We start from the raw sequence: 144179 nt of genomic DNA on the forward strand, positions 1-144179 counted from the left end.
TTGTCCCTGAAAGTTATATTTTGATAACCATTTGGATAATATAATTTGATATTTTAATGAGGATTTTACAGTAAAGTCATAGAAAGGAAAACCATGTTTCGTAAATTATGTTGTCGCATAACATTTTATAAATTTGAATATTATACAAATAATATTCAAAAGTTATTATATTAAAAATTTTATGTCACCTTAAATATATTGAGTTCCTTACAAAAATTTGTAGTTTTGAGATAATCGTCTGTAATCTATAGCTATCATATCTAGTAAAAAGATATTTTATTGGTAGTTAATCAGTATGGTAATGTAGCTGATTCAAAATTATAGTAAAATAAAGTATGGATTTATATTAACTGTGCTGAAAGATAATTGAAATGGTGTTCTTGTTTACAAGGTAACAAGTATTTTACTTTTAATGGATAATCGTAATAAATTTGGATTAATTCAGACAACTCACAGAATTCGCACAATGGTAAGTCATTAATGAAGTATTAAAAACATTTATACACTTAAATAATTATAGTAAAACAGTGATAAACTTTCGATATAAACAATATTATAATAAAAACATCTTGCTGTTTTAAATATAAAACAAAACAAATTGAAAATAAATCTTCGATACAGCTATTTTAAGAGAGAAAAAAAAATTCAGTTAAAACGAAAACAAAATTACTCATTACAAATTTGATTGGTAGTTATAAAAGGGTGAATAAAAGAAGAAGGGCTTAAGATCTCATAAAACTAGTTTAATCAGTAATTCATGGTTATGTGCATGTTCAAAGCAGGAACCTTAAGAGTGGTTTCCTTTTGTTATATCTTTTTATGCTTTTGTTATTTGGATAATATGGTTGGGATTTTAGATTTTTTATAGTCTCTGAGCGGAGTTTATTCATAACTGTGTGTGAATTGGTACGATTTAAAGATTGACAAATTGCACAGACACCTGTATGTAGACCTCTGGTGACTTTTGCTTTGTTGTTACGCTAAAATGCCGTCTCATTAAACTATACCGACATCTCTGTTTATTGTTGTGTACTTATAGTTCTGCAACCTATTCAATTCAAAATTGATCAACCATTCAAAGTGATCACTGTTATTTTTACTCTCTTTTTGAGCATTAATAATGTTCTGTTAGTATATTTGTAATATTTATTTTACAGTACAGTAGTAAGGGTACCTGTTTTGTTTGATATAATACGTATACATGTATGTTTTTGTTTGAGTAAGAAAATATGGGTTACACGTAAATGAGTCGTTAGCATAACGACACACCAAAAAAATAAACAACAACAGAAGAAATCTAGATACCAATATACGGTCTTCAACACAATATTTGCCTCGTGATTTTAATTTGGTTCTGTCTCTTTGTATAGTTGCTTAAATCCACGTCATTTGGATTCGGTTGAATAATAATTTTATTTGGATAGTTGTCTCATCGGCAATCATACCAAAGCTGTTTATCAGTGGAAAGAAAGAGATGTTTTATTAATGAATTCTATTTTACTAACTTCGACGATGAATCAGGGCATATTGTTTTGGCCATGTTTGTGTGCTTACATGGTACATGGTTTTTGTCTGCTTGACTCTTCTTGTATAGTAAATGTTTTTTTTTCAAGCAAGAATTGTTTTGAAGAACATTTGTATATTTGCTTAAGGTGTACATATTGTTTATTTGCTATCTGGTGAAAAGTAGGATTGTTGAACAGTATATTAAGGTTGATATGTTTTTAAATCTTTAATTGTTTGAAGAATGTGTTAAACCTTTATTGCTTTATAAAATCCTCTTTTGATAAACAACTAAAAATAATGTAACTGTTCTTTTAATCTACACATTTTCTAGCAATAAGTAAAAAATATATTTTTCTTTTCAGTTTTAAAGTTTTCGTTCGAGAGATCACTTCCACCTTACTTTTAATATTTATCTGTTGTATGTCCTTTGGGTTGCTATTTCATTACCATATACCTCACACCTCTTTCTGACACATTGGAAAAAGATTTCATTTATTAAGAACCAACTATATTTTACGGTTCATACAAAATTATACAGAAAATTAGGGAACAAATCTACAGATTTTCTAGAAGAAAAACGAGCAAATCAAGAACATATAGGAAACTGAAATTAATCTTTGTTAGTGGAATTTCTTTGGTATTAGATAAAGGAGAAATATAGATTCCATCAAGTGTGTTACGATATTTCTCCACTCGAGACAGTTAAATTTTAAAATTTAAACCACGAGGCTCGCCGAGCTTTTTAAATAATAAAAATTTGACTGTTGAGAGTGGAGAAATATCATAATACACGAGTTATAGTGGTGGAATCTGTTTGTCTAAAGATTTTAAGGGAATATCTTAACAAAGTTTATCCTTCCTTTTCAAAGATTTGCAGAAAGTTGTGTTCTTTATATGTTACATCATCAGGAATGGTCGCCTTTTTTCATGACGTCACAGTAGGAAATTCAGAAGAAACCAAGAAAATTTGACGTCATGATTAAATTTCGACAAATCATTTGCCGAAAATAAAGTTTTCTCTACAGATGAGAAATATTTTTCTCACACCGATCGACAAATGTGAAAAAAGCATGAAAATTAGGGAATCAGATGTTTATAATTTTATGAAAATCAAAATTAGCAAACACTGTTTAGTTATTGAAAATGATAACATATAAAATCATAGAAAACTAGAATGATACCGTTACCTCCTTTTAAATATGAAGTAGATGAATTAAACTTTAGATTTAAATGTGATAATCTTAACTGATTTAAGATAGTATGGGTGTCTATCGCCATCTTGGATTGTAAAATAGCAGAGAACCTAAGGTCCAGATTTTCAATCAAGTCAGCAAAATTTGTTGAGGAATGCAATTAACTATTGTGAATTTTCATTTAAAAGAACAAATTTATAAGATTATAACTTATAATTATTAATATTTTTACAAACGTAAATCATTTTTGCTTGATTGTGTAACAAGTTGTTGAATAATTTAAGATTGATTTATATGTATGTATGTTGTTATTGTGTACAAATGATATTTTGTAAAGGCTTTTTATACAAGTTATCATATTTTGACATTTGCAATCTTTCACCTGTTGATACAAGTTGGTCTTAATAATTAACCAGAACAACCATTGCAAGAAAACATTAAATGTCACCCTAAACAACAACAGTATGTGTCGTGAATATGGTTCATATGTTCTCGGCGCATTTGTTTTTGGTCTTCTTTAATTTATTTTTTGCTTTAATTCATTTCTATCTAGTACTAAACATTACACCGTGTTTCCAATGGCTGAGCACTCCTTTCTAAAAAATCAAACGAGGAAAACTTCCTTTAAAAATGTCATGTAAAAATAAGTCACGAATGACAAAAGAAGGACAGATAGACTAAGATCGTACAAAATGTATACACGGAACCCGTGTATACTTCATCTGAGATTTAGCCTACGCGTTAGCAGGAATTCCAATTCATTAATTCCAGATAGGAAACAAAAAAGTATTTTAAGAATGTAGTTTACTTTTAGTTCTACTCATTACAATCATATGGCTGACATTAACTGCTGAAAGATACTATGTATAAACATACTTTGATCATGACGATTTAAGTGTTAATCATTCATACAAATAATATCTTTTATTTGTTTCTACATTATTCTTGTTTTTCTCTGTAGTATCAAACTCAAACTCTCCTGTCGTTTATCGTTTAAGTTTTATTTTACTTCTACGAAATTTGAGTGTGTTATACCAGAAAATATATTCGTATAAGTTCAGAGAAATTTGAAAAACAGAACCACAAGAAGTGCACATATTTTTACAATATTTGATTTGTCAAATTCCATTTCAATATTTCTTGCTTTTTAATATTCAGAAAATGTATTTGAAACAGTTTCCTGTCTGACATAAATTCCTGTATTAACTTTTAGTCTCTTATAGGTAATATAAGTTAATACTTTTCTGTTTATATTTTTTCCTGAACATCTTATAGAGGCGCAGAGTAGATAATTCTGCAACAACGTATTTGACCTTGAACAGTATTCCTAACTCGTTCGCTATGTCCGAGTTTGTATTGATGTTTTTTTTTCAACTAACGTAATATTTGTATAACTGGTAAATTATCATATCCGGGATTTCCCTGTCACAAATTAATGAAAACTTTTACTAAGTTCTTTAATAGATACAAAGATTAACTTTAAAAGTTTGACTGTACTTGTGGATATCTTACTACAAACGGGATAGTCCTAATGTTAACGGGAATGTTGTTAATAGAGCCTGTAAATTAAGATACGATCCATGTTTACCTAGGTATCCTTTTAATAAAAGTATTATTGTATTCTGAAAGGTTATAAATATCCAGTGTACGTAAAAACTGGTACGCCATACACTCGTTTCGTCTATATAAAGACTCATCAGTGGCGCTCAAATACCAAACAGTGGAAAGGCTTAATTATATACGAAGTTGAAGAGCATTCAAAACCTAAAATTCTGAAAAGTTGTACCAAATACGGCTATGGCCATCTATGCCTTGGGGTAGAAAAACCTAGATGTTTCGATTAATTAAACATTTTATGAACACTAAATTTACAGAAAAGGTATATGGCATGTCAACACAAAAGTTTTTGTTCTAATATTTAACACTGTAAATATTAAATATGGTCTTCATCGGTACTAACACATAGCTAAATATGTATGGCTATACAGTCATGAATAATTTTTGGTCATATATCCTTCCGATATAATAAGAAGATGTGGTATCAATGCCAATGAGACAACTCTATACCAGAGACTAAATGACATAGAAGATACTTATATTTTGTCGTTGTACAAGGTCATAATTTTCTAAGATTGTTTATCATGTATTTACACTAAGTCCTTTGGATGCTAACTGATTGAAAGCAAAGTCTGGGAAAAAGGGCATAATTTATTAGTTATAATTGGCTCTGAACTAGCTTACATTAGCTTTGTGTACGCTTAAATCGCTACATTATATGTTGTTTTTTGTTAGGACTTTTTGCGTCTGTATTGCCAATCTGATGTGTCGACCCTCATTTTTGACATTTTTACCAATAATGTCTGTTTGCTTTGCTCACACATTGTTGTCAATATAATAGAATTGTATGCAACTGTCATGCAAGTTAAAGGTTTGTCTAGCTTTAAAACCAGATTTAACACCACCATTTTCTCAAGGAAATGTCTGTACCAAGTCAGGAATATGACAGCTGTTTTCCTTTCGTTTAATGTGTTTGAGCTTTTGATTTTGCCATTTGATAAGGGACTCTCCGTTTTGAATGTTCCTTGGAGTTTGGTATTTTTGTTATTTTACTTTTTTCCAACTGTTTATAGTGTGTTCCTATATTGTGCTGTAACACCAATGTTCAAGGTTAGGAGAGAGTTGAGTGCTTACACACACTTATTTAACACTACATCATGCGTTGAGCTTGTCCCAAGTCATGAGCCTTATTTGTTTGGTTTTTGTTTATGTTTTTAAGCATAAATTAGGCTGTTTGCTTTTCACTTTTGAATAGATTCACATTTTATCATATTCGGGTCTTTTATAGATTATTATACGGTAAGGGTTTTGTTCATTGTTGAAGGTCAGCTAGTATCCTACTACATCCTCGTCCTTTGGTCTCTGGTTGATAGTTTTCTCATTGGCCATCATACCACATCTCCTTATTTTTAGAAGTCATTAACTTAACATAAAAAACACTGACACAAAAGCAAAACAAGCTCACGAAATACACTATTTACTCAAATCTTTCATGATCAAGTATAGACCAAAACAAATATTAACAACAATTCTGAACTCTATTCAAAAATGGGGAAGTCCATAAAACCTAACAAATTTATATCAACAAATGGAACGAATGGGAAACAACTGTCATATTCCTGACTTGGTACAGGCATTTTCCTAAGAAATTAGTGAGTTAAATCTAACTGTATAGCTAGCTAAACCTCCCACTTGTATGACTATTGATGATAGTTCCTTAATATTGACAACATCGGGTGAGCAATCAAAATGGACGTAATTTGTGAACGTGACAATAATTGGGATCCAGAAATCGTGTATGGGCTTAACGGTTGAAATATTCCTTCCATACCTTTGTTACTTATCCAAGTATTTTAAAACTTAATCTGAATCTTATACTTGAGAGATTATAGTCAACATAAATAACGAAGACATGCAAATTTTTAAATCAAAGAGAAAGAAATATACAATGGAGCGTCAGTCATTGTATGGAATCGTAATCCTGTTTCTTGACGATTACAGAATTTCCTGTAAATTTGGTCCAATATAATCAAGTAGACTCTGGAACCCTGCAGTCAATTGTCATGCACTCTTATTAATTTTATACGAGCTAACGACAGTTTTCTAATCTACGCGATACTTATCATACCCAATTAGCCTTCAAATGTCCAATATCATACTATTGTGGTTTAATTTTGTCTAAAACAACTTCATATATACAATATCCTATGAAACCAATCATTATCACACTCATATACTAATTATCACCTTCCAATAAAATGTCTCATTACCTAAAACATTCATATCGACTGATCTAATTAATCAAGAGATGAACCGAAGGGCAAAAAATACAGTAACGCCAGCCCCAGTAGTGATAATTCATTCCCTACTGGCTGATTAAACTGGTTGTGACACCATCGGGATAGTACTTTTGTGATAAATATTTTAGCATGGCATTTAACTTTTATTAAAAATAAAGTTTTGCCGTGACTATGTCATAGACTGTATTTTTGGTATTGCTATATCCACGTAAGCGGGGGAGTATCATTTTGGGGGTAGAGTCAATTGATATTAATTGAGAAACATCGTAACATGGTGAAAGTTAGTAACTACAAATATTACATTGAAAAACAGATAATTATCAGGAATTTGTCAAATGGATACTAACATGATACGGGTATGTATAAGATATTGTTATTATTCTAATCCATTGTCTACATTTCTGTATTGTCATTAGTTCAGTACTGGCATGAAATTATGGATATTGTGCTATTTAAATTTGCTGGTACAAACTTTTGAAAATTATTTGAATTAAGGAACATATCTGCCTTATTTAAATCTTGGCCGGCTTTGGCTATACTTTTTGTCCTTTTTGCTTTATAAGCTCATCATATTTTTAATAAGTTTTGGGTCTTTTAATATTTCAGCCTCAAGCATCACTGAAGAGACATTTTTTGTCGAAATGCGCATCTGTTGCAGAAAAATTGGTACCGGTAATGTTATTGATAACATACATATATATGTATGTATATACATTTTGTCAAAATGTTGTATGTCGTGTTGAATTTTGAAATTTAGATAATTTAGTGCTGTTATTTTTTTTACTGGAGTATTAGAAAATCGCAATCCTATATTAATTGTAAATATATTTACACTTTCCTTCATTTGTTTTTGTTTGAGTATCAAAAGGGACATTTCTAATCAATGAATATAGAAACGGCTCCATGTCATCAAGCACATGTATCATTCATTTTACGAAACGTTGCTCACATTCACTTCCATTTGTTTAATTACAGTTTTACATGTTTAAAAGAATTAAGTTACTAAAATATGTTATCGCTATAATTATAACAGTAAAACAGAATTTCATTTGTTGTAAGACTCTTCCGCATGTCTTATAGTGGTATACTACCATTATGTTAAGCTTCACTAAAACTTCGTCAATCTAACTTTGAAGGGTTTCGCTAAAGTTTTTGTCTGGCAAAAGAACAAAGAAATTAAAACTTGTCACTGTCCACTTTATGAACATCTTTATGCGGTATAATACTTACTATACTTTATCAAACCATCCAATGTATAGCATTTCTTGGCAGATACATAAAAATGAAAATTCCTACCCATCTTTAATGCTCGATTGCATTGAGATCCCAAACTGACATGTTATGTTACACATGTTATTGTAACAACATAGCACTCATTTTCATTGAAAAATTATGCTTCTTTTTCATTACGATATTGGGATTAGTAAAATATGATTCTTTAAACCCGTCTTAAACTGTAATATCAAAACAGAGAAAAAAAATCAACTGACTGCCAGGGATTGTTGGAACTTAATTGGAAAGGTTTTTAACCAAAACAATAGGAAGAGATACCAAATGGCAATCAAAAACAATAAGTAAAAACAGAACATTGGACTTGAAATTCATAGTTTTATAACACGTCAAAAATCATGTAAAAGAACATTTACTTGTCTTTAATTAAATCACTATTTTATACAAACATGAATAACAATATATAGTTTTTATTTTTTAAGCTCTCATTGAGAATATAAATTATATAACTGTACATGCATAGAAAACATTCAACTATACTGATAGAATGAGGAATAAAAACATAAAATCAGAGTGTGTTCAATATAATAATAATTATGCTTCTTGTACAAATTATTCAATAAAAAAGTTTTGCACCATGAAATTGTCCAATATTTCAAATATATTAAGTTTTTTAATTGTATTTGTGTCGTTTGAACAACCATGCATATTGGCTAATGTATACTACGTATAGCAGGTTTTAAAATTTGTGATTGTGAATTTGATAAATAATCAATTAGAAAAATCATAATAACGAATTTGAAACCCGTTAAAAATAAAATACTTCTGGTTGCTAGGTCCTTCAAGTTCAAGTGCTTTATTAACCCCCAAAGCCCAACAGGTAAACATTGTTGCAAGTCAAAATTTCTTCCCATTCCAAACATACTCTCATGTTCCAATGGCGTCAAAATTTTCCATCCTTCATCCCGGTCGGCCTACCTTGTATTATTTACCTATTGTATTGGTTTTTTTTTTCTCGTCTTAAATATGCATGAAGTATTTGCTACTGAACGTTTAGCCAACAAAAATCAATTAATCATATAAACATCAGACACATTAGGGTATTTTTATATTATAAGCAACATAACACAATACATGATAAGAAAATAAATCTTACAACACCTAAACAAATAAATGTATAAAAGAACCGCCGTTTTGCTCATATTAAAATCATTTGGTGATAAGTCTAATACGGTAATGTGACAATCGAGAAAAAGAAGATGGGATTGTAGCTTCGGCAATTGGAACATATCAGAGGTCATCTGTGACATAGATATTTAGAATAGAACTAGCCTTACTATTCTAATGTTACATTACCATTTTTTTCAATTCAATAGTAACGCAATTGTTTTCTGTTACAAATATTGTTTTATTTAACAATCCATGAATTGAATATGACATAATGTAAACACCTTTTCATTTTTTCTATATTCAGAATATTTTTTATAGTATAGAATTTTTTCTTTTATAGCTTTCATTTTAGTATGGTCACACATGAATAGATTATGCTTAGTACCGATCTGATGAAATATTTCAACTAACTATTACAGTTTTGATCTAATGTTGTACTATTACCAGGTTGACAGCTCACAGAATGATTCTATTGAATTATTTCGTATTTTGTCATCGCGGAGCCTTTTATAGCTTGCTATAGGGTATGGGTTTTTCTCATTGTTGAAGGAGGTACGATGACCTTATGTTGTTTAATTCCTTGACCTTTGGTCTTTGAAATACTTGTCTCAATGAAAAATGGAAATACCACACCTTCTTATACTTATATACATAATGGAATTGTCTTATACCACACACCTCTTGCTATTTATAAAGATTTTGCAGAATTTGTGAATTTATCATATGTTACTATTTTTTAAAATTTTTGATATCCGTTAAAATAAATTTTGTGTTATAGTTCGACGAAAAATTCATAATTATGTATTCATTGTGAATTTGCAAGGTTTTTTTAACGTCTTTAAGTCTTTAAAAACAAAATCAAACTATATTTTTGATATTTCCCAAATTGGCTTTCGTGCTTTCAAACGCTAAAAGCAATATAAATCTTCAGATACATATACATTAATTGTGTTACTTTTTAAGGCAACATTTCAACAGAAATTGAAAGCAAAATATTTCTTATCTTATTAAAAATTAGTTTGCTTATATTTCAATAAATAAACTAAAGAAATATGGCTAGACTACATGCAGGTATATTTTACATGTGGATTTAAAAAAATGAATAATACTAATTTAACAGTTATGGTAAACATTAAATATGAATTTTTGTCCTCAGATAGCTGTAGTGTATTTATTACTCCTCCCTTTTGCCTATGGCAAAATAAATTTTCTTATATATATATTTAATCATTTACACGTACTTATCTGTTTTCTAAAATCCAATATACATTCGTTTCATGTATGTATTATTAAAAGTCTTTTTATTCATAATACACTCTGCTGAATGTACAATAATGAATTGTGACAGTGTTAAGTACATTCTCTAATAGTTCAATTGTAAATAAAGCTTTTTTTACATTCTGTTAAAAGTTTAAGTTTCGAGTTTACATGTAAGACTTATTCAGGCCAAGTACATCTACTACTGGACCGGATTCACGTAAATCCAGAAAAAAAACTTTACACACGTTTGCCATCATTGCTAATGTAAATATAAGTTTTTATCGAGATAAATCTTTATACTTGTAAATATCCTTATAAAAAAGTATAAGATTAGACTTAGGGCTTCTTGGTTATCTTTAATGCGTAAATAGATGTAAAATATAGAAAACACCTAAATAGTACAATGTTTGATAATTTGTGGAAGTAATATTTAGAATAATATTGCCGATACATTCACTTCGTTTCCTTTTTTCCTGTTAGAATAATCAAGCTCCACGACAAAACAAGACTTAACATCTTTTTTTTTAATTTTTCTGTTCAATCAATAGATTTATTGTTTCAGAAAATTTAAGATCTCTTATAGACTTGCACATTTTATCATAAAACATCGGGTTATAACCTCTTTTTTTTTTAAATTTAACTTTAATGAATATATTATATAACAAAGGATAACTTTTTAAAGAGTTGCCGAAATCATGTTGTCCAAGCGTATATGAGCTTTTTCATTATGGTTAACTTGATGCGTATTCATACAACATATTAACATTCGTTTGTAAGCTTTTAAACAAGTTCAAGTAAAACAGTACGATAAACAGATTATCGAAGTCTTTCTACTTGAAAGCATGTTAAAACACTATTTTTTTATCAATAGTTTTTTTTCTCATCTAATAAAGAAACTTCATATTGTTTACATGAGCTTACATTGTATGGTATTAATATGAAAAAAGTCAGATAATGAAGACTCAATGTTTATTGGCCATCTTTAAAATAGAAAATGACAAATGACTGTACTGAACTTCAAGGTATAAAGAACAATGTCTTTATAAAAATTCCAAAAACAATCCCTCCAAATGATAACATTTAAATCAATTAGTGATCAACTGTTATATTCCTGATGGTGTACATGCACTTCGCAACAGTATAAACACAATTTGCTAATGAAACCATGGGATGAACTTTTTACGGCATGGCAAACCTACAAAACTTGAATAACATCCATTTACATTTCCAATCATATTATAAAAAGGCATCTTTCGGGAAATAAAACATGCTGAGAGCATTGCATACATATGCATTTTATCTAATGCCACCCATCAGACTGAATGTGACAACGTGTATATAGATCATCACAAGTGTACACTATTTCGTACAAAATGTAAACTGATCATTAACATTATCTAATGTTACACATAAATACCCGAGGTTGATTGATCCAACAAACTAATTGGAAATTATCATATCTACTATCGCTTTCTTTAAAACCCCTGTTTCCAACCGATCTTTCAATCACCGTACAATGCAGTGTAAAATTTACGTACAAATTAGTAATTTGAAAAATAAACAGTTCTCATATTAATTGTGCTTCAAGTATGCATTGCAACAGTTTTGGCATTGCACTACTTTACCCAACCCTAACCTGATTTCCGCAACCGATGCGTTTATGTCTGTTATGATACATTAAACATACAATATTGGAAAGGTGTGGATCCATTAATATCGTCATCGCTCTTAATATATTCAAAATATTTTACTGTCAGGTTTATGAAATTCCATTGAACCTTAGAGTGCATATTTGATTGTATCAATTTAGTGCAACATATTATATTTCAGTATAATAAACAAAACACGACAGGTACAAGGATGTTGTTAACTATATCACAGTAGCCGTCAAATTACTCCTTGTAAGCTGTCTTTTCATTGGTTACTCTACACACCTAATGATCTTGGGTATTGGTCATGCCATTTAATGGCTATATCAATAATATTTAACAACATTTTCATGAATTTGCGAGATTTTATGACAAGACAATTGAATCTTACATCCTGGAAATCTATTTTTGTTATTGTTTAATTCCTAAAATAGGACTATTAATACGTTACTAGTAATCAGTTTTCTATATAAAACTGTTAAGTAAAAGAAGGATAGCTCTTTTTCTTCTAGTCTAGACAGACCTTAATTTTGTCCTTTTGAAATCTGAAAGAGCAATTAATTAACATCGTATATTAAATGCTTACACACATAAACTATTAGTAAGTCTTAGTTGGAACTAATTGAGAACAAGTTGTAACGTTGATAGAAAGTACCGATTCATAGATGTATGCAATAACGATATGGGCTTGATTTCTTTATAAGGAGGAAAGGAACAACTTGTTTCATTTTCACAAAGTAAGTAAATTTATTTCATAAATATATAACATATTCATTTTTCTCTATTTAACATCTTGATATAACCAAAATTTTACATTTAAATATAATTATTTGAAATGAAATTATTGACCGATTTCAAAGTGATCAAACCCCATAAAAAATGTTTCTGAATTTCATCTTGAATAATATATAAATACTAAGAACATTGAATAGTTTATGATTATATGCCGCCGTAATGTTTAAATATATGCCGTAACGTTTTAATATATGCCGTAACGTTTTAATATATGCGTAACATTTTTTAAATATATGCCATAACGTTTTGATATATGCCGTAACGTTTTAATATATGACCGTAACGTTTGAACTCTTTAACGAAATTTGTGGAAAACAAAAGTTCGACTGAATTTTACGAGAGAGAAAAACATACTAAAATCTGTTGGAATATATTTTTGACAATTGTAATACAATAAGGAAATGTGTAAGTTATCTTACCAAAGTTGCAAAACTTAAATAGTGTGTCAGAAAGGATTTCAGATAAAAGTGAATTAACATTTCTGACTTTTTAGTTCCTTTTTCTCACTTTTTTCTGACTCGTAACATTAAATGTTTTGCGTTTTATCAGCCTTTACTTTATACATTGGAAAATAAATTATATAATGACCGTTCATTGTTTGCTTCTGTGTTTAACTTGGTCATTTTGCAACATGTGGTCTTTGTTTGTGTGACAACCCAATTGTATCCAAAAATAAATATGAAGCGATTTATTCATTGAAGAGATATCTGAAAAAGCACTACAAATCACAGTATAGCCACAACAAAACATAGACCACAATACCACAGGTTACTGACCGGCATGACATTGTGTTTTGTTACCTTTTAACTTTTACCATGTACCACCAAATGGAAGCACATAGTCAGTTAAAGAGAGGCAGTATATACCAGAGTGATATTTGAACTCGATGGCAAAAACAATAAAAAAGACAAATCACAGTATTCAAAACACAACATAAAAAACTAAAGACTGAGCAACACGAACGCCACCAAAAACTATGGTGATATCAGGTGCTCCGCTCCACATGTGGTTAGGTCGTGTTGCTCATGTCAGTACAAAATCGATGATAAAAATTTGTCGGTAATGTCACATAAGAGGACAAGAGGACAGGATTGTGGTTACGACAATTGAACATATCTGTTATCATCTGTGAAACAGATATTCCATAACGGTCAACAAACTGGTGATGGCGTTCGAAAAAAAAAATCGAATAAATAAATTCAACTTCACGACTTGGAACCATTGGTGTAATAGCTTCCAGTAAATGCCAAAATTAAAGAATATGTAGTATAATGATATACTGTTATTTTGAAACCATCGGATATAAACCGTTAAGTGCTAATAAGAAGAAATGAAAATGATGAAGACAACTATTACATTCTTGGTATAGTCTACATGTAAGCTTAAAAATCGCGATGGGGTCAAACATACTAAACTTTTATGTGCCATCTAACTCACTGCTCAATTTCATACCAGACCACTGCATACTACCCAGAAGGATGCAAATAAACATTTTTGAACAAGCAGAACTGTTCAATGTCATTTTGATTATGTTTCTAAAGTCAGGGAGCGAAAGTTAGGACAAAGATAAATAGAAGAACTGAATAACAATATCTCACGTATTGGATATGTTTTGTAAAATAGACTTATAACCGGTTTGTACCTACATGAGCAACACGACGAATGTCAGATGGGTAGTAGGATCTACTTACCCTTCCGGAGCACCTGAGATCACCCCCAGTTTTTTGTGGGGTTCGTGTTGCTCAGTCTTTAGTTTTCTATGTTGTGTTTTGTGTACTGTTTGTCTGTTTATCTTTTTCTTTTTTAGCCATGGCGTTGTCAGTTTATTTTCGACTTATGAGTTTGAATGTCCCTTTGGTATCTTTCGCCGCTCTTTTAAAAAAGACGTTCCTGTGAAAATATTTGAGAACAAAATATATAAATACTTGTGCCAAAGTATCTTGCGACGATATTCATTATAAAATCTACATTTTTCCCTCTAAAAAAGTGCTTCTCATTCGGCGAAATTTTCTCATATGACCTACATATCAACTGACAAAAGATATATGTCTCATAGCAGCGCCGAAATACTTATCAAATCATTCAAAAACAAAAGTTCAAACGTGACTTGGAAAGAATTTGATACATTTCTTGGGTACATTGGTTCACCTCTAGTAATGATTCAATCGCTTTACTTTTTGTAGATTATATATTGTTCTTGATCACAAACTATGCCCTTTTATATAAGAATAAAATCAACGATGGCTTGTTTTAAAGCATGGAGAGTCACAGAATGACATAGGCATTGTCATTTTAATAAAAATAGAAAATGTCACGTAGAAGCATGTATATATTGTTCAAAGTAAACAAAGAATAAAACTTTGTCAACGATTAAGGGCATAAATGATATTCCAAGATAATTTTCTTCATTGAGTATAAAATGTTACTACTGGAAAAAATGTCGGAATTTATGAGACAATATTTCTTCACACAACACATTTTACTTTTCTGAACTTTATATGTCAGACTCATTTTCACTGACAGTGTTAAACACGTAACATATCATCTGTTCAGAAAAGGACAAAACAATTTTTTTTTTATCTTTAAGTAATACATGTCAAGTTATATAAATGAAATTATTGAGTTGTGATATTAGAATTTTAAGACTTTACGTTTTACCTATTTACCATACGTTTTTAGTTGATTGATTGATTGGTTTGATTTTTTATCAGAATATATTTGCACTAAAATCAACATATTTATTATAAAACATAACCTATCATGAATCAGAAGTAATTATTTCATACACTGTACCAAGGGAATGGTATCCCAGTGTTTTGTTTTATAACCCGCAAAACTTGTATGTCTATCCACTAGCTTATACAATAACCTTGGACAACTTAATGGGACATAAACTTTGTGTAATAAGATCTAGCCAGGCGAAATAAAAATAACAGAATTTTTAACACTAAATAAATGATACATGAGCAAACAATAATTGGTGGAGAAAATTGACAGCTAATGTGTGAGACAAAGCTTATTAAAAGTTGACACCATTTGTATGTTCTTTACTCTTTCATATCTACCAATCTCAATCTATGGAATTTTCTTCAGGGGAAAAGGTATGCGTTTGTATTATCTTCATTTAAATATAATGTAAAGTTTTCAATATTGTAGAACTTGTCAAAATTCTTCTCATCTGTTAAAATCCTGGTATCTTTGGTGAGTTATTCACAACTACAAACGTTCATTTACTACTACTTTTTTGGTTAAAAGACATACTATAAAAATGCTTTATATGCATTTTATATAGTTATAACTAGCGTAATTGTACATGATAAAAACGCCATCAATCATGATTCAAAAATACTCTCGGACCGCAACACCTGAAATATGAACTGTTTTCCCTTGGCAAGTACCTGAGTTCATTCCGTACCTGAGTAAGTTATTAAAAGAAGCACCTGTATTGGACACTTCAATTGGAATAATGCCATGTAACTACTCTGTTTCTTTTTGACAGATATTTATTACATCACTACAATATGTTTAACCATTGATGTATAATATTTATTTGACAGAGTTCAATATGAAACATATTTTATTTGACTTGACTTGCGAAAGATTGTTCTCTTTAGATATATATTTATGCTGAAAGATCAAATGTTATACAATTGGAATACAAACATAAGAGTATTAATGAAGACATGTTATATAACACCAACACGAAAATATGAACCAATATCTAAATTATATGTCGATAGCAACACAGAATCAATGACGGAATTGGAATACAAGTCAAAAATTCACGGATAAGCTGGTATACATATATGACATATGCAGGACATATCGCTACATCAATTGGGACTCACAAGGTTGACAGTCGAAATGCGCATCTGGTGCAGTTAAGTTGGTGCCGTTTATGTTATTGAACTAAACTCTTTTAAAGATTCGTTCTCCATACTGATTATTCTCATCAAGTCTAGGTGCACTTTGTTAGTAGTACTATTTTTGAATATCTTATTAAGACCTTAAAATATTTTCTTACCTTCGCACCACAGCTGTGTTTATTAAGTTTTTGCATAAATATTCTACACATCTCCATTCTTTCTTAATTATGTGATACGACTGAAAGTCTGGAATATTTAAAGAAATAGCGTCACCTTTACATATTTAACTTTTATTCTGGATAACCTCGTCCGTAGGGGTTGTATGCGTGCGAATGTGTTCTTTATTTTTTACAACTTCACTATCCTGCAAAGTTTTCCATCTACAAGATCTTAACACTACCCTTTTATTCATACCACCTCTTTGTATGTTTTATTGAAGCTCATAATTGTTATAATCATTAGAACAAGTTTAAATGTGTAATTCTTCCTACTCTCTTAAAATCTATGGACACATTATGTTGCTATCTACCATTCATTAGTTTTCCCGAGGCATAAATGTTGAAGATTGCAAACTTTTACAGATTGATATATGATATCTTATATTATTCTTCAAGATAAAGCATTTAAATTATGCATTTGCATTAATAAAAGTCAAGAAGTCAAACAGGATCCCAAAACTACTGTCAAAATTGTGAAACAATAAATTTTTCTCACTTTGACGTTTTATATTTTTGGCTAGGAATTTTTTGTGTCGAGAGTAGCTTTTTCTAGAAACACGATTTCGTGAGCACAACAGTTGGTGGCATATGTTTAACCACGATATTTGTTCAGGAAATTGATTCTCACTAGATAATTCGTAATCGTTGCTCGTCCATCGTTGATATATCTTTCTCAATATTAAATTTGTTTCTCATTTGTCGCGATGATACGTGTTGCGAGCAAATTTTAATTCTGTGTTTTTTTTTTGTGTTAGATTAATAATTTAGATAAATATTTTTTGCTTAAATTGTTCTAAATTTCTTCAAAAAGAAACCATTCTCCACAAGAATTTCTTACATTTGTAATAAAATATGGGATATTTTTACAAATTCGGTATATTTGTAGTCATGGTACAGAATGTTTAAGTAATCAAATCATTGAAATCTAAGATGTTAATCATATACGCATAAGCCAAGGGAAATATGCACACTTCATATAAAGAAGCATAAGGAAAATACTCAAAAGAGAAAAGGAAAATAACAATCAAGAGAAGTAGTTGTCCCGATTGTCATAATGAGAACACGGAATAAATATTTTATCATTTTAAATTTCATTCGATATAATTTCGGTATCATTATAATTAGAAGTAATTACACTTCATCCCTTTTTTAGTTGTTTTGTTATAGGGTTTCTGTCTCAGACACCTCACACTATTTTTTTTTAATTAATACTAAATAAAGACGCACCAAAATGACTTCGCTGTGTTAAATTAACACTTGTTATTTAGCATATATAGATAATAGAGATGGATTGAGTACTCGCAAAACTATACATTTATGCTTATTAATGAATTTCTATGTAACGGAAGCAGCCACGTAGATGAAAGAAGAAAAAAGTTAAAAAATTGTAATTATAAGTCGAAATGATGAAATGTCCAGGTCAAATTTCAATGATAAATAAATGTGAATAAAAGTTAGTAAAATAGTTCAAAATGCGTACATTTGATTTTAATAGTTTGTTCTCATTTTGTGCTGTTACACCACTGTCCCAGGTTAGGGGAGGGTTGAACGCTTATAAACATGTTTAGCCTCGCCACAATATTTATGTGCCTGACCTAAGTCAGGAGCCTGTAGTTCAGTTGTTGTCGTTGGTTCTTGTCTGTCATATTTGTTTTATTGTAAATTGTTTTGTTATAAATTAGACCGTTAGTTTTCTCAATTAAATTGTTCCATTTTTTTCATGTCGGGGGCTTTTATGGCCGACTATACGGTATGGGTTTTTCTCATTGTTGAAGTCCTTATGGTTGCATATAATTGCTTACACCCACTTTATTTGAACTTTTGTGGATAGTTGTCTCATTGGCAATCATACCACATCTCGTTATTTTTATATCTAGACTTAAATATCATATCTTATTTTTAGAGAATTTATTTTTGAAGGGGGGATTACGAGCTGATCATGTTGTATAAACATGTGTCTTTTGTTATATGCTTTGTGTATGCCTTTGGTTATTTGTATGTTTGGGTTGCTGTTTCATTGACTCATTCCAAATACCTCCTTTTATTCATTTTAGAAATGTTAACAGTAAGGGACTATAGAAAATATCACACAAATTAAAATGGAACAAGCGGATTGATAATACAAATAAACAGAAACATTTGTTAAAAATGGTTAATAACGTGATATTTCGTAAAAAGTAACGTAACAAAAATTCCGAACTCCAAGGAAAATTCAAAATGGAAAGTCCCTTATGAAATGGCAAAATCAAAAGCCCAAACACATCAAACGAATTGAAAACAACTGTCATATTCCTGACTTGGTACAGGCATTTCCTTATGTAGAAAATGGTGGATTAAACCTGGTTTTATATCTAGCTAAACCTCTCACTTGTAATGTATATCATTATTTTTCTAATTCCTATCAGATTTATCCTTTTCCTACCCTTTTGATTATTTTTATTTAATCAACGTGTGGTTCGTTTAAACTCAGTTTTTCATTGGTCAAAACTCGATAATGACATAAAATTTCTTGCCTTCCTCTGAAATTCCTATTGTGACGTCATGAAAAAAGGCGACCATACCTGATGACTTCACATAGAAAGAACACATCTTTTTGCAGATCATTCGAAAATATGGATTAAGTGTGTCTGCTTATCGTCTAGAAATCATTAGATTCCACCACCAAATCTCGTACAATACTACAATCTTTATCCACTCTCGACAGTTAAATTTTTAATATTTGAAACGCTCGGACATCCTCGCGTTTTTAAATTTCAAACTTAATTGTCTCGAGTGGATAAATATCGTATCACACTCGATGCAGTGGAAAAATCTATATTTACCCCTCTTCTTTTGTTCTGTAATCGGTGACCAAACCCATTCTATTTTAATGATTTATGTCATTAGCAGACACTTTGGAAATGCATGACTGTGTCAGTTCAAGATGAAAGTGCGACGGATCATACTCTTTTAGATAAATCATTAGTTTTCATGTTATAAAAACTACCATTAAGCAAACGGAAGGTTTCACTTTTGTTTCCTACATATTGTCATAAAGATAATTGACCATCAGTGAGCATTGCGTGCGTTGGTCAGAAAATTAACTTCAAACTTTCTTACATGCAGTTATTTTCTGAGAATTCGTGAAACCAACATAATGTCTGCACGGAAAGATTTGGAACGTGATGCTTAGTTGATAAATGACATGCTTACAAACAGATACGTCATCAAGGGTGCCATTTCAAAAACTAAGAATGTTAATGTTATTGATAATAATATTTTTTATCGATTTAGATTTGTTTTGTTGATGAATTCTTCAAATGTATGATACCTACGAAATCGACATACATTTTGAGGAAAACATAAACTATACAGTTTAGAAAAATAAAATCAAAATATATCTTTCGGGGAAATCGGATTTTTGCAAAATTGGAAACAAGGTTTGTGTCTTCAATGCTTTTAATCAAGATAATAAGCTCCATCATAGTACAATACTTACCAACCTATTGTCTGTTAGTTAGAAGGATTTTCTACCCGCGGAATGGATTACTTTAGCTGTAATTTTTCCCTCACTGCTCTTCAACTTCGTACATGTAATGGCCTTTTTTACTTTTTGGATTCGAGTGTCAATGATAAATCTTTTGTAGTCAAAACGCGCGTCTAGAGTACAAAATTATATGCCTGTTATCCTTGATGAGTGTTTTTACAACCGGTCGATGCTACTGCTGGTCGTGGCTTTCTCTCTGATGGTATTACCAGCCCAGTAGTCAGAACTTATGTGTTGACATGAATTTGTCATATTTGAAAATCATTTCTTTACAAAACTTGTAATTTTCGATATATTAAGGATTTTTTACCCCAGAAATAGATTACATCAGCTATAACTGGCGGAATTTTTCATCGTTAATGCTTTTCAACTTCGTACTATTGTTTTTTGCTTGTTAACTTTTTGATTCGAGCGTGATTCATTGATTGGTCTTCTGTAGACGAAACGCGCGTCTGGCGTACAAAATCGTCTGCCTGGTATCTTTGATGAGTTTTTTTTATTATCCCACGGTATGTCTTTTGAGGGTGATTCGTAAATCTGTGTTCATGCAGTTAAGCTTTAAGTTGAAAGTATGTCATTAATTGTTTTACAATGACTCAATAATGTTTACCTTATTTATTTGTTTGTATTCCAACGGATACTAATAGTGCACCCAGACTGGCAAGGCGACTTGCCTTGAACATGTACTTATATGAAGCTGAATGCATGCAAAACATATCTAGATCTTTTTCTTTAGTAATGATGATGGAACATTGAAAGCTAGCAACAAAGACGAACCCGATAATTTCATTATGCCTATTATGTGTAGTAACATACGATTAGATACCGTTTCACCGCGGCAATTTCCCAACTTAGTGAGACATATTAACTCCATAATACATCACATCGATTGTCCGCTTATATAAATCTAGCTATGAAAGATAATCGTACATTACCGGTAAAGTCATTCTGAATATTACCGTATCAGTTCGGTTTCTGGTTTTGATGTTTGTTTACTATTGGTTCTGACTGGAATTGAGTGACGGATGATAAATGCATAGCAAGAACTGCTTACTCAGTCGACGTTCTTCGTGTCAATGAATTTAATCTGGAACTCATATGCTTCCACTTGTTTTTCTTTCTTTTTATATTTTGCTCTTTAATGCTAAAAATTATAGTCTTTTTTCTATAACATTCCGACAAATAAGGAAAAGAACATCATGTTTTCTATGTAATTTCTAAAAACACAGTTTAACTAATACTTACTGTTGCTCAGAAATAACTTTTAATTAGTATCGTCACTGGCATTGTTTTACTGTTGATTTTGTTGACTGTTTCATAAGAACAGATATTGTTTTATTGTTCTCGTTTCATAGGTCTTGCCACTGTAATGCTGTCTGATTTTTTAATGACTAATTACAAAGCAGAATATCCTCTTGGTAAAAAGGTTTTTTTCTAAATGGCATTTAGTTTCAGAAAACTATGTGACCTTTTCGTCGTACAAAAATGATGAATTTAAAATACTTTTGGGATAAGTGCTTTATCAATACATGACACATGTTGATTATATAAATCTAAATATCTTTCTCAAACTACATAAACACGTCAAGTAACCTTTTAGTTTATAATTCATTCCAACAATATTTCAATAAATACTGGGTGCTTCTGTCTCTCAATGTTCTAATAATGTTATGTTTTGAGATGGGCGTGTACATCCTGAGGAAGAACATTTCATCTGTCTATTTCATACCTTATTACATTAAGTGATGATTGAATATCTCAACACATAAACACTAACTTAAAAATTACTATTTACATCAAAAGACTCTTAAAGGTAAAATCATTGAAAAGATGCTAAAATATGAGGTAAAACGGCAACAATTATATAGCAATACCTACAAGTACAAGTGACAATAACCCTGATTTTAAGATTCAAAAGAACTTCCTTTGTGCTATATATTTCAATAAACTCATACATACTATGCTAAACATTTTGTACACCAGACGCACGTTTCGACTAGAAAAGACCCATCAGTAACACTCGAATTAAAAAAGTTTAAAAAGCCAAAAAAGGCACGAAGTTGAAGAGCAATGAGGAACCAAAATTTCGAAATGTTTGGCAAAATACTGCTAAGGTAATCTATTCCTAGAGTAGAAAGTCCTTAGTATTTCGAACAGATAATAAAGTTTAATTGAAAAACACAGTCAAACTTCGGTTAAAATTTTGGGATTATTCGATGTCTTTTCAAGGTTATAATGTTCTTTATTCAAAGGTGATGATTTTCTATAAATTGTTTGAAATTTCACAGTGATATCATACTTTAACTTTGTTTAAACCTGTTTATTTACTTTTGACTTTAATTATTTATCCCTTGTAATTTTTTATTAACTGTGTATTTGCATTCAGGTGTCACAGGTCAAATTTATTCGTTCATTGTGTGTTAATTTACGTTTTTTGATTGAGTTAAGCCTTCCAATTGATATTTTATGGTGTGTTTTTCTGTGTTGTGGTGTTATGCTGTTGTTTCGGAGGAGGGAGAAGGTTTGGTAACATTGAAACGTTTGATCCCGCTGCAAGTGTTTGCACCTGTCCTAGGTCAGGAATCTGATTACAGTGGTTGTCGTCTGTTTATGTGGTTCATGCGTGTTTCTCGTTTCTCGTTTTTTATATAGATTAGACCGTTGGTTTTTCCGTTTGAATGGTTTTACACTATTATTGTTATATTATAGTTCGTTTCTGTGTGTGTTACATTTTAATGTTGTGTTTTTGTTGTGTCGTTGTTCTCCTCTTATATTTAATGCGTTTCCCTCAGTTTTAGTTTTAACCCGGATTTGTTTTATCTCTATCGATTTATGAGTTTCGAACAGCGGTATACTAATGTTGCCTTTATTTACACTAGTAATTTTTTGGGGCCCTTTATAGCTTGCTGTTCGGTGTGAGCTAATGCTCCGTTTTGAAGACCGTACCTTGACCTATAATGGTTTATTTTTATAAATTGTAACTTGGATGGAGAGTTGTCTCCTTAGTTACAGCCACCGCAAGATAAATTAATTAAATGCATGTATTCATAAAGTACGTGGCATTTAGGTTTAACAGGAAAGACTCGGAGTCAAAATAAGTTATCCGGTTACTGTGAGATGTCGTCCAGTGGACTGTTTCTTTTAACACGTCACACATCATACTCATAGTGTCGGATTCACATCACATGAACATGTTCTAGTCCTGAATATGGATTTAATTTGTCACTGGACATTAAACAGCCATTCATTATCATCATTATCTGGTTTTTACAGGTGCTTACAAAATAAGGCAAAATATAAGATTCAACCAGGCATGGGGTAATGCAAATTTTTAATTGTAATGCATGGTAATGCATTATATTTTTCCAAGTAATTGCATGTAATGTGTAATGCAGCAATTTTTGCATTACATGTTATCGTAATTTAATGCATTACTTTAGCAAAAAGATTTTTTTTTAATATTTGTTTTTCACCCTTTACATAAATCACTAGAGGGAATTTGGAGATTAAGCCTTGCCCCAGGTATAACTTGAGAAAAATTGGTATAAATACTAGAATGACCAAATTAGATTCTAAATGAATAACACAACACTGTATATCAGATTGAGTTCTTTTATTATTTTTTTTATTTCATTATATTTCATACAATTTCATACTTCTCCTGCATAAAAAGATTTTATATTTAAAAGCATTACTGTATTCCCTTGTTGTCAAAAGATCAATGAATACCTTGTCATGATTAAATAATAAAAGACTAATTAGTTTTTTTTTACAGTCAATCTTTTCACCATTTTGACACTTGGTCATACATTAAGCTCTGTGTTTATCATATAATAAGAAAGAAATTCTCAGTAAATATTTTGATTGAAATAAAAACAAAACAAATGTATATTTATAAAAGTAAAGTTAACATTACGATAAGATAGATATTAAACTTCATCTCTGTAATTTCTTTTTAGAGAAAACACAGAGATGTATACCTTGAAAAATAGAATGTGCATGAAGAATAAAACCTTCGAAACCATTATGATGTTAAAATGTAATAGTCGTTTTGAATAGACTTTTTACATGTATATTTAAATTCAATACATGGAAGTGTTACTGCATATGCTAGAATCTTTTGTGACTGCATGTTGTTTTTCAAAATGTTTTATTTTTCTTTTCACTTGATAATAAAACTACAAATATAATGTGTAATTCAATGCATTACTTTGCAAAAGTAATTGTAATTTAATGCATTACTTTGATAAATGCATGTAATTGTAATTGTAATTTAATGCATGGTTTTGTCAAAGTAATTGTAATATAATGCATTACATTGCAATGTAATTCGCCTCATGCCTGGATTCAACCTGCCATGAATCGTCTATCCACTAGACTCAACACTATTTTCCCTTTCCTTAAAGAAAACAAAATGTTCGGTGTAATTTCTGAAATATATCATATATGTAAACAACACAGATTGTTTTTACCTTATTGCGGTATTTGTGCAAAAGTTCTTCTAACTGAGAAGAAATTTTTTTTTTAAAGAATGAATAATAAATTCAAGAATACAATATAGCGGGTTTTTCCTCTTAGCAGACCTTAGCTGTCATGATTTAGAGTAAAATTTGTACTCAGAACATCACCAAATCAAAGCTTACGACAAACAATCAAATTACTTACAAATATTAAATATACAATATATCATGTACAAAATATATAGAAAGCGCATACATTTAGGCTTTTACTTGTTTACAAGGCATATCCTTAAACCATTTGACATGTATAATTGAATCTAATTAGGTTTCCAGCTGTCCGATGAAAATACCATTTGTTCTTTTATTTTTTTTTTTCACTTTTCCTTCTTGATGAATGCACTTATCAAACATACCAGGATTGAAACTTTGTACGCCAGACGCGCATTTCGTCTACAAAAGACTCATCAGTAACACTCGAAAAAAAATAAAATAAAAAGGCCAAATAAAGTACGAAGTAGAAGACCCTTCATGACCAAAAATTCCTAAAAGTTTTGCCAAATACAGCTAAGGTAATTTATTTCTGTAAAATGTTTGCCTAATTTTTGTTTTTTCTTTTAGTCTTATTTGCTACGTAAAATATGTGTATCGACAAACTAATTTTTTAATTGGTTGTTATATCCTCTGGAAGATTTCGTCAATTTTGAGCAAAGCGGCTCTGTAATGTATTAAAGAAATTATATCTCCTGAACTATTCAACGAAGTGGTATTTAATGTAACATAATAAGATTTTTTAAATTTGAGATCCCTGAGCTGTCCTTTGGAATTTGAGGTCAAGGTTGATTATCAAGTTCATGTTCTTAATTTTGACCTTTGCCTTTATAGCATCTCCTTTGAAATAAAAGAGATAAGCAACTGGTTCAAAATGTTTCGGTTATTGAGATGCACATTTGGTAAAAGTTTGAAGCTATCCTGTGACTTCTTATTGGAGACATTGTCATTGAAATGTTTTGAAGTAATAGTTATTTCATTTTTCTTTAAATTTTTGCATTATAAAATCCTGGGATTTTAGGTAATGATGGAATGCATGTGACCTTGAAAAGGACCAACCGGATATAGCCTTTTGCAATCCGTATAAGAAGTATTTTTTTACAGTTTTTTTTCAAAGAAAGTGCCTTGCAATTGTAGTTTTTCCAAATTGAGAAAATTAAGTTCGTTATTTTTAAAAGCCATAAATTACTTTGAGGAAACCGAAGAGCAAGCGATTATATGACATTAGAATTGTATAATTTCAAATAACTTATTGTCTCCCTGGTGTCACAGAAAAGTATCTAGCAACTAAGTTGATTTTTAGAACCATTCTTTCTTAGTTAATAAACTAATTTATAATGTTTATACATTTTTATTTCAGTAAAATTGTATGCATATTTTTCTTGAATGTCATTTTAACACGAAGTAACTAAAGATGAAAAGTCCTCAAAATCAAACCTAAACAATAATTTTTTGATTTGATTTTAGTTCCTGAATTGTTTACTACTATGAACGAAAATACATGTAGTGGTCATGTAGTTTTTCCTGAATATACGTTTTAACATGTTATCAATATCTCAGTTTTTTTTATTACAGTTAAAGACAGACTATTTCTTTGAAAGGATCGTACTTGTAAACTCTCACGATGGTAATGAAATTAAAACTAATGATGTTCCTTTTTCGTCATAAAAATGTTATATCACAATACTTTTGGGATATTTGGTCGTTTAATACATGACAAGGTACTAGTGATGAAAATCTTGACACCTTTTTAAATCATGCCCAACACGTTAAGAATCTTTTTAATTTATAAATAATCACATCACTGCATCAATAACTCATGTATAAACTTAGCTGTTTTGGTCAGTTTAATGAAACTTACGACATAGTTTCGCATTATGAAATTTCATTTCGTTGTAAAACGCTGGTGTTAATGAAGTCTTCTTATTACAATTTTGAGTTTAAAGGAGTCAAGACTTTCTAATAGTAAAAATCTTTATTCAAAACCATAACGATTTTGTTGATTAAATATTATTCTATGACAAATGCTTTGGTTGTCACGATTCAAAATATGAATTGGCGAATCGATTTGAAAAAATCAAAATATAAATTAAACGTAAGGATTAAATAGCAATGGTATATTTATAACCTTTGCGAACATTTAGAAAAATTGACATTTCTTTATGATATTCAACGCAAGAAATCAGAATAAAATGACTATGTAAAACACTAATTGATATAATTTGTTCCAGAGTTCAAAATAGCTGTTTTTTGCATTACAAATGAACATCGATAAATAATATATACATGTTGATAAAAGAGAAAAATAAATTAACCGAACGTCAGGTTATTAACAAAATTAAAATCCATGGACATCTGGAGCACCTACATTGTCCAACATAATTCTAACTTGGTAGAGGTAATGTTTACACTGCATAAAACCTTCCATTTATTAATTAATGGAATATGGCTGCTTGTAAGCATATGCATCAGAATGATTAAACTATCTAACGTTTTCATATATTGCTTACCATTCTGGAAATGTTGTAAATTACCTTTTGCAGTGATGTTTATGCAGCTCGCCTATTTGTTTTATCTACTGTGTTTGTCGGCTGCTGTTTGTCATTTTCTTTAAATTTTTGTCTATCTTTTGGCTTTTGGTTTTCGAATCTTATTGTTTTACTTCAAATGTCCTTTTTATTCATATTTGAAGGGTTTTCTATTTTTGTATATAAACTTCTGGTAGAATTGAAATTATTGGAGTCTCCATTTCATTCAGTATTCTGATAAAATTGAAATATATCACTTTCTTCTCGAGAGCACTTAATATACTAAGTGAATTTCATTGACCACTTATAGTGTTTTAATAGTATCGCCTTGATGCGTTATAAAATGAAATTTGTTCATTCAATTACAGTCAAGCTCAATTGAGTCCGTTTAAAGCAATAAATTGCCTTTGTATCTGTCTTTGAAGTAATTTAGTTAAATTTAAAGTATTAATCAGACAATGCAATGGTGTAATTTGAAATACGGATCATTAGAAATATTCAGATGAAAATGTCATGGTAGTAAAATTAATTAACAAGAAAGGAAAATCAAACACTTTTTACTTGATTTCTTAAATGAGTTTTTTATTCATTTTTTTGAAAGATTGAACGTAAATGTTCAATAATATGATTTATTTAGGAGATTTTTGTTACATACAATGGCTCTTCTCAAATTGACATAATAAGACATTCAAAGTCTTTGAACGTAAATAAGCATATTACAAAATTTATCACGATCGAAGAACAAGAGCAACATTTTGACAGAACAGTTTATGTGAAAAATCTTGTTAATTATTTAATGATTTTAGAATTCTACAAGAATTTCCCATGTAAATCAATTCAGTTTTGCATAAATTCATCTTCAGGAATTAACTTTCTTGTTTGACTTAATAAGCTAGTATTTCCCACTTATTTATTGAAGAGAAATAAAGTAATTATTATTAAGGTATATATAACTGATCTTCATTTATTCTTAAAGATATGTTTGCAGTTCAAGGCATTGCATTTTTTTCTGTCACCAATTCTTGAATTTTTGTTCGTCTATTATTTGTCAGATTTGTTGTCAGTATAAATGAAATGTTCTATTAAAGATGTACAGTTTCAAATGAAAATAAACATGGTCTTTGTTTAACTCTAATAATGTTTAAATGGTAACTGTATATGCCCAATATGACCCTGACTCATATTGCTAATGTAAAATGACATGTGTTAAAAAAAATGTAACCGTCAATTTGTGTAGAGGATCGAGATTGGTTTTTGTTACTTAACAATGAAGTTATGCGTATGCAATTAAAAAAAAACAACAGTTTTTAAACAAGGATTTACATCTCTATTAAAATAGGTAATGTATATATCTTTCAAATCAGTCACAACGTATAGAATATATTAAATCACTAATAAACGGTCTTGCACATAAATTGCCATTATGTGTACAAATTTACAGAGTTGATGAAAGAACTAGACCGATTGTGTACTGCTATTTTACAATCCAAGATGGCGATATACGGTTTATCTACATTAACAAACGTTTGTCTGTTTAATGTTCAACTGCGTCTTCCATCACTCTATTGAATAACAAAATACACAATTGTACTTCAAATTTCTAACATTTTTTTAAATCAAAACTAAGAACAAAGCTTTATACAACCCATTCTTGGACGGTGTGAATCAGATTTGGACTCTAGTGTGTTCTATTGATATGTTATAATACATACGATCTAAGTCCCTTGTCTCGTACAACAGTACAAAACATTTGAGTTCTCTTGATTTGATTTTTACTTGATGTTGTATCTGACAACAGATCTGTAGTCACAATCCCGTCCTCATTACTGAACACGACTTATATTCTGGTTTGTACGTTCCATGTTTCCATGGTCAACATGACAAACGTAACTATTGTGGAGTTTAAACTGCGGAGCACCTATATTTATACCAGGTTTTTGGTGATACTAAATCTTCGTTTTGTTTCTATTCAATGTTATTCAGGACTGTTGCTTGTCAATCCATCTTTTTTTTTCTTTAGGCTGAAATCCTTTCTGTCTTTCTGCTTTTAATTGTTTATGTTTGCCAACTTCGTATCATTTCGTCCCCCTTCTTAATGTAAATTAAGCACAGGTTGCTTCTGACTGAAGTAAATATAATCCACAAAGACGATCCACAATAGATCATAGTAGTTGAACGAGGATCGAATCTTATAAATCCATTTAGAAGATGCAAATCAAGGTTAAGACAATGGGTGCGTCGATAATTATTATTACAGAACATACTGCTCTTTGCTAAGGTGATTCATGTAAGAGGGTATGTATTAGTGAACACACTTTTCCATAAGTCTTTAATAAGTAAATTCTAATGTTTGGAACATGGACACAGTGGTAAGAGATTCATATAAACCTCTTCCCGTGTTTTTGGTCTTATACATTCTTGGCTTTTAAATGTTTGGGTTAGAACGTTCTAAAAAAGATGGCCAAAAAAATAAGAAAAAACAAACAAGTTAACGATATTTGTTTAATCTATATTTGAAGGAAACATTCTACATTTTTATTATAGATATACAGCTGCAGAAAGGTATATTTGTGCTTCTGTAAATCCACCAGAATCATACCGTTATACAGATCTACAATCTGTATAATAACTTTGAAAGTCAGGATTTTTAATCAAGGAATTTATTGCCACAATGACACTGTAATTCAAGATCAAGGCATCGTGTATTATGTTTTATTCCTGATGGAATATTTTAAAAACGGTGCAAGTACATTAAAAGCTTAGATAAATCACAATTAGTGTAATTAAATTGCCAAGTATTATGTTGTATTACTTGTCAGCAAGGTAAATACAATTAAGTGTCCATATCTTGTCAATATATTCTTTGATGAACAGAAATGGTAATACTTTCCACTCTCCTGCATACCAAATCTGTCTAAAAGATTAATGTTGATCGGTCCTGAGTACAGGTCTGTTCTGTTTTCAATTATACCAGGTGTCAGGATCTGGAGAATGTTATATTCAAACATTTGTTCCTCTTTACCTTAATAATACTGAATTACACTTACAAAAGCGCGAATTATAAATATAGCTAAATAACTATTAATTCCTACATGATATTGTAAACATCATTCCTAGTTCTACATAGTGTGAAAGGTCGAGGTTTAGATATGAGCCTCGTGGCTATTTTGTTATTTAACTAACTGTGCTATTTCCAACTTATTGTAACTGTATTCCTTTAATTTTATGAAAAACAGTTCAAAGAAAGTCGAAACACCACTTGATATATACATGCAATTATCCACCCAAATTCACTCTTACACCATCAACGTTCATGAAGGCAGTTTTATTTTTTTCAATTTCTTATTGTAAAAACTCATCAACGAAAACAAGCTTATAATTTGTTACATCAGTCGCGCGTTTCGTTTTTACAAGACTCATCAGTTGCTCTCATTTTCTGTAAAATCTTTCGAAATGAGTGAAAATGTAGACAAAACATACATTCATTATACATGTATTAATAAATAATTCTTGTATCTTTGATGCGTTTATTGCAACAACTGGGTCGATGCCTCTTAAGATTAACACTTCGTCCCCGAGGGTTCACGAGTGCAGTAGTCACCACTTCTGTGCTGATATGAAAAATCATTAATGCCGTCTTTTTTTGTGAAAAAATACACATGCAAATAAAAATACACTTTGCGATATGTTGAAACGGCGGAACAGGATAGAACTGGTCTTTCTATGTTGTCTCTCTTTTTGTCTGAGGTTAGAAAATACAAAGCAAATCAATATAAAAAAAAAAAGAAATACAGAAATGAAATTTAAAAATTAGTGAACATAGATTTACGGTAGGTAAACCAACTTTTAGATATATAAATCGTATTCAGGTGTTTCAGATATGTTTCTAATAAAAAATATCACTAATTTGGAACAAAAAACATCACGCTTCCCATAAAGTTTTTTCTCAGACGTTATGTTACACCAGACATGTAACAGACTTCATTTTTTTCTGTAGTTAACATCATAACAATAACTACGATGTTTTAAAACAAAAAAAATAATGACAACCAAACACCGAAAATAATTAAAACAAAACAAATTCAATTCATTCGCTTCTGTACTGTGGAGAATGTATGATGTCTGATACAATTTTACCTTAGGTTTGTAAAAATTGCATATTTTCATAAAAATAGGCGGAGCACAGCTACAAAATGAAGTTGCAATGTAGGCGACATTTGTTTATTTCTACTTAAAACTTTGCTTATCATGAATAAACAAATTCCAGTATAATAAGAAAATTTGTGCAAGAAACCAGTATCTTTATTCGGAATATTTATATCAGATGTACCAATATGGTAAGAATTTTTGATAGATTCTGCTTATGTGTAAAGAAACTCATCATATTGTAAAGATGTGAGGCATTTGTTAATGTTATGCAAAGGGATTCGGCACACACAACTTTATGTTTGTGTTATCTATATAAATTACATTTCCTTCATTTTCAACGACTAATTTCGGTGCCTCTTAACAGAAAACTGTTCGAAAATGGAATTATCCAATTGTTTTCGTCATTTAGTAAGGGGTCGATGTGTGTATCTTAAGTAGACTTTTTCAGAAATCTGCGAATATTATTGATATTGCTGGATATTCATACATTGGTAAATGAATTTTTGACTGAAACGACCATTGAACCGTTTGTTCAATAGCTTCCGTGTTAGCAGCAATCCTCTATCTAGAAAATCATGATAGGAAACGCTAACTACGAATATCGTATCAACTGGGATATATATATATACATATTCCGTAGTAAGTCAAGATGTTATGAAGACATAACTGCATTTTGGTATCCTTTATTTAAAAAAAAAAGTTGTCCTATATTGTGTCCTTTGGTGTCTGTCGTAAGTCAATGTCAAAATAATTTTAATCTGTTCATTTCCGTTTATCTCTACAATCCGCATACCGAGAAAGCCAAACCAAACCCCAAGGATGTACGGTTTGGACAGGTTTCACTGAATAAGTAACTGAAAAATATAAAGTATGTAAAAAAACAGTCTATATAGCCAAATGACAACTTTTCCAGATGTTTGCATAAAGTTATATATTTTGTCATTGTTAAAATCATAATTAAATATTAAATAAAACAGTAGTCCTTGTCAAATTTCTGATTGTATTGTTAATGTTAACTTTTCAAACTCCGTTAAATTGAGGCTGCTACAATGTCAGCTGGTATAATTATCAACAAAGGGCTTTTACCTTAATGATCAAATATTTATGTTACAAATTACAAAAGCAATGTCGACCGTGTATATTTACGCCAAATAAATTTTATTCTGGTTGTCGAAATTGAAAATTTAGAATTGTTCAATAGTTTTAAGTTTTTGTATATCTTTTCTTAAATCAAAATTAACTGTCAGAAATCTTGTGCATTATTTAATGATATTAAAAGTTGACAATTTCCCAAGTGAATAAATTCAGTTTTGTATGAAATTATCTTCATGAATCAACTTTAATGTTGTAACTTAATAAGTAAGTCTTTTCAATTATTACTGTAACATGAATAGTAAAGAGAAACTCAAAAAGCAAGGGTTTTTACTATTAAACTGCACTGCTTCTTCAAAATATGATTTCAAAAATCATCTGGAGATTGAAATCAGATTACGTCGGAATTTTTTACTTTTCCAATTCTTAATTTGATAGATTTGTTACCAGTATGTTAAAAAAATTCTTTGTTCTTTACTCTACCAATGTGTCAATTTTCACAATGTATGCACAATATGACCATGATACCGTTTTTAGTAAGTTAAACGTTAAATGACGTGTGCAAATGGTTTTTTTTAAAGGTCAATTTTTTTTAAGGAAAGATAAGGTTTTTGTTACTTTATGAAATATGTATGTAGTAATGAAGTTATGCGTATGAACTTTTAAAGGAAACAACCGTTTTCAAATCATGCATTTGCATCTATATCAAAGATCAGTAGGTAAGGGTACTTTGAGATAAGTTACAACATAAAAGTTATAGTATTTAGTTAAAAAAGATGACTTCATAACTATGTTATAATAAAGTATGCCGTTTTCATTTAAGATATTCAACGTTCTTATCCATATTTGGACATGCAAATGTCAATTTATTTAGTGTCGAGATAATTTTTAAAACTGATAAAGTAAAAGTAAATTAAATTTATATCCGACATTTTTTTTGAATCGTGTGAAAGTTATATCATTAACAAAACCAACTAACTGTTAAACTCAATTAAAGTAAAGCATACGTTCCAAATATAATAGATTTAAACGTCGATTATTTTACCGTTTGTTTTCATGGACTTTTTAGTAGGGTGTCCAGTGTCCAAAAAGTCCTCTAGTTAACGAGTTTAAGTTAACGGATAACACACGACTATTTTTGTTTGCAAATTATAGGAAAATCATTATATTGTACAATCATGATTGTCGTCGTAAGTTCCCATGGTCACGATTTTCTAAATTTTGTGTTTTTACAGGGTACCCATAGATACCGTATTGTACGGGAAATCTTTAACATGAAAAATAAAATTATTACGCTCTTTGTTGGTTGTTAAAATGGTACTTATAATATAGTTTATACATTAAATATATCATATAACAAAAGCGGAAAGTATTTAAGTGAATTTAGTATAATTATTTCAGCATTTTAGTCAAACTAAAATTTTACCCTAAATTTACCACATTTTCATCGAAGGTAAAATTATTACGTGTATCATCACGATAATTTTTACTCTGATTAGAGCAATAAGACATGGTACATGTGTGTGCCAAATTTCATGTGTGAAATAATAGTAGTTTTGAAGAAATTAGCAATTAAAAACACAAATTAAGTCAATATTTTGGCATAGATTAAACACGGATTATCCCGTGACATTAATCATTTTGTTGCTTACACTACTAGTATTAGGTCATTAAAAGGACAGTGGTCACTCATTACATTTCTCATGTTTGCTTGTTGTGTGGTTGATTTATTTGTTTTGAATAGCCAGGTAACTTTGTAAATTATTATTTTCTACGGAGGAATATGTTTTTGTCTGTTTTTTAATATTTTCAACTAATTATTGAAAAGATATTTTTGTTATAATTGTAGTATAAGAATCAAATCGGTCGGTTTCGTAACACATCCGGAATATGGCACATCAAGTCTATTTTATGGTCTTGCATGATGCTTTGGATCTAAATCCCCCTTGGAGTGAAAGACAACAAAAATGTATCACCGTTCCTGCTATAAATTATACACCAGCAGAAACAACTGCAATAATTTCAAAGCTGAATTGGCAATTGGTTTGTTCGAGCAGACCACTGAAGCCCATGACCTATATGTGCCAAGCTGGCAGCAGGAAACTTTTTTCCTGATTGACCCTTTTTTTTTCATCTGTTACTACGCATTCTTATTTTTTCCACGGCTTTGCTGCGCGAAAATTTATTTTTCACTTTTGTACACATTTATAACCTTCAATATCCTGCATTTCATGTTGTAAAGTATTCATTTTCATCTTGTGCAAAGTCACTGATTTTCAGTTCATACCAGGTCAAGTTATTGGTTTTCAAAATCCTCCTCCCCTCCCTCCTTTCGAAATCAAATGTTCGGTCCCTTACTGAAAGCTAATGAAAGGACGTTATCAATTTATAGTTTGAGGCCTATATATCCGGGTCTTTTATAGCCCGACCATACAGTGGGTTTTTCTCATTATTGAAGGCTGTACGGTTGCCTATTACTGCTTACTTTCACATCTCCTTATTTTTATATTATACAAGTATTACATAAAAATAAAATTACCAATGTTCCATGCAAATGAGGTAAAGTCAGATGAACTCGGTCACAAAGACATGTACAATTTGCTACCATTCTATACATCAAATATAGTTTACCCACTACTTCATGTACTTACAGTATCCGAGATAAGGACTTGACCAATAAAACTTAACCTTGTTTACTGATCCATGAAATGAAGTCGAGGCCAGGTGAACTATGTGTGACTGACATGTAGACCTTGCAAGGATACCATATTATTAGTAACCAAATATTGTTATCCTATAGAACTCATGATAAAAGAGATCCGAAGGATACCAAGGGACATTAAAACTCACAAGTGAGACATTCACATGACAAAAAAAACCAGACAGTTTTTTAGCAGTCACTAAACCATGAAAATGAGGTCAAGGAAAATAATTATATGACAGACGGGAACTGCGTAACACAATGGATCTATATACAAAATATGATTCATCCCATTCCTGTACCCTCTGAAATAAAAAGATATACAAATAGTTTACGGTGTTGCCGCCTCCATCATCAGATTGTATGCTGTATGCCTCGCATTCTGCAACTTGCTTCGAATGCGATGAAAAAAAATCAACTGAAATTAGCTCTCTAATATAAACCTGGTTGGTGGGCGTTCAACTTAACAGTCGACAATGAAACGTTATAGCTACTGCTAGCTTAGGCAATTTTTTTTATGTTTTTTCAATCTGATTAAAATTCAGAACTATATTAACTCGCGTGTTCGTATGTATAAACTCATATGAGGATAAATGTATCAGAGATCTATATTTTAATTAGATTGATGTTGTTACAACCCTCTTTTTGTAGACAATCTTTAACTTCATGTCAATTGTAGGCCAATATATAAGTTTGTAAGATAGAGTGATTAACCTGTTTCTAATTGTCACTTTGTTTTCATAACTTTGACGGACAACCCTCCCCCTTTTTCAGCGTTTGCAGTCTTTCTTATTTCTATTAAGCAAAGATATACTCATACCTACTAATTCAATCATAATACGTTAATATTACACCAGTTTTGGAACTAAGTACAATTTTAATTGCTTCCACACTCACCAAAAGAAAACTGGATATTTTCCCAGAAAATCATTACGAAACATCTATCAAAAGACGGAAATATAACATTTTGGAAGGACAACTTATACATGTTAATATATAAAAAAGATCTCAAGAGATCACTTGTATTGAATCTTATGAAAAAGTTCCGAATTTGGAAATTCAATAGGTCAAGGTCAGTGTTGTTTAACAGATGAATGAAAATTGTAAGAGTGCACCCTATAAAAACCAATGTCAATCTCGAACCATATTTGGCAACATAAATATCAATTTAGTCCTAAATATAGAAACTATATTATAATCCTTTGAATTATTTGAATTTATTTTGCTATAAACGCATATATGTAGGGGCGACCAGCTGTCTTAACGTGACTCTACATTTTCCCTGAAATTTTAGCTTTGACCTTTGACCCAAATTTAAGAAAATCGTGACCACTGTAGACAACGACGACATCAATATTTCGATGAGGCGTGTTCTCCTCTTTCTAATGATATCAAATACAGCCGTGTGTTATTCCGTTAACCCAAATCGATAAAATTCGTTGACTTTAATGATCGCTGAATCGTGTGGCGCCACCTAATTATTTCTCTTTGTTATTGTTGCTAATAAAACTTGACGACGACGCTAGATGCTTTCCTACTTCAGTGTCACAGAGTCCCAAATAGTGGAAAGGTTTTTTTCTGCTTCCAAACCCTTTCCAATTTCAAAAATGTTCTTGGACTTTCGAGTAAACTTTCTGCTGAGAAGTCAGTCGAGTAAACATTGCTTACGTAAATTTTGACGTCAATCATAATGTATATTCGATCAACAGTTTGTTTTAGTAGTTACTGTATGAACATTTTAATATTTATACCACTATCCACATTTAAAAAATCTTAACACGATCATGATTTCATACTTCTGAATTTTCGGTTATACATTGATTTTTTAACAATTATTATGGGATTCAGATTTAAAGTTCGCAATTAAGTTCATTGACGAACAAATCATTACACTCTATTTAAACTCAATTTCCTTCCATTCATCAATATATCAACTTCTTCTGTCAAGATAAAGGAAATCTTAAGAGACATAGTGCAATAATACTTTTAATGTTTCTAAAGAACAATTTTATAATTTATCTTTCTTCAATTTAAGTTATTGTACTTTATTTGCTTCATAGAATTCCACTCTGTGACTTCACGTATAATCTCCCACCGGTACTGTGAATATTAACTTTTACCTTAGCTTTATTAGTTAAAATTGATAAAAGGAATGTCAACCGGAAGAACAAAATCAAATCTTATTTAAGTTACAAAACTCTTATAGAAAAATATAGTTTGCTAGTTTCAATAAAAATATAACAGAACAATTGCTTATTTTTTCCATAGTGATTATAAATCATGAGTTGTAGCTGTCTTGGTTAGCCCCGAGCTGAATATTTGAAAACAAAAAGATTTATGATTATCCACTACGTAATAAGAAAAGGGTTTATCACAAATGTCATAAAAAATGTGTGTTATACATATAAAATGCAAAATTAAGAATACATTTACCTTATTTTTTTATGATTTCATATTTACGTAGCTTATCATTTGCCAATACTTTTTTGTACTTCAGTAAATATGGATATTGTTCTATTTAAATTTGTGTTCTAAATTTCGAATCATTTTAGATTAAGGAATGTATTTCCCTGAGGCATAGATCTGATTCCTTATACGAGTTTGACCTTACTTTGGTTCATTTGGTTTTTTATCAGCATTTCAAAGTTTGTATTAGGATTTGGATTTTCAAATATTTTGGCCTCGAGCATCACTGAAGGGATATTTATTGTCGAAATGCGCTTCTAGTGCAGTGAAATTGTATCATTGCTAACTATGTAGAACACGTCAACTTCAAACATAATTGAAACGGAAGACTTGTTTCAGGATAAAAGAAAATGTTTAAATCTAACCTTTAACTTTTATTTTTTTTAGTACTACTTCTGAATTAATTTTTTCGTTCAATGCATAATATTTTAATGAATAGATTGTTGTTTTTAGTGGAGATGTATGTAGACCGTTGTTTGTCTTTAATCTTTTTGTGCAAGGTATTGTCTGTTTTCCATCGACTCTTAGTCTTTAGTGGAGATGTATATAGACTGTTGTTTGTCTTTTCGTCGTTAATCTTTTTGTGCATGGTATTGTCTGTTTTCCATCGACTCTTGGTTTTTTTCTTGGCATCTTCTGCTTCTTTTTTATATCAGCAAACGACTAAAATCGAAAACTTAATTGATTGCTTGGCTTGCAAATATACTTTTCTCAATCACGTTAATTGATATTTAAAACATACCTGGTGTCTATTTCGTCTACGTTTGTGATAAAGAGAATATATTGTGTCTCTTCAATTTTTCATGCTCAATTCCAAAATATGAATCATATATAGCAAACGATTAGATTTGATTGTTATTTCAAGCACTTTACGTTTAGAGTCACTCTTTAGTAAAAGGAATAAAAGATGTCTCAAAAACACCAATGAGACAGCATATCAAGTGCAGTAAGACCAAGAAGTTTATCTAGAGGCAGATATTTAAGCGTAGGTGATTACAAGAGTTCAAATTGAATATCAGTCTATAGACATATTGTCCCTAATTTAAACTAGAATTACCGTTAATGAGAAAAAGGAAATGTGAGATACAAGAAATGTGACAGCAGTCATAAAACACTTAACCAGAAAAGACATAAAGATGTCAACATACATGTACTTTCATCACAAAAGACAAGTATCTAAATCAAAAGACAAACTTTAAATAGCCTAAAGAGACAAATTAAAACAGATAGACAGGTCTAGACAGGCTTAGGAAAACATATGAAACCTACCCAAAAGTGAAAATATATTAGAGATAACAAAAAACAATGCCATGTTAATATAAGAAGATGTGTTAAGAATGTCAATGCGACAAATGTTCACCAAGTCAGCAACTACAAGTCACCGTGACGCTTTCTACAATGAGCAAAACATATACGGCTCATATGTTGATACCATAATGTGTATCAGTAAGTAAGACTATGCAGCAAAATTGATAGATCGAAAGGGCAATTTTAAATGTGACTGTTCTATTTGAAATATAATGTAAAGATGTCAGTGCGAATAACTATTATCAAACGATATATTACCACAATGAAACATACGTTATGGAACGGTAATGAAGTTTTAATATAAGGGGTTACAGTAATTCCTCTTCATTAGTATTTAGTACGACTTGATCAGATGATTTAACACCAGGGAATATTGTAACAAAATACCCACATACATCAAGTAGGATTTTTGTTTACATGAATGTAGTTTACATATAAAATGCAATATATAACGGAAAACTAATTCGAGTTAGCCTCAATTGGTAAAGCAATCCTTTTCTCCTTTGCAATAATATATATATCAACAGTTCTTCTACAATGATGAGTTTATCTACTGGATATTTTGAAACAGAATACTTTACAATGTCTAAGTTTATCGTCGTCCGAGTATCATCAAGTATTAAAGTTATACAAATTGTAGTTCATTGACAAAACATATAAAATTGTAATAAATTGTATTTTACAAAAATATCAAGTTTCTTGTTATGAAGTGATTGTTCAAATGTTGAGATTACGCTTGTGGAGATCATATATATTTGTGTTTATAAAACCAAAGTAAATGATACAAGAGAATGTTACTGCCAATCAGGATCAATTGATACATAATAATATATCCAATATTCTATCTGACAATATCGTCACATTGTGACATGTAATAGGCAATCGAATACTATCATCGTAATTGAATATTACTTATTAGCTATACAATATTTCGCGTTTGTCAACCGTATAGTAAAAATGGAAAAAAGATACTTCCATATATTTCTTGATGACTGTCAGATCTTTGTTAGATGATCATTTTATATAGTAATGTCGAGTGGTGGCCTAAAATTGCGACAGGTAGCGGCGTGAAAAGTAACGAAGTACAAAAAGAATAGGTTATGATAGTTTTGTTTGCAGTCGGTCGTTTGACTCGTGAACTACGTAAGAACTCTCGGACGAGTAACAACATTTAATAAAGAAATGCAAATGAAAATAAACTCTAGTGGTTTTCAAAACCGCATTAAAAAACATATACAATCAACTAGAAACACACGTAAGTACTTCAATACTAAATGCAGTGTAAATTGGGATATGTGAATTGATAAACCTGAGTACCTACCTTTTCCTAATAATTTATACATTGTGGTACTATTTTTTCTGTTACAGGTGATGACCATAACTAAATACAAAACACTGTATACGATCTTAATAATTTTCGTCATATTAAGTACTGGGCATTCTGAACGTGTGCAGTCAACGTTGTGTGAACATAGATGTGAAACTGCTACTCCATATCTTATAACACTGAAAACATTGTGGCATCGGATGTCAAAACGAATCGGCCGACAAAGTAAGTTATTGTCTTTACGTTTTATACATTATATATCATGGGTTAAAAATTGAGTACAAACATTTATGTCGACGAAATTTGTGCAAATAATAAGCTGGTTTGATATAAATGTTGATTTGCTATTTATCCTTTTTATGCGTCATTCAAATCAACATATGAATAAAGGTAAAAGTAGTCAGTGCAAAAAAAGAGAGGAACGAAAAATATTGAAGAAAATGCAATCCACTCATTTAATAAATTTTGTTCTAGTGCTCGTAATTTTCTTCAATGTTGTTGGTTGTTTTGCTTTTCTTCTATATCACTGTACCAGATTAGGAAAACCAACTCACTCACAGACATGCTTAACTCAGCCACGTACTTGGGGTTCTTGATCTAGCCAAAAATCTTAAAGGATAATTGATATCAATCCCAAAACCACAAGACCCAATTATTGAACAATATCAGTATAAGCATAACCTTCGTCAACAAGGCTTTTAAGTTAAGCAGCAATATTTGAAGTTGGTACTAAATAATTATTGCAACATAATTATGAACATTTCACAAATGAATTAAAGTAATATCTGTCTTCGAAATAAATAGTTCGCAACTGATTCTCACTGTGTTGGTGAAAGTCACGGTAATTAACATACCTAACTTTATTTTTGCATTGACATAGATGCATCAACATAGTTCCCAGAATTGTGTTCCTTAATTCCATCGAACATCGTACTTTATTTTGACTTTTTTTTATTCGAGCGTAACTGATGAGTCTTTAGTAGACGAAACACATGTCTGGTGTACATAATATTAATCCTAGTATCTATGATGAGTATTGTTAAGTAAAAAGGCGTCTTCTGAGGGGTCTTCAGAGGAATCCATCATACAAAAGTTCGTTTCATTCTTCTTTAGAAATTCTATATGAAACCCATGAAACAATTTGGCAAAAAATGTACCACAAATGTTTCCTACAAAAATGCTGTTCATAAAGATTACTTTTTCTAACAAAATGTATTTACATCTTCAATAACTGTACATAATTTGTGCAGTCTTAATTCAGTTAAAACCAGTTTAATTTCCAGAGAAAAATATAACTTTTTTATTCATTTCTATAACACATTTTTGAGAGATAATGGTACCCTGTATTTACTAGACCGACACGCTGAAAGACATGGTTGATGTTATAGCTCACAAAGGACATGCCGCATGCTTGTCAAGGAATAAGCAAATGCCAATCATAAAGTTTTTGGTTTGCCTGAACCAGACATTTAACAAATTACGTGCTTAACAAGAGGCAAGCAGGCTGCCATAAGACCAACGATGCATGAGATGTCTTACTAGGTCAATTTTACTTAGAATATAGGGTAAAGATGTCAAACAAAATTTCACAATTTGCATCTTTATTCCAGTTCATTGTACTTTACAGATTTCATTTTTTATTTTTTTTTAGCTATTTTGATCGTTTATTATTTCTTTAAATCATTGTTCTAACAGCAAGTGATCAATCTATTTTAGCTAGAATAGATTCTCTTCACAAGACTAATTTCTACTATTAATTCCCACAGATCTGTCAAGTGTTGAATAAAAGATCATGTTATGTCGAAAAAAAATTTCTATTATCGTTCAATTGTTATTAAAGTGCAATATTATTTCCATCCTTACGTTTAATTTCCGAATAGTTGAAACACATTAAAATGTATAACATTGCATATTACAATTTTCAAGGTCTACTTGATATGGGAATTCACCTCTAGCTCTGTCATTTTATGATATTTCTATATCGACTAAGTCATTATCTTTGTCAAAATGTATTGTAAAGGTGGTCTCTCAAATGTCATATCAATGTGAAATGATCAAGAATTACTATATATATTGAACACAGGGTTTTTATTGCTGTAAATCATTCATGGCTTATATTACCTAGATAAAACACATCTTTGAAAACAGAACAAACACATCTTGGTTCAACTGTGCTGAAGACATTGGGACCTTAGTACAATTTATAAAATGCATAATTTATCAATTCCGTTCACCAAAATAATACACACTTAAAATAGACAAAGAACAGATGTCACAATCAAATGCAACCGTAGGAAACAGTAAACAGTATTTTATCGGTGATCAAATTTAGTAAATCCATTTAGAATACACAAATCACGATATAAGACAAAATATGAGGAAATGCATGGGAGACTGGGTGCGTCGACAGAATAGCCGTCTTCTGCTATGCTTGGTTCACCCGGCATAATACTCCACACTCAGTCCTAATGTCAAAATAGGGAATAGGATAATCAGGAAATTTACAAATTAGACGACTGTTCAGTCAACTAAAGATCTAAAACTGCAGAAACATGTCACTTGTGAATTGAGACACAGACATGTCGTATCCGTCAACCATCTTTTGATGGTGACCTGAACAATTATGTAGTTTCCATTTAAGTCATTCTTCTTTATAACACTGCTTGAATAGGATTTTTTGTCAGGAGCACACCCATGTCTAGGAAGTCCTTATAATATGAACATACATCTGCGTAACGTATCAATTGAGATATGTAAACGTCATGTGATAGGACAGAGAGCAAGTTCCTACTGAGAAATGGTAAGTTGATCATGGGAAAGCTAAAAACAACACGATTATCATAGATCATAGTTGGATGAGTTTCGTGTTATAGTTTTCAGTTTTTAGTTCTCTATATCGTGTGTTGTGGACTTTTATTTGTTTTCTAGTTCCCGTTGGTATCTTCGCCTCTCTTTTTGAAGTCGTCTATATCTGTCAATATCAAGAAATGATCCAGATATGCATCAGACCATTTAACCCCGATATTATCCTTATTTGCAAATTCGCTGATATGTATGAAATGCAAGAACTAGTACTCATTGAATTTGGGTTACTAATTGACAGGACATTATCAATAAATATTTAAGTGAAATTAAAGAACTTTGCAAGTTGCCTCTTTTTTAATTTTGTCTTTGAAAATATTTTAAATGAGTTCATTATCATATGAACTCACAAACAAGTGTAATGGGTGCACAACTAGTACCCATTGGAATTCCGATTATTTTTTCTTGAAATATCAAACACCCAAACTCAACAGATATGTTGTCGATCAAAAAGTATAGCATGTTGATGGTGTCGTCTTCGAGGTATTTTTTCGGTAATATTTTTCATTACCAAAAATAGAATATTTGTGTATACGATTCACATTTTTACATAAGAACTGTTCAATGTTGATGTAGTCGGTCTTAGATTCAACATTGAGTATGGTATTGTAGGGCGTAGAAATATCAAAGGCTTTAATGTAATTGTAGAACTGTAATGATTGTGATTAATGATTTTGGAGTAGATCTTCAGAATTTCTAATAATCAACATCTGATTGACATCATCGTTGAGTTATACATCACAATAAGGCGATCTTTTACTGTAGAAAAAATAAGAGTATAAACTTTTAGAAATGTTATGTCGATCATCTAGGCGAGCCAACTATATTTTGTTCTTTTTAAGAATTTTGTGACGTTTGTGGTACCCTGTAAAAAAACAAAGATTTTCTTCATCATTTTTATGTTGAAAATACCAAGAAAGATAAAGGCCTTTTTTTTTAGTTTTTTTACATTTCGTTAGTCGTGGATTAAATGAATTCCAAGTTCTTTTGTTAAGCATTCCAAAAAATCTTTTTGCATATAAAAACAATATTGTTTGTGGCTTTTTATGCTGAAACAACAATATTTTAGTCGTAAAGAGAGGATAAAGCATTCAAACTCTCGGGCTTTCTGAAAGGGTTAGGAATAGCATGGTACATCATAGTTTCGGGATGGGCGTCTGAATGCATGACTGAACACATATAACAATACAATACAATATTAAGATTGGTCTTAACATACGGTTCCTTTCAATTATGTTTTGCTAGAAGTCCCTTTTTGTAGAGTTTGTAGGGTTGTTTTTGTTGAATCAAATAGTGATCGCTCGTATAAAATAAAGATACGAAATAATTATGTAGACACCTTTTGAAAATTCTATGTTTTTTCGTAAGCGTCCACTACGTTAAGTATCTGAACTTAAATCTTGATAGTAAAATTCTGATTTGTTTTTCAGCACTTCTAGTTTTATAAACTCTAACTTGATATAAAACTGATAGACTTGTTTCAAATTGTCTTTGATCTAAAATGCATCAATCTTATGGCTTTTAATTTTTATTTATCTTCTTCCTTCCATGCCTTAAAGCTGTAAAGCTTTGACTATATTAAGTTTTGTGGTGTAACCATGGCCATATATGTCATATATTAGCCTTTCTAAACTGATCAAAGAAGATCGTGATGTAATAACACTATAATCTACCAGTTAGTCCCTTCAAGGTTCCAACTCGTCTTTGCGCTCACCGTTAGTAACCATGAGATCTGTTCGTATGCTAATCGGAGTTTTTTGGTTTTTGTTTTTACCTTTTAATCCTTCAACAATTGAATGGACTTAATTGTCGTTTTAAATACGCCAAAAAGGCTATTCATTTATAAAGTTCCAATAAACATGTTAAAGTCATATGAAACTTCAAATTAAAAAAAAAATTAAAGTTATGTTTTGTATACTTGAATGGGTGTTTTACTATAAAACAAGTGTACGTGAACTTTCTTGTAAAAGAAAATCCTTTATATTATTAAAATATCATAAATGTGCTGCTATTGAATTATTGTCTTCCCGTACACTAATTCGCTATTATTAGCCGTATGCAGTGATCTTAACTACGAGATATCTCGTTAGAACTTCGGCCACCGCACAGCGCAAGTGCGAAGGGAAAACCGTGACGAAAGAATATATACAAACGTGCACTGGAAGGTAAAAAGTAATAACTGATTCTTAAAGAACAAATTTAATACAACGAATCATTTAACAAGTGTTAAAGAAAAGTTTAATTAACAAAGGGGAACGCATGGATGGTATAAAAACAAATACCATGGCTCTATTTATGCATTCATTTGTCACGTGCTCTATGTTGATTGTTTATCAGTGTCACGATCCGGTAAACTTCGACAACACACTCCAAAATTGATTAGCTTGCCATCAACTATCACAGAATGAAATATAATTTGTCGATAATACGTATTATGACTCTAAGTCATGCTTTAAAATTATGCACGTTTACAAGTTTATTTTGACTTGCTAGGTCAGAAATAAGCTATCGCATGCTAATATTGATCAATTCAGTGTTGTTATTTCAGTCCTTCTAGTTTTAAACAATTAATAATAAAAATTATATTCATACCATTTAAATTTTACGGATATCAACTGGTCTGCAATTTCGAACACAGACATCGTCCTGGACATGGATGAAATATTTGCCACTGGAAGTTTAGCAACCAAATATCAATCATTGAATGCAAACAAGAAAAGCGAGTTCACATTGAATATAATCCGCTTGCATTTTTGAGTGTGTAGCATCACTCATTTTTAAAGTTAATATTTACCCTTGGAAAATAAATTTAATAATAAAAAAAAAATTGAGGTTGATATCACCAAAGAGTACCGGTAAAAAGACTATGTCAGTGTTTGCAAGCTAAGTTGGTTATCAGATGTTCGATTTTGAATGTACCAAAAATGATTTTTTTATCAATGACGTGTTTCATATAAGTTTTTTGTTATAAACCGAATTCTTTTTGTGGTGATATTTTTGTAGCTGTGCAGATATTTATATGGACGTTTTAGATAAAAATATTTTGTTTCTGACTCTTTTGTAAGCTCAACTTTAGAGTATATTTCGACTTGTTTCGGATATTTTTATTTTGCATTTTTTATAACTATCAAGTTTTAACATCTGATTTTGAAATATGCACTTTTATTTTTTTACAGTAAGAGTAAGGCAATCAATCACAGTTAAAATATCAAACAACGATTTTTTTATTTAATAGATTTTTGACTTACAGCTTTCAAAATCCAAAGAACTATTTAAAAGAAACTAATTAAAAAAGGTCGAAGTTTTTGTTATTGATCAGCTTCATAATTAAAATTAAATTTTCAACTTATAAATGTCTAGTTTCAACATAAAAAAAAAACGCTGACAATTCTGGTGCAAGAGCTTTAAATTTTGAGCTACGAAAAGGCAACAATATTTGGTGTTCTTTTAAAAGACCAATATTCTATAAAAGAAATTTACAATTCTGCAATTGCGTTGATTGACAGGTTGTAGGCATTCGTATGGGCACCGATCGCGCCTTTTTAATTGCCGACTTGTTCCTGTATTGGGTTATGAAACACAGTTTATGGCCAAACTGTTCTGTTACCCTGATGATATTTTTGCTTTAAGTAATGAAAATTGTTTTTCTACTTTAACTGTGGTAATTTACCCAAAAAGAACTTACTTTAGATAAAGCTAATGCAAACAGCAATATTTGTCATTTGCTAGATTTGGATATTTTAGTTTCACACGAGAAACTTCAATACACAAGAATTTACGACAAAAAAGAAATTATCTTGTTTTACCTATTGTAAATTTTCCATTTTTGGACGGTTATGCTTCTTTCATCCCTTCTTAATGATATTTAAATTTCAATGGATTTAATTTATGTATAACTGGTAAATTAACGAGTCAGTTACCACAAATTACTAAATTCTTTCATAGATACATAGATTTGGTTTGGAGATTTGGCTGCAACTGTAGAATTCTTAATATAAACGGGATATCACATCCTAATTTTTACTGAGCTGTTGTTTATAGAGCCCGTAGATTTAGAGACGATCTTTGTTAAATCTTTGATCCTTAGAGTTAAATTTTTCTTGGAGGTTATCAATTCAACAACGTAGTAAACTCTTTTGATATTGTATTTATCGGTACTAACATTGATTGTTTTTTAAGATTTAAATCAGAACTAAATATGTATTACAAAACTTTGCATTTTTCGAACTGCTAAGGATATTCTACCTCAAGAATAGATTACTTTCGCTGTATTTAGCAAAAACGTTTGGAATATTGGGTCCTCGATGTTCTTTAACATCGTACTGTATTTGGCTTTTTTAACTTGTTTGATTCGAGCGTCACTGATGAGTCTTTTGTAGAAGAAACAAGCGTTTTGCGTACAAAGTTTTTAGTCCGTTGTCTATGATGAGTTTATATATTTGTACAGTTCTGAGTACTCATGATCCTACATATTGTCGATACGGTTTACTTATATTTTGGCATTGCACAAGGTCATGCGTTTGATAGACTGTTTATGACGTCTTTATACTAAATCCGTTGGGTGTGTACTGATTGATACTTAGCCGTTGACAATCGTAATAAAGGTTTGCCAAAAGGTTATTTCCACGTCATTCGACATCATTGTGTAAGATGTTTTGCAAACCATCAAAGTTGATTCGTTGGTTAGCAGATCAATACAAACTTGATATCAATGACAACACATGTCTAATTTGGTAGGTCACTTTCGGGGAAAGGAGGAAAAACAGATATTCCATAACGGTCAACCAACTCATGATGGCGTACGTAAAATTTTTGAAGTGATGATTTCAACTTCGCCGCTTGGAACTCTTGGTTTATACCTTCCTTGTGAGCAGCAACTCTCTATCAAGGAAATCATGATAGGAAATGCAAGCTCTGGATAATATTGTACCAACTGGGTGATATATACTTTAATTTCACATTTCTGGTATAACAAACCTTTGATCGACTATTTGCACTTTTGTATGTAACAAGTACGCATTATCGTTTCTTTTGTATTAACGGGAGCTTGAAAGATTTTACAGTGAAATAATTGCAAGAAAAATATTAACCTTTTAATCACCATTTTCTTTATAATCATTTCTTTATAATTATTCTGTCTATGAAAATCAAATATGGTGTTAATAACATACTTGGAATCAATATCCGATTATACTCTGAATGTTTTATACCAGGCATAATTTTGAAATAAACTCCCCCGTGCTGTAAAAAACAAATATATCCAATTATTTAATTGAAAAACTCGTGTCGAACAAAATGACAAATCTTTACTATACTATTACGTTGGCGGTCGCCTGTGGCAAACCTTGCCTACACAGTTAGGAATGATGTCTTGCTCCTTGATTCTCATTTTCTAAACTTTATAGTTAGATGCTTTTACCTGCCCGGTATCTCAGGACTTTAGTACAAGTATGAAAATATGTACATGTATATATTTTTATTCAAATTAACTAAGGAAATCATTTGAAGTTAATGAATATATCTCCCTAAAGCATAGCTCCGATTCTCTGTCCGTGTTCGGTTATATCTGTTCGTCAATGTTCGATTTCTGAATTGCTAACATTTTGGCATCGATCACCACAGAAGAGACATTAAGCGTAGAAATGTGCACCTGGAACAGTAAAAATGGTACCGTTTAATGTTAGTCATAGCTCTATGCTCTAACTGCCGTTGTGATCAATGGAAACTTATTCACATTAATTCTATAATGTCCATAGTATAATAATTTTAAAGGAGATACTCAATATGGATCTAACACTTTAAGTCAAGACCGACACCAAATCATTTAGCGCTAGTCAACCTACATGCGAACTGAATTGCTCTCTGTTATTGTGCGCAGACATGTGCTTGTATACTTTTTATAATTGATTTGGCTTTCCAACTATTTTAATATGAGCGCCTCTGATTAGTCTTTTGTACATGAAACCAATTTTATAAGCCTGGTATCTTTGAGGCATTTTGATATAATCCAAATAACAGCATAAACACTATTAGTTGGTATTTTTTTTTAATTGAAAATCAAATGTATATCCATTACAATGATATCAATTTTTCATACACGGGGCTATTCCAATATGATAAGTGACTTTATAAGGAGAATTAATTCATACCTTGATAAACCATCTCAACTCTTAATTTACTTTGTTAAATTTTGTTATGTACGGCTGTTCTCTCATTCCTTAATTTTCATTCGCTATAATCAGATCATGTTACACTTGATACATTCACACACTTTTTTCTCCTCATTTATCATGTGAATTTCTTTTAATCTCGCACGAAGAAGAAATGGTCATGAATTGGTCCATGAGCACATATTTTAAGTAAAGAAATATTATTAGGGTCCCGCCGTATGGGGGCCGCCCTATAGTGATCAGTCTATCCGTCCGTCTGTCCGTCCGTAACAAATTGTGTCCACTCGATATCTAGAGAACCGTTATGATTTCAAAGTTTATATTTGACATGTATATTGACCAACACCAGAGGGTGTGACATAATGTATGTACAAATTCCTAGGTCAAAGGTCAAGGTAAAAAAACTTTGGTTTCAGTTGAGAACCCCATGTCCTATGGTAAAGAACGTGTCCGCTCTATATCTTGAGAACCGTTATGATTTCAAAGTTTATACTTGGTATGTATATTAACCAACACCAGAGGGTGTGTCATTATGTATGTGCAACTTCCTAGGTCAAAGGTCAAGGTCAAAAACTTTGGTTTCAGTTGACAACCCCATGTCCTATGGTGAAGATCGTGTCCGCTCTATATCTTGAGAACCGTTATGATTTCAAAGTTTATCCTCAATGCTCTTCAACTTCGTACTTTATTTGGCCTTTTTAACTTTTTTGGATTCGAGCGTCACTGATGAGTCTTTTGTAGACGAAACGCGCGTCTAGCGTAAACACAAAATTTAATCCTGGTAACTATGATGAGTTTATTTATACTTGACATATATATAAACCAACACCAGAGGGTGTGTCATAATTTATGTACAACTTCCTAGGTCAAAGTTCAAGGTCAAAAACTTTTGTTTCAGTTGACAACCCCATGTCATATGGTAAAGATACAAATTTTTTAACGCACATTATTCACAGCGGGGCCCACAGAGATGGCTCCCACATCAATGATATCTAGTTTATTATGTTATTGAGGACATAAATAACATATAATTCAATTTCACCTTTATGACCCTAAATGGTCAATTTATACCTGGGTATTGGTAAGTAAATATTAAGAGTACTTAAACAAGTTTTCGACCATCAAATCTTCCTATACGATGATCTCGTTTAAAATATCCTATGGGGGATGGCTGACATACATATTCAAATATTAATGTAAAGATCTGAATATTAGGTAATTCCGGATATTTTTTGCTGTTTTACGTTAAATTTATGATGTTTTTTAGGCTTTTAGTTTTTATAAGATATTCAGTGATCTGTCGAACTAGTGTTATGTTAACGTTTGAATGATGTAATTTGATAATTCATTGTGCTGCTTGATTCTTTTATTAAATGGAAAACGAAATACTTTATCATAAGTGTTTTTTCTAATATACATGAAAGACGCACAGCAAATCAATTGAAGAATTGAAAGAGAAAAACAATCTTAATGGATGTAGGTATTATAATACCGTATGTGGATACAAAGAAATATTCGTCTGCATCCAATGAAATTCCTAGAAATAATTCATCAACCATGTACCAAATGTTAGTTGCATGTTAAAAACAATGTCTTGTTATTCAATATCACTTCTCTGCGAAATGTGTTATCCAAAGACCTGAAATATCGTGAGCCTAAATCCATCAATTGGAAACACAACTTCAAAATACTGATGGATTCAGTCGAGGATTATGCCAGGCAATGTGTTAAACGTGCAAAAAAAGACATAAATACTCTTTCCGAATGGAATAAGGCTGTGAGGTCGTTGATACAAATCAAAATTAAAAAACTGAATGGGTCTATAAATACCTGTGCTACATCAATCTTTTAAGACCCAATTGATGCAAAACACCTGTCCTACCTCCATGACAAATATGTTGTTGTCCTCGCAGATAAAGCCCCAAACAACATCGCTTTTGTGTGTAAATCACATTACATAAACTGCTTGATATATGAATTAGGTAATGACAATTCACTTGGAAACCCAACATATACTCCAACAACACTTACCACCCAATGATGAAGAACTGGATCTTCCTTCCCTGTATGGGATACCTAAACTACATAAGTTTTAACTACATATCCTGCTACATAAGTGCTCCACGAAACCTCTTTCTAATATATTAACATCAATTTTATCAGCAAAGCCGGGCTTCAAAGTTATTGTGAAACTACCTATTCTAGAGGTGTCATGAATCAGATGAGGATATTAAAAAAATTACAAAAATCTTTTAGAGTATATACAACCTAAGACTCTTTCCTCTTGCAATAGTATTAAAACATTGGACTTTTCTACCCTTTACATAAATATTCCCCATTCCAAACTAAAAGACAAATTGAAAGAGTTGGTCCTGCTTTGTTTCATAAAAAAAGAATGGCCAACGTAGATAAAAGTATCTTGTCTTAAGGAGGGATAAGTCGTACTTTGTAAAAAATCACTCTGATTCAAAGAAAAAAATCTCTGAAACTGACATTATCAAGATGCTTGATTTCTTGATTGACAACATATTTGTCACGTTTGTGGGCGTGTTTTTCAACATACAATCGGCATTCCCATGGGAACCAAATGTGCTCCTCTTCATGCCGATTTGTTCCTTTATTCATTTGAGGCTGACTTCATACAGGAACTTCTTAGGGAGAAGTAAAAGAAGTTAGAAGTATTCTTTAACCTCACTTTCCGCTATATAGATGATGTTCTCTCACCAAATAATTCAAAATTTGGTGACTATGTTGAAGGCATCTATCCCATCGAACTTGAGATAAAGGATACAACAGATACAGTTAAGTCGGCCTTATATCTTGACTTACATCTAGAAAATGACAATGATGGTCGGTTGAAAACAAAACTTTAAGACAAAAGAGATGCTTTTAGCTTCCAAATTGTGAACTTCCCATTTCTATGTAGCTACATTCCAGCAGCACCTGCATACGGAGTATATATCTCCCAGTTGATACGATATTCCAGGGATTGTATTTCCTATCATGATTTCCTTGATAGAGGGTTGCTGCTCACAAGGAAGCTATTAAACCATGAGTTCGAAGTGGTAAAGTTGAAATCGTCCCTTCGTAAATTTTACGGACGCCATCACGAGTTGGTTGACCGTTATGGAATTTCCGTTTCACAGATGACAACGGATATGTTCCATTTGTCGTAACTACAATCCTGTCCCCTTTTCCCCGAATGTGACCTACCGAATTAGACTTATCACCGGGTTTCTACTAACATGAGCGACACGACGGGTGCCACATGAGGAGCAGGATCAGCTTACTCTTCCGGAGCACCTGAGATCACCCCAGTTTTTGGTGGGATTCGTGTTGATCAACTTTTGTTTTCTATGTTGTGTTTTGTGTACTGTTGTTTGTTTGTCTTTTTCTTTTTAGCCATGGCGTTGTCAGTTTATTTTCGACTTGTGAGTTTGAATGTCCCTTTGGTATCCTTCGCCTCTCTTTTACAACATTTCCTCTCTTACAATCTGTTTGATTTTATTATCAACGGGATGGGATTAATTTTACACTGAACTGCAGATTTTATCATATAAGTACATCTGAATTGCATCATTTAACAAAATTGGTCTGTTTTAGGTTGTCTTTGTCTATCATTGTCTAGTTTATTTTGACTTTTTCTTTAAAAACAACTGTGCCTGTTCTCTTATATAATCTGTCTGTTAAAGAAATGATCACGCTTTAGTGTATATCAAGTTGCTTAATGATGCTTACGGGAAGAATTTATAATGAATGCAGTTTTATACTCTTTAAGAAATAACAGATGATCTGAAACAATAAACCAATTTCTTTATCATGTGAAAATGTTTTAATCGCACTAGTAAAAAACAGGTTGTAACTGGACAAAAACAACTTCTCTTAGCTAAAAATGTGATATCTAAAGAAATACAACCTATGACGAACTTCGTGTCTTGAAATAGGTACATTTATGAGTTTCGGGATTAAAGCAGTTTGTGTATTCTCCAATCCCATCTCTTTGTATCTCAATAAGTGAAATAACTAAAAGATTCATAAAAGAATGTACAATAATTATCAGTTCAAAACAGCAATAAAATTTTATGATATCAGTATTGAAGGTGACGAAAACCCCAAATAGTATGGCAATGCCAAACATAAAATAATATGCATTTAATTTTACAATAATTTCCCTTGCCTGAGGGAGATATGAAGATTTGTTCACCCATGAAAATTCATATTTCCCAAGTGCATCCATTTTCAGATATGATACTCAAAGGAGAATATCAGGATTTGTTCAATGTCACGTGTGATAGTCTCAACCAATCAAATGAAGAGTTCGCTATCAATATTACGTACAGTGGAATAGTAAATATAACTTGAGACGTGACTTGATTAATTCTTAAGTCAATGATAATTACGTCAACAGGATTTTTTTCAAAAGTACACTCAATGTATATACATATGGCTAATTAATTAATACTTTTTCTGACGACAGTTTATTGTTCTAACTGCAATTTATTTTTGTTAAACCCACGGTCGACTAAAGTATACCTACATATTTATAACTTACCAACAACTAAATTATCCAACACGAATGTCAAGTGAAGCGGTCGAACTTGCATGCGTCATTTTCAAGGACAATTGAATAAGAGTATGAATAACTTCGACTAGGACTGCGGTCATACAGGTTTTGAAATGTATACTCTTTAACTGTATTATGGACAATTGGTGCCAATACCAGATTCAAAAATGTATTGTTGTGTCATTGCGCTTCTTTTATTAATTAAAGTATATTATGTTTGTTTTTTTGTTTTTTTGTTTTTTTTTGCATTGTGTTGTCTTCTTCGTCGGACCCTTCAATCAAACTACAATTCAACAAAAATAATTGCTTCGATGTCGCCTCAGTACTACGGTACTGACATAATTTGTAATATACTTCTCTTAAATTCATTGATAATCAGACATTATTTAAGAATTGAATGCTTCTTTTTGTAAATTTATTGGGGTGTAAAAGCGTTTAACGAAGTACATTTTGTATGTAGCGCGGAAGCGCTTCATTCTAAAATTATGCGCACAGTCAACGCTTTTACAACCCTATAAAATTACCAAAAGAAGCATTCAATACTTATAATTACATTTTTTTTCTAGGATCATGAAAACACGATTTCTATCAAGTTCTTTTATTTACCTGTACACTTTATTGTGGAAGCTCGTGTCATCATGAATGTTACTTTTCAATTTGAAATGAAGGTTAATTTCAGAATGACGCGAGATTGCTGTTAGCCAATCAAAATAACGTATTATAATGAAACATACATGTGAGCTATTTCAGTTGATATTTTATAGTGTGTCTTTCTATGTTGTGACATTTTCAGAAAAAGGGTAAAGGTTTGGTATCATTAAAACGTTTAAACCAGCTGCATTTGTTTGCACCTGTCCTAAGTCAGGAATCTGATGTCCAGTAGTTGTCGCTTGTTGATGTGGTTCATAAGTGTTTCTCTTTCTCGTTTTTTATATAGATTAGACCGTTGGTTTTCCCGTTTGAATGGTTTTACGCTAGTAATTTTTGGGGCCCTTTATAGCTTACTGTTCGGTGTGAGCCAAGGCTCCGTGTTGAAGACCGTACTTTGACCTATAATGGTTTACTTTTATAAATTTTGACTTGGATGGATAGTTGTCTCATTGGCACACATACCACATCTTCTTATATCAATGTAATTATTAAGGAATTAAAATTCCAACCAACCCATGCAAAGTTGAGCGTAGGCGGACATTTTTATATTTAATAGCTCTTTATGTCTATGAGCTCCCTATGTATTCAATTATTCATCCTTGGCTTTTAAATGTTTTGGGTATGAGCAGTCCTGGTGAAGGTAAATCCATAAAAGCACTGATAACTTCAAATAAATCAAGTGTTATTTTCGCTTTTGAACATTTGGTTGATTTTCAAATTTGTGTGTGATGTGTGGACCGGTCCATAATACGGTTGCTGCAAAGTTACAACATTTACAAATCTACGGTACTTGTCATATATAATGTACAAAAACTTTTACGTTTCTTTTTCATCTTGGCAAACCCTTGTTTTTGTTAGTAGTTTTGAAATCAGTTTTATCTTTTTTTGATAAAGAAGTCGCTCAAATAAACATCACGTCAATATCAAACTGCCAATATATCAAATAAAGTTGAACAATTACACCTACAATCGTGAGCTTACATCTTTCTTACTAACAGTCATAAAAAAGACGCTGAAAAGATATCAAGGAATTATTCAAAAATGTCGAGAGAAACTGACAACGCTATGATAAAAAAAGAAAGGTTATATTTAACTTTCCTTAACTTTTCGTCCAAATATAACTGTGAACATTGTGTATACAATATTTTTTATGTGAAAGAATAAAACAAAAATGAATGCTTAGATAAGCAGTTAACTTTTGGAATCTTAAAAGAAAGTGTCTACAGTTGAGGGGCGTTCCTCTGCGCTGAATTTGTTCCATTTCAACATCATTATCTTAACTAAATGCAGTTTCTGAAAACCGGCCTCCTACGACCTTGTTTTAAATATAGAGTTAAATAAAAGACATAACATATGGGAACACATTTCGTAGACGACATACTTCTTTCTCATGGACAGATGTTGATATACATGATCGTTAAATTTATAATTCTACCTTGTTTATTTTTTTTATAGCTTCAAAGGGTGACTGTTAAAATCACTTAATGACAATGCGTGCAGTAGTAGATCATTAGTTACAAAAAGTCGAAATTAAATGGCTTCTTTTGATAAAACAGATTTATTAAGCTTTCAATTCATTTCTTTTTAGGCCACTATTTAGGAACTATACAAATTATATCTGATTACTAGTAGCTGTTAAATGGAAAAACTATTGATTTTTCTGACACGAAGTCCTTCAAATGATTTCGCTAACTAGACAGTGTTCCCCATTTAATGCCAATGTGTGCATTGGTTATAATAATTGGAATTGTTCTATGCAATTGTATGGTATCTGTATATCTAATAGTGGAAGAAGTTTTTTTTATATCTATTTCTGAAAATAGGATTGGAGTTGACATACACGGAAGAACACTTTATTTTGTTAAGTTCATCATCTGTCTTATCAATCGACATTTTAAGAATATATGATTTTGATCAAAATATCTAAATGTTTTTGTCAATAAATTCTGCATATTTTTGTGATTAATAAAGTTTTGATATATTTTTCAGTTATATAAACGGCAATATTTTCAAAGAAATCGTTTCTGTAATGTGATACAGTTTTACCAATAAGCAATTTCACATTTAAAAAAAACGAAATGCAAGAATTTTGAAAAGTAAGTTTCAATTAAGAGCAAAACTTTATAAAAAAAAACCACCAAAAACCACTTTAATTGATTTTTTAATTTGGTATACCATTATAATAGAATTACTCTGTCGTTTTAATTCTATCTTTCTAGCACTTTCAGCTAATTCAGACCCATTTTTAGCAGAGCGGTAGATATTGAGCTTGACAGACCTTTAACTGCTCTTGAGGAATATGCTTTTAAATTATATTTTTCTTTATTTCAAAAATCTTATTTGACGGTACAGTATTGAATCGTTTGTGACATTTTTCAGATCAATGAATAAACATGAAATTAATATATCATGTTTATAAAAAAAATGGAAAGCAAAAATTCCAAAAGAGCAGAAACAGATTAGCATAAACCGTCTAAAGTCAAATTGGCTTCATAGAGTTGCCACCTTGTCTTTATTACAATTACATAAGTTTATAAACTAGTTTACCTTCAATATATTTCGTTTAAATTATGCTAATACCTGGCTTTGTTTACGGGAGTTGCAACCTTAGATGTAGTACAATTACATAATTTTATGAACACCAACAAAAAGTTTCATATAAATAAAGCCAGTTCCCAAACACAAGCTACTAGTCCGGAGGCACTTTCAAGGACTGAAAGTCCACTATATATATTATATTATTTCCGTAAGCAAAACTCGTTTCTGGAATAACCTTCATCATTTAAGCTCAATGCCTAACGTTTAGAAAATAAGATAGTTGCTAGCGTAGCTTAAGTTAAATTACATTAGATTAAAAACTCACAATGCAATGTCTCTTGTCGTCAAATAAAATGTCATTGAAACAAAAAGACTTTCTGTTTAAGCCTGAAATAAATAGTATAAAAATGGTAAATTTACTTGATCATAAATATGTTGATGTTTTTTTTCAAATATATTTAGTTAACTGAAATAATTAATAGTCGTTCAAGTTAACTGAAATAATTAATAGTCATTCAAGAAGGCGAAGAAATAAAAAGAAAATGCAAAATAACTTTCCGTGTAGAATATGACAACAGAATAATAAGGGTCAGTTTTACGATTTGAAATTTATGATCCTTTGACTCATGCCTATACTGAAACGCTTAGTACTGGACATATGCTACCATTTGGTACTTATAGTTCAACACCAGGGGTACCGATCCAAGAGTGATTGAAGCATATAATATAATGCTTGTACGCACACGAGTTTTGGAATATCTTTTATCGGGTAAGTTTCGATAGTAAAAATAAACTAAAAAGAAAACAACAAAAATACCGTTAAAGAATACCTAAACCAAAAAGGACATAAAAGCAGCTAAAACCTTCTAAAGCCTGTGGCAGTTCCGTCCTAAGCTTATTAAGAACAATAAGCATTCTTTCTAATTTAATATTTCATATAAATGAAGATTTTGAGAAAAAAAAAACATCAAAACAATTACGAAGTAATGTAATAAACGTCAAACAAGATAAACTATCAATTTACTTCTGGAACTAATAAATCTATTTTTGAAATTAACACTTCGCAGATGTAGTAGGATCACAATCCCAAAAACAATAAAAAATCTGCAAAAAAACCTTATCTAATTTAAAAGATCATTATTAACTCCAAATCTTCATAAATGAACCGAACTTAAATCCTTCCTACATAAAATATGTTGTTAGTCTTTTTTTTTGTACCGTTCTGTTTGGTTGTGTGTTTCTGTTTTGTTCGGGGTTTGCCCCTTACATAAAACTGCTTTATCAGGATTATGAGAAAGAACGAGTTAAGTAGATACGACATAAATTTTACATTCACTATCACGAATTGGTTGACCGATACAATGTCTGTGTTTCAACTCATAAGTGACATGCTTTTGCCGTCGTAGATCTTTAGATACCGGACTACTCGTCTGTTCTGTAAATTTACCGACGTTTACCTATTCCTATTGTCAAATTTTGACTAGTGTGGAATCGCATGGCGGGTGATGCATACATTTTAGAAGACTCTTACCCTGTCTACCAACGTCTCGCTTGTTTTGAAGTTCATGTGATTCCCTCCAGTTTAGATTTTTACATTTTTTTGTATATTCTTGATTGATTTACGAAATTTGAACATAAGTTAGCTACTGTTGCCTTAATTTTATTTGATTTAATCTTTGTAAAAGATATCAAATTTTCATTCCATGCGTTCACACAAAAATGAATGCTACTTAGCATACTGGTTAGACACTTATATTGAAGATAGTATATACCCAAAATATTAGTTCTCGTTTACTGTGTTTTAGAAAAGTTGTTGTATTGACATATACTCAACGTCTATTTTATTGTAACGCCTTACAGTAAAGCAATAGCGACACATAGTGATAATTTTTGTTTTCTATGCTACCTATAAAACCAGGTTTAACCCACCATTTTCTTCGAAAATGCCTGTACCAAGTCAGGATAATGACAATTGCTTTTTACTCGTTCCTTTTGTTGATAACGTTTGATTTAGTCAAATTTTAATGGACTTTCCCTTTTTGAATTTCCCTTGGAGTTCGGTATTTTTGTAATACTTTTGTCTTGTCCCTCGTTATCACATTTTGTTAATCTACCACTTTCTGTAGTCGGATGGAAAGAATTCAACGATACTATCATAGATTCATCTACAGTTCACGAAGTTGTGTATCTGCAATATTAAAGTATCTTTGAAAAGGGCCATATGAAAATGACGTTGATTACAGATAAAACTCAACTGTGATGAATGTTCCTTCTTTTCAGATTTCCAATAAATATATTTCAAACAAAGAACTGTGTAACAAGTATCATCCACTTAATATGTCAATCTCAACAAAAATGCACAGGATACTATCTGTCTTATAGCTGTACAGCTTAATTTGTTTTTAGCATCGAACTTTTGTACACGAAAGAAATTTCTCTATCGTCTTATATATTTTGTTGACAAATCTCTGCTATTTAAGATGAATCTTTTTAAGTGTAATCTAAATAGATACTTGAAGCAAAGAAGACAAAAACTGTCGAATACACTTCCTATTGTCACTGTCAACTGCAGTGAAAACTTCCTCGTCATATCTTCTAAGGTCATTTGGATGAAGCGTAACAAGCGCAAATTGCATACGGATCCGGAGATATTCCTTTTGCCATATAACCTTGTCAAAATAGTGGATGAAACTAAATTCTCATTTCTTACATTTGACAACAAGGTATATATATATCAAAATTCTTTACTAGTACTGAATGGGGGCGATGACCGTGTTTAACGGAATCATTATAAACCTTTAGAAGGATCTAAGTTTGATTGAAGGGAAATAGTGTGTACCATGGTTCAACCAGTCAATCATTTCAAAAATTATTGATGCTGTTCATCACGAAGGTCTTCAACTATGCGTTGCTATCTGAAAAACATGACCATTTGAAAGGCTGAACCTTCACTCACTAACAGGCATATTCAACTTGACCTTAAATATTTAATGAAATTGCAAATGTCCTCATTACCCTGCTTTAAGATGTGTTTTCTATCAGAATGTATATAAATATTTGCGAAACATGAGAACAGAATTCAAATTTAAGTAAACATCTTTAATCTCACAAGTTAACACTTTGCACTGTTAAAATTTATAACAACCCTTCGTTGGAAATACGAAAGTACAACATTTTATATGATTTCCGTAAACATTTGAAATAAAATAGGCAGTAATAGTTTACCGATGTTCAAATGGCACAAATCATGTCAACAAACAAACATTGAGGGAATTGCATGAACTCTTAAAAGTCTGATTCTGATTTTTTTGTTATTCAACAGGGCATTAACTCTAAACTTATTATATTCACTCTACTCCTACTAAAGAACAAAAGTTGTATTCTGATTTCCTTTTTTTGTTTTATAAAATGTGCAAATATTAGCCACCTTTTGAATTTTTGTATTTTATTATTAACCCTATAATATTAGGTAAAGAATTTGAGTACCAAGTTATATATTTATTCATGGAAAAACAGTCGCAGACAGGGAAGTTTAAGGATGTACGTAGGTGAAATTGAAATAAAAATAGAATTTAGAATTGATTATATAAGTCAGAAAAGCATTAGTTAAAGAACAAAATAAGCTTAAAATGTTGATAGGTTATTGAGCTCCTTTTCCAGATACCTATTTTTTTTTTTTCAATGGCGGGGAAAGGCTGACTCGGACTTTTACCTTATATTTGCATTGGTATTATTTGGGTCTCAAATCGAAAGAAAAGAAATCTAGAATCTGCTTAAATTTTGGTAAATGACCTTTAATGAGCTATTGAAGTCTTATATGAAAAGAAAAATGTGTGTTATGGGGCAAAATATTTTATCGTAGGAAAAACACCAAGGAGTCCGAACATCTGACAAAAATTCCTAAACCTGACCTTAGTACATCCTTAAAATGCTTTTGGTGAACAAATTACACTCTCTGATATTCCAACCTCATATTTTAAATCGTGTATACGGAAATATGTTTTAGTTATAATGGCAAAAAATCGGGGGGAAATGAATGACAATATTTTACCAGAAATTAGTAAATTATTCAGCATTACTACCAGTAAATGAATTTTATAATTTTCGGAAAAATAAATCAGTGCGTCATATCTAGAAGGCGTGTAGATACAGTCATGCATATTTTGTAAGAATGTATTGACTTTGCCGATACCAGAGAAAATAGTTCATTGAAAACAACATGTTTACTCTTTTTAAGACATCACGGGGAAAACTTTCATATGTTTGGTCAAATTTCATCAAAGTTTGATGTATGGTAATCAATTTTATATCCCGTTAATGAACAAACCTATCAAAGATGAAATGTTCTAGTTTCTTTTTATATTCTATTTTATTTACATATTGCCATATTTGTTTCAGAACAAAGTTTAATGTTATGTCAACAGTAGACTTTGTCTTCATATATATATTGTCTTGGTTAGCGTTTATATCTATCAAATTTAATTTTAGGCATGATATGTGGTGACACAGCATTAAACATTCATCATTGATCGCCTTGAAGATCATAAAAACATTTTATTAAAATCAAATATGTCAATAAAGGTTTTGATTTTGTAAATATTGCCGGTATTTTTAATGATCATTCTGTTAAAGAACAAATTCCTGGCTATTTTGATAATACTGAATTCCCTCTTATTTGTTATGTTTACAAAAAATCTATCCGGAAATATGTGTTTAATTATAGCGAAGAGTGTAAAGATGTTAATATCAGTGACAATATACCTACGTGATGAAATTGCAGTAATTCCTAATACATTTATGGCCCCAGTTCCCATGTTATAACAGGAGACCTTAACATCGTTCATGACCGAGAGTTGAAATAATTCCTCAGTAAAGGACCTAAATATCGTCCCCCGTCAATCATTAATTGGAATGAGTGTCGTAACATCATCCACGACTCACTCCGTACTTACTGCTCGAAATCGATAAAACGAGAAAAAGCTGACAAAAAGTCCTTAGATTCTTTTTTTATTCAGTAATGAACATAGTTGATATTCGTATTAAACATTTTAAAGAACATTTTACTCCTAACAACAACCATAATAGCCCTATTTCTCGTATCAAACATAATCTAAAAGAACTTGCCAGGGAATTTGTTTTTGTCCCGGCTGATAAGGCTGCTAATAATATCATTATTGTTTGACGTAAATTTTACATTGAGGTTCTGCAAAAGGAAATCACGAATTCACCAACATTCAAACTGACTCCATTTTTGGAAAATGACATCTGTAACAAACATAAACTTTTAGCTACCTCTTTATAAGCAAAACCAAATACAATGAAAGTCCCAACTATGTACTGGCTTCCGAAGCTGCACGAAACACCTTACAAATATAGATTTATTTTGTCTTCAAGCCATTGTTCCACTACTAAACTGTCTATTCTACTTACTAGTACACTTGGTACAATCAAAAACCTGGTAAAAAAATGTTCAAATAAGGCTTTTGAAAATAGTGGAATTAATTACTTTTGGAGTGTTAAAAATTCGTTGGAGGTACTTGATAAATTGCATGCTTATATTGGTGATTTCGAATCTGTTCAAAGTTTTGATTTTTCTACCATATATACCACTTTGCCTCATAATCTTATTAAGAAAAAATTCCCACACCTAATTAAAAGGGCATTTTAAAAGTCAGAATGCGAATATATATGTTCTAACTCTTTTAGGTCATTTTTTAGTAACAACAGACAAAAGAACTATGTCATTTGGACCTGCTTTGATACAATAACTGCCCTTGAATTTTTACTAGATAACATTTTTGTTCGCTATGGAGATTCCGTATATCGTCAAGTTATCGGAATTCCAATGGGGACTTACTGTGCACCACTTATTGCGGACCTGTTTCTGTATTGTTATGAGTTACAATATATGACTAAAATCAGCAAAGACCCATCGAAACAACATCTGATACAAAAATTTAATAACACTTTTAGATATTTGGAAGATATATTGGCTCTCAATAATGACGACTTCAGTATGTACACTAAAGAGATTTATCCTGCTGAACTGACTTGAAATAAAGCTAATACTAACAATGAACACTACCCATTTCTGGATCTTGATACCTATATCTTTAACGCGAAGCTTAATACCAAAATTTATGATAAAAGAGATTATTTTTCATTTCCTATTGTTAATTATCCATTTTTAGATGGTGACGTGCCTTTGTCACCATCTTATGGTGTTTATATATATCAAATTGTTCGATTCGCTCGTGTATATAACAACGTATTTAATTTTAACGAAAGAAACCTCTGTATTACTGAAAAATTATTACACCAGGGTTTTCGATATCACAAACTAGTCAAAAAATTTACTAAATTTTATCATCGGTACAAGGACATCATTCGTAAATATAAATCAACATGCAGACATCTTATACGTTCAGGTATTTCACATCCAATCTTTTATGGTAATATTCTATACAAAGCACAAAAATGTCGACATTCACCTCAAAAGCTAACAAACCTTTAAACAGACTTATTCTGAAGGGATATAGTTACGATACTGTTGTCAGATCATTAAAGATGGCATATTTTGGTATTAATATTGATTCACTCATAGGGTCTTTGCATCGGAAATAAACACATTTATTCTAAAACCAGTTGTTGGCATGATACGGGTTATGGTCTTCTCATATATTGTATGATGGTATGATACTAAACCCCTAACGTGAGGGATTGTACCTGATTTTCATATGATGAAGACATAATCTTTAATCAGTTTAATGAGGTCTTGAGCTGGCATGTCAGTAACTGCTAGTAGTCCTTTGTTAATTTATGTATCATTGTCATTTTGCTTAGTTTCTCTTGTTACCTATTCTGACATCGGACTCGGACTTCTTTTAAACAGAGTTTTACTGTGCGTATTGCTATGTGTTTCTTTATTCTACATTGGCTAGAGGTATAGGGGGAGGGTTGAGATCTCACAAAACATGTTTAACCCCGCCGCATTTTTGCGCCTGTCTCAAGTCAGGAGCCTCTGGCCTTTGTTAGTCTTTTGTGTTTTTTTAATTTTAGTTCCTTTATATGTTTTGGAGTTTAGTGTGACGTCCATTTTCACTGAACCAGTACACAATTTTATTTAGGGGTCAGATGAGGACCACCTCCGGGTGCTGGATTTTCTCGCTGCGTTGAAGACCCATTGGTGGCCTTCGGCTGTTATCTGCTCTTTGGTCGGGTTGTTGTCTCTTTGACATATTCCCCATTTCCACTCTCAATTTTATGATAAATGCAGTTATTCCCCATTTTCATTCTCAATTCTATCTATCAATCAAACAATCATCAATCAATCATTATCGAATGTTGTATCGACCCCGATTTTTGGAAGGGTTCGTGTTGCTCGGGCTTTAGTTTTCTGTGTTGTGTTTAGTATACTGTTGTTTGTCTTTTAATCGAAATTGTTTTAATTGACATCCTGGGATGTCTTTTTGTTTTTGCCATGGCATTGATTGTCAGTTTGTTTTCGACTTATGAGAGTGCTTATCCCTTTTGTATATTTCGCCTTTCTTTTGTAATTGAGTAAACTTTGAAATCAAAACCTTAAAAATAGAAATAACATTTAGGCAGTGGTTGAAGACTTTGTAATTGACACTAGTTTATGCAGTATATAGCGGACTGCAGACCCTATATTTTACAAGAAAATACAAAAGATGATAATAAGTTGATACATTTCGTGTACCCAAAAACGCCTTTCTGGATTTATCCTCTTCAGGAACGGTCAAACCCAAACATTCAAAGGGATGTATAAATACATAATAACGTTATGAGCATTTTAACAAGTGCAAAATGGTAACAATACTTGTCTGTCGACTTGTCAATGTAGTAATTAAAAAGATAAACAAGACCCAACTCAATTTTCACATGCCATAAAACAATTTGTTTACCTCCACATGATCATTTAACTATCTTAATATTCCCTTTTCTGTTTTTCGTATCCAAACATTGCTTGTTTTAATTTGTGAACGAGTTAAATGTTAGATGAATTTCATGCAGGACAAAAATCGTGTTTTGGTGTGGATTAGTTTTTAAGAAATAGCCGTCTTCCTGCCATCCGAATTATCTCTTACTGTGTATTTTCCTGTGAGGAATTATGTAATAGGAAAATTTTAAGCGACGATAATCAATTGCATAGAAGACAGTTGTGTTCGATGAAATGGTACAAGAACAAGGGATAACAATAAGAATACATACAACATATTTCCATTTAGTAGTAGCCAGCTTGCTTTAAAACTGTCTCTTAATACGAAGAGAATTATCACAGTGTCTTAATTGCAGTCATTTTCTCTTTGAAAAAGAAATGTTTAAAAAATTTCAAGGACAAAGAAGTTAAATTGAGATCAGACAAAACAAATCAGCTAATAAGGCAATCACGAGATCAGAATGCTGTGCATTAAACGTTTTATATAGATTAAATGTAAATGTTTATTGCCAACAACTTTTCACAAATTATTTTAATAAGAAATGTCTTCCACAAAATGCTTTCGTGACAAAAATATAAAGTTCAAGTTATTCCCCGCCATAAAAAAATTTTTGCAGACATTTACTGCTGTGCATATTTTTTCAATTTTAGAAGGACAATAGGAGTGTTTTAATGAGATGTAACACGTATTATTTACTTTGTCTAATTTGAGGAGTCTGAAGATACAACATTGGTTAACAGACATAATGCATTAGGGATTGTAGCTTGGACATATTTAACATTTTATTGTTTGTTATTGAGAATTCATCTGTTAGACAGGAGAATGTTGAACAATGTTCCATCACACCTATGCAATACATTATAAGTATGTCTGATAAGTTCGAATCCTACGTTAAGTGTAACTTATGTATGATAACTTATGTCGCTCGCGGGACGTCTCAACCTTTAGTAAAACCTCATCAAAGATGCCTAGGTTATGATTTGTTACACCAGACGTGCATTTCGTCTGCATTAGAATCATCAGTAACGCTCTAATAAACAATTGAAAGGATAATTAAAACACGAAGTTAAAAGCCAATTATTCCAAAAAAGCTATGCTAAATACGGCTAAAGCCATCTATGCCTGATGAGAAAAAAGATAGGTTTTCGAATAATTCAAAATTTTATTAACTGAAAGTTTACAGAAACTGCCAGATTTACTTTAACCGAAGTAATATATCAAATATATTGACAGTTAAGTCACTTTATCACGTATTATAACTACTATTTACATTTTATTGATGTATAGAAAGTAAATTAACAAAAATACTCCAAGGGAAATTCAAAACGGAATGTTATTTATATGTATGACACTGTATGACACTTGTTCGTGCTAATGAACAATTAGATAGCGAACTCAGTTGTTGCAAGTTCTTTTCCGATAGAGGAACTTAATTTCAAATATGGTGTTTAAATATCTTCAGGTTTTAGATAAAAATGAAATCAAAACTTTATAACTTTTATTGGTCTGACACGCTTTTCTTGATTTGTCTTCATCAGGAAGACTCAAAGCCGAATATATGGAAGCCATGGATGTACAAGAAGCGATACAGAAAGCTATTTCTCAAGATTTATGCAAAGATTATATTTTCTGATGTTATTACCATCTGTTGAATATGAAAATAAGATGAGGTATGATTGCCAATGAGACAACTATCCACCAAAGTTCAAAAAAAGTGGATGTGAGCAATTATAGGCAACCGTACGGCCTTCAACAATGAGAAAAACCCATGCCGTATAGTCGTCTATAAAAGGCCCCGACATGAAAAATATGAAACAATTCAATTGAGAAAACTAACGGCCTAATTTATAACAAAACAATTTAATTTTTGTCAAGATATAAAAAGGAAAGAAATGTAATATCATCATTGTCAGTTTAATTCAATTCAAATTTTATTTGAATATATAAAACATATGGCATTGTTTCTTGTGTTTTTATAACAAACTCTAGACGATAAAATGCACTAAGATACTTCAAATGCGCCATTAAAATATACGTCATACTTGTGTACTCCAATTAAATAGCCATTATTAAATATAATTGTTTCTGAAACGATATCATCATTGTCTATTTAAAGTGTTGGTTTATTTTTTTATTTCAGATATGACATTCGAATCCTTTGTAAAATCCCTTATTGCTGCATCCGAACGGTACAATAGATTAATACCTCTTAGAGACAATTTGATGTCAATGATCGGCGAATACCAGGACTGTGTGAAAGCTTGCGAACATCAACACAGTAAAAGAACATTTGAACGTGTATCAGATTCTTTTACCAGGCCAGAAATTTGTAAGTTTTGTACACAAATACTAAATTTTATAGTGCATTGCACACTATTTTTTTCCTAAAAAGCTTTAAGTTCCATCGTCTTTATATATGAAACACGGTGAACATATAAAAAAGGGCATTTTTTCTTACTCCATATTCTTTCAGATATTTTGGTTCGAACTCTAAATATCCGCTTATCTACTACAATTTCATATTGATAGTAGTTTTGACAAATTGATCACTATCGATTTGGAGTTCCGTGAATCCGATTATGTTCATGATAATATTTGTTGTGCCTGGACTTTTGATTGTTGACCCGACATTGCATTGCAACTACTTTCTCTCTATTCTGAGTTTTATGACTCCGATTGCTACAGACCTTTCTGTTTTTTTTTTTATTGTTTTTATCTCAATGTTTTCTGGTTCTGATTACTGCCCTCGCTCTGTTTGGAGTTTTGTAATTCTGACTGATTTTTTTGGAGTTATGTGATCCGATTGATTTTATACTATGCAAGTTTAGTTTGTGCTTTCGTTCTGTTTTGATTTCTGTGATTTCGATTGTGTTCAGCTTTGTTTATTTTCATGGTTACAGCTCTCTCTCGGTTTGACATTCTGTGATACCGATTGTTTTCACTTTTATTTTTATTTCCATCGTGACAGCTCTTTCTCGGTTTCAAGTTCTGCGATACCGATTGATTTCACTTTCATTTTTGCATGCGCCTGGTCACTGCTCTCACTCTTTTTGAAGTTATGTCTTCCGGGTGTTTTCACCTTCATGTTTATTTTAATACCTGGTCACTGCTCTCGCTATGATTAGAGATCTTTAGTTCGGTTTTTCATCTTCATGTTAATCTGTGAATGGTCATTGCTCTCGCTATGATCGGAGTTCTGTGGACTGTTTATATATATATATATATATATATATATATATATTTGTGCCTGGTCACTGTTACCGCTCTGTTTGGAGTTTTTGTATTATAATAATTGTCCCTTCCATGTTTATAGATGCCTGGTAACTTCAATTGCTCTGTTTAAATTTCTGTAGTCCGATTATTTTCACCTTTATAAACATTGGTATTTGTTCGCTCTGTGTGGAGTTTTATGATTCCGATTGATTTCGACTTTTAGTTTGTTCGTGGTTGGTCGCTGCTCTCGTTATATTTGGAGTTCAGTAATTCATTTTTCCGTCCATGTTTATTTGTGAATGGATTTTTGATATTAGACTACCTTTCTTTATAGAACTGGTTTGTTACTGTATCTTACATAAGGCAGAAGTTAACATTCAAAATGTCGTTATAATCAAGGGTTATGTTTGGTAACGAAAATGATTATACACAAATAAAACATTTGCATTTTGTAGCAAAACTGGCTATCATTTTTATACTCTTCTGTCCAATGATTGCAGAGACCAAGCCGTATAAGATACTATTATATTAATTCCTTCATTGCATAAGAATTTATCTAAATTTGCTGTACTTTTATTCTTAATGGGGAAATGAAACGAGACAATAATACATGAAATGAATATAAAAAGAATTATATGCAAAAATTTACCTTTTTAAGGAATGTTCAATGGAATATCACTTATTATTAAGATTCGAGAGAAATTACATCCGGTAATACCGCATCAGCTGGGATGATCTTATTATTGTTAAATCATGGAGTCTTTGACAAATATAGTTTATCAATGAAATTTGATTACAACCGTTTTTAGGTAGAAAGGCGTGAAATTGATGAGTTTTATGTGATGTTTTTCCAGGAAATTGTACAATGTATATACGGGTTATTAGATTATCAGTATATTTAAGGAACACCGGTTTCAATAAAATAAAAACATCTATGCAGTGTACTTTACAGCGATATGTTATTGAAAATGCTGTACAGAACAAATGATTGACCTATTCCCAATAGAAAGACATCAAGGTCAGATGAACATATGAACACTAACAGACAAACCTATAAACCTAACAATCACTTTATACACCAGATAAAGTAAAACTAGTTATTGTGGTATCAGATAAACTTGAATGGAATTAAATATACAGTAATAAGGTTGATATATCAAGCGGACAATGGAAACAAAGACTCGGAGATTGACGTACAACACAATGGCCAAAAGAAAAACTCGAATACGAACAGGCAAACAACAGTTCAAACACACACCCCACATCAGGCTTCATATTTAGCGACATGAACACCATCACAGCCGGTGTGCCCTCGGGTGCACTGGACATATGAGCAAGTCTTTCTTTATTTTTTGACATCCATCACGTTGCACAACGCAATTAAAGATCTGGTGATACGTCGCATATTTTGTGATGAACTAGAATGAACGGGATTGTGGCTACAATGAATGGAACATTGCCGTGGTCATCTGTGACACAGATATTCTACAAAGATTTACCTAATCATGACAGCGTCCCCAATAACTTCGACAGTGAGGGTCGATTAAAAGCTTATCTTTATGGGAACTGAGATTTTTCTCATGATTTTTTATCGGGAACCTTGAATTTTTTTGAACGACATTTCAGCATCAACTACATATTGAGAATTTATCTCCAAGTAAATCCGATATTCCATGACTTGCGTTTCATATCAATATTTTATCGATAGACAGTTGCAGCTTAAAGAAATCCACTGAATCAAGGATAATTCTAGTTGAAATAATCTTTCCGAAATGTTTATTGACACCTTCATGATTTAGGTTGACCTTTGTAAAATACACGGATATGTTCCATTCGTCGATGACGCAATTACGCTTTTCTTTCTTCGTTTTTTGGCATCACTAAAGTACAATGATATTGTGAAGGACTTCCGGTATAGATCATTTGTTACAAAAACCTTGTATTAATTTCAAATAGATACATAATGCACGTATACATATATACTTGATGTTAAAATTTATCGTTTGATGTGTTTGAGCTTTTGATTTTGCCATTTGATAAAGGACTTTCCGTTTTGAATTTTCCTTGGAGTTCGGTATTTTTGTTATTCTACCTTTTATCTCAACAAGACAAAATGTCACCATTTAGATAAATAGCGAAATAACTAGTTCAAAAATATGTCAGTATGAAATATACGCCATCAAAGCTTGTAATCAATTATATGTTTTCTCTTTATATTCATCTTATTTTTATATTTATATTGTAGGTATTACACCAGATATTTGTTTATGACAGTCATGGATCTAACATGTCTTATTCTTCATCTAAGGGGGACCGAGAGTGACATTAAGTTTTAGAAATGTAATACTCGTTTTCAGTTTTATTTAAAATATTTGTTCATGAGAATAAATTTTCTTAATTTTAAGGTCTATACGTCCGAAAATGTGACATAATAAAATTGTTGTGACATCGCCAAATAGTGAAGGTATTGGAAGTTATGGCACAAATGAGAGTGCCAAGTTGTGATTCCAAAGAAACACAAAGTGAAAACATCGAAACATATAAAGAACCTTGAAACTGAAGAAAAATGTGAAAGAGTCATTGCAGTACGTCTTTCTTAACTTAACGGGGGGGGGGGGGGGGGGGGGGGGAAACGGAAACGCCGAACAAGATCAGTGTATAATACTTTATTATACAATTAATAAAACGCACATATATTGATAATTTTGTATATTTACTCTTTATTTATTAAAGTGCAAACTATTTTTCATTACATATATAAACAAAATGATAACTTGACAAGCATGTTAATAACCTGTCTATTTTTGTTAGATTATCTTCAATTAAAACTACAAGATGTAACTTCAGATGTCAATTTTTACTAGACGCTACTATTTTTCTGTTAATTATAATTATGTAAAATAAATTGCACAATTAAGGCAGCGTGACTTTATTTGTAGCCAAATTAGTTGTCCGCATATATATATATATATATATATATATATATATATATATGAGTATCTTTGGATGTCAAAATATCTAGCCTTGAGTATTGCTATTTAAATATATTAAGTACAAGTTGAGCTGTTGGCTATTACTTACTTATGAGTGGTTAATGTTATAACGCATCACACGGTATAAAGTTGATTCAAAATTTCAGAAAGCCTTGCAGTTCCTTAGAAATAATGCGAGGAACATTTCATAAATGGCCATTATGTGAACGAATTCATAAGTATTTGGTAAACATGCAGTTGATTAGCGATAAAATGCAACACCCAGTATGGCATGCTCGAATGAAGTATTATACCAAATTTCAAGATGCTTTAATTTGTAGAGCCAGATATTATGCAACCAAAATTGTATGTAACGGACGAAAGGATAGACGGAATCAAAGACGGACGTAAATCAGTATGCTCTGGAACGGGATGATAAAAACGTTTGAGTCAAAGCAAAGTATTTCTTAATGAATTTCCGTATCCGCAGGTTCAATCTCTTACGCTTTTTATTTTACTGTCATAGAAATTTTTTTGAAACCCATTAAACCTTAATTTGACTGAATAATGGTACATCCGTAATTTTTTATACCTTTATTATTTTAATGATTATCCTCGTACGCATTATCGACAACAGCTTTTAAATTGTATGTTAGATTGAGTCTGACATGGCCAGGAATAAAATAAGTATGTAAATGATCTTCAGTTTATATGTCATTTTCCCCAGGCAATATCACTGCATCGTCTTTATGAGGAGCATTTCTGATATGTTGATACCTGTTTTAAACGTATTGCTGATTGGCTGATTGAATATATCTAATCCACTTTTCTATATTTGAGTATAATTTTCAGTGAGTTTTAATTGATAATACACAGATGAAAATCTGTATTTTAGTGAATGGTATAGTATATAGCAAAAAAGAGTTGACAGAACTATTTTAGGCCTCCAGTAAATTGGTCTCCTATGAATTTCATTTGCTTTGGTCAATCTCCTTGTACTTAAGCATTGGAACAATGTACTAATGCGTAGAAAGTGTTTGTCGATATCAGTTTCACTATAATATGACTGCAAATCATAATTCTTAAAACATGCTTAAATGCGATTTCTTTTCCAAGCCTAGTACCGATAATGTACAGCCAGGAACCTTGTCAAATTTTTGTCTTTTAAATAATTAAGTAGTTTTTATCTAAGCGAAATTATGCGTTGGACAAAACTTGAATTATTTGTTGTCTCTTTTGAATTTATTCACAATTTGTCTTATGGTTTTGGCCTGGTACTTATTTACCGCAAGAAGAGAAATGTCTCGTATTACACTATTACTGAACAGAAGGAGATATGAATAAGTGATACGAAAAATAAGTTATTTTGGTCGGACTTACGCGCAACGTTTTACGCAATTGCGGCATTTCCATTGGATGTTCGTTAGGTAAATGTTTATCTCAAAGGTCACAATTCACCAATGGCACCGGGGATTTGTTTTTTTTTTCTTCAATAGAATACAAAACCACTGACATGGTTCACCGGAATATATTTTTTTTGTCAAATTTGATATAATGGAATTTTGGATCATTTTTTTTTTGTTTCGGAGTTAAGTGTGGCGTCCATTTTGCTGAAGAATATTCATTATTGTTTAGGGGCACGCTGAAGACCCATTGGTGGCCTTCAGCTGTTTTCTGCTCTTCGTTCGGGTTGTTGTCTCTTTAACACATTCCCCGTTTCCATTCTCTATTCTATTACAGACAAGAACTGCTAATAACTACGATTATAGGACATGTGTGTGATTGCTCAACCCTTCTCATAAACTTAACCTTGTGCAATGCCAAAATAATAGTAAACATTATACACATGATGTAGGCTCATAAGTTTACATGACTGTATAGCAAAAAATATTTAGTTATGTGTTAATTTATTTATGAAAAAATCCATGGTAGTACAGATAAAATAATTAATTAGGATGTGATTTCCCATTTTATATATGAATTCTTCAGGTAGTGTCAAACTTCTAAACTAAATCTGTGTATCCATGAAATAATTTGGTAAAACTTTAAGTAGTTCGTTTTAACAAAGTAAAGAAATTCCTGACTTAAAAATTTACCAGTTATACATTGATAACGATCACTGAAATCTAAAATGTAAATACACACAGCAGAGAGTGGAACATCACCATCCAAAAAGGACAATACTTTTAGGAAACTTTTGAACAGCGGTATACTACTATTGCCTTTATTTATCGTAAATTTTAGTAAAGAGTTTCCTGTGCGAAACTGAAATATCCAATCTAGAAAATGAAAAAAAGTCAAGATATGAATCTGACTTAGCTGTATCTGTTTCCTTTATTTCAAGTTCGATGGGATATGTACGTTCAACATAGTCACCAAAATTTGATTTATTTAGTGAGAGGAAATCTTCTATACAGCGGAACGTGAAGTAAAATGATAATGCTACCTTTTTTTCACTTTTCCTAAGAAGCTCCTGTATGAAGTGGACAAGAAGAGGAGCACGGTTGGTTCCCATGGGAATGCCAATTATTGCATACCTATGATTATTCAGGATTTCCTCCTTGGTAAGTGTATCGGAGTTATACGTTGAGTTTCCGGGTGAATTGTTAATACCAAATTCCTTTATCAAGCAGTTTATGCAATGTGATTTACACACAAAAACGATGTGGATTAGGGCTTTATCTGCAGGGACAATACAATATTTGTCATGGAGGGAGGACAGGTAATAAGCAAGGTTTGGGTCTTTGAAGATCGATGTTACGTGTGTATTCATAGACCCATTTAGTTTTTCTAATTATAATTCGTATCAACGACATCACAGCCTTAACCAATTCGGAAAGAGCATATATGTCTTCTTTTTCACGTTTAGTCGTTTGTCAGGCATAATCCTATTTTAGTCTAAAGTCATCAGTATTTTAAAGTTGTGTTTCCTATTGGTGGATTTAGGTTCACGATATTTCGGGCCTTTGAATAACACATTTCGCAGAAAAGTGTTATTGACAGTGTTCAGATCGCCTGTAATAAAGTTGCATGCCGGATTATATACGAATGACGAGCTAGCATAGGTGTAGACTTCAAGTCATCAATGTTGAGATCCAGTTAACTATTTACAATGACAAACATCACATCGATCAAATATATACAGCATTTCATACAGTCTATCAGAAATGTTCTCTTTTTTACCCGTAACAATAAGTTCCCAAAATTCAACTATTCTTGCTTTAATACAAACAGACATAGTTACTCCATAAACAATGCAATTAGTTGTACAATTTTTAACATTCATTATATATTTACTACAATTTCTAAAGGCAAAGATTTAATTTTACGTGTTTTTATAACCTCAATGAAATATCTATTGGTAAGCACGTTCTTGCTTTACGCAATTCATAAAACATAGCCTTTCTGGCTTTTTGTGCAAGACTTCTTAGACTAGAATTATCGCTATGAAAGGTATTGTTTCTACAGAATATTCCAAAAATATTGAAATGCATCAATAACATTTAACGTTGATTATTGTACAAAAACTGAACATTTTCAGCCTGTCTGCCATTGGAAAATATAACAACATTAGTTTTGCCTGTATTTACATCAAATTTCCATTTTTCACAGTATAAATACATTGCATTCAAAAAACGGTCTGTAATTCAGCAGCAGAGTCAGCTAAAATGACACAAAAAACGAGAGGCGACAGTATTTCATCCTGCCTTACACCTATGTTTGAAGTTAAAAAATCTGAACAATTATAACCATTCCGTTTAAAATAATATGTTGCAGTGTATCCCTTTCAATGAAATACAAATTTCAATGATTTTTTTCCCATTACAAATAAGGATAAGTTCAATATTTGTGTATTTTCCCTCAATTATGAAAATACTACATCTCCAAAAATATGTATTGCCTTACTATATATCCAATCAGAAGACCTACTGTAAAATATTTTGATTTGTTGAAAATATTTAAGAATATTTTTGTTTCCGGGTTAAGGGTAATTACAGCATAAGCGTATGACATATGTCAAAAGGACAGCAAACTTAGAATATAAAAAATCAAAAGACATATATATAGAGGTCAACATACGATCTTCAACATTTGCCAGTATTGGTCTCTTTATAATATACCAAACTCTATATCCCTCGCGATCAAGAAAAGTAGTGAATCAATAAACAGATCTGCCATCAATACAAATTGCCTCAAGTGACAAAAGAAACCCGACTCAGACTAGCCATATTAACATGTGGTTAGGTTATTATTTCTTTTCGTAGATCTCAATCTTTTCCCCTTTTTCGATTCACTAAAAAATACGTTTAAAAGGTCAATTGATACAAAAAATACAACAGGAATACAGATTAGTGCGACAGACAGCCATCCAAAAGATGCTGATGACTTTCTGTCATCAGGGGCTGATGTTTTACTCCGTACGTACTTCGACAAAGATCCCTTGTCAACAGCAATATTGTCTTTGATTTTCTTCATAAAGTCTTCCTCAATAATATTTCTCAGTTCTGGCAATGTCAAATTCATTTCATACATAGATAACCATTTACCGCCTAACATATCTTTCGGACATAAGCAGTTGACATCATTATTAGCTGCTGTAGATGTCGTTTGTGCTAAGGCTGTAGTCTCTGTAAAATGTTCTGCTGACGTCATTTTTGCTATGGCTTTTATCTCTGTCAATTGTTCTGTTGACGTCATTTGTTTCATGGCTGAAGTCCCTGTCAAATTTTCGGCAGACGTCATTTGTGTCACGGCTGTAGTCTCAGTTGCATGTTCGACAGACGCTGTAGTTTCTGTTAAATGTTCCGCAGTCGTCTTTTGTGTTGTGTCTGTAGTCTCAGTTAAATGTTCCGCAGTCGTCATTTGTGTTGTGTCTGTAGTCTCAGTTACATGTTCGACAGACGTCATTTGTGTTGTGCCTGTAGTCTCAGTTACATGTTCGACAGACGTCATTTGTGTTGTGCCTGTAGTCTCAGTTACATGTTCGACAGACGTCATTAGTGTTATGGCTGTAGTTTCTGTAAAATGTTCAGCAGACGCCATTTGTGTTATGGCTGTAGTTTCTGTTAAATGTTCTGCTGACGTCATTTGTGCTATTGCTGTAGTTTCCGTCACATGTTTTGTTGATGTCATTTGTGCTATGGCTGTAGTTTGTGTCAAATGATCTGCCGACGTCACTTGGGCTATGGCTGTAGTCCCGGTAATATGCTCTGTTGACGTCAATCGTGCTATTACTGTTGTCTCTGTTATATCTTTGGTTGTCGTCTCTGTTAGGAAAGTCGCGAAAGTTTTTGAATCAGCTGTCCCATCAGTTGTTTTAGCTATGGATAAAAATGACAAAATTGATTATGAAAAGTTGATACTTTTTATCGTGTCCCATCTGCATAATTAAATGAATAATTTGTTTTCATTCATTTATCAAGATATAAATTTGCAAATATTAATAAAACAATTTATATTTTATTCTAATATCTAAACAAAATATTTATTATGAAAACTATAATCCTGGTGATAAGTGAATATTTTATGTGTTATGGTGACAGTGTTTTACCAGCAGCCCATGGGTGTTTACTTAATCATTATTATGTAAATATTGCTGTCCTTTTCTTCACTAAACGTAACTACTACGTGACTGTATATGCGATTTAAACTTAGGTGTAAGACCTCTCGTTATTTCTGTCATTTTAGCTGACTCTGTTGCTGAATTACTGACCGCTTTGAATGGATTCATTCCCCAAACGCATGTGAATTCGCATACATTTGCCTTTCCGTACATTCAATCATTCTAGATGTCACAAACTTTCAATGGAGTTTAAATTTGGCGCTCTGCTTGGAATTGTATTTTTTTCAATGAAAGTGTTCGACTTTTCCAAGAGAATTTGTATATTCCCGAGGTTCTTGTTCATACTGCATGAGATGATATAGATGGAATGAGGAATATATTTGATAAAGCAATGTCCAAGCTAGACGGGTACTTCGGAACTACTTTTCTTGTACTATTTGATGGCTTAACGGTCTATTCGGATTCTGAGTAAATGGTCTGTCAATTAGTTTAGGCAGACCACTCTGTACAACCACTAAAGTCAATTTAGATACATGTATATGAATATAAAGAAATATAATAACAACCCAAAAACAAATTGAATATTTGTACAAGAACATACTTTAGTAATTAGTCGAGCTTTAAATCGTCACCACTCTATACGGGTTAAGAATGAATTAAACAAGTACTACTAAATATATTTTTGCTGGACCAAATGAAATAACAAGACACCCGAAGGATCAATTCTGTGAATTTCGTTTTTCAATGATTAAGTAGTTTCAAAAGAGAAGACATGTTACATAAATTACGGAAGACGAACAGCAAACGCTAGTGGACGCAAAAATCAATTATCAGCCATATGGCTTAAAATCAATTTCGGTGCTCGTGACACGAGTTTCTGGAATAACGATTTTCAGTTTAAGAAACCAACTACGTAAAACATTTGAATGAATAGGAACCCAAAAGAACCTAACTTTTACAATCCCAACCGTGTAATATTTTTTAGAAAGTTATCTTTGGGGTAAGGCTGTTTTGTACAACATCTTATAATACATCAATTGAATGATAGAGATGACAAAGATAGTACAACAAACAACACAAACCACCTTCAACAAACACCTCCGAGAAAAATTATCGTGTATTATAAGGAACAACGTATGGTCTATATGGCCTGACTTTTTTACAGATACGACATGTGGTAGGGTCAGACCAGCTAAACATGCACACAAATGTTCACCTCTAGCATTTTAAAGATTATTCTTCTAATTTAAAATTTACATACGTACCCTTTCCGCACAAAACATAATACAGAGCATTGCAGTGAAACGTTCTAAATCCATATGATGTCGTCATCCCAACACAATTTTGATAACATGTGTCGCTTCCAATACAGTCTGGTTCATACGCGTGCCAGGCTGCCCATATTACATCTTGTTTGTCAAGCCATTTGAATGCTTTACTGCCTTCATCATATTTCATACCAATATACATGTCATCATCTGGAAGCCTGAATCGAAAAAAAAATAGATTTTTTAAATCTAAAGTAAGCTAAATATATAGAAGAATAATAAATTTCCTGAAACTAATAGTTTACTTGCAAGTTCTTCCTATATGATATTCTGCTCAGGCCAATATTCCTTAATATAAGACATAACCACATGATCACTGTTGTGCTAGGACCAAAGAGGTCGAATGGGGAATATTAACATATGGTCACATGGACTTCTCCCATCCGGGTCCATAAATGTGCGGGATGTATAATTACACAGCCACGACTTATCGGAATTAGAACGTTAAATCAAACTAGGACTGTAAGTGAACTCACAAAATAATACACTAGTCCCACGATGTATATACTATAGGTATATGAAATAGGTTAATTCGTAATTATATTCCTTAATGCACATCCTTTGGTATTTTTTCTACAACTGTGTAAAGTTTCATCTATATCAACATCTAACCTTGTAAGAGTAGATGTGCTGACAAAGTTACCGAACAAACAGACAGACGGACGGACAGGTTGACTCTTACTTAATACCCCACATTTTGTTTGCTAGGGATGTAATTACTTGTGTAAGAGTTCCATCATCTATCCACTTTGCAGAACTTTTATTAAATTTGTTATCCTGAATAAATATCAAATATTTTCCACTGGACGTTAAGCAAACTACAATCAATTACATTATGTTGAAATGAACTCATTTTCACTTGCGCACAGGTTATATTTTTAATTTCCTATAAAAAAAGCTTTTTTTTTCAATAAATATAGAAATAAGATCTAGATGTGGTAGGATTACAAATCAGACAACTCTTCACCAAATTACGTAGAAGTTTAACCATACCCTCCGGTACTGGTGAAATACTGCTTCAAATCATTCATGTCACTTTCACTTTTGATGAAGGCCAGCAGTTCCCCATTAGTTACACAAAGACTCTTTGCTGAGGTAAAGTTCATTTTACTTCCAGAATAAATTCGATAGGTATATTTGCCTGTGACCAGTCCTGCATAAAATATATCTTAACGATTATGTATAAATTTATTTTACTTTCTTATTAACAGGGTAAAAAATTCTAGTGACTGCAAAGTTCTAGCTTCAATATAAAAATAGGGATATGTGGTATAATTGCCAATGAGACAACTACAAATAGCCGCCATAATCAGATATTACTTAATATGTAAAATTGATAGAAGTACGAGTTGGTAAAAAAAGGGTACGAGTTGGTTTACTACGAGTTGTCGTGTACAACAATGCAGCATGGCCAAATTTCGGAAAAATACATCTGTTTTATCAATTGCTAATGACAGGCAGGCTTACATAGAAGTATGAGCTTTTAAATTCTGACAGAGCTACGTTTATTTATGATTCATTTTCTGTTTAAATTATGAATAAAAACTTTGTTATTATGAAATAAGGTAATGTAAGGTATCATAAATTAACGAGAGAGCAATCCAAAGACACAAAAATCCCTCAACAAACACCTAAAGGTCAGCATAGGGCCTTCAACAATAGAAATGTTTCTTACATCCACGCCATCGTGACTGGTGGATAGTTGTCTAACTGGTTTGTTATTATACCACATCTCATTGTGTTTATATACGTGTCTTTACAATCCGTCAAACTCTCAATCGTCCTAAGGCCCTAGTTATGTCACTCTTAAGTCGTCCCAAGGCCCCCGGGATTTCACTCTAAATCGTCCCAAGGCCCAAGGGTATCACTTATCCAGTAATCAACACTATACTGTATTAAAAAGGAATATATCGCTGATAAGGTATTTTATGTACATTTAATGTTTATATAATAAAATTGTTGTTCTACCCCAAGGGATGGATTTCCTTACGCGTATTAGGCACAACTTTTAGATTTTTTGGTTCTCAATGCACTTCGACTTTGTGTTTGATTTCCCTTCCAACTATTTTAATTCGAGCGTCACTGATGAGTCTTGTGTTGACGAAACGCGCGTCTGGCGTACCAAATTGTAACTCTGGTATTTTGATGATTTTTCTTTTGACAAGTAGTGAATAAAGTTAACACTGACTCTACAGTGTCTGTCATAGTGGAACTCGTCGATTTTTTATATTGAATTGAGAATTTTTTATAGTCTTAATAATGTACTTTCCTATTTATAAATAATTCTATAAATAGCAAAACAAAACAAATCAAAACATTTTAATTGTACATTGAAGACACAGTATATACGCTATATAACTATACATCGATACATGTAAGCATATATTTCATATATATGTTGGACTCAGATCGACGTCCGGTCTGTAATCGACGTCATTTCGTCAAATCGACGTCCAATCTTACGTCACAATATCAAATCCCTGTCTAATACGGTTCTAATCAACGTCCACTATGAAGTCACGTTTATATACCAAAATGGTGTCCGATCGGTCGGAGTCTTCTCTAATCGATGTTTTTCGTGATTTAATCATTTATTACTTAGTCTAGTTTGATTTTTAATTATTTTTCTTTAATCATCGTTTTGTTGTCGTATAACGCTGCCTAAAGAGACATAAAAAAATCTATATATTTACAAATCACATTGGCTTAGTTGACTTATGAATAGGACCAACATAGGAGACAGCATCCCAAAGATTCAACGTAAAAAAAATACAAGAAAGAACATGATTGGGTAAATGACAACAAGAAAACCACAGACAACAGATAATACATTTCAATGAATAACATTTTATTATTTTCTTCCACATGTTTATTTACAGAAAAAGACTTCGATTCGAGGGCCATATAATCGACCGTCGGTTTGGAGTCTTGCTTTATTATGACGTCAGATTGGGCGTCGTTTTGAGGAACGAACGTCGATTAGTGACCGGACGTTGATCGGAGTCCAACATGTTTATATAGTTTGTGTCCTTAGATGGGGTGTTAAAAGGAGTAAAAAAAAAATTTACCATTAAATCAAATTACAAGTAATTAAAATCTTACCTGAATTGAATGTCCAAATGAATAATATAATTATCAGCTCTATATCCATATTTCTGATCTTTAAAATGAAAATATAGAGATATTCATATCATTATGATATAATTTACTTCTGAAAGGTAATGTAATTGTACTGGCTGTGCTCTCGTCTAAAAACTAATGCTTTCTATTTTATCAAAACTGTAGTAGTTCTCCACAAAAATTATGTTTTGAATGCAGGACGATTATGAAGAAAGAATATAACTAAATTGTGTATCGTCCCATCTTTTAACTATATTATGCAATTATAGCCTTTGTATGAGGTCGATACGAGGTTATATCGACCTAAGAGAAGCATATTGACTGAGGACGAAGTCCGAGGTCGATATGCTTCTCTGGGTCGATATAACATCGTATTGACCGCAACCAAAGGCTACATTTTTTATATTATTAATCAACAACTATTGCATGAACAATGTAAAATTGGGGATTTCTAGAATCTATTTTTAGTAACATGCTGTATACCCTTTGCAATATGCTGATTTTGACCTACGAAAAGCTAAACACACAGTATTGGCGTGCAAACTGAGCAAATACAAATGTACATGTGATCAAGTGTTAACGAATCACAAATCCTTAAAAATATTCGATTAATAATATTATGTAACAACAAACTCTGCCACACATTTTTCAATGTTAAATTTAATGGAAAGTAAACGTCTATTGGATATAGGAATTACCGTAAGTACTAACTTACTCAGTGATGTTATCATATTTTAGAATCTGAAAGGAATTGAGACATTCTCATGATTCTAGGTAAATGAATTATATATGATTATCTGAGTCTCTTAAATTTTGACAACTAAATATCTATATTTTTTTTCTAATTTTCTGAGATAAACCGAAATATCCTCAATTCAATGAATTTTATTACCGGTTTCATAAAGTCCCGGATTTTCATGATTCGAATTAGGCTTGGATTATTCTGGTTTAACTAAGATAGTATATGAGACAAGAATATCCAAGTTTAAGTCAGATACAATATATAGGTCTAACTAATACGAATGGAGAGACATACATATATATGTAACAACGATATTTATCAAAAGGTAAGCATTCAGCTTACCGTATTAAACAGCATTTTTTTTACATTCTTTGAACTCAGGAATTGAATGAAACGCACAAAATTTACTTAGAAGTCAATACTATAATATTAATTTTAAATTAAGGTCCTAACTTTCAATTGAAGACTGTAAAACTTCTTTTGTTTCATTGCTTGGATTTGAGTATTCCTGATGAAGCTCAATCTAGAAATTTGTCCGAACAAATCAAAAATCATACAGATTTAATTCCCTTGGTTGTCTGTTACTGTCACTATTACTAGCTTTTCAAAGTGGTTATACTTCCGTTTGTTTTTAAATTATATTTGCACTCGAATAACGTTCATGTGAAAGAGCTTGACAATGTTACATTGTGCAATATAGTTATATGTGCTCACCGAAGACCAGTGGTGCACGGTTGTAAATGGCGTGGTTTTTAGTTTGTGACTTCCACTTATTGAGCTTGAAAAAAACCCACTGAACAATGGAAATAAAGAAGAAGCAAGCCATCAAACTATCACGTTACATAGAACGTTTTTTTCCAGCTAGAGCTAAATGTATCAAGATATCTGACCAAAAAAAATAACTTCAGTTTTTAAATATAAATGTCACGTAATTACATACCTCACCATAAAACTGAAACTTCACACGAGTGTTTCAAACTCCTTACTATATCTTGTGCAATTGCGTTTTAATAAAAAGTTGGAATCTAACTGTATTTTACAAGCAAATATCTTATAAACGTTACACAACGTACTATGTAAGAGATATCCAATTTTCTGATCGAAGTCTTAAAAAATATTAATGAATAATTAGTGATTGAGAGAATATAAACAAAATTTAAACTTTAGTTAGACGTAAAAAGTAAATACTGGCTGCTAAGTTAGTAATAAATGTTAAAAAATAATCGAAATTTTTATTCCTTATCATTGATTGGTATACATTTTTTTTTATGATAAATGGATTTCAAATATTGCTGTTATAAAGGGAGTATATAACTAGTTATATTTTCGCTTTCAAATATGAGGTGTACAATACAGTTTCAATTTTTGTTTCAAATATAGAATGTTTGTGTAAGAAATGCAAATAAAATATTCACATCGGCTGTGCGTAGCTTTAATAACAAAGTATATAAAAAATACCGAACTCCGGGGTAAATTCAAAAAGGGGGAAGTCCTAAAAACTGACAAAATCAAACGTTATCAACCAACGACACGAGAGGAATAGAGCTGTCATATTCCTGACTTGATACAGGCATATTCCAGAGAAAATGGTTGGTTAAACTTGGTTTTAAAGCTAAACCTCCCACTTGTATGACAGTTTTTTTTATAGTTTCGTTTTATTGACAAAAGTGGGTGAGTAACCCAAACAGACATAATAGGTGTTAGGGCTAAGAAACATTGGGACTTAAATGGAAGTTATCTTCTTTTCAATATTTTTAGTCCCGATACATTAAAATATTTCATTAATATTCGAATTCACGCGGGTTTTAGTCTAAACACTTTCTTAATTTGATCCTGAGAATGGAAGGAATGTAGGGGAAATTGGACTTGCCTTTTTGATCTGGGGCGCTAGGCACAGTGCAGGTGGAGTTGCTCATAGCATTTTTTAAAGAATTTAATGTTTCTTTTTGTTATCTTATTGATGTGTAAGACTGAAGTACACACAACAGCTCTAAACAAGAGGCTCATAACAGCCTGGATCGCTCACCTGGATTATTTTGGGGGTAGCTCTTGCATCAATGATTATTTTTCTGTTTAATCATTATGTATATTAATGCATGTTTAAACATACCTTATAAAGTTTCTCTCTATCTATCATTATTTCTGCCCAAAAAAATCTAGAAATGGGGGAAAATTTTATTTAAAGAGCAATAATTCTTTAATATAAGGAGTTAATTTTACAACTTTGGTTATTTGACTTATTTGTAGGTCTTACTTTGCTGAACATTTATGCCAAGTAAAGTTTCTCTCCATCTAAAATACTAGTTTCTACAAAATACAAAACAAAAAAATGGTAAAAATAAGCTTTCAAGGACAACAACGCCTATAAGATATTAATTGACGATTTTGGTCATTTTGACTCATTTGTAGGGGTTACTTTGCTGATCATTTTTGTTGTTTAATGTTCTGTCTATCTATCATAGTTTCTGAAAAAAAAACTAAAAATGGTTAACAAAAAAAGTCTTTCAAGGGCGTTCACTCCTATTAAGGATCAATTGATGAATTCCGTTCTTAGACTTACTTCGTTGAACATTTTTTCTGTTTTGTCAGTTCTGCTCTAACTATTTTATTTTATGAGATGTACGCCAAAACATGCATTTTACCCTTACATTCTATGTTTTGCAATGGCGGTCATCTTTGCTGACTGACCGAAATAAAAACACAAACGTTATACTATATATCATAAGGATCATTTACTTTGGTTGAAATTCGATCAGTAGTTTCAGAGGAGGAGACCTTTAAAAAGTTTTCGACGAAGACAGACGCCAAGTGATGGCAGTAGCTCTAGAAGCCCTTTTGGCCAGGTGAGCTAAAAACATCAAAAGGCATTCAATTCTTTTAATGGAATTTTTGCTGTTACCATGAAATTACGCATTGAATACAGATTTGTGTTTGTTTTTTAATGTGCTGTTATAGCGTTGTCATGGAGAGCACGTATAAATGTTCCATAATTTCAGACGGCGGACGCTAAGTGATGGCAGTAGCTCAAGTAGCCCTTTTGGCCAGGTGAACTAAAAACACCATAAGACATTCAATTCTTTTAATCGAATTTTTGCTTTTACCATGAAATTACGCATTAAATACAGATTTGTGTTTGTTTTGTAATGTGCTGTTATAACGTTGTTATGAAGAGCACGTATAAATTTTGCATAATTTCAGACGAATATACTAGTAAATACAACCAACCATGATCCAATCCGGATGTTTACCATCACACTTGATATTAAATGCAGTTTTTCAGAAATTGTGCTTAGAATTCTTGCTCCTTTTGAGCTTCAGCTTTATAAGTTATAGTTATACTTACGTTCCTGTAGATCAAACAGAAGTAGTAAGGTGTTTACATTGTAAAAACTAGAAGATTTTCGTCTACTCAGTCTGAACTTATAACAAATGTCATAGTAGATATGGTAATATTGGATTACTTACCCTTTCGTATTGTTGAAGGAAAGGGATTCTCAAAACGTATGTCGATAATAGCTTCAGAATTTAAAATTCCATCTAGAAATACTATAAAATCCAGAATAGAAAAGTTATATAGTGACAAAAAAGAAAATTTGATTAAAGAGTTAAATCTGATTGACAGTGTATCCCTTACTTCTCATACATGGACATCGAAGGCTACAAAAAGCTTTTAAACAGTCACAGAACATCACATTGACAAAAACTGGACTTTACAGTCAAATGTGCTCGTTACACGTGAAATGCCTGAACGCCATACAGACGAAAATCTTTCGAAACGGCTAAAATCTACAGTTTCAGAGTTTCAATTGGACGGTAAAATTGTGAGTTCTGTACATGTCAATCCCAGAAACATGGATTGTGAATCAGAAACATGTGCCGTATCGTACTGAAACTACATAAACATAGCATGCACTTGCTTCCTTGCTTGATCCAGGTATAGAACACTTAACTTTTACACTACAGAACAGAAAAATGTCGCGATTGACATGTTAGAGTCAAAATTAGACGATGTTTCATTAAAGCATGCAGTTAAAAATTCATCGACAAAGAGTGGAACTGAAGTTGAAAAGCAACTAGCCAAGAAACAAAAAGTCCAACGTTACGATCTTTGGATTTTCTTCTGTTTGATACCGAGGAAGACGTGTCCTTTCAAGATGAATCGGAAATGTCGTTATACATCAAGGAACGTGCTGTGCCAGATGCAAACCCACTCGAGTGGTGGAAAGAAAATAGTTGTAAATTCCCTAGACTCTCTGTGCTAGCGAGACAGTATTTGAGTATTCCACATACCTCAGTTCCGACAGAACGAATTTTCTCATGCGCGGGATATTGTTACTAAACTCAGAAATCGCCTGTCTTCCTCCGTGATTCATCAGATAATATTCCTGAACAAAAACTATGTACCCGAGGAAAAATGTGATTAACTCTTCTTCTTTCAAAGAATCGATGGACATCCTATTTATTGTTTACAAAATGTACATACTTATAATTTGGATTATTAATTTATTATATATTTAAACTATTATTTTGTTAGTGTTTGCATTATTGTGTAAAGTAATAAAAAAACTGCACCAGGAAAGCTCAAAGCAAGCTTTATAATGCCCAACGATAAACGTCAAAGTATTGTATCATAAAATCATCCATTCGTAAAGTACTTTACATAAGGCTTTTGAACATCAAAGTAACTACTGGTTAACCGGTTAATCGGCTAAAATATTATCCGACTAACCGGTTAGGCAAAACTGTTCAATTTGACAACAGTAGTAAAAAGACATAATAAACACACTAAAGAAATTAGACCAGAAAGAAACTATAGAATTTTTTAAGCATTAAAATATTTTCTACAAACAGAATCATTATAAAATTTTTCTATAAATAATAGTCCATAACACTTGCTATTTCTTTAAAAATTAATATAATAACCTTTTGTAAAACGTGAATAACGCAACTGCTGATTTTGTTTACTTGTTTCTACTTTAATAAGTGCAGATGAACAATTGGATTTCACATTTTATTTACTTTAATTATTTTACTATTTAATACCGGGTAATTCTTAAATTTCCAATCATACCTGATCATCAATTATGATAAAACAATTGTATCGCATGTAATTTTAATATATTTGCGTTGTCATTTTAGTGGCTAAAATCCCATTTTCATGGTCCATAAAAATATCTGAGTGGTAAAACTAAGTCTCTTTACTACAAATTTTGATCCCGTTTAGTGGGGGAAAAATTGATCGATGAAAAGCTAAGGAAGCAGCAACTAAACAGACACATACATATGCGTAAAACAAAAAAACTTAAATCTGAAGCCCATTGTCGCAAATGTGGCTTCTTTTTATCAAACCCGGTAGTTTTTATATAAACGCTTATATACTAGTAGATGTTAATCATGCAGTTACGTTATAAATTTCAAGGAAAAGCGGTGTATGCTATGAGTTTTACTGGAACTATTATTTATCACTATTTATTCTTTTACCGACATTGAAAATGATCTTTTCTAATAGAGTTACCAGTTATCCCACTGATGACCACTAGATAAACAAACACTTCTTGCGTCTTCTTATTATTTGTTGTCTGTATTTGTCCCACTCTAAGACGGAAAAGAAGGATAGACAAAAACATAAGCGTTGAAATTATATTCATGCATGCTAAATCATGTTTGTATCTGAATAACTTGTACGCAGAACAATAATCATGTGATCTTATAAAGAAACATGACCCAACATCTTAGGGATCATCCAAATTAAAAGAAAAATTAATAGAATTTCATTTTTAAAAAGTTCTACAAAGACAAAAGTTCGAAACCAATTACAACAAACAAATAAATCATGTTTTCCAAGACTTTGATAATTTTGCATTCAAATTTAACAATCCAAAAAAGTCAATTTGAAGATGAAAAAGAAAATTTGGCATGGGTTTGGTTGTAAATGAAACAACTATCCACCACAGATGACTTTAACACTACGGTATCAGACTGGGTTTGCAAAATTTAACGAAAAAGATGATTACCATCGTACATACGGCTATATTATATATCATTTTAAAGCTTATTATCTGTATAACTAGAAAATACCCGCGAATTATACTTTGGTTCATAATTTGAAGATATATAGTTTTGGTGTAAGGCGATATTAAGCTGAGTAATGATATTTGTGTGCGGTAAAAAGTGCATCATAATGGTCTGGATAAAAACAGACATATGAAACTATTTGGATTTTTACTTTTGCATATATGCAGTAATATTAACATATTGCCCAGGATCTGATGCCCGGGCCCACGGGGAGGGGGTTGGGTATCACTTCCTATATAAAGGTATATATAGAATCATGTGCAAAACAGTGTAGCCGAGACCATTGATTGGCGCGCTAAAATATCCCATTGACTGGGTCAGATTAGGCGAACGTTCGTCTGTAACGCCCACAACTCACCACGTATTTATTATAGACATTTAAACTGTGGGGTCACCAAAGGGTCTCAACGCCTAAATAAAATAATTCGAAAAACTAATCAGGAATAACCTTTGTGTTTTGATTTATATTGAATACTTAAACGTTCTTTACTTGTGTTTTTGTTATGTTTTGATAATGAATTTTTATGATATCGGACGTTCTTTCAGCAAAAAAGGATTTAACTGGCTTTAAAAGTTACAATGGATGTGTTGATTATTATCTTTTTTTTGGACGTCAAAGCGATTTAACAATTGCGGTTGTCCAATTATGTCATCTTTTAACTTTTATCTGGTCAAAATTTTATTTTAGAACGAATGCATGATCAACTTTAAAAAGTGTGCAAACACAAAACATATAGACAAAATATACTTCTTTCCTGTCTTTTTCGTACTTGCAAGTTATTAGACAGTAAAAAGGCTATTTGGATCAAGCCTTGTGAAATTTGCATTTACGTTTTTGAATAGGTACAGTCAAGTTTAGCGATTGATAATTCATTGATAACATTCTGGCGTATCACAAACAAACAACTTGTAACGTCTCATTTCATTGGCCGAAAGATTTAAATACAACAACAATTGTAGTGTGCACGTGAATTGACACAGGTGACCGACAATGGAATGTACTACGTTACTACGAACGTAAAAAACAATGATTTTTGGTCGAAATAATTAAATAAGTATTTTGTGAATTTCAAATAGTGGGGTCGAAATATTATACTAATAACTTGTGTTAAGTAATATTCTTTATGCATGCAGCACTTGTACCGCACTATGAAAAATATAGGATAAAATAAAATACATGTGCCGCTTTTATACGGATGAATGTATGAACCACTTTAATTTCTTTCATATTGACGCTAGGTTATTATCCTGACAATGTCGTAGTTACTTATAATAAGGATCTCATAATACTGATCCATTTCAAATTTATGATGGGTTGCACATTCCTCTTTTATTGTTTTCAAGCTATAAAACGAAAATAAAGTAGCTAAGCGTTTGGTCATTCAGAAATGACGTGTCATAAACGAGCAAATTGTCCCCGAAAGATCGTATCATGTGTGCACGTGAATATAGATGTACTATGCAATGTACTATCATGGTCACCACGAAATTCAAATGAATTCACTGAAGGCATGTTGGTGTAAAAAGGTTTGAAATGTTTCATCGGCGAAGATTTTATTTTTGCATGTGTGGAACTAAAAAATAAATAAATACTTGTGAGAAATGTCGTAGTTTATAAGGAACTATATAAATGTACTGTTTTCGATTTTAATTGGTTGAAAATTTATCCTTTAATTTCATACCGTAAGAATAGAGCTTTGCATAACATTGTTGAACTATCCGCCAAAGTAACGTGTGGCATGCGTGCGTATTAAAATGAAATACAAAATCATACATGTATGATAAACTTATAAACGAAATATTAAGAAATTAAGGATGACTACTGTAAAAGTATGTACAAAAATGGAGTCACCTTTTATCAATACATTTAGTGAATAACCACACTGTTTAAAACTGATTGTTTTCTATGCAACTATTTAAATATTTACAATATATAATTTTCAACCGAGGATAGCAAAACAGTTAATTATAAATTAAGAAAGTATATCGCTGGAGTTTATAAAGTACATTTCCTTCCACTGTGCCTTGGCTTGCCATCTCCATTTTTTCTCTAAACAAAGCATGGCTGGTTACATGTTCTGAATTTACTTAGAATTTCGGGATTTTTTTTCAAAATCAAGTAAACTAAATCAGAAAAAAAATCCCACTATCCTAAAACTTATGAGAGAATATGAATAATGAACATGACAGTTTATAACACAAACCCATTTACTATAAAAATCGAGCAATATCTTTAGTATGTAATTTGGTTATTTTTGTAGTTAAGTACGGTTTCATTTCAAGTACAACGTTAATTCATCAAGTCCATTGAATAAAAGATAAGGCAGGGTGAGCAACTTGACAAAAAAAAGGCAGGATGACGATTTATGTAAAAAAAAATCAGGATAAACTAATAAATATAGTCAGGACCTACAGACTGAAAAATAGAAAGACAGGACAGAGATAACAACTAAAAAAAATGCAGGATAAAATGTTTCATCCAAGTCCCCCACCCCCAATCAAAATAAAATGGTAGCTCCCTTAATCCAGAACCAATTGAGAGGAGACAGTTGAATTAAATATTTCGACGTGACTGTTAAGATTAAAGTTTAAAATTTTACATGCACATGTATAAAAGCTAGAATTGCCATGGGATAATCAAGAACACAATCATGTACGTGAATACGACGATGGAAGTTTTTAACGACCTTGACCGGCTACGTGAATACTGATCAGTCCATTCTGCTTTATAGTACGCGTGTTCTATTTTCGCAGGTGTGAGGTCGAAGGTTTGAATTGACCAATGAAAACAATCGTTCCTTAACGAGTTAATCTAATAAAGTTTGTTTGACTGATTATGTTGCACGACCTTTCGCTAAGCTTGGCCGCAGTTCAGTATACAATGTATAGTTTGATGATCTTTTCTGCTAACTACTATACTTGTGAAAAACCCTTGGCAACAGAAACATATTCAGCTTTTTTTTTTAATCGACCCAATTTACATAGTAATGGACGACTTCGTACATTTTATGATCGCAAATAAAAATATGTATATAATATACTGTGCACTGTAGTTCGTATATATACTGAGACCCTTTGGAAACCCCACAGTTTAAATGTTTATAATAAATACGTCGTGAGTTGTGGGCGTTACAGACAAACGTTCACCTAATCTGACCCAGTCAATGGGATATTTTAGCGCGCCAATCAATGGTCTCGGCTACACTGTTTTGCACATGATTCTATATAGCCGGAATGGGTCACTTTTTCAACTTGTCAAATATATGGTTCGGTTGAAAATTTCAGGCAAAATACATGACTGCCGGAAAATTTAGAACTAAATATACGACTTGGCCGGAATTTCAGATAATATAAATAAGAAGATGTAGTATGAGTGCCAATGACACAACTCTCCATATAAGTCACAATGTAATAAAAAGTTAACAATTATAGGTCAAAGTAATAGTCAAAATATATATGACTGTGCCAAAACGTTTGGACTATATATAATTAGGTCACAATTGTTATATGCATACATATATGAATAGGTCAGATTTATGGTCTTGGGCAATGTATATGAATGGGTTTTTTTTTCAAATTCCAGTGGCACATCTGTACCCTTTTTTTTCGAAGTCGCCCCTGCATGCACGGCTTGCTAGTTGTGAAGAATCATGTCCTTGGGTGCTTAAAAATGGTTAAAATTGAGTTAAAATATATCATACATGCAAGTGGTTGATTGAATTTTTCGCAAATGGATATCGATATTTGTGCTGGTAAACATCATATGGTCTGGTTTTGAAAGTCTTTTATAAGGGACCGGTCATTATTTATATCCTGGGGGCCGGCAAATTATTTCGAAATCCAGAAAAAATTCAATGACCCCCCCCCCCCCCTTTCCATTTCTGCAGAAAATGTGTGACCCCCTCCTGAAAGTTTTAGAAAAACTCTCCCTTTTTCCCCATTATTTTATATTGGTATTTTGTTCATTGCTGTCAAACTTATAATGTTTTAAGAAATAGTAAATAAATACTACAATTTTCAGTTGGGATTAAATACAGATGGTCACCTTTAAAAATTTCTATAACTTTGTCAAATCAACTTTGATTGTCATAAAACTTGCCTTTTATCTATATTATATACTGTTCTTACAAATTACAAAGTTATTTGGTATTTGGTTTATTGCTGTCAAACCTATAATGTTTTAAGAAATAGTAAAAAAAAAACCTACAATTTTCAGTTTGGATTAAATACAGATGGAGTATGAAATCTTGATTTTCCGGAAATTTTATCACAATTTTTTTTCCCTCCTCCCTCCGATCGGCAAATTATCTCGTATACACCTATTTAAACTGAAATCTGAAATCATTTGTTGCTGATTTACCAATCTTGATCACATGTTTTTTTGTTGATGAAATATCTTGTTTGCACCATTCTATTAGAACCTTGGTTTAATTTTGGCATTTTTACCCAAAAGGATTTCGCACCACGCTCCTCTCAGTGGAACAATATTTTTTGCGCCCCCCCCCCCCCCCTCAAATCCTGGATCCGCACTTGATTTCAAGTGTTTCTGTGCGCAGAACCACCCTATGTATGAGTGGGCTGAAAATTTTATGCATTAATATGAATGGGAGGTGGGGGGGGGGGGGGGGGGGGGGTCACTTTCCAGCCGCACTTCTGTAACCATTTTTAACTGAAAACCGAAGTAATCCCTCCACCCTTTTCATGTTGAATTGCTGTGGTTCCCCGGAAGGAAAAGCTCTTGACGTATAAAAATCTGTTGTTAAATTGCGTTAAGGGAATGTGTGTCACAAAGTGTTTCAGTGAAAAGTCAATCCTCATCAGATTTCAGGTGTTTTCGTGCTCAGAACCACCTCCATATATGAGTGGGCTGAAAATTTTATGCATTAATATATGAATGGGGGTCACATTCCAGCCGCACTTCTGTACCCATTTTTAACCGAAAACCGAAGTAGTCCCCCACCCTTTAGGGTATACTTTTTGCTGAGAAGACCATAATACTTGCAGACAAAGCGGAAATGATGACGGCACGTAAATTTCCGTGAAGGACGGTCGATCCGAACTGGCTTTTTTCCGATTTTAACCCCCAAATAACCCCTAAAAGATCTTGAAATGAACACATAATAAACTACGCTGGTCATTACCCCTTTGTGGTATAAAACAATATTCGTGGATTTTATGTGAAAGAAGAAAACGCGACACCCAATTTCAACTCTATTCATTTAGTAATATAGATTCGTACGGCGCAGTTTGTGTTAAATCAAGGTCAAAGGTCAAGAATGATCATTCCTAATATTCGCAAGAATTAAACAAAATGCCCTTTTCTGGTTCTTGTATGATATTTTTTTTTCTAAATATGAATGAACATTAAATTAGTATTGTGAAAGATTGAATACCCTCCTGAGCAACTGCGATCACTCCCGGTTTTAGGTAGTGTTCGTACATTTCGGTGTAGTGTTTTGAGGACTATTGTTTGTCTGTTAAATAGCCAGAAACTAGTAGTACTTTTGCTAATTAATATTCATAATATGTAAATGAGAATTGTACCACGTGATAATAGTTTGAACTGGACTGGCTTGATATCATTAAAATCTTTAAAACACGGATATTATAAGTTGCCCGTCACAGAGTCCTTGTTTATAATCACTCTGATATTTCCGTAAAGTTGTCAGGCGGTCAAAATCAAAACAATGAACGCGAATTTAGTGAACAATAACGTGAATATAATAAACCTCGTTCTTCTGTAGTATGAAAATAAAGTGAGAAAATCGCTAAAAAAATGCAGCAAGGTCCGCAATAGAAGGCTTAACGCAACAAAATATATCCACGAAAACAAGTTGGTTTATTTGACACAAAACCAATTAAAAACATGATATAATCAAACAAAATTATCATTTCTTAATATTATCTTTTATATTTTAGCTTAAGCATAACTTCATTCTAATTGTACATATATTATCTTTTTATGTGCCAATTTTCAACCAATGCGTGACAAATGATCTACTAAAATAGCACTCTTGTTTTTTCAATGCCTTAAATGATAATATAATAAGATTTGAATGCAAATTCATGGCGAAGTAAGTTTGGAACAAAAAATGGTCCATGTATTTATCTTTCAGTTTCAATAATGCGAAAGTATTTGTTTCATGAAGCTATAGTAAACAGCAATATCAAAAGTTATATGTTTTGTCCGAGCAGAGACATATAATACAATATCTCTGGTCCGAGGTTACCTTCTAGTACTCAAAACGTTCTTGATGCTGATTGGTTGAATTGTTGAGGTGCCACCTACACAGTAATTTCGTTCTTTATACTACTAATATTTCAACTACTTAGGAAGTCTAATTATAACTAGAATTATTGTTAATTGCTAGAATTTTCAAATCAAAATTTAGATATTGAATGTATTAAGTTAATGTAACGGAAACATACCATGTTTTCCATGAAAGTTAGGTAGTGTTTCCTACTTCGGACAGGCATAAAAAACATTTGCAGTGTCTGGTATATAATTGTTTAACCTCATTCGTCGTTGCACGATGCAATTGAAGCAACCTAGAAAAACAATCTTTCTAATTTGCATAAGAGAAATATTTGAAACTTTTCCTTAATCAACTTACTAAGTATGTAATTATCTATTATTGTATTTACTTTTTGGGGACTAACATAATGTATATATATAAAGTCCGTTATTTCTTTTACATGTAATGTTAATCATGAAATTACAAACAAAATAGCAAGAAAAGACGGAAGAGTTTTTCTCATGTTGGCAATTAAAATACATATTGAAATATCAAAGTTTCGCTTCCCAAATTCCCCTAAAATCATGAATCCCGCATGTATTTTTTTTATTCAACATGTTTGCATAATATTGACTACATACCATGATTTAACGTAGAACAGCTAAAAATTTATCTTTTTGCAGATGGTGATATTAAGGGCAACTGTATGACTTGTTATGAATGACACTGTTTAATTAGCAAAAAGGGTGCACATGATTACAGTAATTTGATGATGTCAAAAACTTCCTTAGCACTAAATAAAATATGTTATTGGTTGTATGGTGATTAACAATTGAATCACAGACAATTGTTTTGGTTTTCACTCATTTTTATCATTTTCACTGGAATTTCTGAAAAAGGCGCTATTGCTTAAAATACGGTATAAATATTTTAAAGTGCCTTTGATAAGTGACTATTTACCTCTGTTCTAATGTTGTTTTGGGGGGAGGGTTTAAATCTTTGTCGATTAATGTTTTGATTTTTTTTTATTATAGCGTGCAACAAAGGTACACTAAATGTCCTTTTCCTTTTAAGTAAAATGATCTGTAATTAGATATAGGAAGATGTGGTATGAGTGCCAATGAGACAACTCTCCATCAAAGTAACAATTTATAAAAGTAAACCATTATAGGTCAAGGTACGGCCTTCAACACGGAGCATTGGCTCACACCGAACAGCAAGCTATAAAGGGCCCCAAAAATTACTAGTGTAAAACCATTCAAACGTGAAAACCAACGGTCTAATTTATATAAAAACGAGAAACGAGAAACACGTATGAACTACATAAACAGACGACAACTACTGTTCATCAGATTCCTGACTTAGGACAGGTGCAAACATTTGCAGCGGGATGCTTTATTTGAAATCTTTATTAAGATAAAGACGGGCATTGAGGTCTATATTTTCTGTTTGTTCACATTTTTCATCATATTTACGCGAATAAAACGTTGGCATACTCGAAAAAAAAAATAACTCGTATAAAAACACGAAACCATCAGGACGCGTTACCTACTGTGCTAATGATATTTGGTGTGAAGATATATTACCATAAGATATGTATTCTTACATTTGACCTTAGGGTAAAAATATTTGATTTTTATGACATCTTCTTGTCCGAAACATAGCTTGTGTATCCTTTGAAATTGGTTTAAGATAATGGGTACATAGGAGCACCGTCCCGAGAAGATTTATCGCTTACTATTGACCTATAACTTTGATAATTGACCTCGATGACAAATAAATGATTCTAAGAATATTTTCTCTAGTAACATGCATTTTCTTGTTTGCCATTGCATGAATTTTTCAGTGCATTTAAGAGTCCATGCCATACCCACACATATGATGAATTATTGAATATTTGTAAAATTGTTCAGATCTCCACCTCTTTACAATATATATTCTTAATTGCCTTGATCAGATCATTCTTGTCAATTATAGCTTTTTCTTCCTGGGAGACAAATTTTTAGCCTGTACGAAGTCAGGCTATAAGGACTGTTCGTTAGTAATCTTTGATTGTACTGTATAGTTTTTTTGTTTTTTTTTATGGGTTGGAGCGTCATATCTTTTATCTATTGTTATGTACTATGTAAGACTATTTTATTCTTTTTGAGGGGAAATATTCTATGTATGAACTAGTAAGTACTTTTAGGGTCTATCGTTCTCAACATCACGCTTCCTAGTATCCCTTCAAAGATAAATTGCAGTTTACCACAATTGCTCTTACTGAAAAAAAAAATCAATAGCTATAAGTATACCTTAGAAACTGTCTAAAAATAAGAAAATAATGACAAGATGAGAAAAAGCTGAATAGATTGAAATTTGAATCCAATTTAGATTGTAAAATTCATTTAGCTGGATAAATTGACCTTTTATAAATATCACTATGTTTAAAAGTGTTTGTTGGTGAGATTTGTTTAGTAATGAGTGTACAAATACAAAGCAGTTATGTTATAGTTTTCAGTAAAATGAGTTCTTTTATTTGATATAGTGACTGTATTTAAGAATGACCGTTGTATTCGTTACAACTTTCATACATGTATCGAAGAACAAACAGTTTTTAATCGTTGAATAATTTTTACTTGTTAATAGTCGAACAAAAACTGTATTTTCTAACAGGCACATCAGTTAACTCAATGTATTGATGAGATTTGTTTGTTAAAAACTTCAGAAGGTACCAAGGGGACAATTTAAAATTACAGATCGCATGGGGACAGACATCACAACATCTTAAACCAAAACAAGGCGTGAAGACAACGCATGGGGACAGACATCACAACATCTTAAACCAAAACAAGGCGTGAAGACAACGCATGGGGACAGACATCACAACATCTTAAACAGATCGCATGGGGACAGACATCAAAACATCTTAAACCAAAACAAGGCGTGAAGACAACGCATGGGGACAGACATCACAACATCTTAAACAGATCGCATGGGGACAGACATCACAACATCTTAAACCAAAACAAGGCGTGAAGACAACGCATGTTGACAGACATCACAACATCTTAAACAGATCGCATGGGGACAGACATCACAACATCTTAAACAGATCGTATGGGGATAGACATCACAACATCTTAAACAGATCGCATGGGGACAGACATCACAACATCTTAAACAGATCGCATGGGGACAGACATCACAACATCTTAAAACAAGGCGTGAAGACAAACAACAGTTCACATAAAACCTAAACTGACAATTATAAATTGGTTCACATGATACCCTCCGTAAACCGCGATCGAATATGTAATGTCAACGTAATTTGTTCCGCCTCACAAAAGTTCCCCTGGAAAATTTGTTATTAACAATGCCATAATATCTGTTCCTGTTGGAACACATATTATATACCCTTTATTTCGTAAGAAACTTGTTCTAGTGGAAAACATATTTATAGAATAATACAGTTGTTTACATCATCGTCCATTGGTCTTTGGTGGATACTTGTCTCATTTGCAATAAAATCACATCTCCTTATTTTCATATTCACCAGTAATCGTCTGTGACATAGATATTCAATAAAGGTAAACAAAGACATAACATGTTCGAAAAAACTTCAATTTTACCACGAGGAACCCTTTTTACAGCAGCTTCCCTGTGATCAGCAAACCTTTATGAAAAAAAATCCTGGTGGAAACACAGGCTTTAGAATGTCGAATTAACTGAGAAGTGTATACTCCATATGTATGTGCTGCTGAAATAAAACTACATAAGAATTAAAAGTTCACAATGAAAACAAAAGTCATGACTTTTGCATAAAATTTTTATTCTTTTCCATCAACATCCAGCATTACAAACGAAACTAGATCAAGACTCAACTTTTGACATACTGCCAGAGACAATTGGGATCACTGCATCTTCACCTATAAAACCCAAATCAAAAACCTTGAACAGAGCAACCAACACGAAGTGTTTACGAATCTTGAATATTAATTTCCAAAGTCTGAGGAAGAAAGGAAAACTATTAGAGCTTATCATAAAAGATACAGATCCCGATATCATACTGGGAACAGAAACTTGACTCGATGACACCATATCATCAAGCGAAATACTACCAAATGACCTTGATTATATTATACAACGCAGAAATAGACCAACCGACCGACAACTACAAAGTTCACCCATCCTTGGATCAATACCAACATCAAGCGTCTAATAAGAAGGAAACAAAAAGCGTACAAGAAATCAAGGAAAACAAAGAGAAAAATAGACAGAGACAGATATAAATACCTTCAACAACAAACACATATTGGAAATAAGAAAAGCACACAAAGAATATATGAATGACATCATCAGTCTCAGTTTCACTGAGAAACCGATAATATTTTGGTCGTTCTCGAAGAGCAAAGGACATGATTCTGTTGGAGTTGCACCACTCAAAAACAAGGAAGGCTTCCTTAAAAGCGACAGCCAGAGTAAAGCCAATATCTTGAATGAATAGTTTTGTTCAGTTTTCACCAAGGAAGATGGCAGCACCATTCCCGATAAAGGTCCTAGTAACATCAATTCAATGAATGACATCACAGTAACTGAAAAAGGAGTATTGACGGTAAACTGCTAAAAAATCTAGACACCAACAAAGCAGCAGGACCAGATGAAATACCAACCAAAATACTGCAAATAACAGCTACAGAATTATCACCGGTTCTCACAAGAATCTTTCAGTTTTCACTTGACACAGGAGAAGTTCCACAAGATTGGAGAGATTCCAACATAGTTCCACTATACAATAAAGGAGATACGCACTTGGCAGCTAATTATCGTCCAGTTTCCCTTGCTTCCTTCACTTGTAAGCGTTAGAGCATATAGTTCACAGCAGCATTATGACACATTTTGATCAACAAAATATACTCTGTGACAACCAACATGGTTTCAGGAAACACAGATCATGTGAAAGCCAGCTTATCATTACCATCGACCAGATAGCCAAAAACGTTTCAAATGGAAAACAGGTTGACATCATACTCCTGGACTTTGAAAAGGCTTTTGACAAGGTTCCTCATTCAAGACTTCTGTACAAACATCAGTTTTATGGCGTTAGGGGCGTGATAAACTCCTGGATCAGTTCATTCCTATCAAATAGGAAACAGCAGGTAGTATTGGAAGGGGCTAGATCACAAGAAGATGATGATCTGTCAGGAGTGCCACAGGGCACAGTGCTAGGTCCTTTATTGTTCCTAACATACATCAATGACTTGCCCGGTTATACCCAATCTGATGTCTGCCTCTTTGCTGTTGACAGTCTATTGTACAGGGAAATTAGTGACGCCAAAGATACAGACCAACTGCAGAAAGACCTTGAAGCGTTAGAAAATTGGGAAAAGCCATGAATGATGAGATTTAATACAACAAAATGCAATGTAATCCGCATACCACCAAAGAACAAAGACCTTTTACAATATCCATACAGCCTACATGGCTACACACTCGAACCAGTAGATAATGCCAAGTACTTGGGAGTTTCAATATCGATCAATCTCTCAGGGAACAAACATATACAGAATGTTACAGAAAAGGGTAACCGAACACTTTGCTTTGTAAAACGGAACATAAAAGAGTGTACAAGAAAAGTAAAGGCTGCTGGTTATACAACTCTAGTATGACCTGTCATAGAGTACGCTTCTACTATATGGGACCCAACTTACCAAGGCAAACATTAACATACTAGAACTTATTCAGAGGAGAGCTGCTAGATTTGTCTATAATGACTACGCATCACGTACACCAAGGTGTGTCACTACAATGCTAGAAGAGCTAAAATGGGACACATTACAGACAAGACGCCGTGACAACAGGCTATGCATGCTCTGTCGTATTCAGAATGAGCTGATAGATATCAACAAGAGTACTTACCTCAAAGATGAAGACAGTAGAACTCGTGGTGGACACAAGTTTTACCAACAGAGGGTCACCAGTGATGTCTACAGGAACTCCTTCTTTCCAAGAACTATCATGGAATGGAATACATTACCTGCCTAGGTTTCTGAAGCGCGATCCGTTGAAGATTTCCGCTCAGGGCTACAGACTACACATTAATACCAGACTCAATGATTGTAAATAATTTCAACCGTATCAATCTGATTTAATTGTAATAACTGTATATAGCCTTAGTGGGACTAGATTTGTAATGTCATCATGCGTAGTCCCGCAGAGTTTAAACTTTTCATTTAGGAACCCAACTCTTACATGGAAGAAGAAGAAGAAGAAGAAGAAGAAGAAGAAGAAGAAGAAGAAGAAGAAGAAGAAGAAGAAGAAGAAGAAAAAGAAGAACCGATCCACACTGTCAATATTAAATGTGTATCAAGTTATGAAGCAGATCTACTTGGATCTGTAGAACACTTTTCAATCTTTAGTTTATTTGAAATATTTTGTAGAAATCAGACAGTTTTATTAGGTTCTTAAAGTTTTCTGAGATTATCGTTGACATCCTTTTTTAGTTTAGGGGAATAATTTCAAAAACAAAGTGCAGACCAGTGAATAAACGGATACAGCGATCACTGTATTTTCCAGTTGCAATGTGCGTGTAAAGTAAAGGTGTTGGTTCAAAATGCCAATGACTAAAGTCGGATAACTCTGTTTGACAATTATTTTTATCTCCTACGCTAATCATCTTTCACCTTATATCTCATGGATTTTGTATTGCCCCTTGGTATTTTCTCCTCTAATTATAAGAACTACTCTATCATATTTCTTAAAAATGATCAACAGTTATTAAGTCCGACATTCAATCGCCACTCTCGTCACATTTTGAAAGATACAGCAAATCTTTAAATTTAATTAAAGAATTGTAATTTTAACCTCTTCAGTTGACTAAATAAGCTTGAAGGGGGTTCCGATAAATGTTTGTTCATGAACAATAATGTTCATATTAATAATTAAATTGTATCAAAGTTTTCTAGGCAAATCTTTGGTAGTTATCTGTATGCTCTAAAACGTCCATTTTTATAGTTTTTTTATTCTTTTTGTGGTTGGTTTTTTTTTTTATATTTGTTTTTGTTTTTGTTTTTGCCTAAAAAATTTTTGTCTTTATCGTACCCGATTGAGGCAATTCCAAAAAAAAAACAAAAAAAACGGAACAACAGACATTCTTTATTGGATAACTTAGGGTTATACAGTGCATATACCACAATTTTATTATAGTACTTTGTTTGAAATTTAATAATCTGATTTGCCATAGCAAAATATTGCTCTTCTCTCAGCGTTATATCGTGGCAACGACATCTGTTCTATGACCAGCCCCCTAGACCACTTGACGTTTTAATATTGTATTTGTATTAAGTCATAGATCAAACTTATTCGTTCAGTGTATGTTTACTTGTTTTTATTTAAATGTCTTTTTGATCGAGTTAATCCATTTCAATTGATATTTTATAGTGTGTCTGTTTATGTTGTAATGCTACACTACTGTTTCAGGTTAGGGTGAAGGATGGCGCCTGTTAAAACGTTTAAACCCGTTGCATTTTATTCACCTTTGCTAAGTCAGGAGCCTGTTGTTCAATGGTTGTCGTTTGTTTGTGTGGTTCATAGATGTCTCTCGTTTCCCGTTTTTTATATAGATTAGACCGTTGGTATTCCTGTTTGAATTGTTTTACACTAGTCATTTTGGGGCCCTTTTCAGTGGGTGTGAGCCAAGGCTCCGTGTTGAAGGCCGTACTTTGACCTATAATTGTTAACTTTTTAAACATTGTGACTTAGATGGAGAGTTGTCTCATTGGCACTCATATCACATCTTATTTATTTTGATATGTAGCGTTAAAAATGTCCTCGTCGGATTTATTGAAATTGTCTTTATTTTGGTTGTAATATAAATTTAACTGTCTATCAAAATACCTGTATGAAACCTTTGGACATAGTTAGTTAGAATGTAAATTAACAACTGAGGTCAGACTTTTTTGTTCTATAATTCAAAATTTGTGATGTATGTAAGTGTTTTCAGATTTTAAATCATATATATTATCTGCATAACCTTGTATGTAGTCTTAATGCGCATGTTCCAAGTCTTTTTTTATTATTCTTTTAATAAATTGATGTTGCACATATTTGATAGTCTATCTTCAGTTTAAACACATCTGGTTTAGGCTATTGCAATTGAAGAGTTATAGACATTGGCGTTCACTGTATGTTGACAAGTTTAATGATATCGAAACTACACAAGTTTTACATTCACCATTACGAGTAGTTTGCCTGTTACGATTTGTCTTGTGTCCAAGCTCGGAGTGACATGATATCGCGGTTCTAGATCATACAAAATATATCATAAAATTTGTCTGACCTGTGTATTAACCGATTTTGCCTTATTCCCTATCGTAAAATTTTGAATAGCAGATAATGCATTCGTAGCAGGAGATGCTTACCCTGTGGAGTTCATGCGATGTATCCGTTGTTTTTACATGATCTGTTCATTTAAAAATATAATTTCATTCAATCTTCACTTTTTTGAAAAATGTTGATAATGTCCATCGATACCATTAATACCACTGGAAGTGTTATTATTGTAATTGAAAGCCAGCCTAACGAGGAGGAGGACTTCCTATAATCTGGAGCAGACGTTTTTTGTCTTAGTGTTTTAGATAAAGCATTTGTATTTACAGTAATTTCATGTTTTATATTTTTTTCAAAGTCTTCTTCAACGATCTTTCTTAATTCTGATATTGTAAGATTCATATCTTGAATGAACAACCATTTATTTGACGTTGTACTTTTGGGACACATACATTGCATCGCAATAGCTGTTGACGATTTTATTACAGGCGATAATGACGTGTCAGTCGTGGTCGATGTTGTCAGCAATTTAGAATATGAGCTAGCGATTTCTGCTCGGGAGGACAGAAAATCATATTCCGTTGATGCCGTTTCTAAAGATATCATAAATTCTGAAAACGCGTTTGTTTTGGATGACGTAGTTGTTTCTGGTAACTTGGTTGTTCCTTGAGATTGTGTTTCAACTGGCATAGTTGTTTCTGGAAACGAGGTTGTTCCTTGAGATTGTGTTTCAACTGGCGTAGTTGTTTCTGGTAACTTGGTTGTTCCTCGAGATTGTGTTTTTACAGGCGTAGTTGTTTCTGGAAACGTGGTTGTTTCTAGAGATGTTGTTTCTACAGGCGTTGTTGTTTCTACCTGAGTGCTTGTTTCTGCTTCTGTCGTTGTTACGGTTGTAGATATCCGAGTTGTTGGTGTTGTGGTCGTAGGAATATCTAAATGGAAAGACTAGAATATAAAACAACTAAAACAGATATGAGGTAATCTTCAATAGAAATTTTACAAAAACACAGGGTCACAAAAATGAGCGAGGAATAGCCGCTTATGTCCTGAATACATGGACTAGTATTATGATACTAGTACATTTGAGTTAATTTGATTATATAAGCTTTTAATACAATTTGGTAAATTTCCAACACATTCTAAGATAAAAATAAGTTGGATGTTGATTTACTGGTTGACTGTTGTTTGCTTCAATTTGAATTGTAAATATTTCATGCATATTCAGGACGATAACAAATTAAGAAATCCAATATGAAGGTACTATCAAGTACACCGACAGGGATGATGGACTGGGAATTTAGACTGCATCTGCGAAATAAAAGTACGTTTGATAGGGGCATAAATTTTACCTTGCAACAGACTAACTACTGACCTCTTAAAGATTAGTGACACATCACAACTGTCATACACGTGGGAGGTTATAGACATTGGCGCAACTTTTTGGAAGTTTTGGTCCTCGGTGCTCTTCGGCTTTGTACTTGTTTTGGCTTTCAAGCTTTTTTCATCTGAGCGTCACTGGATGGTCTTTTGTGGACGAGACGCACGTCTGGCGTATTGAATTTTAAGCCTAGTACCTTTTGTTAGCTATTATTCGTGTGTTTCTTTGTCCAATATGTTCTCCCATTTATTTGTATTGTGGTCCTGTCATGTGATGTTGTCGTTTTGGTGTTGTGTTTGACGTTGCCATTAAAGCGGGAGGTTTGGCATGCCACAAAACCAGGTTCAACCCACCATTTTTTTCTTAAAATGTCCTGTACCAAGTCAGGAAAATGGCCATTGTTATATTATAGTTCGTTTCTGTGCGTGTTACATTTTAATGTTGTGTTTTTGTTGTGTCGTTGTTCTCCTCTTATATTTGATGCGTTTCCCTCAGTTTTAGTTTGTAACCCGGATTTGTTTTTATTTCTATCGATTTATGAGTTTCGAACAGCGGTATATTACTGTTGCCTTTATTTAGCTAGATATAAAACCAGGTTAAATTCATCACTTTCGTCGGAACATGCATGTACCAAGTCAGGAATATGATAAATGTTTTCCATTCGTTCCGTTGGTTGATATAATCGAGCGACTGATTTTGTCAGGTTAAATGGATTTTCCCTTTTTCTAATTTACCTTTCAATTCGGTAATTCTTTTAATACTGTTTTCTCTTAATATATTACATCTATATAAGTTTCAATTTTGACGGACGTGGCTGTATGTTTATACATCCTAAACTACCAAACCGACAGCCGCCCTTCAACATTAGTTTGACTGGTAGACGACAGAAGTCATAGTTAACATATTTCTATACCCAAGTCAACCATTGCGGTGTGTTGAGTCGTCAACTACATATGTGTTCTATGACAGCACACCCTTAATATCCAATATTGTAATGTGTTTATTTTTATCACATCCTCTGTAACACAGTTTGAAATGAATGACACAGACAATGCACTGTGTTTTACTTTAACGACGTATAATCTAGATAGGCAAACGAGCTGGGGAAGGGGAAGGGGGTTGTACATTTTGTTCTTGTAACAAGTCAGGCTAATTTGACTACATGTTAGTCGTTGATGTTTGTCTTTGTTTGTACGTCTATGTGGAGTCGGTTACTTGTGATTGGTGCGGTCTGTTGTCCTGTTCAGTATATTTGGTAATTCCTGTTATCTTTTTATGTATTACAATACATACATCTACTTATTTTCGCAGGATACTTCATCGCCCTTTTCGCGATTTATTTTTTCATTTTCTTGATGTATCTATACTATGGGAGACTTAATTAAATTTTAAACATTCTCGACGGTTTACAATATATTTGCGTTATTTTCCTACTAACGAAAGTCGCAAAAGTTAGTTGGTTTACAGTATTTGACAAATATAAACTTCATATATAAACTAAGCGAGGTCAAAGTGTTTGAATTAAAGTGCACTATCAACAGATCCTTGGTATGAAAAATTAAGAAGGTGTGGCCTGATTGTCAATTAGACAAATATCCTCCAAAGACCGAAAGACGAGGATGTAAACAAATATAAGACTACTTGTGTGTACGGCCTTCAAAAACGAGAAAAAAACCATACCGTATAATAAAAGGCCTGCCATGAAAAAAGGGAAACAATTCAAAATAAAAAACCAACGGTTTGATTTATGCTAAAACTATAAACAAAAAAAACCAAATATGAAAGACAGCAACAAACGACAACCATTGAGTAACAGGCTCCTGTCTTCGGACAGGCACATACAGAATTATGCCGGGTTAAACATGTTTGTGATCCCTCAACCCTCCACTTACAAAAAAAGGGGACAGTGGTGTAACAGCACCAACACAAGAATAAACTATAATCATTACATGACTATGTACAGCTTATATAAATTATACGGTCGCCATGCTGATATAATTCACTTTTTTCAGGGTCAAGAAGTTTCTAACGCTATTTGAGACATAAATCCTACATTTGAACCCAACATATCCTCAATGGTCCATATGACATAGTTCATGGTCTGGTCATGCTTTGACACTACTACATAGAAAATGGCTTTCAAATCGTGTGATGTTTGTTGCATTTATAGCAAGAAGTGCTTACCCGCTCGATGCATATGGTTTGCAAACTTGGTAGTATTAATTGTCGACATATTCTCTTAACCCTGCTATAACAATTTTGACGAGAGTTATGGGACTTGATCAATCTAGTTAAAATTCAGATCTATCGTAACTCTCTTACTCGTCAGCATAACAAAATCGGAGATCAATATTTTAATTAGATTGGATTGCTTGCCACCATGACTGTGAAACTCACCATATTGTAGAGTCAATTGGAATTTTAAGGAGTTTAGGGACTTTGACCATATCTTAAGTAGCATGAGTGATACAATGACACCTTGTGAACGTATGGCCTCTATGACGATTTAATAGAAAGCTATCTTACTTGGTGGGATTGTTTGCCATCATGTGTAGTTGACGATATTGTAGCACCATTTTTAATTCAACCATTTTTACAGAAGTTATTGGATTTTGCTATTTTTTGGAGAATTGAAATATAAAAATGAGGAGATGTGGTATGATTGCCAATGAGACAACTATCGACCAAAGTTCAAATGAAGTGGATGTAAGCAATTATAGACAACAGTACGGCCTTCAACAATGAGAAAACCCATACCGTATAGTCGGCTATAAAAAGCACCGACATCAAAAATATGATACCATTTAAAAAATTGAGAAAACTAACGGCCTAATTTATAACATTACAATTTACGAAATACAAATACGAAAGACATGAACCAATGACAAGCACTGAATTATAGGCTCCTGACTGACTTGGGACAGGCACAAAAAGAATGTGGCGGGGTTAAACATGTTTGTGTGCGCTCAACCCTCCCCTAACCTGAGATAGTGGTATTACAACAAAACATAAGAACAAACTATAAATATCAGTTGAAAAGAGCTTAACTCATCAGATCGATACAATTTTTGAAAGCAGAAAAAACATCTAAAAAAAAACACAGACAAGACGTGACAGGTAGTCACTTTGTAAACGCAACTCTACTGAGTTTAACCTCTCATACTTGGTTGGATTGGTTGCCACTATGTGTAGTTGACCATATTGGAGCTACATTTTGATTCAACCATTTTTACAGGAGTAATTGGACTTTGACTATTTCTTGGAGAATTGAAATAGTCATTTAGTAAACGCAACTCCAGTGGGACTATTTGACATAAACCACTCGTACTTGGTAGGATTGTTTGCCATCATGAGCAGTTGGCAATATTTTACCGTCATTTTGAGAAGAAAGTTTTTATGGGAGTTATCGGACTTTTACCATATTATTGGTTATCGTATCACAATGACACACAATGTGACACACAATTTAATTCCTCATTCGTACAGCGTGAGTGGAGATTCCGCTACGTCGTAGTAATCTCGTATTGATATTTCTTCATCATGATATTTAAATTTAAAACGTAAACCTTGGATTTTGTATTTAATTTCTTTCTTAACAATGACCAACCTACCTTTACTACAAAGTATGTAGTACTTGAATTTACAATCAACTGTTCTCAATTTATAACCACCTGTCAAGCGTACACAGTTTTCCTTTTTACTCTGACAATTACTTAGGGGGTTAGTACCCTGCATACAATTAGGTTCTCCACTATCCCATGCTGCCCACGTAAGAATTTCATTATCCAACCATCTGAATTTTTCATCACTTGTATCATACATCAAACCAATGAACATGTGGGTGTTCGGAGCACTGAAAAAAGGGTTATAATCAAATTTAATATAGGCTATAAAAGTTCGAAACTAACTCAGAAAAATACACACAAAAGCACATTTGATTACGTAGTTTAGTTGATAATATAAAACAAAAACACAAAATTTATCATATTTAAGTTCAATTTAATTCCATTTATTAATAATCCTTTGTATTTATCTATTCCGGTTTTATTGAGAGTAACATTGAGTACGAAAAGAAAATGCATCACGTGATTTATAAAAAGAATAACCGGAATCCCCAAAAATACAGGACATCACAACAGACCAGATCAACCGCCATCAACCGACTCCTCAGGACAGGATATTTATATTCTCATTCAACATGCCAACTATAGAATATACTTATTAAATCTCTGCCGCAAAGATCGCGTTACTAGTACACGAGTGAGGGTGTGGTCGTGTCAACAGATTTGTAATTCAAGCCAAAAGACAAACACCAAATAATATCTTTCTCATCGGTATTGCCATCCAAAACACCTTTAGTAGCCAAATCATTATCATACATAAAGATACAAAGGAAAACGAGAATACTTGTGTGGCAATTATGCCCAAATAAAGAATGATGTTTGAATCACAAAATGATATAAATTTGACATGAAAATAGATATGGTATGAACAATTTTCTGGAAAAGGACATGATTAAGAAGAGATGCGCAAATAATTTTCATAAAATTGTGAAATGATTATGTCCAATAGACAAAATGATCTTTCGGCTTTAAAATGAATTATTTAAAGTGAAAATTTGTTGAAATTTGTTGAAATATCAGAATACGATAAAGATTCTTTGACATAAAATCAAGGGGTTTTAAATTTCAGTCTAGTAAGATAACTACACAAGACACATGGGTAGCAATTTGAATGCAGAATACATAATAATAATAATAATAATAATAATAATAATAATAATATACTTTATGCAAATTTCTTATATTATCCATTCATTTCATTGGACACGTGGCATTTGTTAATTTTCACTAACCTTTCGTAAGCCCCGCCTACCCATAGCATCATGTGATTATTATTATTATCATTATTATTATTATTATCATTATTATTATTATAATAATTATAAATCTTTATCTTATACATTTATTTGAAAGGATAGCTTGTTTGAATCTAAATAATCATACGAGCGCTTACGTAGGAAGTTTATATAAATTCGTCTAAATTAACAGGGTTGGTTTTTAATTTTCGTCGGCACAACTTCAATTTTCTCAATTTTATTTGCAATGTTTTCCTTCTCAATATTATGCCATGCTTATGTGCTAAACAATCCGGCATTTAAACACTCTTGCCTTTAACATTTTTCATGCTGGGGCCTTTTAAAGCAAGAAAATACTTATTTTAAAAAAAAACATTTTTGTATTTTTCTTGAACTATTGTATATATAAACCAAATTTGTAAACAAAATTTATCAAAAAATATCAATAATAATAAAATAAATGTTAAGAAAACAAAATGTCAAAGTGGCTTGGTACTTAAACGGCTTCATGGTGCCAAGAAAAATATCCTTTGCATGATTGAAATTTAATAAATCTTCATTTATCAAGGCTAATGAACAATTTCTTAAACTGTAAAAAGAATATATGTAATAAAAAGTAAATATTTCAAGATATTTATCTTATAAATTCAAACAATTGTCAACAAATTATTTGTGACTTTTTGTCCTATGACTTTTGTCCTATCAAATTTGTGACTGTCTGTCCTGTCTGGCAGTTGTTATCAAATAGTCCGTTTCTTTGTATGTTGGCGTTTGTTTTTGTAGCAGTTCAGTGTTTATGTTGTTCTGTTGATTTCCTCTTATAGTTGATGTGTTTCCCTCGGTTTTGGTTTGTTACCCGGATTTGTTTCAGTTAAATCGATGTATGACTATTAAACAGCGGTATACTACTGTTGCCTTTATCTGTGACTTTCTGTCCGCTTACCTTACAAACTGTGAACTTTGAAATTATCTTTATATAGGAAACTTTTGTATCATCACCTTTGAAAACTCATTTTAAACTGACTAGAATAAGTAAACTATCGTTATATAAAATGTAGATCTTGTTTGAAGATATCTTTCGATAAGTTAAACCATGGAAATATTATATTGTCAATATAATATTTTCATGGTTAAAATTTGATAAATTTGCAAAATAAACCATTTTATTAAGTTGTTGGCTCTTCTCTTTTGTCTAACGCCTTATCAATTGAGTTGTTATACATCTGTATAAACGACTTACCAAACAAAACCCATGATTCCCTAGGGTAATTATCACAGTTATGGTGATTAATCGATTACAATGGTTTTACTATACTTACCCTCCTATGCTGTTTAAATATTGTCGAACGTTATTCATATCGTTTTTATTTTTGATAAATGCTGGTGTCTCCCCATGGTTACTACATCTATCTCTTCCTTTATCATATTTTTCAGCGACTTTGAACAGTTGATAAATGTAATTACTTTTACTCAAACCTTAAAAACAACATAACGTATTCTTTAGGCAAACCGATAATGACACATTTCATTGCTTTTCCTCTATCTGTATTCGGCGTACATCAAAATAAACTTCAACCTTTTATATGAATTTGAAATGAATACAAGCATCACCAACCTATTCCCTGACACTGATATAGTCTTGTTCAATAGCTTGGCAATGGTTCATTGACTTCTGATACTGTTGATGATATTTTCGCTGGTTTGTAATAAGAAACGATGATACATGTAAAAGCACATTTTACTCCCGCATTCAGAATTTTGGATCATCTATATCTTTATTTATAAACTTTGTGTTCATAATGTTTGTAGCGTTATTGTGCAAGTTTAATTCTCCTATGTAAAGAATATTAGCGCTTCGGACGCATGCAATTTATAACGTGTTGTTATCATTTTTTACATGTACCTATATTGGATTGGGGACATTGTGACAACATATACCCCAAAATCTGTTAAAAAATTAATTTTACGGTCCTAAAATCTGTCGGTACCTATATGTTTTTTCTTTGATTGTTAATGCCGTCTTTACACTAAATTTATTGGATGTTGGATGTGTACTTATTGATATTTTAGTCTTAGATGCATGATTTTTTATTAGTTTTTTTTTTGGCTTTGAACTATATTTCAGTAACTGCGAGTACTCTCAGATCTGTACATTGTGTCTTTTATGTTTTTGTTAGAGTGTTGTGTGCTTGTGCTTTGTATCGATCTGATTAGTTAAGCCCTTTTCAACTGATTTTTATAGTATGTTCCTATTTTGTACTGTTACTCGACTGTCCCAGGAAAGGGGGAGAGTTTGGCGCCAGAAAACATGTTCAACCCCGCCACATTCTGTATTTACCCGTCCCTAGTCAGGAGCCTGTAATTCAGTGGTTGTCGTTTGATGATGTATATCATATTTGTTTTTCGTTTATTATTTTGTACATAAATCAGTTAGTTTTCTCGTTTGAATTGTTTTAGATTTGTCATTTCGGGGACTTTTATAGCTTAATATACGGTATGGGTTTTGCTCATTGTTGAAGGCCGTACGGTGACCTAAACTTGTTAAATTCTATTTCATTTTGACTCTGGTAGAGAGTTCTCTCATTGACAATCATACCATCTTTTTAATTTCATATGATACTATCACCCGCTTTAGTTTTTTTTAACATCTGTTTTCTTTGTGTTTGCTGATGCAGTTCTGTTATGGAATATCTGAGTTAGAGGTGACCACTGATATTTTATACTTGCCTTGACCACCCTTGTTTCCTCTTTTCCGTATTCATCACCTCAATGCGAGTTACCGACGTTTTTTACTTGAATGAACCACATGATTGTTGCAACTAGTGACACATGAATTGATAACACTTCCGGAGCACATGAATGCACTCCCTGATTTTCAGTTCGGTTTTCAATGTTTAGGTTTTGAAATTCTGTGTTATATTTTGAGAATAATTGTTTGCTTGTCTGTATGTTCTTTTTTTTTTTCTGTTCGTTGTTCTGTCTTTTTTCGCAGACTTATGGTTTTTGATTACACTTTTTGTATCTTCTCCTTTTTCGTGATCAAACATCACAATGTTACCTACTGACCATATATGTTTTTTTTATCAATTCTTTTTTAGTAATTTGAAGCTGGATTAAATCAAATCGTATAACTACTGAAAAGGTAACTTACCAAATTGCAGTGAAAACACAAAATGAAGGATGCATGTGATTTTAAAATCCATTAGACTGTTTTAACGAAGTAGTTTCGGCATAAATCAATCCATTCTCATATATCAGCAGTATATGTCAATCGTTATAGACCATGCATACTGTTATAACACTCATGTACTTACTGAATCTCACTTAAACAGTTAAATTGTATTTGCTTAAACATTGTTACATTAACTTGTACATACGTCATCTAGCTGATTGTAGGTATCTTTTGATCAATAGCGGGATGGATACCTAACATTTGACAAAAATTAGGTAGATAATTCATAATGAAAATAAGTTATCTTTGTTTGAATTTTAACTTTTAATTTGATCGATAAAACAGTAGATCACTTATAGAATAAAATAACATATGATACTAATTACAATAAACAAAACACAGTTATATCTGTCTCCGGACGTACGCTGAAAACATTCGTACATTTACTTAAAAGTTCCATTAATCGAACTTGAGCTGCCATTTGATAAGGGACTTTCTGTTTTGAATTTTCCTTGGAGTTCGGTATTTTTGTATTTTACTTTTTAGTGACTGACAAATGCCGAAAACATATGGAATGGTTTTAATCGCCCATCATCTGCTCATGGCAATTTGTAAACTTTTCTCGCTCAAAGATGAAGGGTAAGTTAGATAATTGCAGTGGAAATCTCAAACTTTCAATCCCGGTCGATTCAATCTATAGGACCTACCTAGAGGATTCACTGTTTTTTCGCGTCCTTGACATGTTACCTGTGAAAGACGATAAATCCGTATTATTTTAGTGATACTCTTTGGTAATAAAATATCTATTCAAATTTGCAAGAACTTTTATGCTTTACAACGTGGCAGCCTCAGTCAACAGCGTTAATGCGCAAGTACAACTGTTGTACACAAAGGTTAACGATTGGATTCAATAAAGTATTATCTTTTATTTTAATTTTATTATTTTCTTATTTCTGTGTCAATATGAAGACTGCGTTCTCTAATATGAGGCAGTAGTTACCAATGAGAGAGGACAAGGTCCGTATAAATAATATTTAAATATTTTTTGCGAAGTTAAAACTACAGTTCATCTTATCAGGGGACGACCCTTTGATATTCTATGAGGTGAGTGGGCTAGAAGATTTTGTCAGTGAAAGCCACTCGAAAATTAATTTTCTATTTTGTACACAATTATTCCTGCAAATAACTGCAATTCGTGTTTCAGTATGTTCGTTATTATCCTGTCTTGGACAAGATTATTTATTTTCAGTTTTTTCAAGGCCAGAATATTCATTTTCAACATGTTCGTATAGTTGCCACTGGAATTTGATAAAATTAAAAAAAAAAAAACATCAATTTTATATAATTTAAACTGAAAAAGGATTCCTCACTCAGACACAGTTCAGACTGCTTCATAATTTGATGTAGAAATTGACCGTGAGGGTCGGTCTTCATTTCAAGTATTTAGAAGATATAAAAAATAAGATTTATAAATTCCCTTGAAAACTAAAAACATTTTCTAATTTAACATCCCCTATCGTCTGAACAATCTATCGTCGGAATTGATTTTTTCCATATATTATAAATAGTCCGACAAAATTGAAACTTTACTCAGTTGGTTACGGACAGTAAAAATGAAAGAAAAGCTTTTAGATATTTGACTATGTCAATTATGTATTATATTTGTATAGGCAACAATCATGTATATTTGTTTAATAATGGATGTTTATGAACATAGCGAACGACAAATCAATCTCCAAGCAAATCATATTTATAGGCTGGACAAGACAAATAGACATGAAAGATATTTTATTCAACCTCATAATGTACATATATATAAACATAAACAAATATAAAAGGTAAACAACAGCGTATACATAAGCCACTCTAAAAAGAATTATGAGAACCTGATTTAAACACATATGACATATACATAAAACTAATGTATATGTTACAGGTATTTTCTAAATTTAGGCATTCTGTAAAATGATAGAAAAAATATAGGCATTTTATAAAATGCTTGCAAAAATTGAAAGGCATTTTACAAAATGCCTGATATTATTTCATAGAATGAAATGTTAAAAAAACTGAACCATTGAAAGTAGAGAACAACAAAGATTTATGATCTATTAATTAAAGAATTTTAACGCTTGCATTTTAAGAGCTTTATAGATTAGTGATTAAATCTACAGTATTTGAAATTCCTTCAAACACTGACCTCCACCATTATTTGTTATTTAATCAAATGTTTTGATGGCAGGTTCTGTTTCTTATTTCTCCTGATTTTATGCAAATACATCGTTTAGCGTAAAATATGGTCTTAGCACTACAACCACATTGTGTTAAAACTTAGGACCATGACACATTCAGCCCTGTCAAAACTTTTTCTGATAAAGCACTAACGTTCATAAAACATGCGGTTTCGCAAACAGCACATACATGAATATCTTCTTTTTTATGTGTTCCTAAAAAGTAAAATAACAAAAATACCGAACTCCAAGGGAAATTCAAAACGGAAAGTCATTTATAAAAAGGCAAAATCAAAAGCTCAAACACATCAAACGAATGGAAAACAACTGTCATATTCCTGACATGGTACAGGCATTTCCAAATGTAGAAAATGGTGGATTAAACCTTGTTTTATAGCTAGCTAAACCTCTCACTTGTATAACAGTCGCATAGAATTCCATTATATTGACAACAACAAACAGAGATAATTAGTGAAAATGTCAAAAATTGGGGAACAGCAGTCAACATTGTAATGTAATCTTTATCACTATAAAAACAAATAACTATTTCAACAAAGAAAAACAAAATGGCATATAGACACTCTATAGACAAAGTACATAAGCAAAAATGAAAACAAGAATACAAAATTGACCATAGCACAATAACACAATGGTGCCGAGCCACGCCAAAAGTATATTACCAAAAATAAGGTTAAAAATGTAAAAGGACAAATAAAAGAAACACTATAACACGTTATTAAGATGATAAACAACGTCAGTACCTAGAATCTATACTTCAAGACCATCAAAAAGATTCTAAGTAATATTTACATTATTAGGTTGACTTATATATTTTAGCTTATCAGAGCATTCTACAGGCTGAAGCAGATCTTCATACGGGTGATGCATGCATAGCAGGAGACATTTACCCTGTCAACGCACCCGGTCTCACTTCCTATGGAGTTCATGCGATTCCCTTAGATTTTCTTTGTTACCTTGATTTGTCTTTTCTTGATCGATTTTCGAGATTTTTTTAAACATCTTTGAATTACTGTTCCGTTAATTCAACAGATTGTAAAGACCCAATAATTCACTTGAGGCAGTGAAGATGAAAAACGCATATCTTTGCATCACAACCAAACATGCCCTTGTATGGTGAAACCCATGCTTAAAAGACGAATCCGTTTGAATGTGCAGGACGTATAAATTTGCATTCTTTCTGAATAGGGATGTTTAACCTGATGCCTCGTGTAAGCAGAGTACGTTAAGAACTCGGTGACCGTTCGTTCCGTAGGTGGCATGTTGGAAGTCACCATTTCTGTCCCTATTCAACATACCTTCATTTCAGTCGACAATCAAAATTCCTGTCCTTTATCCGGGTCAATCCATTGCACAATACTTACCCATTTAACTAATTATCAATTTGTTCTCGTCCTAAATAATAAATTCATTTGTAAATTTTATCCTATTGTAAAAACAATTTGTCCTTCTGCCATCGTGACAAGAAGATTATAAAACAAAGTGAGTAAAATTCATACTAAATGTAATTTCACAAAAAAAGAACTCATCATAGACATACAAACTTGCCAAGCTTGTATTTGAAGAATAAACTTTATATTACCGAACCATTTGCTATTTTCTTTGCAAGATATTTGTGTTTTTGGTCATATGTATGTCAATAATATTCTTTTTCTCCTAATTACCGGAAATTGCACAGACAATTTTTTGAATTTTGTTTTGAAATTTTAGTCATTTACAAAATGACTAAGGGAGCAACCATTTAACTTCAGAGGAGGGGGGTTATGGTTTTTTTGTCTGAGTCAGAAAATTTTGGGGATCAGAATATTTTTTAAGGAAAAAACCATAACCCTCCCCTCCCCCTTGAAGTTAAATGGTCGTTCCCTAAGTATTTTTAGTCACTTGCTATAATGCCTGTCAATGTTATGCATTTCATAAATTACCTAAAAGTTCTTTCATTTTACAATATAGTTTAGAACATACCTAAAACAAGTATTACACCTATGTGTTACATAGACATATAAAAAATTAAACAACATCAAATTCATAAGCCACTCGGAAAAAAAATCTTTTGGATTTTACAACAATATTATCTAAATCCTCTTGAAACAAATACCAATACTGACGATTTGATCTTTGAAAAATACTTCCCGATTATTTATAAAGAAATTACGAAACTCTTTCTTTTGATTTCGCGTTTTACACTTTATCCACATTTTTCAGTAATTACACACTTCATTCAAGAGAACTGCTAAATCACCATTCACCATGGTTTCTGTGTTGATGGACATATACTTGGTGTTCAACGTAATTTTCGTGGATATTCAAAGCGAGAAGTACCAACAATATTCCATTGAAAGTATACTAAATAAAATTATCACAAAAATTGTTCTCTATCTTTGATATCTCATTGATATTTTGGTTGTGGAGAGATAGTTCTTGTCACAGTGTTGGTAGATCGAGTAAGTGTTACTGTTTCTTTGATATTAACAATACACCAATTTCTGCTCATTCAAACATATTCGATATACTGAATTAAACAAATTGTGATGATGCATTAAAATTTTCTACATTTTTCAGAATACTGAAATGCATTTTTCAAAATACTGAAATGCAATAATGACTATTTAATCCTCAATAATGATAAAATCAGCATGCTTGAATTATTAGTTTTAATAAATAGTTTTTTTTTTATATATATATAAAGTATGGTAAGCATAAACACTGATATCTTCGTTTACTATAAAAATTGACGACAATCTCTTTTTATGGATACGTTTCGAAAGCAAATTGTATTCAAATATAATTGCATCACGGATGGTTGAAAAATAGTGGGGAATGAAACTAATGTTGATGTATAATAGTTTATTGGGAGCACTGGATACTATGATAAGACTATAATGTACTGTACGCAATTAACTACAATAGAGGGTCGAAAACAATCAAATCAACTCTTATTTGGATACAAATAATTTGTTTAGTTCGGTCACAATACTGATTAAAAGTTATTTAAACAAAATTATACAGATGTATATTTTGATAATTTCTTGTACTGGAATATTGAATATACTTGCAAATACATATTGTCTGAACTTCATTATTTACCGAGAAAAAATAGTGAATTTAACGAATAAGAACCGTTTGCTTTACTGATCTTTTAAAATATATAAATGCTTGCTGCATATTGATAAACAAAAATTGGCAAAACATTATACACAATCATATAGGGATGCTCTTCCTATATATTAAATTGAGTGCCTATATATCTGAGATGAAATCTATTATATAAGTAAACAATGGTGCAATTTAAAAATATTTTTTTGATAAATGGCTTTTTACTAGAATGTAAATATTTTCCAGTAGCAAATTTCGATTTTCAATAAAAACTTAATCATTATAAATAGGCATATTACGGACGGAAATCCGACGTAAACATTCATATAAACATTACATCTCTAATTGTATATTGTCCGTATATAGTTATCCTTGACATTTCTCCCCGGTTCTAAAACTGTTTATTTCAAGTTTTTATGTGTTATACATTTTCACTGTAAACTAATTGATTTTATCTCAATTTCACACGTACTTGTCTGTGAAAAAGTAAAGTTAAGGTATATATGTATATTTCGTGATCTCTTTTTTCAGGACGTCAAATTTAAGGCAATTAAATTTATCAAAAATTCATAAAAGTAATGGTTTAAAACATATCTTCTCATTTGAATACTTCCGATATCTCCTTCAAAGATAGCACTTTTTTTTCTTCATGAATGTAAAAATTATTCTTAAATATATTTAAACACTTAAAACTGGGAACGTAATTACCATAAAAAGCACTTACCATATCATACATGTACTAAACACATATCTAATTTTTGCAAATACATATATTTATAGGATGCACATTAATCACAATGATAAACGTTTTTGTTACAGTTTTGTTTGAGTTATCTCTCTTGTTTCATGGTATTCAGTTTTTCAATGTTCAACTTACTATGAACGATTGTAGGTAACTTTTTAATTTTAACTTATCAGGCTTACCAGGGTCTAATGAGCCGGGGTTGGGGTGCATATAAGGGACTAATGAGCCGGGGGCATAAGTTAGGATTATAAAATTTATATTTCCTTACTAATTTTAAATGTACATTATACTTCGGTATCAATTTTTCATTACAAATGGTGAAATATATTTGATACTTCTTATATACAGTTTGTACAAAAAAATGATACAAATAATCTGGCCAAAAGTTAGCATATCAACCTCCTTAGATTTACAGAAAAAAAGCACATTATGATTAAATCAATCTATGTTAAAGTCATTTTCTGTCATTATGTTTACAGATGTAAATTCAGGAACAAAGGATCGTGACTCAGAACATGTTTTAAATCGGGTGCTTGTACATGATAAGTATATCGGAGTAGTGGTTTAATTTCGAACACATGAACATCGCCTACCATCGTTACCATTGGCTGTGAAATAACAAAGAATCCAGTTTTGGTCGGATATTTATCCTCTTTTGAGCATTCAGATAAGTAAAAATGCTGATATTCACTTAGGATTTCTTTCATAGTATTATACTTCAAGTTGAAGTCACCACCTATTAAAATATAAACTGGTTTTCCTACCATAAACATATCCACAAGAGTAAGCATATCTTTAAGAACCCGTTTTCTTTTTTCCATATCTGCATACGCTGGTCCACTCCATGATATGAAAATAAATTTAAAATCGTTGCTCAACATCTGAAGTTGTGCCACACATAACCTCGGCATTACTTCATTTTCGGTGCTTAAAATGCCAGTTTTCTCCAATTCATCACAAAGAACACTGACTTGCCTTCTTAAAGTTGCACAGCCTCTGGTTTCAAAAATCTGAGTTCGAAACAGAACAGCGGCCTGCTTGCTGCCGAGGCATCCAAATTTTGGATACCGCCCCGTCCTTGGTAGAAAGCTATCGATGTTGATATCCGATTCTTGAATAAGAACTATGCTAGCTTTGGTTTCCAATATAATTTCTCGTCTGGCCTGTTTTCTTTTTCCGATGACGTCTACATCTCTGTTGATATTCGTTGAGTGTTGTCCGCTCGCATTCATTATCAGAACAGTTGCCATCTTGCAATTCAGCTTTATACAAAAAATCAAACAGTGATTATAATCTTTTGGATCCTGTAAAACTACTATTCACTTAAAGACATTTTGGTATCTGATTGAAGCTCTGTTCAATTAAAACAACATTATGAAATTATTGCTGTTATATACTTTCATGTTATGGACTTCTTGTGTCAGTTGATGCTCTTGTTTAGCTATTAGTTAAATATTGTGAAGAATTTGTAATTTAGAACAATTGCAATTTGTATTTACTATCAATACAGTTTGGCAGCTGCATTATTTAACTGTGTGGTATAAATATAATCTCCAATGATTAACAAGCTTGATGTTTTACTCACAAATGTATATACTTAACATTAAGCACTGCCCCCTTATGTGTAAAGTTACCTTATATATGTTTTAGATTCAACTGGATTATACTTATTTATTGTTGTGTTTATACCAGATTATAAGTCCCCAAAACGTCTTATAATGTCCTTACAATAAAGTGGCAGTTTTATGTATAAGACTCTAGCATGAAGTCGTGCAAATATTTCAATAATACACTAAATCAAAGATAGTGTGCTTCTTTTATCCAAATATGCTGAGAGGTTCGCAATATACTGATAACTGTACAAACATTCTGTGTACAAAATTCCAACTTATATAGCCAGTGCTATTACCTATTAAAGTATAAAATATCATAAAACGAACTGTAAAAAAAATGATTTAATTGTAAATTGAATTGAATATTAAAAATATTAACAGAATAATTATACGATACTCACTTAAAAATTATATCGCTTCGTTAAAAAATAAGGTATTGTATGACTTGTCATGCTTTCATTCATTTGTATTAAAGAATGTTTTAGATTTATTGTGTTAATTACAATTGAAAAGTAAAACAAGTAAAACAATACCTTCATGGTATGCTAACTTAAAATAAACATCGGTGAACAATTAATTTTATATGATAGAATTAATGAGGGAGCGAGAATGTCATACGCTATAAATATAATACTACGTACAGTCACTGATAGCCTGCTTTCAACTAACAGATATGGCATGTATTCCCAAACTTAAATATCAATCTATCGTATGAATATTTCCCTTACGATCAGGTATTTTACAGACTATTTCAAAAACCGATTCATTATAGATAAAGGTTCTTCGAATTTAAAGGGATATGATTTCTTTGCGAGCAGCACTTGTTTCTTGAATAAACTTCATCATGTGTCTTCGAGACCAACATTTTGGAAACTAAAATTATGAATTATTGGAGAGCACAAAACCCAAAGGGTCTGAATAGTACTATCAAAACTGTCTTTGGTCCACAATGCTCTTCAACTTCTTACTTGATTTGGCCTTTTTTACTTTGTGACTCGTCTTTTGTAGACGAAACGCACGTCTAAATTTGAATCCTGGTATCTATGATGAGTTTATTAACAACCATTGGGTCGATGTCACTGCTAGTGGAGATTTCCTCCCCGAGGGTATAACAAACCCAGTAGTAACCACTTCGGTGTTGATATGATTTATTATTGATATGGTCATAATTACAAATCAACTGTATACAAAACTTTGAATTTTTCAAAAAAATAAGAATTTTCTACCCCAAGAATAGATTACCTTAGCTGTATTTGGAAAAACCTTTTAGCATTTTCTGTCCACGATGCTCTTCAAGATCGTACTTTAATTGGCCTTTTTTACTTTTTTGACTCGAGCGTCACTGATGAGTCTTTTGTAGACGAAACGTCCGTCTGACGTACTAAATTTGAATCCTGGTATCTATAATGAGTTTAATTAAGTCAACTTTTTTATATGGACATGCAACATTACTTCTGTCAATTACACATTTAATTCCGGAAACTGAACTCAATTCTATTTTACATCAGTAATAGATCACCTTGGCTGTATTTGGCAAAACTCCGAACTTTATTTGGCCCTTTTATAAACTTTTTTCGAGCATCACTGATGAGTCTTTTAAAGCCGAAACTCGCGTTTGGCGTACTAAATTGTAATCCTGGTTATCTATGATGAGTTTATTTAGTGTGAACGTATCAATAAACCGTGTAAGGGAACAATCAGATCTAAAGTTTACAACTTAAAACAATTGTGTTTTTTTTATAAATAAAATGATTATAGACAAAGGTAATGCCAAGGGTTTCAAATAAATTGTAAAGTTGAAAAAGAGGCGGAAGACTCCAAATAGATTTTTAATTGCCCCAATTAAAAATCCATTTCATTAAATCCGTTTAGTAAATAACACGAACCCCATCAAAAATCCAGGGGTGATATAAAAAGTAAAATAACAAAAATACCGAACTCCAAGGAAAATTCAAAACGGAAAGTCCCTTATCAAATGGCAAAATCAAAAGCTCAAAACACATCAAACGAAAGGAAAACAACTGTCATATGCCTGACTTGGTACAGGCATTTCCCTTATGTAGAACATGGTGGATTAAACCTGGTTTTATAGCTAGCTAAACCTCTCATTTGTATGACAGTCGCATAAAATTCCATTATATTGACAACAATGTGTGAACAAAACAAACAGACATAATAGGTAAAATGTCAAAAATAGGGGAACAGCAGTCAATATTGTGTTATAATCTTAATCACTATAAAACAAACAAACATGGCAACAATGAAAAACAAAATGCATATAGACAAAGCACATAAGCAAAAATGAAAGACAGGAATACAAAAAATGACCATAGCACAAAACACATTGGCGGGATGTACAAGTACCGAGCCACGCCAAAAGGATATTACCAAAAATGGACTAAACAGTAATGTTAATAATTTACAAAGACAAATAAAAGAACACTATAAAATGTAATTAAGATAATAAACAACGTCAGTACCTAGAATCTATACTTCAAGACTATCGTGTATTATTTGTGAAGTTGATACGGAATATTTATCAACAAGGTATCTTCCGAGGATTTTTTTTTAGAAAAAGGACGAGACGTTCTTTAATATAACCCTGGTTCATCAACTTTCTGCTCAGACACTTATATCAGGACATGTGGCTGCCGTCGTGTTGCTCGTGGTATTAAACATTTACTGACAAGTTTCATTCGGTGAAGACCCATTGAGGAATCTCATCATCGTTTTAGTTTTTGTTTTTGCCATGGTGTTGTCTATTTTTATTGGACATATGATTTTTGATTATCCCCTTGTAATTTTCGTAATAATATGTCACATTCGTTTTTTTTTTTGTTTGTTTGTTATAAAATATAACGACTTCCAGTGAATATATTTACCGTGGATGATACAAAAGGAGAATGAGGCATACTGAATAATGAAAACTTGAAGTCAACGTTATTGAAGTGACACACTGGAGAACATCCTCATTAATTGGTACCGTTAATGGAATTAAAACTATATATAAATTCATTGATACATTTGTAAAATAGGTGAAAAAAATACAATGCTTATAGGTGTCCACTTATATACATATATATATTTTTTTGTTTATCCGACTACAAAAACATTTTGAAATCTGTGCGGAAAATGCAAATACAAACGAAAAACAAATGTACGTAGAACATACTATGATATTATTGTGGTGTGCATTCAATGATCAAACATATACTGTTGTTGTGCTAATATGTTTGATAGAAAAAAGTTTGTAAATATAGTATCGCTTAGAATTTGACATAATGTAAATGGAATTCAAACATTCAAACATTTGTATATATATATAGATGACTGAGACTGTTGTGGTTTACGTATTTTTTTATATTTTTTGCAATATGTTACACGTTCAATGCATAACGCATATTAGCATACAGTTACACGAATGTTTGGATCATTGTTATCATAGTAGTCATCTTCAGAGTCTTGCATTGCTTTCTGCACGCATGCATACAAGTCACTTGTATCAACATGCAAAATGGGTTCACTGAGTTTTCGGCCTTGCTCAGGCAAACTATATGTGTCCGAAAGTCTGACATCACTATTTTGATGATTTTGTGATGGCTTTCGTAGCCTTGTATCTAGACTTCCAGTATAAGTTATGTCTATTGGCTGACCTTGTGGGTTAGCAGACGGATGGCATTGTGCACGAACATTATGAATAATATAACTTGTATCCCCATATGACCTTTCGGAATATGGATGAATATTCCTGACTTCTGGTTGTCGATAACGCTGTTGGTTTCCATTGTTCTTTCGTCTCCAGGAATTAGAAGGAAAGCCATCCCTACTTATTACATAGTTCTGTTGTAAAATTCTTTGGGTTGTTCGAAATGGCGATTCTTGAGCATCACATGGGATTTCATAAAGTATTTCTGGTTCTGATGGTGTTGCATGATTACTATTTGTGTCATTTGCATATCGCAAAATAGGATTTTCCATGCCCTTCGGATATCGCACCGTCTTGAATTCGGTAGTTCTCGATCTGCATCTGCAGAAGAAATTTTTTTTTTTTTTAAATTTATACGAAAATATATCCTATCAAGAAGTCTAAAATTATTCTGTGGTATAATTAATGATCGGTTGTCACATTACTGTAAAGGTATCATGACTGAACCATGAGATGTCATATATGTCACTATATTTATACATGACTTGCATGCAATTTGATTTGCTGGTCATATCTGACCTTTAACATAAAAATCAAATTTAGGTCGTATGGAAGTTCTACAACGCAGTAGACAATGGACTGCTTATCATTCCGATGCACCAGAGTTCATCCTCGATTTTATAGTGCTGCTCAATCATAAGTTTTTAAAATAAAATTGAGAATGGAAATTGGGAATGTGTCAAAGAGACAACAACCCGACCAAAGAGCAGAAAACAGCCGAAGGTGATCGCAGGTGCTCCAGACGGTTAGGCATGTTTTTGACCTCGCAATTTCCAGAATTGTTCATCTGAAGTATACTGTAACAGTTGTTCAGTGTCACGGGGGAGGAGGGGTCTCTTCCTAAAAAAAAGGTATACACAGACGTGCTGCTGGTATGGGCCACTTTTTTGGAATGTCAAATATATCAATGGGATGCAATTTCACGGAGGTAATATATCAATGGGTAGAAATTTATATGACAATTGGTCATACATGTTCAACTTCTGCTAATGTGTCTGTAAAAACTGTTTTCATATCTCATAATATGAATCACGGATCATATCTGGGACTATTATACTAACTAGTATAATAGTTCCCGAACCTATGTGGTTAACATCTCATTGAAATAAGATGTCATGATAGCTGGGAAATATATATAAATGGATTGTGATTTTGTTATGAAATATATGAAGGGTAGAGGTTTTCGCATAAATCTATATATGAATGGGGGGTGTTTTTCAAACCCCAGCCGGACGTCTGTACCCAAATTTGTAAGTTGAGATCCCCACGTGTTCAGTTTCATATATATTGGATTGATTAATGCCGTAAAAACACATGTATCAATAAAAACAGATTGTCAAATTATTGTTTCAGTGTACCAACTTGATGCATGTATATTTAATTACGTAAATTGTTATCATATTGCTGGTCAATACTTTGACATTTCATAGTTTACTATTCTGAATGTCATCACATGTTTTCATGGAAATTCTAATTATATAACCTCATATTTACTTTTCGCGTTATAGACAAAAATCTTGGAATGACATTTTTTAAGGTCAGAAAAATGAACACCTGCTCATTTGACGACTTTGTGAAAAAAATGCCACTGCATTTTTTCATCATCATGATGGAAACTTATGGAAATCAAACTTATTGGTCAACAACATTGACGTCAGAAAAATTGCACCGAAAATAGATCCTTAGAATTGTGATATAATAACACAAAAAACGGATCTTACCATACAAGGTCCTTTACTATGTTTGTAGATACAAATAAGGCCAATTGTTTGAATATATACTTAAATACTTCTGCTATCATTGACTAGTAAAAAAAGAAGGGGAAATTTCCCCCAGATTCAATTAAAACCGTTTTCAAAAAGACTTCAAATCTTTTCTCCAATAACCCTATCAATGATGTGTATGTAAATTGTAATGTTTGTGGCGTATTTCTGATTATGTGACCACCGAAATCAATGCTTAGAGATGACTCATCTATGAAATCAATCTTTTGGTCCGGGTGAGCTAAAAAGAACATTCTTAACCAAAACTAAAACATTTTCGGAAGTAAAAAAAAACTAATGTTATTAATTCCGTGAGTACAACACTTGCTTCTGAAATAACTTTTATCAGGTACGCTCGAGACTTTAAGTTTGGAAATCCAAAAATATTAATGTGTGTGAGCATAAAAACCAAAAGGGCCTAAACAGAACAACCAACACCGTCTAAAGTCCTGAAGTCCACTATTCCTGAGGCAGTTTCAACATTAGATTCAGCAACATTGCATAATTTGATGAACTGGAAATTTATAAACAAAATATATTTCTTAAATAAGTAAAGGTATGTGCTAATCAATTCAGTTCGGTTGATTATATTCATGATGGCAAAATGATATAGAAACATGAACAAATTACTATGTTGTATCAAAAATGTCTTAAACAGCCATTTAAATATTGAATGACATTTTCATGATTATCTATTTAAGGTTTTTTGGTTAAATGAAAGCGTATATTTTTTTGAATGTCAGTAGGTTAAAACAGCTTTCTGATTTTTATCCTGTGGATGAATTGGTCACACAACTACACTTATAAACAAAATTGTCTGCTCTTTGGTCGGGTTGTTGTCTCTTTGACACATTCCCCATTTCCATTCTCAATTTTATTTACTGTTGTGTATTCTTGGTCATGCATTAACATTACACAATAAAACAATAAAACGTACCTTTTGCCAACGTATATTATTATACAAAGTGAAAACACAAGTCCCATGCCTGCTGCTATTCCTATTGCAAGATACATAACTGTAAATATAAAACAAAACTTATTTTTGTCTATTCTCCAAATCGTTTCATGTCCAATCTACGGTCGCCTATTGAAATTCATTTACATAAAGCCTAGACTCCGGACGATGTAAAGTGGGTTTTATGGTAACTTCTAGATCTCTTTTTTCTCGAGCTTGAAACTGATGATTTTGTGACCTATTGTTCTTATCAAACATTATTTCTATTCATATGAAACATACCAGTAAAGTATTATAACAGTGAATATTCCATAGGTTCAGAGATATAAGCAGATATATCTAAATTATTTTTGCAAAGAATTCCGCTCAAACCGGTGCTAGGGACAGTCTAAAACTTGCAGTGAGGTGAGAGGTTTTTTTTGGTCCGTGTTGAAGGCCTCACTGTGACTTTGAGATGAAGAACAGCAATAAAAGCGCTGTTCCTTTGCTTTTTGTGTCATGGATTGATACCCCATATGCTTTGTTTTTCTATTATAGATGGAAAAAAATTTACTGAAAAAGGAGTAAAATAAACGGAATGATATATACTCCAAGGGAGTTAAAATTAAATGAATTGCATTTACTCAAAAAAGTGTGATGATAAATGGAATTCTGTGTACTTGGAGTAAAAATAAATGGAACTGCAGTAGGAGTGAAAACAAAACAGAATTGCATGTACTCTAACTAAGTGAAATCAGGACCCTCGAGATGGTAAAGCATCTCATGTTTTTATCCGCCTAGTAAGTTTGGAATATAAGACATAGCAAACATCAATAAATTATTCATTATCGCCATCGTAGAAGTTCAGTGAACTAGTTAATGTCTAATATTAAGTCATTTTGTATCATATATCACATCATACACAAAAAAGTCATAGATCACATACCTGACTTATACAAGAATGTTTGATAATCCTCCGTGCTTTCTGAATTATTTGGATCACTCGAGTTTGAGGCGTTTCGGCTTTTTCTAATCAGTATTTCTGCGTCCATATGTGGTGTCCGCGTGCTGGTCATATTTTGTGATATCAGAAATGTTCTTGTTGTCGCTCCGTAACTTTGCATTGTGTCAGAATGTTTGATTTTGTGTGCTTCGCTATCCCTTATGTCTGAAATTTAATGATATGTCCTATTGAAGTTTTATTCTTGTTATTTATTTCAAAAAATGGAAGATTCGCTCGGTTAATAAAGAAATTGATTTAAGTTTATTCTAATTGAAGAATTAAAAAACACTAATTGACAGCTCGTTTGATATCAAAATATTTAAAACCTACCACCATCTGCTTAGTGTAGAAGCACGTGTAACGATAGCGGTATCCATTTTTTATTCGTTTTTCTTCCAAATCCCCATTCCTGATCAATAATTCTTTTTATACATGAATAGTTTTTTATGAAGCTATCGGAGAATCTAATTAAATTACAAAAAAAACAAGGAAAATCAAGAAAAATTTTCTAAATATACAAATTTCGTCATGGTTTGTTGCCATTTTAACTCGTAAATTGTAAAATTTGTTTTTATTTTCTGAATACCTTGTACCTTAGTCTAGTTAGGTCAAATTTAAGAATATGTAGGAAAACTTTTATATTTGCAGAAATAATTGGGCCAAATAAGGGCCTTATTGCCCCTACTCCATCGTAAGTTCTTTCATACAATTTTGCATGTCCTTTATTTTTTGTGCTTTGTAATGATTTCATTTTTTTTTATTGAGGTTCTGTCATTGTGAGAAGTGATGACTGGATTTACTAGTTAAACGGAAACTGTTGTTATTGACTACTGATTTAGCAATATTTATTATCAAGAGTTTTTAACCAAGAGTTCGTTCAAACAATAAACGAAAACACACTTCCGATCTTTGATGAATGTTTCTATGGCATAATTCAAATGATATATTTTGCCGGTACATTTCCAATTCACAACAAAGTTTTGGTCCGCTTGTACCTGATGAAGTTCATTCCAGAGACAGGTGATGTACTCTTATAATACTTTTATCAACCACTGGACCAGGAACTTTTGTGATATAGATATTAGTTTCCGATGATACCACCAACCCATGATCAATAGCCATTGATTCAGTATTAGCGTGATTCAAACGATATATTGTTTCTGTGAATTTTGTACATAAAAGCGTAGTATTGTGCTAAATTAGGATCGCAGCTACGTAAATTCAAAGTTGGCACGATGTGTGCTGTTCTGTTTAGGCTTTCAAATGGGTTAGTTTTTTGTGTTAGTGATGAAAATGTGTTGAAGGTAAATATACACGTTGTGTTCGCCTACAAATTATATCATATGTTTTAATATAGAATATATTTCTACAAATACATAATGATATGCTTACCGTACTGACAAATAAAAGGTCTTTTCTCCAAACAGGAAGAAGGCACAAGACCAAGTGAACCATCTACATTAGACAAAGCTACACACTTATCAATGACAGCAAATGTTTGTCGATGGCGGAACAGACTGGCAGATATCGGTAATCCTACAAGAAAAGTGTATTAGATTCGTTCTGATTCCTTAATAACCGTTTAAGCATCATTATGTTTGATATTTGAATTTTGGTTAACTTATGAAAACTTGATTCGTAATTGAGTAGTATTGCACATACTATAAGTAAATATGCACGTATTTTGTACACTTGAAATGTATTGACTGCTTAGTCTTTTGGATATTGCATTAAGAGGTACAATAGTTATGGTGGCATTTTAAAGGAAGACTGAAGATACATAAAGTCAATTTAGAAACATATAGATATATAAGACAATGATCAAAGAAACTGGAAGCTGTTACCATTAATGTCAACTGGACTATGGTGGAGAGTTATCTCATTGACAGTTATACCACATCTCTGTATTTTTATATGGAAACATATACATGACCGTCTAAGTACGGATCGACTAGATCATCATAGTAACCGTACTTTCGAAAGGATTTTTTTTTATTATTTTTTATGCTTTTTTCTGTAACTATGAATACTACTTCGAAACTTGATTATTTGTCCTTTCTAATATAAATGTCATGAAATTTGTCTATTTAAAAGTATGTGAAGATTATATTCCAACTTTGTTCAGTTGAAGGGAACATAATTATATTTTATTTCAATATTTGCACGGTTGACAATTTCAGTATGCACAATTCTTAATTTACATAACAGTGAAAGATTCTTTGAATATCGCATAGTCTCAATTTAATTTGATATTACCATTGGTCCATTCCCATCGACGAGAACGCTTTAATCCAACCCAATATTCTCCTGGTGGAAGCAGACTTGTATCCTCATTGTCATACATCATAGTGACGTCAACTATGGCAGTTGTACCATTAAGCAGACGACAACCTTCCATTGACGCTTGCCACGTGTCAGGTTGAATGGACGATCTTAGACAGTACTTCTTCACACCACACGCTTCGTGGTCTTCTATTAAAACATTGAACATTATTGAATTAACTATATGGCTAACATGGCTAATACATCATCTTACTGTTGTGTAACGTAGTTGATTGCAAGTATGATTTCATTTCTTCTTACGTCTAAAACAATGGTAAATTTATAATCATTATTGGTAACTAGATATAAGAAGATGTGGTATGAGTGCCAATGAGACAACTCTCCATCCAAGTCAAAATTGATAAAAGTAAACCATTATAGGTCAAAGTACGGTCTTCGACACGGAGCCTTGGCTCACACCGAACAGCAAACTATAAAGGGCCCCAAAAGTTACTAGTGTAAAACCATTCAAACGGGAAACCAACGGTCTAATCTATATAAAAAAACGAGAAACGAGAAACACTTATGAACCACATCAACAAACGACAACTACTGATCATCAGATTGCTGACTTAGGACAGGTGCAAACAATTGCAGCGGGTTTAAACGTTTTAATGGTACCAAACCTTCACCCTTATCTGAAACAATAGTGTAACATCACAACATAGAAAGACTGTTCGTTATACATGTAGTTTGATGCGTCCTGAAATAACTGCATTTATCGTAATCTTTTATGATGATATATTTGACCTATCAATAAAGAAATGTTTGTCGTCACGGATACACCTAAACAAATACACTTACCAAAATAACAGATATATCTCAGTCTCATATTACAGGATGAAGTAAACCATAGTAAAGTATTCTGGTCGTGCTGCTTCCGAATGTAAACACATTCGTAGTTATCATTTGGCTCGTTCGATCCCCATAACACAGCCTTGTTATCTGTAAAATCGAACGGAAACATATTGTAGCAATGCAAATAAGGATAATATGATAAGTTCTCACCAAATTGTATGTCTGCTATCATCATACTTGGGTTACAGAACGAAATTTTTATTTAAAGCTGAACTCTGGATTAAATATAAAATCAGAGGTTCTCAAAGCGACAAAAATCTCTACACAATGCTCAGTTCAAATGGAATCTCCTTACGTTCCGTTTAAAACATATGTGTGCTCAAATCCAAATGAACTATCAATGCTTAAATACGCTAGGAAGATTGTATTAATATATTGTACAGTGCTGTTCAAATTTTAGAGCATTACTAGCATTGAACTTTTGAATATTTTATATAAATTCGACTTGATGAGGTTAACTTCAGCATTACTTTGTAAGTGCAGAAATTTATATAAAATTGCATGCTCTATCAAACGCAAAGGAGCCGATCAACAAGAGCAGGTAAGGTATTAAATGGAATCCAGATCTAAACACTCTAGCTTCAATAAACATTGTATTACATCTGTTTGATATTGCCATTATTGGGCTATAATACTTACTGAGATTGTACATGGATACCCCTTTCGGTCCTCCACATAATTCGGATGGATTCCCATCACAAGTTACATCACAATGGTCATCCGCTGTACGCCTAACATTTCGTAAGTTTTCTTCACATAAACAGTAAAAACTCTGTCGAGATTAAATTCAAAAGTTTATATACTATAAAAAAAAACTAAAATACATCATCAAAATAACCTATATCGATCAAAAGGATAAGAATAACACTAAACTTATTTGATATAGAAACAGTCATATTTTTGTTACAAATGAAATATTGAATTGCAAAATATTTTAGCTATACCGGATATCATAATAATCGAAAATAAGTACTCGATGTTAAAGATATGTTGTTTAAAGGGAATAATAATGGTGAATGTGGATAATAACTCTAAATTGTTATAAGTGTTCCTATAAAGATCGTTGGGAGATATTTTCCAAGAAGTAGCTAATGGAGATAATGTTTTGATATTGTACTGTTCAGGGGACTTCGAAAATTTGGTTAAATCTCTCAACTTAGGAAGTTGACAAAGGTCAACTACACTTCATAAAAAAAGAAGTGACACTTAATCTGATTTTTGTTTAGCTGTTTATGAGAGGATATAGATTAAAAAATCAAGATAACGAGCTGATCTGATGAACTCATCATCGGGATAAACCAATATGTGTTCTATCAACATGCTGAACACTTAGGTAAAACTGCAACTGAATATCTAAAGTCTCGTATTGACAGGTTGCAATAATGATTTGTAATTTGAAAGGCACTATAAATGGTGATGACATTCGTTATATAATCTGCTTTAGGAAGCATTTGACTGCTAATTTTGAACGGTGATCTCTACTGATTTGGACAAACTCGAAAAACTGTCATTTTCGAGACGATTATTTAGTTATTTGCTGAAAAAGACGGAAATCATCTTTGGAGAAAACTGCTGCTAATTTGGTTAATTTCACCTTTGGAAAATAAATCTGTAAAATTATCCAGATGTGTACACAAAGCGAGTAGTTTAAAACAATCCAAGAAGGATATTCAAAAATCATTAGTCGAAGAAAACTGACAATCTCATGGCAAAGTTGGCGACGAAAAGACAAGGAACAGTCTACAAAACATTACACAGAAAACTAAAGACTAGGAAACCCCACTTAATACCGGATCCCATGTGTCCTAGGTGGGTAAGCAGATCCTAGGCCATTAGTTGCATCCGTCAGTTATTAAGTTTTACCGAATAATCATCGATCGGGATATATCCGTGGTCATCTGTAACAAATATTCCATAACGGTCAACCCGGGGCTAATCATGCAGGCGTTAGTAAAACTTTCAAAGGGATAAATTGTTCAACATTAGGGACTATTGCTAATAGCTTCTTAGCAAGCAGCAGAACCATGATAGAAAACACAAGCGCTCGTATCAACTTGGAGATGTAAAATTTATATACAGAAGCTGCTGGAATGTTGCTACATAGAATTGAATTTTGCACAATTGAAAAGCTGAAATCATCTCTTTTGTCGAGAAGTTTGCCTCTCTGTCGACCCTTATTGTCAAATTCTATGTGAAAGTTGAGATATGATGCAGATTTAATCGTTGATATAGATGCGCTCAACATAATAACCAAACTTGTAATTATGTATATCTTTAATGTATATTCAAACATTCTATTTTAAAACTATACGAGGAGTTGAATACAAAGAAAAAGGATACCCTCTTTTTCCTGCTTGGCTGGCCGACAATTACCATTACAACCAGATCAAAATTTATATATTTACATTTTCTATTACAAGATAAGGTTTTGTATTATGTTGATATATGTAATGCAGGGAAATTATTGTTATGTAGTTCACTATATCAACGTTAGTTAAAAAATCGCATTTATATGTATTTTTTCCATAGTCAGATGCAGTTTCACATGGCTGGTTGTATATGTTAACAATAACCAAATGAATCGCCTATTACGTTCTTGAAACATTTACTTTAGAACATAATGTCTAGGTTTTCTTTCGAAATTTGATTATAGGAAAGCTCAAAAGAATAGTTTTCATTTGTAATCGAAAATAAACTGCGTATAGAAGACTGCGTATAGAAGAGACCTTCCCTTTCTTCTCGTCTATATTTTATTTTTCATTTTTCATTCTGTACATGCAATTCACTGAGAAGTTTAGTTAAGAGACAATGCTAGAAATTTCGAAAATATTGTGCGACACTGGTCGGAAGTTAGAGTTATGTACATATGCTTTTGATTTAAAAAAAAAAAAAACTTTCACGAAATAACTCCTTCTTAAACTACTCCACCTAGCGATTCTTGAAGATGTTATCAGCAATTACAACAAAGGAAATAAATCTAAAAAATAAGACCTATGCGTCACTAACACTAAAATAGAATAAGCACAACATAAAGAAAGGCATAGGCGTTATTTCATATGTACGCATCATTACATGTACCTCTTTTGAAAATAATTGAACACAAAAATAGAAATTGAATTGATAAAATGAGGTGTCCAATTTAAAAAAAAAAAGCGGTATCTGATATTTGTGATATGTTTACTTAATACATGTAATAAGCTTAGGAAGGAAAGTAAGTTCAATGTGAAATATTTAGCCAAGGAAAACAGTAAAGGATGTGAGTAGAAAAGTTCAGTGTTTCGTCCACTTTAAAGTTGACTTAAACTCACTTTAAGTCCAATTACACCTTTCCACTTGCATTGCTTGAAACATTCTTCGGCTGACAAATCCTGAATAGAATGACCTCCCAATATAAATGACGGTCTGTAACATCTCCTATGATATATCAGCGGTTCTAAAGGAATTTCTGCGTCTATATAAAGGTTAATTGTAAAATAACATAATTGTGACAAAGTTTGCATATATTATTATCAAATAGTTGTGTAAAGCATACCCCTACTAGTTGTTTGACATCGACACATTCCATGTTCAGTGGGTATAAAAATAAAAGTATATTCAAACAGTACGGGAATGCAAAGCAGATCTGGGAATCTCTTACACGACACAACTCATCATAATGTATAATTCTAATTAAATGACTGTTTAACACAGAAGCCGAGAACTATATGATGATAAATGTCATACTCAATATGTATAACTAATATTCAAAGTATCATAAATCAGGATGAGATTGTCCGTAAGATCTAAAACTCTCAATGCACAATGATTATCATAATGTTCCAGAACAAATACATAATTACTCTATAATAAAGAAGCAGAGTAATATGCAACGAAAATTCAGACGGACGGATGGACACGGCGAACGCAGTATACAACACACTAAGTGAGTTGTTTTGAAGGTAAAAACAGACCGGCAAGTACATGTAAACAATAGTTCCGAAAAACACATAATTAAAGAAAAAAAATATTTTAAATATATAATATTTCTCTTAGCGCTTTCAAATATAACATTGTGTTTAAATTCCTTTTATAAACATGATATGTCGTCATTTTGATGTTCTGTATCATTTACGTATATCCATGTCTCCTTCCAAATGCTTATGCTTGAATGGAGACAATGCGGATAAATATTGTAACATGAGAACAAAAAAGCATTACTTCTGCATGCACATGTGAACAATTGAATATTTAGACTTGATATTGTCCACATTGAATACTTAACTGGATGTTGTTCATACCTTTTCCTTTCGTTTTAGTAATCCAATTAAATCCTTGGTCATTCAGTAAACCTCCTACCCAGAACCCATTGTTATTTTTCCAGCTGTCAGGTATAAGATCCATGCTATAGACATGAGCAAGTTTACCATTGTTCAGGTTACAATACTTTTGGCTATCATCCCACGATTTTTCTTCCTTAACCACTTGATAAATACTAGTTGCAAAATCTTAAACAAAATTAGACTGATTGCATTATGTTAACATTTGCATACACACACACAGTGTCAGCCTGCTTTATTTATGTTTTCATGTCTTGAGGATTTTGGCTGATGAAGGTCAACGCAGTTAGATTTTCATCTCTGAAGTCAATTTCATAAATAATGTATATTGCATCAACGTTACGAAATAAATAGGTCCATTTGCAAAACATATGTATCTAGCGAACATCCTAAAGACGCACAATTATCCTGGAAGATATAGTACTGCTTAATTAATATATTAGACTATTATGTCAACTACTCATCGCGTACTGAATCAAGAAGGCTCTACTCTTCGCGTTCTGAAGCAAGAAGGCGCTACTCGTCGCATTTTGTAGCAAGAAAGAGGTGATTGTTGTTATAAAATAAGAAGATGTGGTATGATTGCCATTAAGACAACTCTCCACCAGAGACCAAATGACGTAGAAGTTAACAGCTATAGGACACCGTACAATCTACATCAAAAAGCAAGCCATACCGTTTAGTCAGCTATAAAGGGCCTAGACATGACAAAATGTAACACAATTCAAACAAGAAAACAATCGGCATGAGTTATGTTCAATACAATAAACACAAATATAAAATATTAAAGACAATTGAAAAGGGCTATGCTATGGAAGAGTATTAGCGCCACACAAATTGTCTTTTTACATTACATCCTATATTTTCGTTATAACGCAAATCTTTGCAATGAAACGCAAATATTATGCTTTTCTAAGAGTGTTTATGATGTCTTTACACTAAATACTGCTGGATATTTTAGTCTTGGATACATGATTTTTTTATCAGTTGTTATTGGCCTTGAACTATCTGTCAGTAACTGCCAGTTCTCTCAGATCGTTACTTTGTGTCCTTTGTCTATTTGTTAGTTGTTTATTGTGCATTGTGTCAATCTGATGAATTGATATAAATAAGAAGATGTGGTATGAGGCAACTCTCCATCCAAGTCACAATGTACAAAAAGTTAACAATTATAGGTCAAAGTACGGCCTTCAACACCGAGCCTTGGCTCACACCGAACAGCAAGCTATAAAGGGTCCCAAAATGACTAGTGTAAAAAATTTCAAACAAAAAAAAACAACGGTCTAATCTATATAAAAAAACGAGAAACGAGAAACATCTTTGAACCACACCAACAAGCGACAACCACTGAACAACAGGCTCCTGACTTAGGACAGGTGCTCTTTCAAATGATTTTTACCATTTGTTTTTATGTCGTGCTGTTACACTGCTGTCCCAGGTTAGGGGAATGGTTTGGCATCAGCAAACATTTTTAACCCCACCACATGCTAAATGTACTTGTCCTAAGTCAGGATCCTGTAATTCAGTGGCTGTCGTTTGTTGCTGTTTATCATATTTGTTTTCGTTTATAGATTTGTACATAAATCAGACCGTTGGGGATTTTTCTCTCGGTTGAATTGTTTTACACTCATCTTTGTGTGCGTTTGTTCTGTGTTGAAGGCCGTACGACAACCAATAGTTGCTTACATCAACGCCATTTGGTCTCTTGGGGAGAGTTGTCTTACTGGCAATCATACCACATATTTTTATTTATATACTGTATTTTTTTACATTTGTATAATCACAAAACGGTATTCTTCGAAATTTCACATTTCTTTTTCGAGTCAAGAACATTGTAAGTAAGGCAACACAGAAACCGACAGTTTTGTCCAGCACTTCACAGCAAACTATAAAGATTGAGTAATTAGAGCCACAATGAAAACGAGTGTGAAATCAGTTGCACCGGAAAGGTAAGCTTTTACTGATATAGTTGAGAGAACGATCCCAATCCTGCTTGTTACAGTATTACCACAAGCGCATGGTACGACCGAATCAGGTAATCATTTGATATGTTTTAAGGGAAAATTCACAATTGTCATGAACAAAGTACCATCACTCGAGAACGATAAAAGTGTAAATTATCAAAATTGATCTAGGCATTTTCGTAATTAGTCCTGACGTTGCAGAAAAGTTTGATAAGATTTGTATGGTGGCATGCAACTACCATCGAATTGACCAGTTGCCCAGATAATTATTACGGCAAATTGATATATTACTAGTATTACGATAAGTCGACATGTTATCTCGATATGTCGACTTAATTATCTCAACAAGTCGACATAATGGAAGCATTAAATCGACTTGTCTAGATAGTAAACACAACATGTCGACATACTTATCGCGACAAGTCGACAAAAGCTTTCTAGGCAACTCGTCTTGAGGTCAAGATGAATGCCAGTAACTGCCCTTATCTTGTTGAGTTGTCGAATTAATAATCACAACAAGTCAGGATCGAGATACTGAGATAGTTTAAAAATAGAATTCTTTCGGAACTCTATTAATTCTTTCGGAACTTGACTGTAAACGCGGGAAAGATTTTTGCCCTATCAACTGTAGTATAATTAATTCGACAACTTAACAAGACAAGGGCAGTTACGGACATTCATCGCGACCTCAAGTCGAGTTGTCGAGATAGCTTGTGTCGACTTGTCGCGATAAGTATGTCGACATGTTGTGTTAACTATCTAGACAAGTCGATTTAATGCTTCCATTATGTCGACTTGTTGAGATAATTAAGTCGACATATCGAGATAACATCGTAATAATATATCAATTTGCCGTAATAATTATCTGGGCAACTGGTCAATTCGATGGCAGCTGTATGCCACCATAGATTTGGTTAAAGCAAACTTGAATTATAGTATATGTACTACAAGTTGAAAAATGAAAATATTTTCATGAACAAAGTCTCATAAATCTGGAAAGGCAAAAAATGAAATCACCTAAATCAAATGGGACGTTCCTGCATATAATGGTCCTGACATTGTCAAAAGCTTGATGAGATTTGTTGAAGCCAAACTCGATTTATCCAATATCGTCAGAAATTGTTGACGGACAGATAGAAGGACAGTAGGACAGACGGACGGACGTACTGACGGAAAACCGTTTACCATAATACGTCACTTCTGTCGTATGAATACAAGTACTGTTATTTTGCGTGAGTAGGACACTTTATATCTAACCTACTATGATTGGCTAAAAACTGTCTGAAAAGAATTAATTTTGATAAATGTTCATGAATTATGTTCTCCTATACCAAGTACTTTTTTCAGTTCAGATTCTTGTAGATTAGTCCAAAAGGGGCAAAATCAATACTCACAAATTTTCATCAGAATGTGATCACACAGGACCGCATGCAAAGGACATTTTTTAATCTGTAGTTCTTTTCGATAATCTTTGCCAAAGGGGTTTATTATGGTGGAAATGAGCCATCCAAAGTGTGAAATTCATTTTTTGATTTTGTATTAATATGTGAAATTTGTTAACGTTAAAATCTAAAAATCGTAAAGCTCTGAAAATTGCTGGAAATGTTCTATATGTATGTCCTATGAAGTCTTCCAGATCTAAGAACGATTCGTCAACTTCCAAAGAAGATCAATCGGTTTGAATTTTTACATTAAATGTAGGTGTTGCGTTTCTTTTGGCACTCAGTATATAGTATCAAGAATTCCTACTGAAAGGAACAAGACTGGAAAGACTAGAAGAATCTAGTTTCCCATAGCTATCATCAAGAAACCGTATATTTAGATTGGTTAATAGGAACTTTACATTCTTAATATGATTAAGGTACAAATTTTGTGTGGATCCATATTTTGCTTATAAGAGAGAGAGACGGAATATACCAAAAGGACATTCAAACTCATAGGTCGAAGACAAACGGATAAAGCAATGACAAAAAAAAACGGAAAAAAAGACGTAAAGACAAACAGCAGTCTAGAAAACACAACCTAAAAACGAAAGGTTTAGCAACACGAACTTCACAAAAAAAACTAGCGGTTATCTCAGGTGCTCCATAAGATAGATCCTGCTTTATATGTGGCACCCGTTGTAATGCTCATGTACGAGTACAAATTTGGTGATAATTAAGTCTCATTCGGTGATGTCAAATTCGAGTAAAGGATGACCGGGTTGTGGTTACGACAATGAACATATGCATTGTCATATGTGAAACAGTTACTTCATAAAGGTAAACCAAATCTTAATCTTATTCTTTCAAGTTCAGAACTTCGTCATTGGTTGTTGTATGTCATATTTCACAAAAAGAATATAATTGTTTTTCTTTAAATGTTAAAAAAAACCCAATAGCAATCGTTTTAACATACAATACTAGGTTTCATAACGCTTTTGTCGGCAGCAGTAACCGAAATTAAACATCGAACTTGATTTATCCAGTGTTATAAAATATTTCCAAAACATGTTTCTGGAGCTTTCTTGTAAAAACCCAAAATTACTAAGACTATCTGCTTTGTCGCGAATTCCAATACGTGTATTATCATATTAATCAAAAACGGTGTCTCTGGTATAGTCGCCTAAGAAATTTCACTTAACTTTCAGTCAAAAGTTAAAGCGAAGAGTTCCAATGTATACTATAACTCTTAGTATGTAAATGTCCATGAAAAGCCGGAGGATTCCGTGCTTACATGCGTCATAGTGTTTGGAAAAGAAATTTTGTAGCGATCGACCAACTTCTAATAACGGCCATAAAATTTAAGGTAAAGACTTTAATTTGAGGGTTAGCAGCAGCTTCTCTGTAACTATGCTTTCACCTGTCTAGAAAGTCTTCACAACGATTATAGACTCTTTATAACGTTTTGTACATGTATATGCAAATTATCATCAATAGTATGGTGTATTCATTACTTTAATATACATGTATTCAATTACAAAGGATTACAGTAGAGAAAACATATCAAAAGTGCTGCATAAAGTCAAATATATTCAAATAAAATAGGCAAATACTTACGAAAATTTATAAAGAATAAAATCCAAGCAAACATTCTTAAGTAAGAATGTACGTGAAATAAATTAAATTTCAAATAAATGAATTTCACATTAAAAGGAGAACGGAAATATAACATCAAAAATACTAACTAATTGGAGGATGTTGTACTTATATTAAAGTGGCATTGTTTAACAAAAAGATCAAATGTTACTGCACCTTACTATGCCAGTGTGTGTAATTCTCGGTGTTTAGAATATATTAGAATATGGAAAAGCGAGTGAACGCCAACGAGATAGCATCTATGGAAACAAAAATCAATAAGTATAGAAAGGTCAAAATACGATCTTCAGCAATTGACTAAACGTTTATGGAACATTTCAAGCGCCTAAAAAATAGAAATGGTGTGAAGAAATAAAAAAAGGTCAAAATACGATCTTCAGCAATTGACTAAACGTCAGATGGAACATTTCAAGCGCCTAAAAAATAGAAATGGTGTGAAGAAATAAAAAAAGGTCAAAATACGATCTTCAGCAATTGACTAAACGTTTATGGAACATTTCAAGCGCCTAAAAAATAGAAATGGTGTGAAGAAATAAAAAAAGATCAAAATACGATCTTCAGCAATTGACTAAACGTTTATGGAACATTTCAAGCGCCTAAAAAATAGAAATGGTGTGAAGAAATAAAAAAAGATCAAAATACGATCTTCAGCAATTGACTAAACGTTTATGGAACATTTCAAGCGCCTAAAAAATAGAAATGGTGTGAAGAAATAAAAAAAGATGAGCAATGATATACCATCAGCACCAATTGTATATGACTGAATACAACCATTGACCAAGGTTTCTGACACAGAACAGAAATACACCCATTAAATTGTTTTTAAGCGCTCAATCTATACCCTCTATTATAAAATCGATCAATGGAAAAAATAAATTGTCCTATAGAAGAATGGAAAAGATAAACTGTCATGGCCTATAGAAAAATATACAGTTAACGACAAATAGAAAGGTGAATGTCAAATAATAATGTATTTTACTTTATCAAAAGTCTTGCAGTTACTGACAATCCTAATCTTGTAAGTTTGATCATAAATGAAATGAAAATTAACAGTGAAAAAGCTGTATATTTGTACGAACATGTAGTTAACATTTTGACCAATTATGAAATCTATAGTTATAGAAAAGTTATTTTTTATTAATAAAATGTTGTATTAATTGAAATCAGAAAATATTGTGTTCATAACAATAAAAAATAAATAGTGTGTTCATTGATTCAGAAACGGCCCTAGATACACGCGCATATTGAGCCAACTAAGAACTCTACATTTCACAAGAAAGAGCCAACGGAACATAACTTATCAAGGAAAGGAAAGTTAACAATAGGAATGGAAATCTCATGTTAGTTTCGTGTGTTGGTATGAAGGATACCGTAATGATATCGGTCCACAGAAGAACAATATCTCTTTGAAAAGTTTGGTGTAGTGAGAGTATGTTTGTATTTGCATAATTAGGGAAATCTGGGTTGTATACTGAGAATGTGTCGTATAAATATCTGTTGGCTTCTTTAATACGTCAATCGCGTACTGTTTTCATTTTGGTCCTTATGAAATTAAGTGGAAAAACAATTATTAATAACAGTAAAGGAACACATCTGTGATAACAGTGGCACTTTTAGTTGAAAGTGTTTGTTATTTCATTTCTTGTATTTATTTTCTTTTCTTGACTCGGGTGATTTTGAACTTGACACATTGTATAGACTGCTGTTTGAAGACCGTATATTACCTTCTATGGGGTTGTGTCATGTTTCAGCATGGTGTATACTTCACATATCCTTTATTCACATATCTTATTTGAGCAAAACGAGATAGAAAAAAGTACAAAATAACACCAATTTTATAACGACGTTTCATTTGTCAACCGGCTTCTATAATAGTTTACAACGATCGATATGGAATTAGCCGGTATTTTTTTTACTGTCTGTAACTATTTTAGTGTCAAAGCATTTGAAATGTTAAGTTTACATGAATACTGTCTGGGATCCCTTCGTAAATTTTACAGACGCCATCACAAGTTAGTTGACCGTTATGGAATAACCGTTTCACAGATGATAGCGGATATGTTCCAAATGTCTTAACTACAATCCCGTCCCCTTTTCCCCGAATGTTAACTACCGAATGTGTCCTACCGAATTTGTACTAACATGAGCAACACGACGGATGCCACATGCGGAGCAGGATCTGCTTACTCTTCTGGCGCACATGAGATCACCCCAGTGTTTGGCGGGACTCGTGTTGCTCAGTCTTTAGTTCTCTATGTTGTGTTTTGTGTACTATTGTTTGTCTGTTTGTCTGTTGGTCTTTTTCTTTTTTAGCCATGGCGTTGTCTGTTTATTTTCGACTTATGAGTTTGAATGTCCCTTTGGTATCTTTCGCCTCTCTTTAACTTGCACAAAAACTAGAAGAACTAAAAATAATAAAAATGACACGTTAACTTTTAAGAAACTTAGTTTTAATCTTTAAAAGAGTGGCGGAAGATACCATGCAAATGGAATAAAAATTCATACGTCGAAAAACAAGCTGAAAACGCCATGGCAATAAAAAAACGAAAATCGACCAAAAGACAAACAACGGTATACAAAACACATAATAGAAAATTAAAGACTGAGCAACATGAACCTCACCAAAAACTGGATGATCCCAGGTGCTCCGGAAGGGCAATTGATTCAATGTGATAAAATAATTGTAAATTGCATGAGTAAAGGATATATTTCAGTGCCAAAGCATTGTATTATCAGATTGAAAAGACATACTGTTGAGAACTTCTTTGCACAAAAACTATCAGTAGAAAAATTAAAAAGACACGTTAACAATTAAGAAACTTGGTTTTATTCTATCGGTGAATTGATGAGATGAAAAATTCGTCCATGAATATGTGGTATGATTGCCAATGAGACAACTATCCAAAAGACAAAGATGAGAACAATTACAGTTCATCGACCTTCAAACATGAGATAAACCCATACCATGATATAGAAAGTTGTAAAAGATCCGATATGAAAAATGTGAAACAATTCAAAAGAGAAAAACAACGGCCTGATTAACAATACAACAATGATCTAAATAGAATAAGAGATTCAGCAAAAAACTGGATTACCGGTGCCCGACTTTGAACAGGCACACAAAGAATGCATGTGGCGGGTTTTTATCATGTTTGCGAGTGTTCAATCCTTATCCTACCCTTGGACAGTAGTGTGAAAATAGTTCAGACTATAAAAATCAGTTGGAAAGTGCTTTGCTTATCAGATCGGAACTGAGGAAAAAAACACTAAAAACACTCCTAAGAGTACTAGCCTTTGCTAAAAGCTAGTTTAAAGCCCAATTTCAACTTATAGATAAATATGAAAAAAAAAGATGTGCTACGATTGACAATGAGACAACTCTCCACCAGAGATCAAATGACGTAAACATTAACAATGATAGGTCACAGTACGGCCTTCAATAATGAGCAAAATCATTAATGCATAGTAAGCTTTAAAGTACTAGAACTCCGAATTGACAAATGTAAAACAATTCAAACGAGAAAACTAACGGCCTGGAAGACACAAAGTACAGGTCTAAGAGTACTTGCAGCTACTGAAAGCTAGTTCAAAGCTATCAACTAATACAAAAAGCATGTATCTAAGACTAAAATATCAATCAGCACACATCTAATATCTAATGAATTTAGATGTAAAGACGTCATCAACAGTCAGAGAAAAATATGACCTGGTGCAATGCCAAAATATAGATATCGACAGATTTCATGACCGTGAATTTGCAGATGTGTATGATAGTAATATTTAGTTTGGTTTTAATTTACTGATAACAAAGTCAATATTCATAAAAATAAAAACAATATTCAAAGATCTAATTACGGCGTTAGATTTGTAACCTTGTAGAATAAGTGTATTTGAAGGATCGATAAGTTTACTCGGATCGCATCTAAGTTTACGGGCTCGGTAAACAACATCACCGCGAAAATGAGGATGTGTCAACCCGTTCGCAATAAGTTTTCTACAGGCACATTTCCAAACCAAATCTTTGTATCTATGGACGAATTTAGTAAAGGTTTTAAGTAATTTGTGGTAACAAAATCCATGACCTAATAATTTACCAGTTATACATAGATTACGTTCATTGAAATCCAAAAGGTCACTACAGATACGGGCATAGCAAACGAGTTGTGTTATATAAACACCGTAAGATAGTGGCAAAGGAACATCACCGTCCAAAAAAGGAAAATTTACAATAGGGAACGAAAAATCGTCCCTCTTGTCGTAAATTTTTGTGTAGAGTTTCCCGTGTAAAAAAGTGAAATATCTAAATCTGGGAAAGTACAGTTATTGCTGTTTATATTGGATTTTTTCGTAATAAGTTCCTTTGGGCAGTATATTTAGAGAATTCCTGATCATTTAACGAAAAATATCATCAAGATAACGGTAAGTGTTATTGAATTTATAGATTAAATGGAATTTAGATGGATCTTTACTGAGTTTGGCC

At 32.2% G+C, this 144179-nt stretch overlaps 3 protein-coding genes and 1 long non-coding RNA gene across 4 annotated transcripts; 1 reads left to right on the forward strand and 3 right to left on the reverse strand.

The window, feature by feature from the left end:
• Positions 1-6590: 6590 nt before the first annotated feature.
• LOC127730370 (uncharacterized) lies at positions 6591-70920 on the forward strand. The gene is made up of 4 exons (XM_052238747.1): positions 6591-6912; positions 40391-40574; positions 67236-67424; positions 70554-70920. Exons 1-4 carry the CDS (start codon positions 6892-6894, stop codon positions 70577-70579), a joined length of 420 nt encoding a protein of 139 aa, XP_052094707.1. The 5' UTR covers positions 6591-6891; the 3' UTR covers positions 70580-70920.
• A 30588-nt stretch (positions 70921-101508) lies between these two features.
• On the reverse strand, positions 101509-107886 carry LOC127730369 (mucin-17-like). The gene is made up of 2 exons (XM_052238746.1): positions 107641-107886; positions 101509-103583 (listed from the first exon to the last, which is right to left on the reverse strand). Exons 1-2 carry the CDS (start codon positions 107864-107866, stop codon positions 102811-102813), a joined length of 999 nt encoding a protein of 332 aa, XP_052094706.1. The 5' UTR covers positions 107867-107886; the 3' UTR covers positions 101509-102810.
• Positions 107887-113832: 5946 nt separating this feature from the next.
• LOC127730376 (uncharacterized) lies at positions 113833-120219 on the reverse strand. Its single transcript, XR_007995085.1, has 2 exons — positions 120158-120219; positions 113833-119405 (listed from the first exon to the last, which is right to left on the reverse strand). It is a non-coding gene; the product is annotated as an uncharacterized LOC127730376 (long non-coding RNA).
• Positions 120220-121964: 1745 nt separating this feature from the next.
• Positions 121965-139717, reverse strand: LOC127730364 (uncharacterized). The gene is made up of 10 exons (XM_052238738.1): positions 139661-139717; positions 134620-134826; positions 133651-133793; positions 130982-131114; positions 130289-130429; positions 129419-129634; positions 128555-128698; positions 127106-127327; positions 126163-126241; positions 121965-123783 (listed from the first exon to the last, which is right to left on the reverse strand). The coding sequence occupies exons 1-10, from the start codon at positions 139692-139694 to the stop codon at positions 123159-123161; spliced, it is 1944 nt and encodes a 647-aa protein (XP_052094698.1). The 5' UTR covers positions 139695-139717; the 3' UTR covers positions 121965-123158.
• Positions 139718-144179: the final 4462 nt, after the last annotated feature.

Source organism: Mytilus californianus, unplaced genomic scaffold (genome assembly GCF_021869535.1).
Source record: "Mytilus californianus isolate M0D057914Y unplaced genomic scaffold, xbMytCali1.0.p SCAF_2, whole genome shotgun sequence".
Classification (NCBI taxonomy): domain Eukaryota; kingdom Metazoa; phylum Mollusca; class Bivalvia; order Mytilida; family Mytilidae; genus Mytilus; species Mytilus californianus.

What these genes read in the sequence shown, in the direction of transcription:
- LOC127730364 (XM_052238738.1), bottom strand. Translation starts at nt 139,694, where the DNA reads ATGTTTGCTTGGATTTTATTCTTTATAAATTTTC. An exon ending in GGTATCCATGTACAATCTCA is followed by an intron (nt 130,430 to 130,981) that starts GTAAGTATTATA and finishes TCGATTTTACAG; the next exon opens with ATAACAAGGCTGTGTTATGG. An exon ending in AACATTCTTGTATAAGTCAG is followed by an intron (nt 126,242 to 127,105) that starts GTATGTGATCTA and finishes TTATATTTACAG; the next exon opens with TTATGTATCTTGCAATAGGA.
- LOC127730370 (XM_052238747.1), top strand. Translation starts at nt 6,892, where the DNA reads ATGGATACTAACATGATACGG. An exon ending in TGGATACTAACATGATACGG is followed by an intron (nt 6,913 to 40,390) that starts GTATGTATAAGA and finishes TTTCTGTTACAG; the next exon opens with GTGATGACCATAACTAAATA. An exon ending in TTTTACCAGGCCAGAAATTT is followed by an intron (nt 67,425 to 70,553) that starts GTAAGTTTTGTA and finishes TTTATATTGTAG; the next exon opens with GTATTACACCAGATATTTGT.
- LOC127730369 (XM_052238746.1), bottom strand. Translation starts at nt 107,866, where the DNA reads ATGTTCATTGGTTTGATGTATGATACAAGTGATGAAAAATTCAGATGG. An exon ending in CTACATACTTTGTAGTAAAG is followed by an intron (nt 103,584 to 107,640) that starts GTAGGTTGGTCA and finishes CTTTCCATTTAG; the next exon opens with ATATTCCTACGACCACAACA.